Source organism: Planococcus citri, chromosome 3, assembly GCF_950023065.1.
Source record: "Planococcus citri chromosome 3, ihPlaCitr1.1, whole genome shotgun sequence".
In the NCBI taxonomy this organism is placed as follows: Eukaryota; Metazoa; Arthropoda; class Insecta; order Hemiptera; family Pseudococcidae; genus Planococcus; species Planococcus citri.
Window position 1 is genome coordinate 7,849,714 of NC_088679.1, and position 144,179 is coordinate 7,993,892.

The window sequence follows — 144,179 nt, forward strand, 5'->3', positions numbered from 1 at the left end:
GGTATACATACATAAGATGGGGCCTGGCAGAAGAGAGAGAGGTTTCGCCGGCACGGAGGAGTAAATGGTCGCGATGGCAAAGTAACGTCTTAAAGCTTTAAAGCTTTTCAACGCTTCAACGAACAACCTGCTGTTGGAAAAGAGCGAAAAGAGAACAGCCCTTGTTTTTACTCGACTCTTTGGTGCCCCCCTGCGCCGCTTTCGCGCGATTAAGGTCTCCGTTTATGTAATACATTAAAGCGGCGAACACATTGCATATAGAGTCTCTGAACCACGCCTCTCCTATTTGCGGGTAATCGAATTGAAACCGCTATGCCGTCACTTTCCGCCACATTCCACCCGGCGATTAAGGTCTTCATCGTCCAAACAGGGAAGTATACGCATACGCCATATTGGTTCGACACAGCGGATGTAAACATTATCAGAACATAAGTACACATACAATCTTACGTGTAAAAAATGCAATTTTTTCGATTGTTCGCGGGTTCGGATGAATTTTCAAGTAGTTTCAAGCTAAAGACAATGAAATTTCCTATCGATTGATGTTAAATTTTTGTTATTTCGCGAAAAATTGACGATTTTATGAATACTTCTATTATCCGATTTTTTCATACTACATAATGTCAACTTTAAACTAAAAATACCTACTCGAAATCTTCAGTGAACACACAGGTATTTTAATATAGCAAAATGTTCGTAATTTCATCGTCTTTAAAATGGGCGTTTATCGAAAGCTGTACATGCAGCTGTTCAAAAGTTGTAGAAGTTTGAAGTTGCAAAAACAAGGCAAAAACCAACCGCGGATGGTAAGTATTGAACTTTGCGGAAAATGTTCTACAATCAACACTAATAAGATGACTGATAACAGAGATAACACAATTTGAACACTTTCCGCAACTTTGATCTTCAAGAACTTTTGAATGGCAAAAGGTAGAGCTTTCGGTAAAGACCCATTTTAAAAAGGATACTTACAATAACGAACGTTTTGCTGTATTAATATACCTATGTGTTCGTTGAAAATTTTGAATAATTCTAGTCGAATTCAAAACAAAAGTGAATCGTGAAAATTGAATTCGATTGACAACTGTAGCTGAATCGCATCATCCCGATTCAATTATTTGATTGGGTCTTCTCGCTTATGCATTTTAAAACTGGAATTTCTACAAAAACTCACCCAAATTTTGAAATTTTCAATCCAAAAAATCGAATTATTTCTATTAAAAAAACATCGTTCTCGCAATTTTAATTAAGTATCAAAATGAAAATGAAAATTTTTCATAAGTCATAATAGGCAATGAATATTTACCCACATGGATGTATCAAGTATCAATTTTTATAGTCTTAATAAAGAGATTAAATTGCTCACTTTTTTTGGGCTTGAGCACATTTTTGGCTCAGGCCTGTGCTTTTTTTTTTCAAAATCAAACTTTCTAAAAATCTATTATTTATTCAAATTCAAAAAAATAGATAAATCAACTTCTCACGTAGGAATTTTTTTATACTTCTTGAATTACAAAATTCTGAGAGCATTTCCCCTCACTTTGTTTGGGTCTTTTTGCTTTTGTTTTTTAGAACTGAAATTTCTACAATAAATCACTTCGGTACATTTTGAAATTTTCAAGCCAAAAAATCAAATTATTCCCATAGCAAAAACATTGCTCTTTCAATTATCAAAATTAAAATTTTCAAATTCCATCTTACATCTTTTCTGCCACCGATAGTGGTGCACCTATCACATAAGATGAGTGCAAGATTACCATTTCACTTACGTACAACTTGGCAATTTTTGATTCAAAATTCCCTGGATTTAAACTTATTTTACACTGGATATTCAAAAAAAATTAAACCATTCTGGATGTACAGGGTGCCCAGAAATATCGAGTACCCCTAAAAAAGTTTTCTATACTAAAATACTTACGTTGGTTGGTCACAGTGAATGATAATAATGATAGTACATGATTGGTTGTTGGACTGGAGAGATAACATTCCACCAATCATGCATCTATTTCACGTTGCCAACCTATATTTTCAATGAAAAACTTTCTTAGGGGTACTCGATATTTCTGGGCACCCTGTAGATATGTACTATTTGTGATTACGCTCCAAAACCTACTACAGTAAAAGTCGCTTAATGTTATAACGTTTGTCCCAGCCCAATTTAATAACATTAAGCGACTTATAACACAAACCGATTGAAAAAAAAGTGATTTTTTTGTCAGAAATTTTTACATGATCAATTTTATACTGAATATGTAGTCATTGAACTAAAATTTTGCAAAAATTGCGAGAAAAAAGCGTTGAAAATAAGTTGAAACATCAAAAATTCATGAAAAAAGTATTAAAAACCATGTCAATCACAAAAAACGCCTGAAATTCCAGAAAAATTTGGCAAAAACTGGGCGGAAAAGTGTTAAAAACATATAAAAACTATATCAAAATGCGAAAAAATGCATTAAAATCAGTTGAAAGTTATAACATTATCCGATGCTTTAATTACAATAACCGATGGAATTTCAATGCAATGAGATATAAAAGATCGGGACCGAATGATTTTAATAACATAAAGCGATTTATAACATTAACCGCTATAATAATAAGCGACTTTTACTGTAAATGAATTTTTAGATCTGCTTTTTGACCAATCAAAACTGATTCTACAGTCTTGGTTTTTAGCCAGCTGAAAGCAGGCTTACCAAACTTGTCCGATGAAGAAAAAAACTTCCCTGTAGCTCTAAAACTAAAAATTCTAAACGTTTTTTTCATTTCCTGTAAAATTTTACTTTTTGCATTTAGCAGGGTTTGAAACCCAACCCTTCTTAATAATTGGCCAATGAGTTAACCATCAAAAAAAAAAAAAAAATCAAACCATTTTGGATATACCTACCTACTAATCAAGTTTCCCATTTTTAACCCAATATAGGCCTATGCAAGAAGTAAAAATTCCAAATGAAAAAAAAAAATTGAAGTTGAAGAGATATGATTGGCCAATGAGTTCACCCATTGTTTTCGAGTTTCTTAATGAATAGTTTCACCTTCGTTCGATCTTTTATTCTCTAAGTATAAGTATGATAAACATTGGAGCTTTGATGATTTTGTAAAATGCTTAGCAAATCCGAAGTATTCGGCGGCGAAATGAAAGCTCTTGATGACGTCATCTTTGTGACGTCAAAAACTTTGAAGCTCAATTAAATTGTACCATCAGACGGGGTCGCTTTGATAAAAAAAAATGTTTTCTGCTCTGTACAGCGTAGAAAGATGTTTTTGAAAAAATTGCACCACTCAGTGTGTAAAGTACGTCAAAACGCACCAAATGACCTTTTTGTTTTTTGTTTTTTTTGTGCCTCAAAATTGCCCTCAAAGGCCGTATCAAAGTCACCCCCGCGGTGGGGTCACTTTGATAGGGGTACTTTTTTTTTCAAAAAATGATTTCTCATCACCTTTAGACCTACCATACAAAATTTCATCAATTTTGGCCGAGAGGAAGTCATCATATTATTGAAAAAGTGATAAAAGCCCCTGTATTTCCTCAATTTTTTAACAAAATTTTTAGATATTCAATACAATACCTTTGCAACTTATCAAAATGGGATGAAATTTCACACTGAATCCGAAAATGGCATTGATTTTCACTTTAGGCTTAAAACTTAAATTTTTAGCCTCAAAAATGAAAAATTGATAAAATCCCCACTGAGAACAATGGGCCAAGGATCGGAGGCACCTCAACCTAGAAACTTGAAATTTCCGGTGAAAGTTCCCAAGGAGTGTACCTTTAGGATAAGCTATCAGCCAATGTTCTATCACTTACCTGAATATATTAGAACATCAACTTAAGTTGAGTAGTTGAAAATTTTAGAAATGTAGCGTTTTTAGAAAATGTGATAAAAAATGCGGTAAAAAATATTTATTTACAAAATTATCACTGGTACCCTATGAATTCAACATCAATATAACCACTTCGCTCGGAAAAAAATGTAATTCGACGTTTTACTCGCTCCACAGATCAAAACGTGCCGAAAAATAAGTGTTATCAAAGTCACCTCGCGAAATCAAAGCAACCCCGCCTGACGGTAGCTTTTTAAGGCAAAATTTTGAAAATTGAATGTCCAGTGGGCCATCTACACCATAACAGGAGTCTATGGTCAAAATTTCAGTCGTTTTTATCCAGCCATCCAGCCATTTAGCCATGATGCTGTGACAAAGAATTTCAAACTTCGCTTTGTATAATACAGTGGAGTCTTGATAACTCGAAGCTGAAGGGAGAAGGAGTTGACTTCGAGTTATCGGAGTTCGAGTTATAGAGGTTAATTTTGGTATATTTCGAGTTAGCAAAGTTTTGAATTAGATGAGTGTTTTTTTTTTTACTAGAATAAAATGGAAACACGTATTATACCTGGTCGAAAAGATTAAAGTATGGAGTATGGAATGAGCAATGAGATTCAAATTTACAAGTGTTTTCAACTAGAAATTCGAGTTATAGAGGTAAAACGTTGGCAACGTTCGACTTACAGAGGTTTTTCTTGTCTTTTTCAAAAATTTTACTTCGAGTTATCAGAGTTTTTGGACTTTTTACTTCGAGGTAAAGAAGTGAATTTTACATTGAGTCTTATGGAAAGTTGAAGGGAAACAGACTTTGCTTCGAGTTATTGGAGTTTTCAAGTTAACGGAGTTTGAGTTATCGAGACTCCACTGTAGATGAAAAAATTGGATAATAGAAGTATTCATAAAATCGTCAATTTTTCGCGAAATAACAAAAATTTAACATCAATCGATAGGAAATTTCATCGTCTTTAGCTTGAAACTACTTAAAAATTCGCCCGAACCCGCGAACAATCGAAAAAAATGCATTTTTTACACATAAGATTGTATGCGTACATACGTTCTGATAATGTTTACATCCGTTGTGTCGAACCAATATGGCGTATGCGTATACTTCCCTAATCTATGTGGAACTTTAGTCGAAACATTGGCTCGTCTGTTTTTTCCTTCGGTTTTTGTTTGCTCTCACTCACAGCACATTCGGCGGAGGGCAATCGAAAAACGCCTACCACGGACACGCCTCGCGTGAGGAGGTACCTTCGAAGAAAACGTGTATTCGTCCGACAGCGCCAGTGCCACCGCCACCAGCCACCAGCCCGCCACCTTCTCTATCCGCTCGCTCTCGGTTGCCTTTTCTATTACTACTCGTACTAATATTATAGCCTACAACGGATTGATTACCGCAGCCGCCGTCACTGTCGGTAGCGTTTTTCTTATCCTCTTTTTTATTAAAAAAAACAACTCGCGTATTACGTTGTTATGTGTACTGAAATAAACGTGCCGTTTTTACCAGAATCTCAAATTCGCCCTTATTGCTCTTCGTCATCGTCATTTGTCGCCCAAAATCGCGTATAATAAGTATTATACGATTTCAATTCGTCGACCAAAAGCGAGAAATCGCTCGTGATTATCGCGCGCGAATAATTATTATACCTAATATTATCTATACCGGCAATCCGCGTTTTATTTTGCCTTTTTTCGCCTTTCGAAATGTTATGAAACGTGTTTTTTTTCTATATATATTTATTATTTAATTCGTTTTTGTATAATATTGCTGTAATTTCGCGAAACGTTTTTTGTATTCGTAAATTTTCTACAATGTTGATCGGAGGCGCCAGTATGCAAGAACACGAAAGATTATTGGATTCGAAAAAATCGGTGTCTTCGTCGGCCGCCGCAACTGCCACAGCTGCGGCAGCAGCAGCCGCCGCTGTCAAAGTGACCACTGATTTTTCAATCGCAGCTATCATGAATGCAGCCGCTACCAATGATTCGAATGCGAATCGAAGACGTATTTCTTCTTGTTCTTATAATGTGTATAAAGATACCGTCATATCTGGTGAGTTATTGTGATAAGAATCAATCGAATAAGCTTGAGGTGGTGGTCGATTATGTACTTGGCGGGGTATTGAGTTCGAAGGGTGAGAACTGAGGATGTCTAATTGTCTGTATCATGTGTACCTATTCTCATTCTCATAATAATTGTCAAAACCTAACTGAGAGCTACTGCCTATAAAAGTTTGAAAATAAGTGAACCTAGTCTTGAAATAAGTTTTGAGGATGTTCTGTGGTGTGGTTTTCTGAAAGTCCCAATCCTCTGAGGTTTATTTTTGCTCATTATTTGAATCTTTGAGTAGCCCAAGTGATGCATTAAGTATATCTACTTACTCTTGAAGTATAAACATACTAGTACTTACATTTTCTCTTGAATAAACACTTTTTAAAGATTCTGAGGCCTGAAGGGTCCAAATTCAGGAACCATAGAATTTCTCAGAGTTTTAAGGCCCCCTCCCCCAAACACCAGAAAATCGATTTTTCTTCTTATTGTTGAATACTCTTAAATTGATGATACAGAAATGCTAATAAGAAATCACCTAGATATGTATACTTACACAACAAATTAATAGTCATAGTTATACCTAACATTTTTAAAAACATTTAATTCTTCATGGGCTCAAATTCTACTTAGCACATTTTCAAAAATTGTCAGAATTTTCACCTATGCAGAGCAATGCAACTTTTTCAAAAAAAGCAATTTTTTTTTTCAATTGCAGGGATTGGAATTTATTAAACAGCCTTTACTAAATTTGTTCATTTTAAAAAAATGAATAAAAATCTGATGAATGCAAATTAGGTATTTACTCAAGTATTGGATAACTGTATAAAAAATAAAAAATTAGGTACTTACCTACAAATTTCAAAGTTTTTTTTGGCTTTGCTCACTTGCTCAAAGACTTGATACTCTTACCTATTTTTTTCCAACACGTTTTTGAAAAATTGATGGAAAATATTACCTATAGATAGGTAGAGGTACCAAAATACAAATATCATTTTAAAGTTTTCAAACCACAATTTTTAAAAATTGACATTTTTTGATAAATGGCACAATTTTGATTCAAACGCTTCCATTTTTCAATATTTCTTGGAAAATAAGGATAGAGAGCCAAGAGAGGATATTTGAGTATAGAATGAAACGCTGCCATTTTCTCAGTTGACCTCCCCCCCCCCCCATCATTGTTCAAACTCTGGGCCCTTGTCAAAGTTGTTTTCCTGGCCCCAAAAATATCGCCTACCTGCAGCCTCTTTTGGTCCTTTGTACTATCTACTAATAAATGGTCCACGTTTATCAACCCCTTTAGTGCTTGGGAGAAGTTCAACAGATAAATTATTTAAGAATTTTTGTGAGAAAACTTGTAACTTACTAAACAATTTCATTAAGTATTGTGTTATAGTTGAGCAAAATTTTGAATTCGAATGATCGCTCATTTTGGAAATTCAGGTTTCTTCTCAATTTTATACAAATGATTGCCTAGGGTTGATTTCCAAAATTAAATTTGAAGATGTACACGGAAAAGAGAAAGCCAAATTGATGTGCCTAAATTTGCTATCAAATTTTATCAACTGCAGAAAATTCGTCATACTTATTTCACCTATTAATTTGCCTGCTAAACCAGACCCTCAAGTCAAGTATCAGAACTGAAATTGTTTTTGTGCAGCATCAGAGTTTTCCAACAGAAAACAATTTTCATTTAAGAAGACTCCTGTGCTTGTATAGAAAATACTTACATCAATTTGAATTTTCCATCTTTTTCACGATTTCTTTTTGGAATTTGATTTTTTTCAAATAGTGATTTTTCTCCTTCAAATTCCAAAAAAAATTGATGAATTTTCCAAAATTTTTGCGCTATTTTTTCTTGCACAAAATTTTATTTTATTCGATGCAAAATACCTACTACATTTCTGTTAATTCTCAAACATTTCCAAAAAATCAAATTTTCGCAATTTTTTTGTTTTTTTTTTAAATTTAAATTCTAAAATGGAATTTAAGCAAAATTGGAAACTAATGGCGTTATCTTACCCCATTTTATTCTAATTTTGTCGCGATGTGAAAAATTTCCTCTTTTGAGCTGTCGAAGAAATCGAAAAATGGGAATAAAAATTCTCTGTTTTGAACTTTTGAAGCACCGAGTTTTCCTATTACAGATCTTATAAGAATATTAATCAAAAATCGAAACCCTGACGTTATCTTACCCCATTTTATTCCTATTTTGTTGTCATGTGAAAATTTTGATTTTTGAGCTGTCGAAGAAATCGAAAAATGGGAAGGAAATTCTGTGTTTTGAAGCATTGCATTTTTCTAATGCTGATATTTTAAGAATAATTATTCTTTACCTATATACGTATCCAATTTCGAGAAACACAATCGAAAAAATATTCAGTTGATAATCCTTTGCATAAAATATGAACGAGTGATCCACCAAATTTTCAATTTTTTTTTTCAAATATCACAATCTGGTTGTGAACTTTTCTCAGATGTTAAAGGGCCAAGATGAAAAAACAAAAAAACGAATGCTGAATTTTTCAAACTTTCGATGTTCAATCCAAAGTTATTTCATATCACATTTTTTTTTTTTAAAACGCGTTAATTTTTGAAATTTTATACCAATTAATCTTTTTAATTTTATTCACATTAAAGACAACCAGATATTTATTCAAGTATATGAGGGAATAACTATAGATCTAGATCCAAGATGTGACCACTTTTGAAGATCAGGGCACAGGGCTTAGTTCAAGTATTACCTATCCGCTCTAAGCGAACTTTTCTTTGCCAGCCACTCCCCTTCCTTCCCCTACAGAAAAATTATCTCGTACAGCAGCAAAATTTGTGAATCAAACGATGAAAATTGAAAAAAAATCCAATGATGAACTCTCTTTCCACTTTTCAAAACATTTCACAAAAAATGTTCAAAATGTTATTTCTATTTTGGGATAAAATTTCGGATTTGAAAAAAAAAACCAAAACGAGAAATTGAGAACATTTGATTCGAGAAAAGATTTTGAGGTTGAAAAATAAGCACCTAATTAAAGATACTATGAAGAAAAGTGAATTGAGTACCTATTGAAAATTTTGAAGCAAAATCTATAGGCAAATGTCTCATTTTTTGAAAAATCAAAACAAAAATTTTTATCTCAGAATTTCATTTTTTTAATTTAGAAGAATTCAAAATATAGCCTAGGTTTTTATAATAGATAAATCAAAATTTGATAGAATCGAATGATGTAAACAAACCATCCTTGATGAACTTTCAAATTCACTGCTGATCGTGTTCAGCTCTATTTTTATATTTCTCTGGTTGAAAAGGTGCATACATTTCATTTTGGTTCTTTTTATGGGTATATAAAGTCTGAAAATCTGCCGAAGGAGCCTCCAAAATGGCTTGACTAAAATTAAGTATCATCATAATCGATTCGAAAGATCAAGAAAAATGACGCGAAAGCTAGATTTCAATTTTATCCAAATTTGATCCTTTTCACAACAAATTGGCTTCTGATGGGTTAATGTTTCAATGATCTTGGACAATTTTTCATCAACTTGCCAACTTGATGATATAAAAAATGCTGATAGATACCTAGCAACCTTTTTGAAGTTGAAGAAACTCCAGGCTTCATGTCACGAAATCAGCTTCAAAAAATACAAATTCGATTTCGTTCATTCTTTATAAGGAGCATAGGTACCTAAGTAACAGGAAGAGCCAGAAAAATTGACTTTTTATTTGGATATTGTATACTGAAATGAATACCAGATAGTTTACACTACTTATACAGATTCCTATTCAGATCTTTCCTTCAACACATCCGAGAAATCATCTCTTACACGTATATTTTTCTACATACATAACCATGCACAGCAAATTACCAAGAATACCTATACTACAATGTCCGAGGTCGAGCGAATTTGTACCTAATTGTTATCTGAGAATCGTCAATCCATTGTGTTCCTATAAAAGATGTAACACATCTACTATATTCGTGTGGTATTTTTATTCTCAAGAGACCAAAAATAGGTATTATAAGGTAACATGATGACAAACGGTCAATATTTTGACTAAAGAATTCCACGCACCTTTCGCCTTTTTCGATTATTGTTGTATCCATTTCATACCTATCTCTACCTACCATATACAAGTGTATAGAATAAATTGATCGAATGATTATACAGTGACAGAGTTTTGTCTCAAATCCGGCCAAACTGTCAGTCGAACGAAAAAAAAAATACATGTAGCCTAATAATAAAAATTTCAACCATCAATTCTCAGTAGGTGTTAAGACATAAATTATATTTTATCACAAAACCACATCTTTTCAGTTTATAGGAAGGAAAAAAAAAAGAAACACGCGAAATGGCATGTCGAAAATCCTGGCTTATTATTTTTTAATCAATAGTAGACCTTATTGAGAATAGCTTTTGTATTATAACGTTATATTAGGTATAGGTGAAATATGTCTTTTTATTTTTCTTTCATTTATTTATTTTTTTTGGTGCGTTCTCGGTGAAAATGTTTAATTATTCGGACTATACATAGGTACTGACTTGTTCGTGATGTAGGTAGTGAAGGGTTGAAAGGAAAAAAAACACCAACATTGTGAGTCCGCGATGAAAGGCGGTTCAGGAAGTACCTATAGATTGTAATCAAGCTATGAAATATTAAATTGTTGCGATGTTTAAGATCGATTAGATTTTCCTACGTGGAAGACGGGCAAACGTGTGAGAAAATTATCGTCGCGTGAAAATTAAATTATAAATTTGCCAGCTTTCTACCAGCATTACCTACCTACGAAGTTTTTGGCTCAATAGGTTCATATTTTCGTAATCTAGATTCAGTTTTTTTTTTTTTTTTTTTGGATGTGTAATGATGATGTTTTCAAGGTTTGTAAGTAGTATAGGAAAAATAGGGGTTTTATTGCAATTTTTGTGAGTATAAATTCACAATCACGAGTTTATCGAAGCTCGACTCATTTATAGAAATTTAACGTATATGAAGAGATGATTTCATACAAAGTTTGAGATGATTGAACCTATAACCAAATAAATAGATCAGTTCCCAAAGCAAAATATTTTTTGGAAAAATATACCTTAGCCTATACCTACCTAGGTAGGTACGAATATCTAATTTTAAATCTAAAAGTTCATGGAACTTGTCAGCAACTTGAATACCTGTTTATGAGTTTAAACCAAAGTAGTTCATTTTTTTTGAACGAACTTGCGAACGAAATTGAGAACTTTGAATTGAACTGAACATCCAATGATGAACTCTTGTTCACTTTTCAAAGAATTTCACCAAAAAAAATGTTCAAAATGTTATACCTATCTGAGTATTTTGAGATCAAATTTCAGATCTGTAAAAAATAACCAAAAAGATAATCGAGAAATTTGAACTGAGAGAAGATTTTGAAGTTGAAAAAATAGGTACCATACTTAGGTAAGTACTTGAAGACAATAATGTGAAGAAAAGTGAACTTCGAATAAACGAAGTTCGTAAACTGAACTTTGAATTGAAGCTGAATTTTAAAGCAGAATTTACAAATTTTGTCTCATTTTTTTAAAAATTAGTAGGTAGAAAATTAAATGCCCGAGCAGAGCAAGCGTCAAATTTCGAAGAAATGTTATTTTTTTGCCATCCAAAAATTGGCATCTTTCAAACTTTTAATTATAAAAGAAAAAAACTTGAAAAGTTCAGTTTTTTAAATTAATATCAACTAATTTGATTCAATTCTGGATTATTTTTGGTCACCTATGATAATTTTTTGGATGATGTATGGAAATTTAATTACCTGAGGTGTAAAAATCGTGTGCTTGAATTAAATAATAGATAAATTTCCAAAGGATTTAAATTTATGAAACAGTAGCTAAGTAATAAATTAAAAAAAAAAATACTTTAACAATGTCCTGGTCCTAAAAATCTACGACGATTAGGTATTATTTTGCACTGATCTTTTGTGAATCGAACCTTTCAAGGAAGAATGAGCCTGCTCATTTCAGATGTCTTTAAATTTCTTCAATTTTTGGCAAATTTTTAAAATGTTTGATCAAAGCTATGTTAGTGAGCAAAGCTATTACGACCAATCTGAAAAAATTCCTATAAATAATCAAAATAATTTTACAAGAGAACCTCTCGAGGTGTCTGCCTCCGATTCAAACCGTGGACAATGATTCTGAATTTCAGCTTCCCACCTTAATTTTTGGATTTTTAACGAATTTTCAAAAACACAAATTTAACTAATTCAGTCAATTTATGTTTAAAAAAAAAAAATGAAAATTTATTCAGACAAATTGATGAAAATCAATCCAACACCTCACCTCCTTATCTAAATTTCCCAATTTCGGATCATTCAACGCAAATTTTCGATTTCTCCAGTATTTTGAAATGGCTTCAGAATGGCTAGAAACTTAGATATTTGGATTCAGAGGGTTGACTGTAGCTCTACAAACACTAAAATAATGATATATGCGGATTTCAAAAATTTTTTTGTGAACAAGAAATTTTTGATTTTGCTACTTTTTTTCTGGTAAAGATTCTGGTAAAAAAAGTAATAGAGGTGTCAGCTTAAAAATCAGCTCAAATGTTGATAAAATCGTCGTTATAAGCACAGGTCGAGTATTAGCCACAACTTGGTTTTTTACTGCGCAAGTTAATCGTCCTCTGGAGATGTTTAAAAATTCTGGTGAAATCTAAAATCACGCTGGAGGCTTCAAAATGCCTCAAAAGTAGGCATGAAATTTGGATGGGGGAGGAGGGGGTGATATCAGTTTCAGGACTAATTTTCATCATTTTTGCTAAATAAATATATGTATAATTTGGAAAAAACAACAACAACAACAACAACATAAACTGCCAGAATTAGTGAAAGAAATTTGTGGATTTTTAAAAATTATCCAAAAATCGAAAAATCAACTTAGGAAGCTGAAATTTTGGTTATGGGGGTTTCAGATCGTTCTCTTTCCAAAAATCGAAGTCCCGTTCAAATCGGAGGCGAACATCTCGAGTTTTTAGAGCATAAAAATACACTCTCTATAAAAAGTGTAAATTTTTAGGCATTTATTTGAAATTTTTCACACAACACTCAGAATCATCAATACGCCAGAGAAACGGTTTTTGGATCCTGTAATTCGAATCCTCTTTTCAAAACATCCACATCGCGAATCATTCTCGAATGCAGAATGAATCACACAGCTCAGCATTCAGAAAAGGATCTAGATCACAAATCAGGATCTCAGAAAAGAAACCAGATCCTGGACTCGTAATCCATTTCCTTCCTTCATCGAATCGTGAACAAACATCATAAGCTTACGTTTTTTTTCCCATACATAAACTGAATGCCTACAGATTAACACCTCAAGGTTCACCTCATCACCATTGAAAATCACACCATCACGAAAAATTCCCATCATCCCTTAATCATCATTAAAATGAAAATTTTTCAAAGCACTAAAAATTATTCAAACACTGACAGCATTTTCAGAAGCGTTAAGTTGTCGACGAAAATTACCACACAATTGCTACTTCACTCATCATCGCCGCTCTAATGAGAGAATCATCAAACGTGAACTTACACCTAGAGCATTTCTTAATGATACCTACCAGTCGAATGATTATAATCACATTTCCACCATTCAAAAGTCAACTCGAATAAATGACCATGAATTACTCTTACGTGTTGTAACGTTGGTAATACTTTTTTCATTTTCAACTTTTCCAAGTATACAAGGTCCATCTTTTAGAGCGGTTTAAGCTCATAGAAATTTTTTTAAATGTAGGCACAAGAGTCAAATTTCATCGCAACAAATGAAGTTTCATTGCTTTTGAACACACCACGGTTGGAAAATTAGTACATTAAAAATTTAAATAAACACTCGTCGTTTTAGTTTTAAAATAAGTAGGCATCTTTTATGTAAATTTTTTTCAATACCAACCTGGATTTTTAAAACACCTTTTCGCGATCTGATTTTACGACATTTTTTTTTTCCATTTCAATGTGTGTGTCTTTTATAATGTACCTAATAATCATCACCCAAAAGAAATCATATTGCATTACACTTTATATAAGGGATGCAATTAATTTAATACTCGCAAATGTCAAATTTTAGGTAAGCCCACAAAGTTGTGAACATATTATTCATTAAAATATATCTGTGTACATAAAAGAAGAAACATTCTAACACATCTCGTATACATTTACTTATTCATATAACATAATAAAAATTTTGATACCAGATATCATCGACGTTGATTATAAATTAAATAAAATATTCCGGCGAAATTACAAATTAACTCATAATCCTGTCTGAAATTTATCGTCAATATATTTCATAGTCGCTATAGCTATGTGGGTTTGCTTTTACTCCGCTTTGCTGATGCTGTTCATTGACAACATCTTTCCAAAAAAAAAACCTCATCGCACACCGATCGTAAAATTTTTCAACATTCGGTTCTTTCATATATATTTTAATACTGAAATATTAAATGGATTATGGTGGGTCGCGTTTTCTTTCTTTGATTTTTTTTTCAAACACGTTTTAATAGAATTAATTCCGAGCGTATTCGAATTATACTTAAAAGCATCCGCATGTCGACTTTGTTGTGCCTTTCCCCCCTCTTCTTATATCATAATGCACCCCCTTACATTTAATGGTACTGCAGAGAAAAGCTGCATCGCACGACCATAGTAAGCAATAAAGATGCGCACGTGTGAATAATTGCAACATTCTCGATATTATTGTCTCATTAATGGAGTTGTCTTAACCTATAAGAATAACAACTTGGAAATGTTCTCTAATTAAGATACACTCATCCTGATCGTGGTGGGTGCTCAGCTCAGTAGGTACCTACAACTTCGAAGCTCGATTAAAATTTAACTCGTTTAACCTAAAATTAGAAATGTTTTAATAATCGCGCATCCAGCTAAATAAATTTTTAACCATCTGTGTCGTCAAACGTTATTATTAATGCATCAAAATACATAAACGCGAATAATTACTTACGCGTAGAACTGAACTTAATTTATGGTCTCGAAAATAAGCTACCGGTCTTTTTCGTGACTAGGATGTGATTTTAGGTATATTTTACCTAAATTTAAAATCATCCGTTTTAAATTCATTAATGAAAGGGTATATACCTACTTTACCTACCTGTTTTGTTAATAATGATATAGGTATTTTTTTTATTCCTTTTCATTATCTTATTTATATGTGGATTGGAATTAGCCAGACTAATTATCCCATTTTTGTGTATAGTCAACTAACCATAAATACAGACTTATTATTAAGTTGGGTAGTTACCTACTTGGTGAATATGCGCATTTGTTTTTAATTGGTGATGAAAATTTGGATGAGCTTTGGGCGTTCGTTGAATAAATAATATTCTTATAAAAGAAAGAGGACTGATGAAGAAAAAGAATCAATTTTACATACCTATAATTTTTTTAAAAATGAAATTAAGCTATCAATTTTTGTGTAACTTGAAAAGAGAAATATTTCTGAATTTTGATTTTTGACCGTATAAGAAGTAAGGTAGCCTATTTCCCACATAGCACCAACGAGATCATCAGTAACCTTGACAAAAGTATTGACATGATTTTACAGGGGTAAAAATTGTAAACAATTGTAACATTAGTTGGTCAAAAAAAGTCGATTAGAGTAAGTTCACAATAACTTGTAGGTAAGCAAAAATTAACATTATATTTTTGAAATGTAGTATACCTATGCTACCAATAAAACGTTTCATGGAAGGAATCATCATTGTTTTTTGAATTTTTGAAGTGGTCCATATTAGAGACCAAAAATTGACTTTTCAAATTTCAACTCTTTAGGAAAAAATTCATTAAACTCGCCTAGAATTTGCTCTTATTGTCTGTATTAATTAGACATCTGTTAATATTACATATTTTATTCATAAGGTAACTACGAGGAGTGTCTGGAAAGTCAGGTCAGGTATCTACACAAAATTCCAAATAATCGACAAATGTATTTTATGAAAAAGTGATACATATACTTACACCCTAAAATATAGACTTTCTACTATTTCTCAACTGAATCACTTCCCCACTTTGACCCATTTTTCCCACCGTGTTTTCAATTTCAAAATTCCCTCTTCAAAAACCTGTACACGCTGATTTCAGACAAATTCCATGACCACTGTCTGCAGCTCCTCATCACAATCAAATTTCTGACCACTCAGGTGTTGCTTTAGAGGATCCAGATTTCATCTCCAGTTATGATTTGCTCCAAAAAATTATCCTTATGTGCCAAATATTGAAGATGTCTTTGCATGCATTTGAGCTGTCAGCGCTTATGATTGGCCATTAGCTGTTTAGGTGCAATTTCGCACAAATTTTTCAAAATTTCAAGTCATCTTGCCCAATTTTATGAACTACAGACTTCAAAGTACCTACCTACTTCATTGCCAATTTCTCGGATTTTGATTTGGCTATCAGCATAAATGAGTTGTTCAATGTGGTTACTTCATCTCTAAATTTTTATCTCAATTACAGTGACCATGACATAGAGGTCTTATGAGTATCGATATTTATTAATACAGTAAAAATCGCTTATTGTTATAACGGTTAATGTTATAAATCACTTTATGTTATTAAAATCGTCCAGTCTCGATCTATTATATCTCATTACATTGAAATTCCATCGGTTATTGTAATTGGAGCATTGAATAATGTTATAATTTTTAAGTGATTTTTAACCGTTTTTCACATTTTTATGTAATTTTAAAATGTTTTTAACATTTTTTCACCCAGTTTTTGCCTATTTTTTTTGAAATGTCAGATTTTTTTCTGATTGACATCACTTTTTGATACTTTTTTCATAACTTTTTGAGGTTTCAACCTATTTTCAACACTTTTTTCTCACAATTTTTGCAAAATTTTAGTTCAATGACTACACATTTAATGAAAAATTGACCATATAAAAATTGTTGGAAAAAAATCACTTTTTTGTTCAATTGGTTTGTGTTATAAGTCGCTTAATGTTATTAAAATGGGCTGGGACAAACGTTATAACATTAAGCGATTTTTACTATAATATCGATACTTTGCAGTATCGAAAGGTATCGATACCCAGGGCTTGCAAACTGAAACCAAAACCCCCAAAAACTGATTAAAATTGCTCAAAACTGAAACCAGGAGTGTTATTCTCCCACAACTGAAGCTGAACCTGAAACAGGGAGCGTTATTTTCTCAAATTCAAAACCAAAACCGAGAGCTAACTGATTTTAAACTGAATTGGTTTTGGAATGTTTCAGGTAATTAGCCTAATTAATACTGCATTTTTGGTAAAAATAAAGTAAACACTGATGCTAAAGGTGAAAACTAAAAAACTTGAAAAATTTGGCACTGCCAAAGTGTCACTTTCTAGTCACATACACAAAGTATTTGAAAAAGTGATAACTTTCTTGGCCTTCTTCCCTCTAAAAAATGGAGAAAAAAGGAAAAAACTAAAACCAAAACCGATTCCTTTGAAATCAAAATCTTTAACCAAAACTGGAACAAGAGAGATGATAGGTATGTATTTTAAAAAACCAAAACCTTTACTTTTTCAAAAAACATAAAACCGAAACCAAAACTGAGAGTGATATCTACTTATTGGGTTTTCAAGCCCTGTAGATACCAATTTGTAGTACTGAAAATCGCTCAAAAATAAGACCTCTAGATACCATGACATTCAAAAACAAAAATATGACACATAATACAGGGTGCCCAGAAATATCGCGTACCCCGAGAAAGTTTTCTGCTATTAAATATTTTGGTTGGTCACAGTAAATGATAATAATGATAGCACATGATTGCTTGTTGGACTGATATGATAACATTCCACCAATCATATGCATCCATTTCACGTTGCCAACCTAACTATATTCTCAATGAAAATCTTTCTTTGGGGTTCACGATATTTTTGCGCACCCTGTAGCCTACTTTACCTACTTTTTGAATACCTACAAAAGTAGTTGAAGACATCATTTTTATAACAATTTAGAACCACCCTCACTTCTCTGGCCTCTGGAAGCATTTTTTCACCCTCACAATTCGAAAATTGTGCACACTGAATCTGCATCTCGTCTTCAAATGTTGATACTTACCCACATATTCTTTTCTACAGACGACAATCCGTTTAACACGCTTCGTCTAACACGTGAATTCGACTGTAACACGAATTTTTTTCCTCGGGTACCTTGAAACACACTATGTTTCTATTGAACGTTTTCCGAAAACCTTTTCTCATTGGATTTTACGACTGCTGTATTGATTTCGGTATTTCGGTTTTTTAACAGTTTACTTTGTTCTTTCGGCTTGGAGTTATTCGCCTTCCTTATGCGGACATAGTGTGTTTCTTTTTGAAATGTTACCTAATCGATGTAGGTATACTGCAAAGAGCAATGAAGCATTTCGTATAGTCTTTAACCTTATGGTTATTTGTGCATTTGTTGAGACGTGCTGGGTTTTTCTTATGTATGCATCTGTTCGAATGAGGTCTTAGTTGCCCTATATTCGTTCCAAAATGGAAAAAATTTGAAGTGAAAATCCTGAAACATGAGAAAATAGGTAGTTTGTAGTCGAGGAAAAACTCTCAAATGTGTCAATTTTGTTGATACTCTCCCAAATCCTCTATTGTATGCTTATGCCTAGTTTTTAAACATTCTATTGTTGAAATCATATAATTTATTCAACTAAAATATCGAACAATTTCCTAAAACGTAATCAGAAAACAAAAAGTAAAAGCATTTAATTTTTTCTTATAAATTATAACTTACCTATGTACCACACAGCAGCTAATTAATAATTAGGTACCTACCAAAAAATTATATTTTCGCACGATTCGCAATTATTTTTGTACCTACACTGTAGTTACATGGTATACAATACACACACTTACATTTGGCTATTCTACTATTCGAAAATATACGAGTAAAATTCGTTTTTATCTGTCGATGAAATAAGTTTAATAACTCGAGTTAATTTTACATGAAATGAATTTCTTTTATTATCGAGTTTGTGAATGTACCTACTACGACTTACGAGTATATTTTCCTCAGCACCGAATGCATTTCACAATTTAATTATTAGAATTGGTTACGCCTCCAGTCACGTTCTGGGATTATAATTATCCTTATCAAGTAATGATTTTTCTGGAAGCAGTTATAGTTTTATTTCGTGTTCGTATCACCTTTGAGGTATTTACTTTTAGGTATATACCTACACGTAGTTATCTACCCTTAAAAGTACAGTTAGGTGAATATAGGTTGCGTAGATTGATTTTATTTTTGGATAATGAAAAATGGAAATTAATTGTAAAATTATCTTGGTGTCAAAAATTTAAATAACTTACCATAAACTCAAAAACAGAAGTGATACGAAAACAATTACATATATTAGGATGAGGACAAAAAATCAGGTCGTCAACTTTTTGACTCACCATCAGCAAACAGGAAAATCATGGGGCTAAATTTTGAAAAATCCAAACTCAAAAATCACAATTTTCAAATGAGAAATTTGAGCTCTAAAAATACATTTTTAGACTTTGATCGACCTTGATCAATATTTTGGCCAACTTGAGTAAATTTGCACAATTTTAGTCAACGTTGGCGAATATTTTTTCTAATTTTTATCAACTTTTCTGACTTATATGACTGCTGTCAATCATCTTTCAGAGACGACTTTGGGGAAGAGTTTGGTCAGTTTGGTTAATTTTGATCAATTTTATTAGTCAACTCTTGCCAATATCTGATGACTTGAATCAGTTTCGATCAAATTTTTGAATAGCTTTGTTCGACTCTGACTGACTTTTTCTCCAACTTTGATCAGTTTTCAAAAACTTTAGGCAGCTTTGGATAACTTTGACTAACTTTGAACATTTTTATAGCAATTTTAACCAAAATGACATCAAAATTGGCCAACTTTTTGACTCTTACTAACTTTTGAGTTTTGATAACTCGAATTAAATTTGAACAATTTTTTGAAGAAACTTTCTTCGATTTTGACTGTTTCCTTCTCCATATTTGATCAGGTTTAGACAACTTTAGTTTAAATTTGACAATTTTTCATCAAATTTTACCAATTTTTTTTCAATTTTAATCAACATTTTTGCAAACCTTAAACCTTTGTCAATTTTAACAAACTTTAGTCAGCTTTGGCAAACTCTGGATGGCTTGTTCAAGTCTGAGCAAAACTTGTGCAAACCCTCATTATCCATTTTAGACTAAATTTCGCCGAAAAAATTATTTTAAATGGTCCGAATTAAATTCTAAGATAACGTTTACTTATAGTTAGTTCAAATTGCAATCAATTGTATTTGTGAGGGTCGAGGCCACTCCATCAATTTTGAGGAACAATTTTTCAAAATCTGTTCCTCTGACCAACTCAAATTCATTAATTATTCATAAATTATTTTTCTTAAAGAGTTGGTAAGGAAAAAAAGGAGAACGTTCCTGGATTCAGAAAAACAAAAAAGATTTTTGGAAACGGTTTTTTTCCAAGTAAACATTAGTAATTTATGGTGGTGTTTGAAGAAAATAAAGAAAAATAAAGACTCGAAAAATGTGTCTGTAAATTCAAAAGTGCAGAGATAAATTTTCATTTAAAAAAATGTGCAGAGACGGATTTTGAAAAAGTGTAGATATTAATTTCTTAAATATATTTTTAGTAAACAAATCAATACTTTTTGAATAGTTCATCATCAGTCTGTTCTAAGTTGATGTTTGAAAAAAAAAAAAAAATGAAAAATGCTACTGGATTTACTTAATAGAGAGAAAATACCTGAATTTCATCTGCTCAAAATAGATTTTTCGATTTTTGGCGAATTTTTGAAAATTTAAATGTTATAATTTCTGGCCATTCTGGAGCCCCCAACGTAGTTTTAATTTCTCCAGAATTTTAAAATGTCTCCTGAAGGCTTGGAAATAAATTTTGGCAAGTATGAAAATCGATTTAAAAAATTAACACTTTTATGTTCGTTGAGAAATTTTTGAAGTTTGCACGAAAACAAGTACCTTGTCTAACCCCCCCCCCATCCAAATTTTGTCATTTCTTGCTATTTTGAAGTTTCCAGCGCTATTTTCGATTTCTCTAGAATTCAAAAATTTCTCCAGAAAGCGTGGACATTTTTTTAGCTGTCCAAATTGATTTTCTTAAAATTCTGAAAATATCGAAAATCGCGCTGGAGGTTCCAGAATGCCCAGAAATGGTGAAATTTTGTTGAAAGGTGTTAATATAATTAGTTTCAGGACTCATTTCTCGCATGTTTCAATTTTGAATTTTCAAAAATTCGCCAAGAATCAAAAAACGAATTTGGTTGCTGAAATTTTGATTATGAGAGTTTCAGTCCATGCTTTTTCCAAAAATCACGGTCCTGTTCAAATCTGAGACGGACTTTTTGAGAGATTCTCGTGTAATTTTCAAAAGAGAAACTTTTTGGATTTGAATTTTTTAAGAAATTTGTGACTTAGCAATCGTAATGAAAGTATAGTTATTGTACGAGTTACATTATAATTAAATATTTCTTCTGCTCAATCATCAAAAGAAGAGTAGGTACCTACCTTTAGCTTCGCATGAATATTGAAACTATTTTAATTAGGTACCTATGTGACTGGAAACCCAATTCATTTTTAAATTATAGTTAGTTCAATTAAAAATTAGGACCTATATAGGGAACTCTTCTCAATATAGGTAGATAGGTGTAAACAATACGACGTAAAATAGGTATTAATATACTATATTTATATTTTTTTAAAAACTTGAAAATTCCAGCTTTAGGAATTTTTAATACCTATCCACATTAATTCCATAAAGGCAACTACGAGCCTTATTTTCCAAAGCTATGCCTCTACAGCCTTGGCTTATATCACACTTTTGTATATTTATGGCTAAGTATAATACAGGGGTAGAAATTTATTAAACTGACACGAAAGCTGTAAAATTATAGCATTAACTGCGACGCCTTTTGATAATTACTACTTGTTCTTCGAAATGCCAATAATACCAATACGATAAATTTTAATCACACGCTGAAAATTATAATAAAACGACAGCTAATCAATAATGAGTTAATAAGGTACTCTTTTTAGTTACCTATACCTACCTACCTACCTACCTAAAACTACCCCATACTGGAAATTTTTCATCCCGCGTAGATAATTTTTTAATCGATACGTTTACGTACCGCAATCATCATTTAGCTCGGTAAACACGACACGAGACTTAGGTAGGTATACATTAAAAATATAGGTACCTATTTCTCGCTATAACCCCGGATCCAAAAAACGCAACAAAACTAAATGAAAAAGCAAGAATTAAAATACGCATGCGTTTTGACATTAACGTCGATGATATTTTTGTATATACGTACGTGGTAATTTATTCATAGCGATCGCAGATGCGATATTGGATGTACAAACAAACGTTGACACCGCAACGACATTTTTTCGCTTAAATTATCCATATACGTGTATGAGCTAACCGAGCTGACAAAAACATATACAGGGGGTTGTAAAAGCCCACCCTAAAAATGGAAATTAACTGCCAAATGAATACCTCTAATTTAGCCACGGAAAAATTATCATATAGATCTTCATATCAACTTGACAGATCAAGAATAGAGCGCGGATTTACCAATAGCCAGCGAAAAAAACGCTACATTTGGCCCTGCAGCAATTTGAATTGATCAATCAGAGTCGACAACGTTTATATAATGTATTTACCCCATCGCTCGAACCCTATACGTATATCTCGCGACGACGAGGCTTATATGCAAATATTTTAATTTCATAAAACACCGCACAGAACGTGGTTATGGTTTTTATCCCTCTTGTCTCCCTCTCCTTTTTTTTTTTTACTAATTTACATCGTATTTTTTTTAGCTCTTTTTATCGCAAAAAAAAAAAACAGGTTATGATTTTTCCAAGACTCGAAATTTTTCTTTTCAACGTCGTCGTATGTAGTAGGTTCTTTGCCTTACACACCTACACGTACATATAAGAATATAGACTCGGGTTTTGGTAACATTTCAATCTAGTTAATCGGATGTTGGTAGTTTAGCCAGCAAAAACACCCCAAGTGGGAAGTGGCTTGATTAATTTACAAACGCGTGTAACACACTTGAGCCGATATATCAGGACCACCTACGAACAATTCTACAAAAAAGAGATTTATTACGCGACATCGCCGAGTAGATATTCTTCCGCCCTGTAATTGAAAACAAATTAATGATTTTTAATTAGGCTAACTCTTGGTATAGACGATAAAAACATAGTGTAAATTGCAATTGACCAATTTTTTTTTCTTCAAAGGAGTGGTTCATCTTTATAGTATAACGACTAATTAATTGATATAAAAATTTTTTCATCAGGAAGATGAAGGGGCAGAGAGCAGGGGCATATGCGATGTGTTCCGTGAATTATTTCGTTATTGGCGCACGCGCGCCTTTGCCACGATTATTTTATTCTTCGCTGGTATATTAAAACATTTTAATCCGAACGTATTCTTGCTATTTTCTTGTCAGCCGAGTTATTTATCGTCGAATGTAGGATGTTTTACGTTTGCATTTATACGTAATGGCCGAGAAAGTAATATAGGAAATTACGAATACGAATATACCCATACGCTTACTATCGTATATAAATGTACTATACTACGTGGAGAATAGCGGATATATATGCGTTGTGACAATGTTAATGGCAATCGTTCGTCTTTTGTTGAAATCCTCCTATTTATTATTATGATTATTATTATTATTGCGCATGAAAAGTTATCGAACGACGTGTAAAATATTAACGCCTTATAGTCGAATCGAGTACTATATGCCGATGTTCTTTTTATGTACCTATTTGTAATTTTTCATCTATTTGTGTGAGAATAGGGTTGCTGAAATTAGTGAAGAATGCCTACGTAAGTGTTGATTATCGTAAATGCCCACGTAGATAGGCATATTCGTGCGATGATTCGGGCAATTAATAATATTTCGAATGTATCGAGAAGTTGAAAAATAAATCCGCCTATTTGAATGTCAATTTTTTAAGATCTACCGGGTAGATAATAAATGAACTGATAGCAAGTGATGCAACCTACTTGGAAAAATGTTTCAAAAAAATATTAATCCTTTTTTGTTCAAAATATCAGAAAATTATCTCGATAATTTTTACTGCAAAGATTAGGTATGAATTCATCAGATGAAAAAATATTCGCATTGAGCGTAATTTTTAAAAAATGCAAGCTGAAATTAATTTTTTTAAAGTTAATTTTTGACAAATGTTTGAAAAATTTAAGGTCTATCCCAATGGGAAAAAAATCAAAATTTGTTCAAATTGGCGTGAAAAAAAAACACAAATTTGGTTTATACTCCAGTTTTGAATTTTCGAGTCCATTAGTATGATGGCTTCCAACCGTTCTGGAGCCTCCAGAAAGTTTTTGAAATGTCATAAACAAGGTCTATAAGTTATTCAAATTGGGATTTACTTTCTTTGTGACTCGACTTTTGATCAATTTAAACACATATTTTCAAAATATATTCGTATTGGTTCTAATCAAAAATTTTCTCCAGCAATTATTATTGAAAAAAATTTGTAAGGAGCAGTTATGGCCTGACCGCCTAAAGATATATAATGAGAATATGTCCTTGAGGTGGTCCATATCGTACTCGTCACTATGTGACAAATTATGATATACACCTCGAGAGGGAGCTCCCTCTTATGGCTTAAGTGTTAACTATTATTTCAGCGATTTGAGGCTTAAACCGATGATCGTATGAACTGAAAAATCACTTTGTTCGCGGAGTAGCTAACTGTAACAATGTCTTTGTAAACCCTTGGGGCCCGAGACCCCGCGATCTCTTTGCGTTTATCGAACCATCTCTAGATGGTAAATTTTATTAATTAGTTTAACTCTTCATTAAATAAGTTCGTTTAATCGCGTTAATGTCTAGGTATTTTTCCTAAATTGACCTAGAAACTGCCCAATAATCCGGATATTGAGGTAAGTCAATCGAACTAAAATGATTCTAAAACTAGTGCTATCGCTAAAGGTCTTATTAATTGGGGGACCGCAGGAGAGATAGTAAACGTGTACATTCATAGAGATTTATCCTAAGCAACGATCTCCTGAGTACTCCTTGAGTTACTTGTGTTCATATACCTACCTCGTGAATATAATTAACTCATCACCTTGAAATGGCCCCGAGAACAATTTCATTTAGTTACCTAATTCCACTTAAATGTATAGAAAATGTCATTTATGTCATTTGTCTTTTCGTCCCCTACCACCTAGTGTGGTATAAGAACTGCCTTAAAGAAGTAGTTCTACTACCGATGAGCCACCCAGCAATGGCGTATTCGGCCTAATTTATCTGAATAATTGTATCACTCACGTTATATTTTTAATCAATTGCAATAAATTTGTACAATTATTCGATTCTCTTCCTTCCTTAAGTGTGAGAGAATCTCAGTGTGAGATGAACTGTGTCGTCGTAAATAACTTGTTAGATGTTTGAGCTATCGCTATCCGACTTAGTGCAAAATTATTCACCCCCTTAGTGATAATTTTCATCCTCCCCTTCCTGGTATTGATTATAATAATACCCATCTATCTAGGTTATTCATGATCGCACCGTTACAAATTAAAAAATTCGTTGTTGGCATTTTTTATTAAAAACTGGAGAATACGGAAACTCTCTGGAAGTCCTAGCTAGATCACCTCAAAACCATCGTCATCAATCGACTCAGGAAGTCAAGATATCAAATGTCAGCCTTTTACCTCTTGATTATTATTATCATCATTTTTTAAAATGAGAAATACCCACGGAATTTAAAATTCTCCAAAAATGAATTCTAGCTTTTAAAATTTGCACTGCTGACGTGTTTTGAGGTCCTCTGTCGATTCGTTTATCATCTAGCCACAAGATTATGATACATCCCTTGTTATAGGTGCATAAAAAAACACTTGGAAAAATAGGTAGATAGGTAGGTAGGTATTTTGAAGAAGGTATTCCAATTGGGAGGAGATATTTTCAAACTGGACGAAGCTGATTCAAAAGAGCACGTAAAAAAATCATCGGCCAAAATTTCAAGTGCTAAAATGCATTTTTCAATGTTTGGCGAATTTTTGAACATCAATGAGCTAAAAATATGGGAGAAAAAAATCAAAATTTCACCAACTTGAGCTGGAAAGTTGAATTTTAACTCTCCAAATCGATTAGAAAATATGGGTTCAACTTTCAAATCGTTTTGAGCAGTTCTGAAGCATTCAGTAGCTTTTTGAAAGTTGAAATTATCACAAAATATTATTTACTGAATTTGAAAAGTCATTTTTTCAGATATTATCTTATTTCAACATTCTGAGTTGATTAGAGAAGGTTTCAAGCTATCCTGGAGCCTGTAGACAAATTTTGGGAATTCCAGATCTTTAAAATGCTCCATAAAAACTGACGAAATCAACTTCAGCACTTATGAACGCGATTGATGCTATTTATAGTGAATAACAAGGCCCATTTCACGCCATTTTTTCAAGAATTAGTTTTCCAAAATATGGTGGAGGCTCCAGAATGGCTTGAAACCATCTCCAAACGACTCAGCATGTAGAAATCAGAGTAAAAAAATAAATTTTTGGTATTCAAGTTTCAAAAATCTGCCGCCATGAGGCTCCAGAACTATTTAAAACGGTTCGGAACAGTTTCGGATCGATTCAAACGCCTGAAAAGTAGAAGGTCAATTTCGCAAAATTTTAATTTTTTCGTATTTTTAGCAAAAATTTGGTTTTTAAAAAATTCACCTAAAAATTGAAAAATGCACTTCAGCCCTTGAAATTGTCTCGTGGTGAAGTATTTCTGCAAGCTTTTTTGATTCATTTTTATATTGTGTGGGCCTGAAAATGAAACTTTTGTAATCAAATCCCCTTCAAATTTTCTCATTACTTAGAGTTTTATATGTATTTCATGAGGGGGGGGGGGGAATCAATTTCCTAATTAGATATGTACCTACTTTTGGCAAAAATTTTCTTGTACCAAATGAAGTAAAAAAAATGGAAGAAATACCTAAGTTCAAAAATAAAACAGATCAAATTTTATATGCTGAAATTCCTATTTTTGAATTTTTGGCGAATTTTGAAAATCAAAATTCAAATTTGGGTCCATGAGCCTTTTTTTAATGAAAAACTCAAAATGTTATCATAAATTGATCAGGTTTATAGCTAAAATTCTGTTTTTATCCTACTTTTGATCCTTCAATAAATCGATTGATGATATTTTCGAGTCACTCTGTAGCCTCCAGCAAATGTTCAAATTGTCCAATTTTGAAAAAAAAAATGTCAAGATAAGTACTTACTTATTGAAAAGGTCAGAAGGAAATTCAGCACCTAAAAATTTGTTTTCTCCATATTCATGATCGTTTTGCCCATTTTAAGTCCAAATAATAATCAAAAATCATTCTCACCAGTTTAAATTCACATCCTAACATTTTAAATTGTGTTAGGTATTCGAAAAATGAAAAACGAAAATCCAATTAATTAATTGGAGGCTCCTGCAGAATTCAGAATAGGTATGTCTTGAAAGAATCTCCCATATCGATTTGAAAGGTTGGAAATGAAATGGATTTAGAAAATTGGTACACAAATTGATCAAAATGGCCAGAATGATTTGACCATTTTTATGAAGTAACTTTCATTTTTTTCGAAATTAGAAAATCTAAAAATTCACTGGAAGCGCTAGAACAATTCTAAAAAACATTTCAAATTGATTTCAAAGGCGGAAGAAAAGGTATGTACCTTAGATAGACCTATATACGAGTACACAAAATTTCAGCTTTCTATCTCAAATTACCCAATTTTGATTTTTTTTCTTATAGGAAATGGACCCTTGGTTTTTCAAAAATTCATCTAAAAAAATCGATACTTAAAATGTAACTCAGCACCTAAAAGTTGGCCTGATATGTATTTTAAAATTCTTCCTGTTTCTCTTGATTAACTTCAAAAATAATTCCCTTATCGGTATAGGTAATTTTTTGTGTCATTCTTTCAAAAAGATCTAGATAGGTACCTTAATTATTAAAAATTCAAAAATCTTTAAACACTGAGAATTTTTTGCGAAATCAATCTTGTGGAAAATTCAGTTTTCTGATCATTAAAAATTAGACTGTTTTCTTTGAAAAAATTTGCAGCAGTTTTCTTGATTGAAGTGTAAAATGAAAGACCCGAATAATATGGTCCTCCCTTTTTTTGAATTTCAAAAGAACTTGTTTTTCTGGAAATCCAAATGATTTCAAATATTTGGCTTTAAATTCCTCAAATTTTGTCTCAAATTGTAAATTACAGGGTCAAAAATTCAATTTGTTTTTCAAAACGTACTTTTACACACAATTAATTCCTTCTTTCCACGAGAGATCATTGGATTATTTTTTTTTATTAAAAATATGTGGGAATTGACGAGGAATTAGGAAAACATCGAAATGAAGAAAAATTTTCAATTTAGCTTGTGAAAAATATCAAATTGGCGAACATCTGATCAAGTATGATCTACTAACTCCAATCTCGAGTAATTTTGAAACAACTCAGACAGAATTTTAAATGGTCTATCTCTATAGTTTGGTAAAAATTTCATAAGAATTATTCTATCGAATCTTTTCATGATTAATATCTCAGTGATCCGTTCAGTTGATTTAAATAAATACTTACGATTCAACATCCCTTCGGCTGCAGCTCAAATACAAATACATTCCTGGCAGTTATTTAATTAGGTACTTATTTATTTTTTGAAGGCAGAGAGGGGAAGGTGAATAAAAAATTAATTTTCCCATTTCCCTTTCAACTCGAAAATATCACACCATGAAAGAAGAAACTGTATCTTTTGTAAATTGCGTAGAATCGTTTGTCGTCATTGCTTCATGTGTAAAGTAATTTGTAAAATCGATGAATGGGTCCTATACAGCCATACACCAAACAAACGCCACACGATATATATTACCCATTTACAAATATTTTCACCGGCGTAGAAAACTCACACGGTTGTTTGGGTATTATTGGCGGATATGTGTGAAAACTTGGTGATTTGTATAGAGCGCTAATCATTAGCGGATTTCCAACCGCAGATAGGGTACTGTATAATAGGTATGATCGACGTCAGTCATTTTGGTTGTCTCGCGTCGTTGTGTACATTCGTCGATAGTAAATGTTGTATAAGTGTGGGTGAGACTTACTCACACTTATACAACATTTACTATCAACGAATGTACACAACGACGTGAGACAACCAAAATGGCTGACGTCGATCATACCCATTATACAGTACCTTACCGCAGAGGCAGATTTTACCTTTAATTTGCAAATTTTCTATTCACGCTCGTGTATTGGAATTAATACCTGGTCGTTCGCAAGCCGGCCTCTATACGTACCTTACCTATCTCTCTCTATACCTAATGGTGCGGGATACACAGGGGGAAATATTTTCTTTAATTTGAATAATTCCCCGAAACGATTAACTATGTATAAATACGAGTATTTCTCTCTACGTTTACATTATATCTACTAAACGGCAAACGACTCGTAAAAAAAAAACCAAAAACACCCGATAAGATACCTTTACCTACCCGAGCAAGGTTGTAAATTCCATACGAATATCTACACCATGTAATACTTACACTTAAGTTAGTAGTACTTTACATTGTGATGCCGGCGATTATTATCTCCGTCATCATTATCGTTTTTTCCCTTTCTTTTCTCCGCACTGGCTGATGCTGAAATTACGAAAATAGAATAAACAAGGGGTGTTACATATTGTTCGTGGTTGGTCGCCATTTTCCAAGTAGGTGGTTTCCAGTTGGGCTGTGCTTTCGTCGATATCCTCACTCCAGCTCGTCGAGTCGTCGTCATCGTCGTCGTTGTGCTCGGCAAAAAAAAACACACAAAAAAAGCAGGGTGAGAATTTTAGGGGTTCGTCGCGCCGTATCAGACGAGGCATAGGCAACAACAATGCACAAACCAGGGGTGCTGAGAAAAATACAGCGAAAAATGTAAATTATCCGGGTATTTAATTGATGTTATACACGACTGCGATGCTATCTATGATTCTCCTACTAATTTGCGATGTCGGATGTCGAGATATCTACGCTGATGAGAAATTTACGAGTATGCTGCATTGAAAAGGGGATTGATTTTCAATGTTTTGTAGCCGTTGTATAGAGTCGTGAATAATAAAATGGGTAATTTTTTGAACGAAGGCAGTGAGGGGGGAGGGATTCGTCAATAGTGGGAGAAAAATTCGAAGACGTGGGGATCAGTAAAACCTAAACATGAAAGAGAATACCTATTTTTAGTACCTACGTAAGTATAGAACGTACCCCCAAAAATTTCAACTGAAAAATACAATTTAATTAGTTTTGATGGGTGTATAAATTTAAACACAGCAGATGTCAATGTCATTTCTTGAAAATAACTTTTTCACCGAGATCATAAACCAAAAGAAAAGTCGTTTTATGACCTTCCACGTGTATCTCCCCTCTTACTTCCCTTCCTCTAGTAGAAAGTTACGTGCTAGCATATCTTGTTTATATTATGTAGGTACTTCCCGAATACCTATACCGACAATTTTTAAATTTTTTTTAGCGACTAAAGTAATGGAATTTTCCAAGAAATATTTTCATGTGAGAAGAAAAGTAGAACCTCGCCATTTTAAAATAAATTTCGTGTTTGAAACTTTGAGAAGTAAGCTTTGGAATGGAACTAAGTATGGAAGAGGAATTATGATTTTTGACGTGGAGAATAATTTGGGATTTAATTTATTTTCTTTCAGATTTAAAATGGTCACTAGACGATTTTTTTTTTTTTAATTTCAATCCATAGCCATTTTAGAAGACTTGAACAAAAAAAAAAAATAAGATATAGGGTATGTCTTTAGAAGAATTTTAATTCACAAATTTTGATTCTAAATTCGAATTTAAGGTACGCAGATAAGGGATCAAGTCATTCCAACAGGTATAGAAAAATTTTTTGATCAGGAAACACAAAATTGAAAGCATAACCAGATCAAGTTTTAATTATAAAACTGAGTTTCATATTTCAATTTTCGATCAATTGGGTCAGTTTTTCAAAAAAAAAAAAAAAGACCAAATCAAGGTGAAAAGTTGAAATTGGAGTATATTTGATTTTTGACAGTTTCAAGCAGTTTTCAAGCCTTCTGTTAATTTTTCTACTTTTGAAAAAATTGCCATAAAAAGAGCCAAAATTGAATTCAGCACCAGCCAAATCGACTAGACATCATTTTTGTGATCTTTCTGATCAATTTGAGCAAACATTTCAAAATCTGGTTTGCCTGTTGAATTTTTTTTTTTTTTTTTGAAAAAACGACGAATTCATCTTTTTTGGAATTTTACATGCCTTTTTGAGAAATTTGAGCCTTAAAATATACTTCTTCTCCTACTTGTAGGTTAAAAGTGGGCCACAAAATATACGATTGCATGGTTGAATATGAGAAACAGAATGCTCCTTAAGGTTGCAAGAACATAATGCTGGGTACCTACTTTTTTTTTGAGAAATTTTGGCCTCTTAAAATGTTATTAGGAAGGACAAATCACTTGCCATTCAATTTTTTCATCCATTTATGTAATTTTTGGGCCATTATGAAGTATTAAAATGTTTAGAGCCTTCAATTTTTTTTATTAGAGCACAGGTGATTTTTTGTGTGAACACTTTGTATAGCTTTAGTAAGTACCTTTGATCTCTCTATTTTGAGAAAAAAATGAGCTGCTGGCTTGAGTAATTGAGATGTTGAGATGTTCCTTGAGATTTCCCACAATTTTGGCCCTTTCAAACCAGATTTCAAGGTCGCTTCTGAGGTCAAATTTGTTTTAAAAATTCTGAGTCATTACCCTCAAGTAAGTATCTATCCTTTTGTACCAAATTTCAGCGTAGTCGGCTGAATAAGATAACCTGTGATAATATTTTTAAGACCCCTGAAAATTAGATACATTTTTCAATTCATCGTGGAAAAATGCTAAAAGAAAAAGCTAAAAATCAAAATCCCAGTAGAAAGCCAATTCATCATGCTTACTGAGCCAGTGCTTCTAAATCTTAAATAATTCAGCAATAGGGTGCTCAAAAAATTCAATTCAACTGCTGGTATTATGCTCTTTCAATTTTTCTGTGCCTGATATCTGAGAATTTTTTGTCAATGAGATTCTTCCTTTGAATTTGTGAAAGGGTAAAAAGTGAAAAATATAGATAGGTATTAGGGGTATGGGTATTCAAATTCAACGTCTTCAATTTTTGGACATTTTTACCATGTGCAAGTGCTTTAGCAAGGTATCTAACGGGCAGTGAAATAGTAGTAAGAGTAGTGAATTTATTCAAAAAGGTAGTGAAAAAATTGAAAAAATTCAAACGCGCAACAAAAACCCTCAAATTATTGAAAAAAAGTTTATTTTCAATGAATTGGCAACAGTGTATGAATATGTGAGGTGACATCAGTTCATTACAAATTTTCTTCCAATGTCAATTTTTTTCTGAAATTTTCCCGTGAAAAATTTGACTTTGTTAATTTTTCAAGGGAGGGGGGGGGGAGGTTGAGTGAGGAGCTTTCTGAAAATTTGATTGAAAACTGGTACAGGGAAAAAATAGTGAATGTTTTAATTTCTATTCAGTTTGCTTTTAAACGCCGACCTGTCAACAACTACTCTGATTTTTTATTATGCCTAGTAAAGATGAAATTCACGAAATTGCCAAAAAGAAGAAGGCTGAAATGATGACCTAGCTCAAGGATGTCCTAGCTGGAGGTTTTTGTAAACCTAAGAAAGCCGTTAAAATTTCTAGTTCAATCAATGAAGACAAGCCAATCATTATCAAAAATAAATTTAGTAAGTACAATACAAGTTGCTGACGTTCCGGACAATAACCCTAATCCAGTTGTAATTGAAGAAGTTAAAGAGAAAATTCCTCCAATATTTGTTACTGAATACTCTGATTATATTCACGAGTAAGCTGAGATTAAGCGTATTGTTGTAAATGACTTCAAGATAAAACATGCTAAACAAGCAAATTCGAATCTGCCTCTCCAACATAGATATGACTTCCGCAATTTAACTTGACAGTATGATCAGCTTTATAAGAAATATTATACATTCAGAAATTCTCAAGAAAACGAATCATCAGTTGTAATAAAAGGACTGCCAACTACAATAGATGAAGCTGCTATTAAATCAGAGCTGGAACTCCTTCAAATATGTACCAACAATCATGGTTATCAGATTACGTAAAAATGGAAATGTGATTCCTGTATGTGATGTTACAGTACCAAATTCTGCTGATGGCCATAAAATCTATAACATAGTATCTCTGTTTCATGCGATTCATCACTGTTGAGAAAAAGCGCACAATTCCTCAGTGTTTTAGATGCCAGAAATTTGGCCACACTTGTAATTATTGCAATGTGTCAAATGCGCTGAAGAACACATATCTGCTGAGTGTACAGTCAAGCGTTTGGATTCCCCAAAATGCTGTAACTGTGAAGGTGATCATCCAGCTAACTACAAAAGATGTTCAGCCTATAAGTCGTACCTTAAAGAAAAATTCACAAACCATAAAAACTTGGTGCAAGATAATATTGTCAATCATCATCGAAGCTATAGTTCAGTTGTGAAATCTTCCAAGAATCTAACTATTCGATGCCATGTTCAGTTAAAAGGTAAGGAGGGTGAGAAGGATGAGGAGGAGGAGGAGGTGTAGAACATAGAAAGACGTGCTGTGAGGTCGGATTGAAAAAATATGCCAATGTTTGAGATTGGGAGACCTCAAAACAACAACAATCAATATTTCATTTTATGTAAACACACTTTTAAACATTCTTATAAATTTTGATCACTTTTTTGGGAACCTTTGAACTCCTCAAGCGAGTTGAGATCTCATTTTGAAAATTGAAAGATTTTTTTTTCTAATAAGACTTAGTCTGAAATTTCCTGCAAGTTCATTTGAGTCGATTACAATTTTGATTTTTTCCTATTTTTTAAAAAGGGCTCGAAAAAGGTCTTGGCAGTAATTTTTTTCAAATTGTTAAAATGGTAGCTTCAGATTTTGTAGGTATGTACTCATTACTCGTATTTAATTTTAGTTCATCACAAAATGCCGAACTTACCTACACTTTAATTTTGAGCTTTCTAAATTTTAAAATGCTGATTTTAAATCTCTTTTTTATCCTTTTAAAGCTTTCTTAATCAGATTCGCTACAGATTTACCCAAATTTTTGGAAGGTATCGTTGGATTTTTTTCTCTCAGGCTGTACTGATATTGGATCAATTTTTGAATCAAAATCATGACTTGTAATTACTTAAACAACTACCTACCTAAGGTTGTTGTCAGGTGTTTCTAAGCTCATATTTATCTAATTAAAACACAATTAAATACAAAATCCAAATAATAAAATACCTTCTGCCCCAAAAAAATCACACATATCATAACACATTAACTAATCCAAAAAAAAAATTCACTTCAACGTACACTTTCGAGGTGCGTTACTCGAAGCAATAACCACCTTCATAAACGAAACGAACCCATGGTCGTCGAATGACTCGAAAACATCCAACTACCCGCTATTTTTCAATTCACCGCCAATACTTTACCGACAACAAAAAATTTATGCAAGTAGTAATTTTCTTTTCTTTCAAGTTGTTCGTCATTAAGTATCCAATTATGGCTAATTTCGCTGTCGTTAAAGGAAAAAAATTACACTCTTATAATACGAACCTAACGTCATCGTAGCTAGTCGTCATTTTCAAACATAGGTGGTCTAAAACCTAACTTCTTCCATACACCAACTATATTACTTATAGGCATTCAAAAAAAAAAGCTTTTCAACTGATATCCATGCTCGGACTTTTGCGGTAAAAATGCTCGCTGCATAATTAAAAACTTCGTATACCGCCAGTTGACATTTTAAAGAAGGTATTTTTAACGCTACCACAATTTATACGATTTAATGATATCACGATACTAATTTATAATTAAAGGGTAAAAAAGTTTCTATGCTTTTCAAGTTGGAAAAACTTTACAGACTTTTTTCCTTTCCTTTTTTTTTCTCCCTCATTTTTTTAATCGCGTAATTCAACTTTAAAACAAATATACACGAGTATATACTATATATACCTATATGGTAGAGCTTTTGTGAAAAGTAAAACGCGTTAAATGACATCAAACTACAAGAAAATAACGATAAAAATTCGTGACTGATGTTTAAACAGCATAAAAATATACTGAAAACTCCAACACGCGATTTTTTTTACATACCTTTTTACCTCTCTAAACTCCCCTCCCTCCCTCACCCTCTCACCCTTCTCATAAACCATGTGGCCACCGAGTCCTATGTAATTTGTTCATGAGCCTCGAATTATACGTAAGTATACCTGCACAAAAGGGTGCGTGAAAATTCATCCAGATTATTGCCGCATTGCTAACTTTAAAGTGTGTGTGTTCGATGCCTATAGCTCTGCGGTATTATTAAGTATACGATGATGATCGATTAAAATTATAGGTACACTAATTTGTGAATTATCTGTACCTATATAGAATCGATGAAGTATGCAAAATAGTCGATTTTTTCCAGTCAATTTGTTTTTCATTCGAAGAAGGAATCGTAAACGAGCAATTTATACCTACTCGAGTTGTCGAGCATACCGAACCTACTCGTATTTTTCATCCCGTATGGCAGCATCTTTCAAAATATTATAATATTTACCAATAAAATTAATCAACAACCCAGAATAAAACTAGATTTAGTCTAAAGAATGCCATTATAGGTACCTCTTTTGTTACCTATATTTTGATTTATTTTTCCTACTACACGAAAAAAAAAGAACAAACCTCGAAGAATATTTCAACCCAACAATCCGGCATATGGCAATTTTCAAGTAGCTAGTTACACGATTTATATTCCGTTTAAAATTGTTGCTGCCGTTGTAGTCAAGTCGACGTCTAAGTGTTAGGTCGTAGCCACTGTTTTGGTTTGGTTGCAGAGTTGCGAAGAGCACACAGCATCACCATCATCATCGTCGGTATACTTCAACAATATTTATCTTCTGTTAAAAAACAAATTCTTATCTTCGCGCAACGGCAATCGCCCAATCGGCAACGCGACTGCTTCACTAAATGACTTTTACGGCCGGAACTCGTAAAAGGAGAAAAAAAAACTCGTTAATTTCGGTAGCTACCACAAAGAGTCGATGATCGTGTCTAAGAAAACGGCACACAGGCAGCGTACACAATTTCAACATAATTTATGTTGTGTGCTGGCAACTGGAAAGGATCCGTTAGTGTATGCAGATACCGATCACGATCATATTTTCTCAATGCTGCTGAGAGATGCTACATTGCCGAGTATTCCTGTAGATACTCATATAGGTAGGTATACTTGCTGAAGAGCATAGCTGATGACGATGAGTCGATGATACGGACATAGGTATTCGTTGAAATACGATCGGATTTAATTAACTTTTATACAGGGACAGGGAACAGGGACGGAGTGTAGATAGGTAGGTATATTCAAAGATGATACTGGTGCGTGTGTGAGGTGTTTTTTTTTTCGTCGCTTTTTATATATTTTATTGAACGAGTTGTTGAAAATGGTCCAACGGACGCGTGTGCCGAGTATGGTTTCTTTCCGATATGGCGAGAAAATGATTTAGGAGATAGATAGATACATTTACATACCGCATTCGAGTGAATAATTTAGTAGATTAGATTCAGGGTGTAGATCAAGATGATGTAATTTTTACAATGACACTGGAATTCGTAGAGATGAAAAATCAAAGTAACCAGTCAGGTAGAGAGAGATGAAGGTTTCTTGGCAGATTGATGTGAAGTACAATTCATAAATTTTTTTGGAGGGAGGGGTAGCTTTATACCTTGCCACGAGGATACGATGTTGTCATGCCTGCTGCTTGCCCCGTACTTTATGGGCAGGGCAAATCCTCGTGGCGAGGTATAAAGCTACCCCTTCCCAAAAGAAATCGTTTAGTATTTAATTTTTTGTTTTGATAAAAAAAAGGGGGGAAATGCCTCAATGAGAGAATTAATAAATAAATTGCTAAGAAACAAAAAAATTAAATTTTGATCAATTTAAGGCCCAGAAAACTGAAAGTTAGTTAGTAACTTAGTAGGCTATTTTTGACCTCCCAAATCGATTGGTGGTGACTTTGAGAGGTTCTGGAGCCTCCTGTAGATATTTAAATTTTCAAGTTTTTTAAAAAAAAGTCATTTTCAATTTTAAAAAAAAAAATTAAAAATCTGAGTTTATTGAGAAAGAAAATTGAAAATTGGCTTATTATAGACTATTTCCAACCATACAGATTAATTGGTAGTGACTTTGAGCAGTTCGGAAGTCTCCAGCAGATTTTCATTTTTTTTTTATTTTTGGAAAAAAGACTCATTTTCTGTGAAAAAAATCGAAGTGTGATCTACGTATACAAGTAATTGAGGTAGAATACTGAAAATTGGCTCATAAGCTATTTTTTTCTCCTAAATCGGCTGGTGAAGACTTTGAGATGTTCTGAAGCCTCTGGCATATTTTTGGATTTTTGGATAAAATACCATAGGTACTCATTTTTAATGAAAAAAAATCAAATGTGATCTAATCGAGATAGAAAATTGAAAATTGGCTCATAGGCTATTTTTTGCCTCCTAAATCGATGGTCGTGACTTTAAGACGTTCTGGAGCCTCCAGCAGATTTCCAGATTTTTGGAAAAAATACTCATTTTCAATGAAAAAAGTTAAAGTGTGATCTATCCGACGTAGAAAACTGAAAATCGGTTCATGGGCTATTTTTGACCGCCTAAATCGGCTGATGCTAATTTTGAGCTGTTCTGGAGTCTCCATGCAGATTTTCAGATTGCTGGAAAAAATACTCATTGTCAATGAAAAAAATCAAAATCAGATCTAATCGACGAAGAACACTGGAAATTGGCTCATAGGTTATTTTTGACATTCTAAATCGATGAAGGTGAACTTGAGCTGTTCTGGAGTCTCCAGAAGGTTTTTCAAATTTTTGGAAAAAATGTCTCGTTAGATAGGTACCTGCTTGCTCATTTTTAATCAAAAAAAATCCAAAAGTGATCTAAGTGACGTAGAAAACTGGAAATCGGCTCATAGGTTATTTTTGACCTCTTAAATCGGCTGGTAGTGATCTGGAGCCATTCTGGAGGCTCCAGTAGATTTTCAGATTTTTGGAAAAAATATCTAGGTACTTGCTCATTTTTAATGAAAAAAATCAAAATGTGATCTAATCGACGTTGACAACTGGAACTCGGCTATAATAGGACATTTTTGACCTCCTATTTCGACTGGTGGCGATTTTGAAACGTTCTGGAGCCTCTAGCAAATTTTTGAATTTTGGTAAAAATACTCATTTTTAATGAAAAAAAATCAAAATGTGATCAAATTGACGTCGACAACTGAAAATTGGCTCATAGGCTATTTTTGACCTCCTAAATCGATGGTGGTGATTTTGAGTCGTTCTGGAGTCTCCAGCAGATTTTCAGATTTTTGGAAAAAATACCCTACCTACTTATTTTCAATGAAAAAAAATCAAAATGTGATCTAAACGACATAGAAAACTGGAAATCGGCTCATACGTTATTTTTGACCTCCTAAATCGATAGTGGTGATTTTGAGCCATTCTGGAGTCTCCAGCAGATTTTCAGATTTTTGGAAAAAATATCTATCTACTCATGCATTTTTAATGAAAAAAATCAAAATGTGATAGAATCTACGTTGACAACGGGAACTCGGCTAACATGACATTTTTGACCTCCTAAATTGGCTGCTTCTGATTTTGAGTCGTTCTGGAGTCTCCAGCAGATCTCAGATTTTTGGAAAAAATATTTATTTTTAATGAAAAAAAATCTAAATGTGATCTACAGTAATTGATGTAGAAACCTGAAAATTGGCTTATAGACTACATATTTTTGACCTCCTAAATTGGCTGCTTCTGATTTTGAGTCGTTCTGGAGTCTCCAGCAGATTTTCAGATTTTTGGAAAAAATATTCATTTTTAATGAAAAAAAATCATAATGTGATCTAATTGATGTAGAAACCTGAAAATTGGCTCATAGACAATTTTTACCTCCTAAATTGGCTGCTTCTGATCTTGAGTCGTTCTGGAGCCTCCAGTAGACTTTTGGATTTTCGGATTTTCTGAAAAAATACCTGCCTAGGTACTCATTTTTAATGAAAAAAATCATAATGTGATCTAATTGATGTAGAAACCTGAAAATTGGCTCATAGACAATTTTTACCTCCTAAATTGGCTGCTTCTGATCTTGAGTCGTTCTGGAGCCTCCAGTAGACTTTTGGATTTTCGGATTTTCTGAAAAAATACCTGCCTAGGTACTCATTTTTAATGAAAAAAAAAATCAAATGTGATCTAATCGAGGTAGAAAATTAAAAATTGGCTCATAGGCCATTTTTGACCTCCCAAATCTCCTGGTGGTGATTTTGAGACGTTCTGAAGTCTCCCAGTTGATTTTCAAATTTTTCGAAAAAATACTCATTTTCAATGAAAAAAATCAAAAAGTAATCTAAGCAACGTTGAAAACTGAAAATTTGCTCATAGGCCATTTTTGACCTCCTAAATCTTCTGGTGGTGACTTTGAGACGTTCTGGAGGCTCCAGCAGATTTTCAGATATTTAAGTTTTTTGCAAGAAAAATTATCGTTTTTGATGAAAATATTAGATAAAAGATAGAATTAAGGCACACAGAGCTGAAAACGGATTCATCCGAATCAATTCTTGATTGTTTTGATCCGCTCTGGAGCCTCTAGCTGATTTTCAGATTCTTTGATTTTCAGTATAAAAAAGTTCCATTTTTAGATAATAAAAAAAAAATCAAAATTTCATCGAATCAAGTGGAAACTTAGAAATAACCCCAATACTCTTTCAGACTTTTGAAAACTTTTTTGAAAAGTGACATTTTCAACATGTTAAACCCCTTTCTAGCCAAGCTTATAATCTAGTTGAATTGCACCTTCAGTGCTAAGGAAATCGAGTGCCAAGTTTTCCCACATCTAGAGAACGAATTAGGCACTTATGTATTATATTATATCATTTGAAAATAATTTTCATTCAATATTTCGTACGTTTAAAAAACCTACCAGATAAATACATGTTACCATAATTTATGTAATTTTAAACGATATTCCCTAAAGGATCGACGACCTATACGACACCTCCAAATTCTTTATCTACGAGTATAATCAGTAATAACTACATTGAAAAAAAAAAGACATTTTTACCAATGTTTATGCCCACTTGAAATACACGCCATATTCGCGTATTCGAGTACAATTGTAGAGTACGTTTACCTTAATGATACTTTCACATTTAGGAGCAAAAATGCCAGCATAGTGATAGCTACACGAGCTGAGATATTTTAGCGGTGGTGTAGGTACATAAAACGTAATAATTCTTCCAACGTTGCGAGCAGCAAAAATTGTAGGTACAGTGTAATTCGTGACTGTGCGAAGCAATGCTTTAATTACTATTTGTACATATTTATCGAAATGTGCTTCGCATCTTCTTCTCGCTTCACGGATGAATAAAAATATCCCTTCTATAAGGTATCGACGATTACTATCTGTTCACATTGCCTAATATAATCGAAGATCAAAAGAATTTACGCGCTCAATGATAGGTACAGTGATATCGAAAAGAACGTGTAGGTCTCGGGTTCACATAGCTTGTAATTTTATCTCCATGTAATCAGCTAGTGTACCTAGGTACGTGAAAATCTCTAATCTGAAATTTTTTTCTTTTATTCTTTCAGCCGAAAGACTGTCAATATCATTACCACCAACGCCCGAGCCTTTTAAATCGGAAGAAGATGATTTTAAAATAAAAGCTAGTGTAGCCGAAGACGAAGAAGAAGAAGAGGAAGAGGAGCAAGAAGAAGAAGAAGAAACTTCGGAAGACGTTGAAGTCGATGTCGAAGGTTGCGGATCGGAAAGTGACGCCGAACGCAAACGGACGCGAAATAATAGAAAGTTACAGTTTTCTGAAAGTGGATCGAATTCGGATTCGGGCGAAGAGTCTGATATACGTGATGCTGAAACTCCTGTCATCTCTAATAAGGATACTACCAAAGAAGCTTGTAATTGTATTGAACTTTTAAATACCGAATGCCATTTAGAAACTAAAGATCTCTGGGATAAATTCCACGATTTAGGAACTGAAATGATCATCACTAAAACCGGCCGGTAAGTTTTTCATTTTTGCTTCAACTACCTACATAAATTACATGTAATTTTATCGGATTGGTAGGCTAATTTTTTAGAGTAGGTAATTTTCCACCAACTTATTTACACAAATTTTTGCTAAGGAGGCGAGAGGAAGTTAATATCACATGTTTTTGTGAATTTCATATTGTTAGAAACCTTGAACGAATTTCAAAACCTTTGCAGGTGAAAACTACAGCAAATTATCAGATTGCTAAATCTCATTTCGCGTGCAAATTGTCCCTGGCGCCCAAGGAATATAATCTGATGACTGAAAATTACTCTATAGGCATGAAAATTACTACCTATACCTTTAATGTAGCTAATGACTCACTTCGCCTTTTGAAAAATGGTCGAACTTACTTGAAATACTCCGAAGTAAATTACCATTGGAGTAATTTTACATTTTATACTCCAAAAACTAGTACATGAAAAGTATTCATAGAGACTGTAGGTAGGTACGATTTTATGACCGATTCTCCAATCTTGCTCAATTGTCTTATGTGTGGTTTTCGGTGGCGTTGTAAAAATAAATGCCATCGATGTTGATACTTTGAAAAACATTTAAATCGATTTATTACTTTGAGAGATATTGATATCTTCAAAATTGTATGAAAAGTACCAGCTTTTTATATTTTTGGGCAATTCTCAAAAAAAGTTTAAAAATCATATAACAGTTGGTTTACTTGAATACTATTTACAATTGAAATTTTTTTCGGTGGCATTGTGTAGATACCAACTGGGGCATCACGTGCATATGGTTTCATGTCCCCCAACCTCCCTCAACTATGGGCCAAGTCCTCCCCCCACCCAACCCCGAAAATTCCATCGTCGTGGCTTGTAACCACTTTCAATTTTTCAACTTCATCTTCAAAAATTAATTACTTTGTAACTTTTTCTGAAAAAAAAGGATACATATTATGTATTATTGTGTGATATCCAGAGTAAATGATAAAACCAATACAAATTTTCAGAATGATACTTATACTCTGAAACCGAGGCCATAAAAAGATGTAACCAGTTTTTGCTCCATCGCCGTGGCCCATTTTTGTTTATTTTTTTCTGGCTCTTGTATTCGACTTCTTTTGCGGTGAAACGGCTAGCAAATACAGTCAACCATTCTCCGAATGGAAATCTGTGAAAATTGTACAGGTCCAGTGTTGTCATAACAAAATTTTTTTTTCGTTACGTTAATTATATCGTTTCGTTTCAGATTTGTGAAATTTTCCGTTACGTTACCTACTTTTCCATTATTTTGTTACACAGATAATTCCGTTACGTTATGTTTTCCATTTATCGTTATATTTTCATTTCAGTTTTCCGTTATTTCGTTATTTCGTTTCGTTTTTCGTTAGAGTACAAAAATGCTCAAATTGGGGGTTACTCTAAAAAAAAAACCCTGAAAAAAGTATAAAATGGTTTAAGAATTTCTCAGTATTTTGTGCACATGCGTGTGAATAGAAGTTGGGTAGTTCTCAAAAATTTGGAAAATTTCTGTCCCAAGACAATTTCTAGCAATTTCTTCAAAAGTATACAAGATATGTGAATTTTTTTTTCAGAACTTGATTCAATACCACCGGGGCATCTATTTAACTACCTATTTAAACATGCTTAGACCCCCTCCCCCTCCCCACCTGGAATCGCTTGAATGGCCAAAAGTTCCTAGTCATGTCCTGTCCGAGCACAGGTTTTTTTTTTTTTCAATCCCGTTTTTATGATACAAATATGCATTTTATCAAAAAAACCAAAGGATACAAAATTGTTCTACATGAAATTTTCTACATTTTGACACTATCAGTTGAACTCAAAACGTTTATTAAATAACTTTACAGGGGGTTCAAAGTCTGTCCCCAACTTTAATGTCCATTGCCGTGTTCATTTTTCAGATTTTTTTTTTACCAGTTTAAAAATATTTTTTTATGTGGATAAATGGTCACACCGATTCGAATGGTTGATAAGAGTGCTATCCACAGTTTAAAAGACGAATGCCAATTAATTTAGCTCGTAAAAAAATCAAAATACATGCGAAAATTTTACATGTCTCAAATTCAACTTCCATAGTCGTGTCTCAATATTTTCGCGGTAATGTTCGGCTTTCTGTCCAAAAACATGTATACAAATATTTAAGGGGTATGTACGGTTACATTGATGCAAGAAATTTCATCAAATGATATTTTCCAATGCCCTTTTTTTCGAGGTTTTCTCACATTTTCCCTGCATAATTTTTTCCTCGTCGTGTCTTTAAGAAGTCTTAAAACCTTCCCTCCCACTAACCCAGGGGGGGGGGGTGATTGAGACCAATACCAAAAATGAGGTTGAGGGTATGTATATTTACCAGTCCAATTTTGAAAATTTCAAAAAAGTGTGTATTTTAAAATTTTCAAAATTGAAAAAAAAATGAAATTTGCCAAATTTTTGAGAATTACCCAGTTATGAAAGGAGGGGGGGGGTTTATAAAGTTGCTGTTTGAGTGCCCTTTTTTTGGTTTTGAATTTTGAAAGAGGCTCTCCTTAATTTGGGGGAAGTTGCAAAATTGTGGGCAATTGTTTTTATTTTTTACAAATTAAATTTCATTTCAATCATTTTTAAAACTCAATTTTCTGGTAATTTCCAATTTGAGAAATTTTGTAGACACCATTTTTTCAATTTTGAGAAATTTAATTAGTATATTTTCATTTTTTTTTAAATGTTTATTTTGTACAGATTTTCAATTATTGAAATTTGAAACTTGAAAGCAGCAATTTTGTTAATCAAGTTGATTTTGATGTCAATTGACTATTGAGCCATTTTATGATTATTTTTATGAAATTTTTCTGCGATTGTCAGTACTTCTATTTTTCAATACATAATTAGGTATGTAATGTATTTTTCTGCTGCCATGTGTTTCATTAATTTTTACAATAGACACCATTTTTTCAATTTTGAGAAATTTAATTAGTATATTTTCATTTTTTTAAAAATGTATATTTGTACAGATTTTCAGGTTATTGAAATTTGAAACTTGAAAGCAGCAATTTTGTTAATCAAGTTGATTTTGATGTAAATTGACTATTGAGCCATTTTATGATTATTTTTATGAAATTTTTCTGCAATTGTCAGTACTTCTATTTTTCAATACATAATTAGGTATGTAATGTATTTTTCTGCTGCCATGTGTTTCATTAATTTTTACAACAAATTTCAACTAAGTAAGTACAGTATTTTCAAACCCTCTTTTTCAATTTTTTATTGATTGATAATTTTTCAATCATTTTGCACAACATTTTAATAATTATTTTGTACATTTTTTTCATCTATTAGTAGGTAAAAAAACTGAAAAAAAATGAACGTAATTTTTTGTTTTTCGTTTTTTTATGGCATAAAGATTTTTCATAACGTTATAATTTTGTTATCGATTGTTCCATAAAAAATTTCGTTTTTGTTTATCGTTTCGTCTTTATAAGGTTTTTTCGTTTTTCATTACGTTAAGAATAACGTTATGACATCACTGCAGGTTACTATTTTTCAGATCCATCGCCGTGGCTCATAATTCTCACGTTTAAAAGAGACGAAGAAAATATTCAAATGATGAGTATTTGATGACCACAACTCTGAAAATTGAATAATTAATTAATTATTGATTCTATTACCAGTAAAACAAATTTTAGTTCTTTTTTTTCTTACGTCGTGGATAGTACCGTTTGGTATTTCGTCGTGGCTATCGTGATTTTTGTCCAAGGCGAAGGAAAGTACCTACCTTATCATGTTTAAATACTCCCTAAAATGTACCTGCTACCTACTTGATGACCTTTTTGTGAGCTAAAGCTACAAATAACTGCTCCAGTTATATACCTATACTTACCTACCCAAAAGTAGTAAACAGCTTTTTTTTCAACATGTGACACCGATTTTTTTTTAAAGCCCCTACCCCCGCCCCTATTGAAGATGATTTGGGGCTGCTGAAGTCATTTTAGGGATCCATGGGTATGCCTATAAAATCAAGTCCCTTTTGAAAAAAATTCAAAAAAAGGTTTTCATTTTTGAAAAATCTTAGTGCTGAAATTTAAACTCTTTTTTTTTGAGAATTACATTTTTTATACCCATCATTTGTACCTTGTAACAAACTAAAAACTGCAAAACAATTGGAATGAGCGCATTTTTTGGCTGTGGAAACATTTCGAAATTAAAAAAATCTCGATGGATAAAATAAATGTCGATAGGTACTGCCTCGATATTTTTTTTGTGTACAGTATATTAGTATGATGGACTCTATTCGCCTCTCACTTCGAGACATCTTTCCTCTGAAAGGAAACTCCGTCTGGACTAATTTTCTCTTCTCGTCATAGTCGTTTCATGTGGCATCGAACCTTTAATCACTGCTTTGCGCACACAGTGCACACCTCATCAGTGATATCTTCATTGTCTCTGCGTTCATCTTTTTCAATGACCGTGAAAATAAACGCCAGGAGGTAATTGGTGTTGTGCACGCTTCTCGGATGGTTTAAAAAGCGTGTTGCACCCGATTGGCAGCAGGAAATGTCAAAAGATAAACGGATATAGCACCGTAGCCTATCCAATCTAGGCGTCTAGATAGATAGCGGTACATTCGAGCCCGAGCCTTGATTTTCGCCTCATTTCGTTCATCGTATACTTGGGTAGGCATTCGAAGACTCCAGCAGTACCCAAGTTTTTATTATATAGGGAGAGGGTTGCTTTTTGTTATATCTTTTTCCACATCGCTATATAAGAATGTTTTAATTGTTAGGGAGGAGTCTGTAGTGTTTGAGATTCGGCTTACCTATATGGGAAGTGTTAAATCGAGGCTTTTCTTTTCCTTATAACTTATTGCAACGAACCTTTCTTCTGATGAAGGTGAACCTCGGACGTAATCGAAGGATAATTGAACCGTGGTAATTCGACATGTCACACAAGACGTTTAATCTCCAATAAATCTTGATCCATCGAAATTTTTTCCAAACATTTTGTTCGAAAGAAAACTACTATACCTGATCTTTCTCAAACACGATTACAAGATTATGTATCATTTTTTTTTAAAAGTCCACCATTGAGTAGATGCGGTATGAATAATGGCGTAAATATTAGAAAGAAAAAGGGCCCAGTCATCGAGCAATTTACATTTATTTTCTACGACGTCAAGTACCATTATAGGTACATATCCATAAGGTGATTGGTGTATCTGCGCGGCGATGGCGACTCCTATAATCTGGAATACTTTATGACACTAATCTCTTCATATACACGGTGGTCTGCTTTTCATAGATATCTTCAGTCAGATAACACTTACAAATGCTAAACGATTAAATTTTCACATCCAACAGCTTACCCAATCCCAATAGGCACCTATAGATTGGTGATTGTACAATCGTATATAACGAGCAGGAAATATTATCTATTCATTTAGCATTGGTAGGTAATTTTTCATCTTTTCTGGTACGATTTTTGGCCACCTGTTGAAATGTGAGATTAACCCCTATGGTATAAAAATCCACTCAGGATACTTGGAAAAATATCCATACTGCTTGTAGGAAAAAAAGAAACTGTCTTTTCGTGCGATTAAGCTCGTTTGATAAATTATTACGATGAATCATTAAATACAACGAACCGGTTCCTCAATATATACTTGCAGAGCTCTCTATGCAACTAAAAATTCCATCCAACAGCCAGAGGAGCTCTGATTTGACAACGACAATTGGACATTTGGCATGGCCGCGAATACCAATATATCAAACTACTGTGGCGAATTTTCAACGACCACAAAACACCACTATATACATACTTTCTCAAGACTTTAGACATTTACATCGACGATTCTGTAATTTTTTTTTTAATTTATAAATTACCATCTGCTAAGGAACGCTTGTAACTGACAATTTATTGAGTGTAGAATCGCGTGTAAATTAAACTCGTCTGTAATAAATATTTCACTACTTAATTATGAAAATATTTAAAAACGTAATTACATAACCTTATGTTCCGCTGGCAAAGCATTATACTCTTGAAAGATGTTGAAGGTGTGAATAATTTCCATCCATCCCTGGCCGCGGCGATAGCGAATTTTTTTCATAGACCATTTTTACGAGCTATCTACATCAAATTGAAAAAAAAACTCGGAGAAATATTTTGGAACAAAACGCGCAATGACAATGGTTGATAAATTTAATTTATCGCTTTTTAAATTATGATTCATAAACTGGCTCTAGGTATAAATGTATATTTTGTTGCATGTGGTTCGTGGAGTGCTGTAGTAGAGATATGTGTGGCTGTGTGCGCACAGGAATCGTAAATGAGCTTCACACAGAGGCGTTAATTAACTACTTGTTTCATTCATCTGTTCTGTTCATGCATTGTATATTATATTTTAAAATACGAATTTACATCTAGATCTTTATATTATTATTTTTTTCAACGCTAAGCATCGCCACACCGCGCCCTCGTGTCGCTGTCTTGTGTGTATATACGTCCTAATTGAATTTTTTTCCTTCGAGTGTGCATATTTCATTTTCATCACGCTAGTGTTTCAATCTTTTGAATTTTTACGCTTCGATTAATACCAGACTGCTGACGTGAGTGAGCTTGAGATCCTCATAGGAGGAGGGGCTGTAATGGGATGTACGTACCTATGTTTTCTAGCTGGAATTTGCGGAGGTTTTCCCAAGGTAGGCATACTTATTTTAAATTCTGAAGTTTTAAGAATTCAATCAGAAAATTCATGTAGGGGAAAGAACGGAAAGCTGGACACCTTTTTTCCATTACCGAACATTGACGAACATTTTTTCTTCTGGAAGGGTTTTGAAATTTTGAAACCCCCATTTCAGGGTTACGTCACTCAAACTGAGATTTTTGCATATTTTTGCATAATTTTGGTGGAAAAATTGCATACTTACCTAAGATAATATTGTATATTTTCATCATACTTCTGCATAAAAATTCCAGCTCTACTGGATCACAGATCAAATCATTTTCCCTGAATTTTTCCAACTACTGTTTAAAATGACCCTTAGAAGTTGAAATCTATGTCATTGAAAAAATTTCCAGAGTCTTAGCGCGATTAGGAAAAGTGTGCTCAAGATGACGCACCTGTCCAAGATGACACATTCGTCCAAGATGACGCATTGCTCCAACAACTCCAAATAGGAAATTTCAAGCTCTACAAGTTTCGTTCTTTGTGTTTTCTCCCTGAAATGCTTACTTTTTACCATAATTTTTGTAGAGAAAAAAAAATCAATTCAATATTCTGTAAAACTTCTTCTCAAAACTTCACTTTTGAAAAACTAAAACTTGAAAATGCGTTGCTCTGTCACTCACAAATCTACTAGTTATTCCTTTTCTTAACAACTGACAAAATATATGTGCGTCATCTTAGGCAACTACCTTCATTAAGATACTAGTGCATTTGACCTTCTTTTTTTTTTTACAATTTTGGTCTATGACAAAAGTGAAGTGCCTAAAATTGCTCACCATCTTGGGCATATGTAGGGGATAGTTGAAGCTGTCTTTATCCATAAAAATTTCATGCGATTTGGTGCATTTGAGCCCAGCTTATAAATGTTGAAAAACCAAGTGCGTCATTTTAGGCACAAATTTACTCATTTCGATATTTTGGGTCTTTTTTTGCGACTCTTGAAAGTCAAAATTTTTGTTGTTGAATAAAATTTCCAGAGTTGTGGCGGAATTTGGAAGAGTGTGCTCAAGATGACGCGCCCGTCCAAGATGACGCATTGATCCAACAACTCCAATAAAGGTTTCTAATAGGAAATTTCAAGCTCTACAAGTTTCGTTCTTTGTGTTTTCTCCCTAAAATGCTTACTTTAGTCTTTTTACCATAATTTTTGTAGAGAAAAAAAAACAATTCAAAATTCTGTAAAACTTTTTCTCAAAACTTCACTTTTGAAAAACTAAAACTTAAAAATGCGTTGCTCTGTAACTCACAAATCTATCAGTTATTCCTTTTCTTAACAACTGACAAAATATATGTGCGTCATCTTAGGCAACTACCTTCATTAAGATACTAGTGCATTTGACCTTTTTTTTTTTTTTTTTTTTTTACAATTTTGGTCTATGACAAAAGTGAAGTGCCTAAAATTGCTCACCATCTTGGGCATATGTAGGAGATAGTTGAAGTTGTCTTTATCCATAAAAATTTCATGCAATTTGGTGCATTTGAGCCCAGTTTATAAATGTTGAAAAACCAAGTGCGTCATCCTAGGCACAAATTTACTCATTTCGATATTTTGGGTCATTTTTTGCAACTCTTAAAAGTCGAAATTTTTGTTGTTGAATAAAATTTCCAGAGTTGTGGCGGAATTTGGAAGAGTGTGCTCAAGATGACGCGCCCGTCCAAGATGACGCATTGCTCCAAAAACTGCAATAAAGAGTTTCTAATAGGAAATTTTGAGCTCTACAAGTTTTGTTGTTTGTGTTTTTCCCTAAAATGCTCACTTTTTACCATAATTTTGAGTTTTATGCTGAGAAAAAAAAAGATAATCCAAAATTCTGTACAAATTTTATGAAACGAGCCCGTTAGGGATTCAGTATACTTGAGCGGAATTTTATCTTTTATCCAGGGATGGAAAGCTAGAAACTGAAAGCCAAGTCAACGATTTTTGGCAGTTTTTGAAAGCCAAAAGCTCTAGCCAAAGCTGTATGATTGAAAAGCTAACGGTAGCCGAAAGCTTAATTTTTCAGTTTTCTCCGAGCTTTTTGGCATATTCTTCTGGTCGGTTTCAGTTTCAGTTATTTTTCAATTTTTAGCTTTTAATTTTTATTGTATTAGGTACATACATAAGTTTCCTCTCAATTTTCTTCTCATTTGAATAAAATTCAAAAGTCAAAAGGTGAAAGTTATTAGCCAAAAGCCAAGGATTTTTGGAGCTTTACAAATCTAAAAAGCCTGAAGGTGCAGCTAAAGTTTTATAAATTTTTTAGAAGCCAAGAGTTGAAGCCAAAAACTGTATCTTTCGGATTTCCATTCCTGCTTTTATCATTCTCCATTCTCACTAATCTACCAGTTATTTTTCTTCTCAACTCCTGACGCAATATATATGCGCCATCTTAGGCAACTGCCTTCGAGAGATGCCTAAAATTTCTCACCATTTTGGGCATATGTAAGGAACAGTTGAGGCTGTCTTCCATTAAAATTTCATGCATTTTGGTGCATTTGAACTCGACTTATTAAACATTTAAAAACCAAGCGCGCCATCTTAGGCGCAACTCCCCACACATTTCGATATTTCGAGTCATTTTTTGGAAAACGAAATGCTGAAAAATACACTTCTGGTCACTCGTGATAAAAGTGAGCCTCAAAATATGTACGACGGAATCCGAATATAAAACTATAAAAAAAGTTCTCAGAGAAATTTATTCAAGAATATGGAGGAATAAAATAAATTTCCCATTCTCCTTTTATGCACTCTGCCATGAAGTTCGAAGCGAACGACCAAGAGATGGTGGGGAGGGAGATGTCTGAAATCGCCAGACATACCTACCACTGATGATTTGAAGTATATAAAGGCACATTTCAATACATTTTAGCATTTTCAAATACCTCAAGATGTTATAAAAGTATAAATTTCATAAACTAGATACAACGTAAAATAGGTAAAATATCAAACCACCCGAAAAAAGGATCCTTTGGCGGTACGCTTTTAAACAGGCCAGATGCGCTTATATATAGGTACATAAAAGGGTTGAAAAGTTTAATAGGGCTGTTATAATATCGAACAGATTTAAATGTCTATACGAAATGGGACCGTTTAATGAGCTGTTGTCATATGCTTATATAGATATGGTGATGGCGGTATCGTCGCAGCCAACCTCTTGAAAGAAGCATTAAAGTATAAACGTATCAAATCGATTTGAAATACGCGGTACCGCACAATTGAGCCAAAATAAAAGCAGAAAAGTCACTGTTACCTATATCGATATTAAAAGACGGATTGCGTTATCCTATATACTTACAATGACACCACCGGTGAGGTTATGTTTTGGTCGATGGCTGCAAAATTTTAATAGGCCGGCAATTGGAAACTGATTGACTTTGACATAAAGTAGTACGAAAAAAAAGATTGATCGTGGCAGGGTACAAGGGTCCAAGGTATACATACCAGTATTATATGACACAACTCCTTAGGCTTTTCAAACGTTCCTGTTCCCGTCCCCTCCCCCTTCGCCTACCTCTATAATAACGCCAGTTAAACAGTTGGAGCAAAAAATGCGGCATTTGTGTGCGAGTGTAGTGTAGATGTTTATATGTAAACGTGTTAAAGTGTAAATCTACCATTGAAGATGGTTGAGGTGGTAACGTGTACAGCTAAAGCGTTGTTTAACCTTCTTCATGGTGGTCTGTCTCCCTGTGGGTTATTGTTTCGGGAAAGCTGAAACCGAAATCGATGCTTGTAAACCGTGGCGTAGGTACCTCACATATATACCTACTATTATGCCTACCTATATAGGTTTTTATTCTTTGTGTAAAATTCTCTCTCTTTCTCTCTCTCTCTTGAGCCTGCTAGTTTTTACTATTAAATAAACAAATAAATTCCCTTTTTTTCAATACGTCACACTCACAATGCACCGTATAACCACACACACACTCGCGTGCCCTTACCTAACTTACCTGCTGATGCTGATTTCGCGCCTCTTCACCTATACATATGTGTATGTATAAGTTAACTCTTGTATACAAAGGAGCCTTTTGTACCCGTGTCCAACGTATCAAATTCTAGCCATTTTTATATCTATTTACATTTCGCGTACAAATATACGAGTACAAACAGACTGACTGCTTTTCAATTACACTTTTTTTTTCTCACGTAATGTCTGATTGTAGAACAATTCGACCTTTGATTAGTTGTGACGAAATTTTACTGGCAAATTTTACTATATACTCGTCAATGTCAAAAGTCTACGACAAGTGGGTTGTGTACCTATTTGAGAAAGTGATGTTTTAGAAAAAAAGGGTCTCGGACGGAGTCCTTTTTTCTACCTAGTTAAGGAAGTAATGCGATACGATTTGGGTTAACGAACTATAATCCTTTTATTTGAAAAGGAGCCGGAGTGTGTTTACAAGTTTGTTTTTCATGAACCCAAATGAACGAAGGCTTTGAGATCTGAAATGTTAAAAAAAAATAGGTAATTCAATATAAAGTGGCATGGTTTAGATTTTATTTTAAAAATTTACTGAATTATCGATATTGAATTTTGGCTTTAATTTTAAAGTCGATAACCCTTGACTTTTAGAGAATTTGTTTTTCAGCAATTACTTAGTCGACTCCTGTGTTTTGTCCATTTAATCTTTTGACGATATTTTGATGATACATGTTATAGAGCTGGTAGAAAGGCAAATCAAAGAAGATCGAAACATATTTTGAAGGATAAAAAGAGCGTTTTTAAAATTTCAAAGATGGAAGGAGCAAAGTATCTACATTTTTGTAGATTTTTGATGAATTCTTGAAAATTTAATAAGTTCAAAAAACCTGTTTTGGGAACGACTTTGATTTTTCATGATTTATGAATTTTTTTGAGTAAAAGAAACCAAAGTGATTAATTCCTTCAGTTCAACTCCCACACATCAACAGATTTTTGAGCCTCTAGCGATTTTTTAATTTTCTCGACTTCTCGAGAAATTTTAAATCGCTCTGGAATGGCCAAAAATAGACTTCATTACATTTATTTGGCATTCTACTAAATTTTGAGTCATGCTTAAGCTGATTGTTCAATTTTTGACGAATTTTTATACCATACTAAATATTAGAGACGAAAAATCTGAAACTCCTTTTATATCCGAAAGTCGATTCTTCGAATCGATTGCCACTGTTTTTGAATCGATTTGGAGCCTCTAGCAAAAGTTGATTTTTCTCCAGCTATATTTCAAATTGACCCAGCCATACTTGAGTTCAAGAATCCCAAGCGAATAATTTTCTACAAGTTGAAAATTGTGAAGTTTTAAACAATTCCAAAATCTTCGATTTTTAAATAAATTTTGCCAATTTTTTTTTACTGAAATGGATCCCCCTCCTCGAATCAGTTTCCACCTCTTTCACGCCAATCCGAAGCCTCCGGCGAAAGTTGAATTTTCTCCAGTAACTTCAAATCGATCTGAAAAGCAATCAACTTCAACAGCTGAAAATTTTATCTTGTCGTAAATTCGAAATTTCCAATCGGTTCAGGGAAGTAATTTTTTACAATTGTTGGAAACTCTAAAATGAAAAAAATCCAAAATCGCTCATTTTTGCCAAAAACTTATACTTAAAACTTCTTCCATTCCTCTGAACCAGTTTCCACCACTTTCAGCCTGATGTCGTGGTCGAGCTTCCAGCACAAGTTGACTTTCCTCCAGTCACTTCAAATAGCTCGACAAAGCGTTGTAGGTATTCAACTTTGGCTGCTGAAAATGTAATCTTGTCATAAATTCGAAATTTCCAATCGGTTTGGCAAAGTAATTTTTTACAAATGTTGAAAAATCTTGAATGAAAAAAAATCTAAAGTCACCAATTTTTGCCATCACAAAACTTAAGGTTAAACTTCTTCCATTTTCTAAAATGGACCTCTGAATCAGTTTCCACCACTTTCAGCCCGATGTGAAGCTTCCAGCAGAAATTGACTCAATTCTCCAGAATTAAGTACTTCAAATCGTTCTAGAAAGTTTTGTTTTCAACTTGGACAGCTAAAAATTCAATCTTGACATGATATTTCGAATTTATTAGAAAAAGGGAATCGAAAATCCGAGGTGAGGAGTTGAAAAGTACGTGATTTTTTTACAAGTTAAAAACTCTCAAATTTAAAAAAATTAACGATTTTGAATTTTTTTTTAAATTTGAGATCTTTTAACTTGAAAAAAAAACAACTTTCCAAGTCTTTACTTCGGATTTGAAATTCTTCTGCTCTAATAAATTCAGATTATCTAATTTATGATACGATCAAGTGCCTTCTGGAGGGATCTACTTAAAGTTACTGGAAAAGGTCGAATTACCGGTAGGTACTGGAGGCTTCAGATCGGCCTGAAAATAGTGGTAATTGATTTGAAGGGCCAACTTTAGGGTTATGATGTAATAGAAATTTTTAAATATTGTTGCAAAAATTGACAATTTTGGATTTTTTTTAAATTTAAGGTTTCCCAATTTGTAAAAAATTTGTTTGCTGAGATTTTCAATTCAAATTGTGATTAAATTTTCGACTTCTGAAGTTTACTAGGTAGGTACCATACAACGCCTTCTGGAGTGATTTGAAATTTCTGAAGAAAAATCAATCTCTGCTGGAGGCTTCAGCTAGTCCAAATCGACTCGAAAATGATGGAAATCTATTTAAGAGGTCGACTTCAGTGTGTAAACCGAATTTTAGATTTTTATCTCCATGTTTTATTTTACTATACTTACAAATTCCCAAAAAATTTAAAAATTAACTTTGGCAGCTCAAAATTTGGTAAGCCAGATATTTTAGCTCAATCGGTTTGAAGAGCTGCAATCCGAAGCTCAAAATTCGGTTCTGAGGTCTGAACTGAGTTACAGACTCTTTTAGTATAAGCCAGATATTTCAGCTCAATCGGGTTGAAGAGTTGCAAAAGCTCCTTTGTAAATGATCTAGACTAAACCTTCGACTTATTTATTTCTCTATTAGATAATCAGGTGTACTTGAAAATTGAACGAAAGAATGTCCAGAATTCACACATTCTAATAAGTATACCTACCTAAGAATACTCTAACATACACTCGATCCGCATAAAAATTCAATTTATCCTCCAAATTACCTCCTACCACACCCAATACATACGTAAGTACTTCCAAAAGGTCAACGATTCGTAACCTGCACAATAATACCCCAGACACGGTGAGAAGAGAACTGACTGAACGGCGTAAAGGAGGTGGAAACTCGACAAATTAAAACTCTATTGCAGTAATAAGCTAGATAAGTATTAACCTGGCGTGGAAAATTATCCGTACATTTTCTCGTATATAGGTAATTACCTACGCATAACTCTATGAAGACATTAAAAGCGTTAAAACTGAGTGCCATGCTATGCCACTTCCACTTATATGCGACCATACCAACATTTTGCATATTCATAAGCGTATTTATTAATTTTTACCAACTTTATCCTCTCATATACGAGTACTTACTTGCTGGTCATCTCATCACATCCGTCGTCGTATCTACAAAGACTCCATCAAATCGTATAGAGAAAATTTGGGCAGAAAAAACTCACTCCGAGCACCTTTTGGTTTCCTATATAGTAATAAAAATGTGATATGATAACTTCGCAGTAGGTACAACAAAATTGTAGACCGGCTTGGAAATTTATGATTTAAATATTTCATAATTTATTCTTATCTTTTTTATCTGCTGATGGTAAATCTAGCTTCTAGCTCGGCCTAAACAAATCAGCCACGAGATTGTTTGATACGTTGTCGTGTTCTGTACTATAGGTATACGCCATCAGGCCAAGCTGGCCACGTACACACGGTCAGCATCGAGTCCTTTGGTTCACAGTATACAGGTAATCAAAAAGGGGGCAAGGTGGAAAAGAGGAAAAAAAAACTTTGTATGTAATACGTATTTGTATATTATGGTGGCCGGTGCATGGTATGGTATACAAGTATACTGTGTACAAACACGTCAGCAATGCTGGTTTAGATAAGTGGAAGTGTCATAACATTCTCATTTCTCGTGACTAATTTTTTATACCTACCTAACGGCTAGATCTGCTATTTATCATAATGTGAAATACCAAACGTTACTAACCAACGATATGTTTCATTTTTTACATATATAAATTTTTTCTTTATAACTACTATACAATTTCAACGTGTGTATATTAAAAAACTTCCTCATATGTACCAGTTAACACACGATCTCTCCAAGGTAGTCGTCGTAGGTACCTACTAATGCATCTGTGGTCAACACTCGACCAAAATGGGTGAAAATTTCGGCTCTGTATTTGAAAATTTTCTAATCGTACGACAGATCTTCACCTACTGTCAAAAGCCAAATGTAGACGTAATAAATAACAACCATATAGAGTAAGCTGAGCTATATGTACAACCGGAGGCCTCAAGCTACATCAGGCTTGTGTTATTATGATATCAACGCTCACGTGCATGCCTTCGTGTGTGCAGCATTTTTTTTCATTTTTTAGTCGAAAAAAATATATATAAATAAAAAAAACACACCGGAGTACTCCCATTTGGAACGTTTGATAAAATATACCACCGACTAGGCGAGAAACGCTCTCGCTAATTCGCACGTAGCGTGTTGGCTTGTCCGCGCCCAAGAAAATGGATCAATTTCACGGCTTAATTTGCTCACTCATCGGGTGTTGGCGAAAATATCGACGTGATAACGTTGATACATATTGTATTTGCGCTTTTCACAACCGCGCCGCGTCGTGCCGAGCTCCGCGTTGCCACACTGATTCATAAAAAACCACCCTCAACCCTGCCCTGTCTGCCTCACTCTTTCGCCACCAGTAGCAAGCCTTTTAGCTAAAAAGCTCCTTTTGCCTTATGTTTGGACGACGCGATGCTGTGTAGTGTGTCGAGTACGGACCTGGCATTTGGCAGACGAACGCATGCGCTTTTTTCAAAGCTTTTGAGGCTGAAGTGTACGATATTGGGGTACGTTAACCTGAACGCCACGCAGCGGTATATCGGATAAGATGCTACGTTGTGTTGGCCAAGATTCTGAGTGTGGATTCCATTCTTTGCTTCATCGACGACTAACGTAAGCGTGCCACCTACTTTTCTGCCAGATGAGTAAATAACCCAGTTTTGGCCAAGTATGGATGTGTATTTTTGACACGATGAATCAACGAAATTCTCCTTGCTGTATTATTGGGGATTACGAAGACAGAGTATAAGCATCGATTAATCGATTTGTATAACGCCATTTTTCCTCAATTTTATTTTTAAAATACTATAGATTCGTATTGAAGATTTTCCAATATGCAGGCACGTCGAGAGGGGGAGGGGCAAAGGGAGCAGTTTTCCTCGGGCCCGCGCTTTCTGGACAGCCCGCGGCAAAAGAAGGGCCTATGATGAAAGAAAAACATGTTTTTTACTTCTCAAAACACAAATTTTTCGCCCCCACTCGGGCTTGTTTTCTCTTCATTTTCAAAATTAACATGCTGAAAAAAATATTTCAAATTGAAATTATAAATATACATGCCCCTGACCCCATTTTTGATACTTATTGGTTTCAATTAATCTTCCCCAGAGAGAGGGATGGCGTTCAAAGATTTTGGGACCGGTGGCGTAAAAATTTCCATCGTCGTGGTGCATTTTTTTTGCTGTTAGAACTCATATTTCGACTTGATAACGAAGAAAATACATTAGTCGATGACTAAGAAGTATAGTAAGCTAAATACCTAGGATGTATACATGAAAGTTCATCAGAAATATTTTAAAAATTGTCTACACCTTCATTGCGTCCTCATCATGGCTATAAAATGCCCACGGCGAGGACGACAACAACAGTGTAGGAAAAGATGGAATTAGAAAACGTTTTCTGGAAAAGTCCCATGTATTGATATTATATGTAGTACCTGGCCATCGAATATATTTTATTTATTTTCAAGTGAAAATATCAAACCTAATCACGTAAATAATGCGCCACGGCGATGGATAATGCATGTGATGATATAATTTCACTCCATTTTCAATTTTAGACCGACTAAATCGATAGGTATTTAACTACACTTTGAAATGCAAATAACATTTTTATCAAGCGCCCAAAGCAATGTAGCCTCTCATCTCAATCAAAAAATATTTTGAACATGGTAAAAAAAAAATCTAAAAAATGACCACGGCGATGGACGCTAAAGGCAGGGACGGACTTTGAACTCCCCGTGAGGTCATTTAATCAATGTTTTGAGGTCAACCAAGAGGTCAAAATATCTAAACTTTCATCTAGAACAACTTTGTATACGACTTCTTTTTTTTTTTGATAAAATAAATTTTTTTCATCATAAAAACGGGATTGAAAAAAAACACGTGCTGGAACATACCACGACTAGGAACTTTTGGTCATTCAACCGATTCCGGGGGGGGGGGGTTCAAACATGTTTGAACGGTTGAATGGGTGCTGTCGCTCAGTTCATTCAGACCTCAGAATCAAATTTTGAGCTGCTGAAGTTGATTTCTCAATTTTTGGGTAATTTGTGGTAGCTTCAAAATATGGAAATAAAAATCTGAAGCTCGGTTTATACACTGAAGTTGACCTCATCTTGAATAGATTTCCATTATTTTCGAGTCGATTTGGACTAGCATGAAGCTTTCAGCAGAGATTGATTTTTCTCCAGAAATTTGAAATCGTTCTAGAAAACGTTGTAAATCAACTTCAGAAGTTGGAAATTTCATCACAGTTGAATCGAAAATCTGAGCAAAACAAGACGTTTTCCTACAAGTTGGAAAGCCTTGAAATTAAAAAAAAATCCAAAATTGTCAATTTTTGAAACAATTCCTATCTTTAAATTTTTATTACATCCCAATCCTAAAGTCAGCTCTCCCAATCAATTGCCACTATTTTCAGGCCGATTTCGAAGCTCCAGTAGATCTAGATACTTACAGGTAATTCGACTTTCTCCAGTTACTTCAAGTAACTAAACCCCTTCTAAATGCACTGTGATCAATTTCATGGGTGGCAGCAAATGTAATCATATCGAAAATGAGATAATCTGAATTTATTAGAACAGAAGAATTTCAAATTTGAAGTGAAGACTTGGAATGTGTATTTTTTTGCAGGTTGAAGGATCTTAAAAAACCATTTAAAATCGTCTGCAATTTTTTTAAGTTTGAGAGTTTTTTTCCAACTTGTGAAAAAATTACATTTTTTAGTTCTTCACTTCGAATTTTCGATTCTCCTTTTCTGATCATTTTGGAATGTCGAATTTACGTCAAGATCACATTTTCAGCTGTCGAAGTTGAATACACAGCTTTCTGAAGCAATTTGAAGTGATTATGGAGAAAAGTCAACTTCTGCTGGAAGCTTCAGATCGGGCTGAAAGTGGTGGATACTGATTCAGAGATCCATTTTAGGGGATGGAAGAAGTTTTTATAAGTTTGTGGCAAAAGTTGGCGATTTTGGATTTTTTTCATTTCAGATTTTCCAACATTTGTAAAAAATTGGGTACTTTCGTGAACCGATTCGAAATTTCGAATTTATGACAAGATTAAATTTTCAGCTACCGAAGTTGAATGGTTACTTATATGTCAAATCGGATCGATATACTTGTGTAATAGGTAGGTATTAATAACAAAAATAATAAAAAAGAATTGGGTAAAAAAAAGTTGTAAGTATAAATGGACATTAAACATTGGAATTTGAGTAAATCCAGGAATACTGTATCTACCTTCCCTTTCTCCCTTCTCGCTTCAAGTGCAACCTTTTGAGTTTTGAGGAATTGAAAAATGGAGAAATTCGACGGAACTGTCAAAAAATAGATACCTAAGTAAAGAAACCCATCACTATGAAAATAACTGACAACTAAGAACAAACATGGTGACGACGAAATCAAAATTAAGAACTTCGACAAAAAATTTGGCCAGTTTCAGATTTTTTAGGGAGGAGAAAGGGGGGTGGCTAAGAAAATCAAAAACCCCAGAAGTCTATTTGCTATAAGTTGAAGAGTATTAATTCGGTATAATCTTTGAATCTTGTAAAGCAGAAAACCTTGTTTAAGTATGCATTCACGAGTCTTCAGCTGTATTCTTCCTGTTCTCAACACACGTGTATAAAGTATCCCCATCTCATAGCCAACATAATGACCGAGCCATGCTTTCATCCAAGTCATTGATGGATTCTTCATTATAGATCAATGCTACCATGTTCGGTTTATTCATACAGCACACGTAAAATTTGTGTACTGCTGTTAGACACGTTAAACCGATTCACGTAGGCTAACGTTTACTCATCGCAGTGAACCGTCTATCATAATATTTTGAAGCAAAAGAAAAACTCATTAAAAACATCTTCAGACCATAAACACAAAATTAATCTATTACGGATGGAAACATCTTTTGTATGATCAGTTGAAATCGTAAAAAAATTAACGACAATTTTTCACCTTTATCGACTTCGTTATTAGTACACTCAACGGTTCATATTTCACAGAACGAGCAGTATAGGTAGGTACCGTACACAAGTAAGTATTTATATACCTTTAGCAAGAGGTAGGTAGGTATAGATAGTTATCTTGACGTGCACGTACATCGTGATCGATATTTGTATGTACACAGGTATCTTTGAACCCAGATTCTGTGCGAGAGAGCTACTCGTCTTCGAAATACGAGTATATAAAGTAGCCGAATGTGTTCGAAGAAGAAGAAGAAGAAGAAGAAGGAAAAAACTTCGGGAACCGATCGCGCATCAAAGGATGGAAAAAATCCGTTAAAAATAGACCGCAAAGTGGCTCATTTAGGTTATTTATGTTTTTACAGTGTATAATAACAACGATAGTATCTGTTCATGTAACACATCAAGGGTGTTGTCGGGATAGTGGGATAAAAAAGAAGCGCCAAGACCAGTCGTCAATTATTTCTTCATTTTCGGTTAAACGATTAGGTATCTTGAATGTAACCTATTAGGTACCATGTGTGTGTATGGTGGAAGTTGTTGTAAAATGCAAATAATCCGATTAATAAACTCTTTTTTTTTTCTTTTTAGTTTTTATCGAACACGAATAAAATTCCTTTTAAACGTGTTAATATACCAATTACATACAATCTGATTAGTTTACTCGAGTATTTTTGATTGAACGATAAAAATCATCAAGACGGTCTATTACTTTATCGGAATAGGTCTATACTGGGTACATATATCTTATTCTTATATACTTATAATATAAGGCATTCTTCGGCATAAGAATACAAGTAAATGCTCATACTTTGTAATTTTACCTGTATACAAAGTAAGTACTCAATGTGTACCTATCTATACTCAAGAATATGAAATCGTGCGCAAGTTTTAGGTACCAAAGAAATTCGACGAATAAACTACGAATACCTTACCTATACCTAATCACGTAACCCCAGTCAACTTTTCAATACGTTGTATAGATTTAAATATTAGTTAGGTACCTACGATGCGAGAAAGAGAACGAACCTTCAATTATCAAATGTTTACTCCGATTACAATAATAATGAAACTTAAACACACCGAAACTACCATATTTAAGTTGAACTTGAAAATTTGAAAATTATATGGATACTGGAGATAGCGATCGTGTTTGTCAGGAATGGGAATATCTATACCTGCTATGCAGAGACTGTAGAAATAGGTATGGTATCGTGAGTGCTGAGCTGGCTGCAGCGAGTGTGTGGAGCATAAATGAAAACATCAATTAGTATTGGCTTTCACTAGGTAATTATTTTAAACGTTAGTGAGCCGGCGGCTTCCATACACGGAAGCATTATGTGTAAATTATTCTCTGTTTCGATTTATACCTATATACAATACGAAGAATAGCCGTACCAAATGTTGATTTATTTTACGTCTTGGCAGTTGGCATAGGTTAAACGGCGTTTTCAAAGAAAATCATATTAATTCTATTATCTGCAGGTAGCTTTTGAACATGGCGACATTTGTTAGTGGATACTTTTCTTAATGATTTGGAATACAGAGTCCTCTATATGGTCATCGTATTAACGATCAACTCGGTGATGAGTGTGTGAATGAGTTGGAAATTCGAATGGGTCATTTATTGTAAGTGGTAGCAGAGGTTTGGAATGATGAATGAGTATTGCGATGTGCAGTTTCGTGTTGTGAAAAATTGGTTTTGTTCGTGGTATTTTTTTTTTCTTTTTCGTGGGCTTCGATGATCAGAATTATTATTGGTAGGTATCTAGATAGTTGAATATCAATGAAAAGTTGGAGGCAGGTAGACCCAAAATATACCGATTATTTCAATTTTTAAACAATTGGAGGATTTTAGCGTACCTATCTACTTTATCAATTCACTATATAACTAAGTTTAAATTTCTTTTGATATTCCCCTAGTGATACACATTCTATGAGATCTAATTTGAGAATTTGACTTGAACAGATCTGACCACATGGAATTCGATTTGGTCAGATCAAAGTTTTTATCGAATTAGATAAGTACTTATGTCAGGGCCTGATTACCTACATCAAGTAGGGGAGACTCAATAATTGATCGAACAAGAGGAGATCCAATCAGATCCATGATAAATTCTATCGATATGATTTGACCTGACCAGATCTGAACAGAGATTTAAGTTTTGATTGGATGAAATCTGTTCAGACCTGACTAAATCTGAGAAAATTTGAATAGATCTGATCAAAAAAAGTCAAGTAAGCCTGTATTATGTTCACATTTTATTTAAAAAAAAAAAAAAACTTTATGACTATTTCTCAATTTTTAAATTTTTTATTACATATCTACTTACTTTTATTTTTTATATAAGTAATTTTTATGTGTACTTAATACCTACTTAATTTTTTTTTTTTAATTTTCAACATTGTTCTTATTCTTTTATCTCAACTTTCATCATTTATGTTCAAATTTTTCATTTTTTATCCAGTTTTTTAAGTCAAGTTGTCATGTAAGGATGCCTAAATAGAAATAGTTAGGCAATTGTACTGGCATAAATTCGATGATCCTCTTCAAGGTTAAAATCATAGGTGGGAAAATTGATAACTTATGACGTTAGGTACTTACCTACCTAACGTCAGTATGTTTTCGGTAATTCGAGTATATGAACGTGTTTGTTCGAATGTATTTTATCTTTTTGATAATGTAATTGGTGAACATTCTCTTTTCAATTATTAAATGGTGTAATATTTCGGTACACGAGTTCGAATTATTTCAAATGATTTATTTTCAACTTTAGTTCCTGAGTATGCATCAAATGGAGTAAGTTCTTAATTCGAGCAAACCGGCTAGGCTGAGGTAACTCCTCATGCCATAGTTCCGGGCAGTATTTAGGGGCTTTCTCAAACTAGGCTACTATATAATTCAGCTAAGAATTGTAGTCGCAACTTATTAATTAGATAATCAAGGAGATGGTTTTTTCTTAAGCTTGCAATTTAGATAATCCAGTTAAGGATTTAATTCGCCTAGTTTTCAAATTAGATAATCTAGTGAAAGATTTCAATATGTAACCATCTCATTTTATTCTTTGGAATTAAAATGTACGTAATTTTTAATTACTAATTCGAGTTAGATAAAACTAGGACATTGTCCGGAAATGGTTTATGATTGTAGACTCTGTCTACCTTGTAAATAGATATGTTCCCCTGTTTTGGTTTGAGATTACTCGAAAGCTATCTCCATTTAATTAGAGCATTAATTTATGTTGATATAGGTAGGTTATTATTTCCTATATAAACTCACCCCAGTTATCTCAACAGTAAAATTCCTATACCTATTCCTACTCACTTACGTTCCCTAGTCCAAAAATTTTCCTATTTTCAAATCAATCTATATCACATAAATTAATTTGGCGCCCAACGTGGGGCTAGGGCTTAGTGTGTTTAATAGGTATTAATTAATCCTATAAAAAATTCAAATTTCGAAATTTTTTGTGTCAAAATTCATCTTCGAACATGTGTTCAAAATGTAGGCATGAAGATAGGTTTCGAGTAATAAAATATGGCCGATAATAGAATTATAACTCGCGTTATCTATATTCCATTGTGAGACACTCTCGCCTGATAGTGAAGTACGGTCCGCATGTGGATAGGTACTGAATAGGTAGGTACCTATCTACTTAGGGAACTAGTTTGTGAGAGAGTGTATTTAACATCAAGCAGAAAGCAACGATAATTATACAAGTCTTTTCGTTGTACCAACTTTGTAAAGTACCAGCATTCGAGTACCAGAATCAAACTAGATAACGACACGTATAATTCGAACCATCTGTACCTCATCGACAAAGTACCAGAAATCGATCATCATTTACTACGTATAATAAAACACGCTTATACATGTAGTTTTAAATACATTACTTTGTATAGCCTCGGCTAGGAAGGATTTTGGTAAAGGCCACGAAATTAAATTCCCCTCTCCCGCGTATTTTCGAGTACCCGAGTATAAGAAATGCGCCTTAGCTTTAAGTTTATGTTTTTCTAATAAAATTCATCGAAAAAAAAAAAAAAAAAAAAAAAAATGAGTATAGAGGAATCAACATCGTGTTGACTAAATTCTCAGAATCGTACGCATTCGTTTCTCTATTGTATTGGATCGCCATTTTGTATTTCTTATCTTTCTAGTCTCCAACGATCGCAACATTGAGTTTTACTACTAAGTATTTGTCTAGCTTTTGTAATGTAAACATCTCGTCTTCGTATGTATTTGCGTTTACGTGCAATTTGTTTTGAATTTTATGCGGTTTTTTGATTTTGATTTGAAATTTAATTCGAGTAATGTGTTTGCGATCGATTTCGAACTTTTGAGAGTAAATCTTTAATTGAATTTTCGTTTCTTATGAAGTGAAGTGTGGTTCGAGTATTTCGCGAGATTGTGTCGAATTCGATTATTTTCCATCAATCCTATCCTGTTGTATACGTGGGAATTTTTATCGTGTTACAATTATCATGGCGTTTGTAGAGGTAAAGATTTAGAAAACATTTGAACTTGATTTTTCTATACTATTATTGTGTTGTGTAATTGTCCAAAAGTATTTTACTTGCCAAAATTGGTTATGAAAATGTAACCTGGCGCCTGACGTGGTAATGAATCCCTTTCGGAATTTTTCATGCAACGTAAGGTGTTTTTGGACAATTTAGGTTAGTTTTAGTTTTAAAATGTTTGTGTTAGACCATCGCCTTGATTGAAGTAGGGAAATAGTTCAGTTAGGGATTTTAGAGATAGTTAGGAAAATACTGCCCAGAACAAGTCGGTGTAAACGCTCGAGTTTGTACTTATTGATTATTCTCCATAGTGAATAACGAAGAAGAGCCTGTGATCCAGATCAACGAAGATTCGAAATCTCCGTCTGTTAGTATTCATTATACTGACCCTGCAGTTCTCCAGTATTCGATATCTGATAGTTTTGTACTCGAGTTGTCTATTAGTCCAAACGACAAAATCGATACTACGACTACATCCAACGAAGCAGATAGTTCGATTGATAAAGAATTAAGTGGTTTTCGAGACCAGTTCAACGAAACTGTTTACAATCCTGAATTTTCCGACGGTTATATAAAATATCATCGAGCCCGAACAATTTCGAATTCATCATCTTTATCGACTTCTTCGGAACAACTCGATTTAAATTCAGCCGAGAAGAAAGAACGTCGACGAGCCAAAATATTTTTCCCCGAACGTGAATTGCGACCAAAGAAACTTCCAGTAGGTTTCTATAAAGAAACCAAATCGAAATTTCGTCCACGCTCGCAAAAAACGCACGATTCTACGAGTAGTGACGTGATACGAATTCCAGTCGAGATTCCACCGGAAGATAACGAAGTATTCGACGAGACATATCAACCAGCAGAAATGTCTCATACTCAGCAAGAATACGAAGCAGTGATTGCTGAAAACGCTCGATTGAAACAGAGACAAAAGGAGTTAGAAGAGATTAATCGTAAGCGATTATCGTTACTACCCGGTGCTGATGAAGCAGGAACATCACAGAATTCGAATAATGTGACTGCGGCACAATTAATTGATGCTTTAGAAATAACGAATGAAAGAATGTCTGAATCTGTAGCTATGCAATTTGCTATACATAACAAACCAAATCGAAGTTCAGCAGGAGGTCGAGATTTTGTTCCACAACCAACTTGTATTACAATTCCACAACGGAATTTTAATTTGAACGTCAAACAAGAAGAGTTTGAGATTGGTATTCCTGGTTCGAGATCATTACTAATCATTGATGAAGTGGAATTTTCGAGTACTGATAATTCAGCTAGTAACAAATCGATTAAAGTGATTTGTGAAGGAGCTCGAGTTACTCCTTGGAAAGCTTCAGATGATCATAGAACTGTTGAGGAATTTTTAATTGAGTTCGAGAATGAAATTCGCCAACTTGTACGAACAAACAAGGAGTATAATCTAGCACTCGATTTTTTCTTGTCACACGCTGAATTATTGAATTACAAAAAAGCCATAAAATTTGACGGTCCATGGCACGAGAATGCTATAAAGTTAGTAAAGCAATTCTCAACAATCAACAATCAGCAACGAGATATCCGAAATTTCGAGAAAGACAAGAAGAAACCTCAACAAAGTGTCGTCGACTTTTCTACATTTTGGTTGAGAAGAATGAGGTGGAATACCTCAGTCACAGCAAAATGGATCGTACAAGTTTTGTTGACTAAAATTGGACCAGAGTATCGCGAAATTTTTAAAGAATGCACGGCCAGTGATACTATTGAAGACATTATCGAAGAAATTCGTGAAATGGAAGATGGTGGAATATCAAATAAAAAAGATATGGACGCTTCTATATATTACCACCAAGCTGTAAAACCATTAATTAGTAAGATGAAAAAATCTGGCTCATCGTCTTCAACTAATGACGATTCACGTTCAAGTAGCTCGAATAGAACTAGTAGTTCTAGTGATAATCGATCAAAGAAATTTAATCCTTTTGAGAAATTTGATAAAGGTCAAATTTTTAAGCGTACTGATCGTGATGGAAAAGCTCGATTCAAAGCAGTTGGCAGTGTTAATGAAATCGATATGAAAGAAGAAGGAGTTTCAGTTTGTTACGTCGATGCAAATAAAAACATCAAAGATTACGATGTCGAAAATCCTCCAAATTTCGACGAAGAATTCGAATGTAACGAAATTGAAATATCGATCGATGATTTAAACTTGAATTAGGTAACACCAACGGTCGCGGTGCTACCTCAAATCGATCAAAGTCGACCTCTTCTCATCAGGCTGCGATTATTAACAAAAAAGACACTCCAGTGATACCTCCAGTTGTTCCAGAGATACCTAAAAAAGAAAAAGTATTTCTTTTTAATGGAGGTGTATTATATATTGGCAGTCAACAAATGTTCAAATTTTTACAATTCCACGAGAATACCAACATCGCAAAAGAAGAAGAAGAATACTTGCTAGTTGGTGATTCATTAACGGCGAAAAGAGCTAATGAATTGCTTGAAGAAAAAACATTCGATATTCCTTTTGGAACTGATCACGCTTTAGTTCATCTGGGTTTGCAAGAATCGATTTTCAAGAAATTCGACAGTTCAATGTTCCAGAATGAATTGAATAAACTTGTATCGAAACTTAGAGATTATTATCAAATACCAAACATCGTATTAGCGTTGATTCCTCCGATAAATTTTCCTACACCAACAAAAGATTATTGGGATGTTCTTGAGGAAATAAATAAAACAATTTATTTTACAACTCGAAATCAAGAAAAATGTCTTTTTTGGAATGCTTTTTCACCATTTGTTAAAAGAAATGAACTGGTTCCTTCTGAAAATAAATGGTTCAAATACGTCGCTGAAGGCAAAATTCTCTATGAACCTAAAGGAGAATTATATGATAGCGGAAAATCGAGTTCGAAATTACCTGGATATGCAAAATGGAAATATTGTGAACTTAGCAAACTGCATTACGAAATGTGTAGTTTTTTCAAGAAATATTGCAAAGTAAATTTATTTCCAAAAAGAGACAAAGAATCAAAAGAACGCGATAATCTACTCGATGGAACTTATGGAAAAAGTGACCAGCCTGTTTCATTCAATTTGAACGATAGCATAATCGATGTTTTAAATCCTATCGAGATCGAGTATAAAAACAAAGATGTATCGCCGAAAATTACTGTCCAGTTTGGCAAAATCGATGTAGATGCATTACTTGACAATGGGTGCTCCCACGTACTGATGAATGAAAACGTATTCGAACGCATAGTAGCTGAGTACCCGGAATTGAGGAAAAGCGAAGTTCGAGCTGAAGGGATGGGACAAAAATTCTCTTTGGCTGCGACGAAATCTCATCCGAAAATCAACAAAATGGCATACGTACCGATGAGTTTTCCATGCCAAAAGCCACAAAAGGGAGTTTATAATATTCAAGTATTCGTTGTGAAAGATCTGAATACTCCCTTAATTATTGGCAGAAATTTAATGAGCGAATTCGAAATGGTAATCCATACCGCTGGTAATTACGTCGAAGTCACGGATCCGAATGTTACGATTATGCAAAATAGAACGTTTAAAATTCCTTACAAAGATGCTGACAAAAATCCAGCTAATTTCGAGTTAAACAAAGATCCTAAACAGAAGCCACTCAAAGAGGTCCAGTTCATTACATTGATGAAACCTGAAGAAATATTTTCGATCAGTGAGAATCCAGCTTACGTTATCGAGACAGAATTGCAGTACAAAATAGAAGAAGCAGTTGAAGGCACCGAGCTCTCAACTAAACATAAAGGTACGTTGCGTAAACATATCTATAACAATTGTGAGCCTTTTGAGAATAGGATAGGATTATGCAATTGTTATGAACATAGATTTGCATTCGTTGGTAATAAATTGCCACCACCTCATAAAGTATGGTGTAAAACTCGACCAATTCCTCATAGATATGAAGATGGTGTAGCCGAAATTATAAGAAAATGGAAAAAAGAGGGTAAGGTAGTAGAACGTCAATCTCCTTACAAGTTAGGTCTCGTTTTTGTCGATAAAGGTGGTGGTAAAGTGCGAATTTGCCTAGATGGTCGTCCTTTGAATGAATTTATTTTGAGACATTCGACTGAACCTCCGAATATTAACCATATGCGTATGAAGTTCAAGGACATGAAATACTTCACAATTTTCGATTTCAACAATGGCTTTCTACAAATCAAACTTGCTGAAGACCAACAATGCGTGCTATCATTTATCATTGACGGTATTCCTTTCGTCATGACCGTTGTGGGATTTGGTACTGAAGACAGTCTCGCAGCATTCGTATATGCATTACGATTGGTACTTCGTGGATGTGAAGAATTCACAGGTGTATACGTCGATGATGTTATCATATATTCAAGAACAATTGAAGAACATCTTGAACACATTCGAATATTCCTAGAAAAAGTAAAAGCTGCTGGAATGACACTCAATCTTCGAAAAACGCAATGGTGTCGTCGTAAAATTAAATACCTTGGAATGATTTTCTCTGATGAGGGAGTCCAGGTGGATCCCGAAAAAATCGAGCCTATACTGAATTTTGAGCTTCCAAAAGACGTAAAAAGCCTCCAGCAATTCTTGGGCATGTTTCAATACTACCGAGAGTACATGCCCAGAATTAGTCTACTCTGCGCTCCCCTTTATGCGATGACAACTGATAAAGGTGGATTTATTTGGACGAAAGAAAATATTGCGCATTTTGAGTTATTGAAGAAAGAATTGGCGAAAGAAACGTTATTAGCATATCCAGACTTTACAAAGCCTTTTTACGTTTATACCGATGCTTCTACGAAGGCCATCGCAGGAGTAGTTATGCAACCAGTTCGAGCAGATGAAACTGATTGGATGATGCCAATTGCCTTTACATCTCGAGTTTTGAAAGGATATGAAAAATCCTATTCAGTGATGGAACTCGAGTTACTAGCAGTGGTACATTTATTAGCCAAAAATTACTACCTATTAGCTGGCAATGAAGTGAACTTATATACAGATAATATCGCTGTAACCTATTTGAAGAAAAATGAATTATTACCAAATAGGATTATGAAATGGTTATTATACCTAGATAACTTCAGAGTGAATATTCAACATATTTCTGGATGTGAAAATTCGATCGCAGATTTCCTCTCAAGGTATTCGTTCAACATCACTGAAAATGATAAGAACTTCACGGTGTTTCTATTTGACTATGTACCACCAAAGTGTTTATATACTGAATTTCGACGTCTTCGAGCTGTTCAAAATAATGATGATGTCGTACGTCATTATATTTTGAAATTTCCAGAAAAAACTCGAGTCGATGATAAATTGAAACTAGTAGTATACCAGAACCAAAATGATTATGATTGGAGAATATTTATTCCCAAAAGTTTACAACGTGAAGTCATCCAACATTATCACTATGAATACGGCCATGTTGGAATTACCAAGTTAATTAAGATAATACGACGTCATTTTGATTGGCCTGGAATGACTACTCAAGTCTATCAGTTCGTGAACGAATGTATTTCCTGCCAAGTTTCTCAAAAAACTTCAACTCGATTATATGGACCAATTCAATCTATAACTTCAGAGTACTTCAATCAGATGATTTGCGTTGATAATTTTGGTCCACTACCTCCGAGTACAGCTGGATGCGATACTATTTTTGTAGTAGAAGACCATTTTACAAAATATGTTCGATTGTACCCGATTAAAGCCAATAACTCGACTAACTTGATCGAAAAAGTTAAAATATGGATGAATGAATTTGGAATTCCGAAAATTGTGCTGAGCGACAATGGACCTCAATTTTCTTCAAATTATTGGCGAGATTATTGGAAAAATATGAATGTTAAAGTCCGATATACGTCACGTTACACTCCAAATAGCAATCCAGCTGAAAGAATTATGAGTACTGTTGGTTCGAGTATCAGGAAATATTTAAGTGACAAACAGAAATCATGGTTTCAAATATTGCCTGATATTGAGAAGAAACTTAATTATACAGAAAGTACCGTAACAGGTTATATACCCTTTGAAGCTGTGAAGAGAAGATTAGTTCCAGATCCATTGGTCGATATTGTAAAAAAGCGAGTTTTACCATCAAATATTCTTCAAAAGATCCAAGAAAATATGAAAAAAGATCGAGATCGAAAACTCGATTATTTTAGTCGATATCGTAAGCCTGTTATTTTGGAGAAAGGTGAACGAGTTTTTGTACGAAATCATCCAAGATCATCAAAAGCTAAAGGTGTCGCTGCGAAGTTATGTCATCAATGGAAAGGTCCTTATAAAATAATCAAGAAACCTTTCATAAATGTATATGAACTTGAAGACGAAAATCGACCAGGTCATATAATACGAGAGAATATTCGACATCTGAAAAAATATGACCACACAACTGATGATATAAAGCCTCCACCAAAAGAATAGGAGTCTTTGCCTTCTTGTCTGAGTCTTCTTTCTTGTCTCTCTTTTAGTTTATTTTATTTGTAAATTGAATAGATTGTAAATCGTTACAAGTATCATAGAATTATTCTAACCTGTACATTTGTAAATATTTTTATGTTCACAGAATAAAGCGTATTCGATTTGTAATCGGAACCATGTTCATCCGATGAAGACGACGAAAGAAAGCTACAGTGATTTCGAATGTATGCCAGAGAATCTTGAGACTCGAGTTTTGTTTACGCGTTCGAACCAAAATCGCCGTCTACGAATGGTCTTCGCCAAAGTCGACTGCCCAATCGAATACAAAATACGCAATGCTATTGGACAGATGAAGTTAGCTGCCGATATTGAACACGTCTACGTGGAAAGTGAGTTCCATCGCATCGAACTCTATATACGTGATTTCATCGCAATGTCACTCGCCGCCGGAGAATTTGAGGAGTTAAAACCGATCCTAACCTCAGACGTTCCTGCTTATTCGAATTTTGTATCATCTGTCACGTTCGAGATTTTGGGTCTTGCGAGTTTCATCGATGATGCGATCAAAACCCTCTGGAAACCGTCCGTAAACGGCGTAACGCCGAATCCAGAGCCTACTAATTCGAACATAAGTCATGGAGCGGATAACTCAACCGAATCAGTATCCAACTCGCAATCTGAAATTCCAGCCAAAATGCTCGCAATTGAATACCCGGTAAACTCACCTGAAACGAACAGCAAAGAGAAGAAAAAAGTAGAATTTGCGGACGATACAAAACCCGGTGATTACGACGACTATTGTGACGATGATTTTGTCACTGACTCTGAATCCGAAGAAGTAATCGAGCTCCTGAATAAAACTTGCCAAAAAATCGATAATTTGAAGGTCACCGTCACCAATGATCAGCGCTGCGTTCGTGAATTACAAGTCAAATTAACACGATGTGATGGAAAAGCAGTAAACCAACTCAAGAGTCCCGATGAAGGTATTCCAAATCCGAAAAAGTCGGCTATAGAGAAAGAACACTCGAGTATACCAGCTGTCAAAATTCCTGAGAATCGTACGAAGCTCCTACCTCCTTCACACGCACCAATTTCGAGCACCATGACCATTGACGAAGTAGTGGCGAAGTTTAAAGCGAATAAAGAATTGTCCATCGAACCGGTCGCCTTTACGTCAAGTCAGCCTACTACTTCTTTTTCGCAATCGAAGCCGACTAATGATGAAGCTACTAATACGAATAATCCCATTCGAGTACCTGCTGCTGTTCCAATTCAACCATCACCAAAATACCTCTCTGCGAGATTCCCAAATTTGAATTACGGTGAAATCGATGGTCCACAGATTTTCTCAAATGACTTGGTGGATCGTGAATTAATTCCAATTTGCGAGATCGTACACTACATTCCATATAACTTCCCAGCCGAATATCAACGAATTACAATTAACTGGAATCCATCCGACCGAGACTTCCCGAACCATTATTTAAGGCTGTGGAATGCGATGACGAGAGGAACATACGTGCATTTTAAAATAGTCATACCTCGTTACCATCTGTATAGACAAAGGCAGACATTTGAATGGCCTCGAATTCACATAGAAGCTGTAGCGTGGCGGAATCATTTGAACCTGGTTAGGCGTACGTTCCAAAACGAGATTTTTCCAGCGATTCATGTTGTACCACCGATATGGTCTTATAATCGCGACTCGAGTTTTAATTTCTTATTGACGATTTTGGGAAAGATACATAACAATAACTTAGAAATTATTTTTGATCCTACCCTCGAAGTGTCTCTGATCAACGATGCTGCTTTGACTTTCTTCGATCCGTACGTCTCTTTCAACTTTGAAGTGCTCGATCATGCCAAAGCGATATACGTGCCTTGGCTAGATGAATTCCGATTGGTATCGCGAAGAACCACTGACGTGCCGATAAAGTTAACACCGGATATTCATTTTCACGTCAATGAGACCCACAGTATTAAGTGTCATGTGGTGGATTTCCAAACTCGTAGGAAACATGAAGCTCACCACGGTACTGTAATAATTGGCCGGCAGCAACTCGAGCCTTATATCATTAGTTACGATCCATCAACGGTAATTCTCAACCTAAGTGGACCTCCTCAAAACCCCTTGTCTCGATCAGCTCGATGTAAAGTCAAGATTCCTGAAGTTCGATCAATTGGCATAATGAGGAGTTTAAGCTTAATGACTCGAGATCAATTACAATTCGAATTTCAGCCGATAGAAAGATACCTAATTAAGCAGACTCGTGGCGGTCGATAATCAAAGAAATGTAACGGTTTAGATTTTTCTTCGTTTAGTATTCGAGTGATTTGTATCGATTTTCGGTTATGTTTTGAATCTATGTACTAACTTTTTGTAATTGTCGTGTAATTTTTTTTTGGATGATGTATTTTTCCGATTATTGAGCTTTTTTCATATCTTTTTGATTTTGTACTCGTTTAATTGTATCTTTTTGATAAAAATGTAAATATGTTGTTTGTAGAAAGTTAACTGAATGTTTAATGTTATATTAGATAGAATGTTTTTGTTTCAAAATTTTTTGTATAGTGTCAATTTTCCCCTCCTATCGATTTTCTTTTTGTCGGGGGGAGAGTTTATGTCATGTAAGGATGCCTAAATAGAAATAGTTAGGCAATTGTACTGGCATAAATTCGATGATCCTCTTCAAGGTTAAAATCATAGGTGGGAAAATTGATAACTTATGACGTTAGGTACTTACCTACCTAACGTCAGTATGTTTTCGGTAATTCGAGTATATGAACGTGTTTGTTCGAATGTATTTTATCTTTTTGATAATGTAATTGGTGAACATTCTCTTTTCAATTATTAAATGGTGTAATATTTCGGTACACGAGTTCGAATTATTTCAAATGATTTATTTTCAACTTTAGTTCCTGAGTATGCATCAAATGGAGTAAGTTCTTAATTCGAGCAAACCGGCTAGGCTGAGGTAACTCCTCATGCCATAGTTCCGGGCAGTATTTAGGGGCTTTCTCAAACTAGGCTACTATATAATTCAGCTAAGAATTGTAGTCGCAACTTATTAATTAGATAATCAAGGAGATGGTTTTTTCTTAAGCTTGCAATTTAGATAATCCAGTTAAGGATTTAATTCGCCTAGTTTTCAAATTAGATAATCTAGTGAAAGATTTCAATATGTAACCATCTCATTTTATTCTTTGGAATTAAAATGTACGTAATTTTTAATTACTAATTCGAGTTAGATAAAACTAGGACATTGTCCGGAAATGGTTTATGATTGTAGACTCTGTCTACCTTGTAAATAGATATGTTCCCCTGTTTTGGTTTGAGATTACTCGAAAGCTATCTCCATTTAATTAGAGCATTAATTTATGTTGATATAGGTAGGTTATTATTTCCTATATAAACTCACCCCAGTTATCTCAACAGTAAAATTCCTATACCTATTCCTACTCACTTACGTTCCCTAGTCCAAAAATTTTCCTATTTTCAAATCAATCTATATCACAAAGTATCGGTCTTCTGTTTCCATTGAAGTATTATAAACTATTTTTTTAATTTTTTTTTTGTGTGTGTGTGTGTGGTTTTCCATCATTTCTGTCAATTTTTTCAAAGTATTGTAATTTTACTAAATCTCTGTGTAATTTTTTCATCTGTTTCGTAGGTAGGCCTTCCTAAATTAATTGTTTTTAATTTTGATTTTTTTTTAAATTCTGCACGTCAGTTCTTCTTTAAATATTGAATTTTTAAACATTTTATCAACATTCAGCTGGGTTTATATTCTTCAATTTTTTTTTTCAATTTTTCACAAGTTGAGCTAAATTTTGGAGCTGCACAAAGTAAAAATTTTTGCCCATCGCCCTTCGCTTTGAGTCTCCCTCCCACGGTCCCACCGTTCAAAACATTTTTTCCAACTTTCAAGAGCAAAGAAAAAACACTTTAGGCAAGGAGAAGAGAAAATTTGGGATGAATTCTTTAAAAAGAAGATAACATTTCCACGCAGACAAAAACTAAACGAAAATTTTTGAAAATTTTGGTTTGAAAAAAAAAAAACAAAAAAATTAAAGATACACAAAAACAAAATTAAAGTGCACTGTGCAGGTGTATTAAATTCTGATTATTCTCTAAATTAATTTAACTTTTTTTTTGGACAGCAAGTTTGCTTATTTTGAATCATTATTTTTCGTAAGTGCACGAATAAGCTTTCATTTTAATCAGATTTTAAATTAAAGAATTGTAACTTCGCCGATTTATGGCATTTTTCAATTTTCCACTTTTATGACTTGTTGTCTGTTGATACTCATTTCAATTTCTAATCATTTTTTCTGGAATATAAGTTTTTGATTATTTTTGGAATAAAATTATGTGCTTAAACACAATATTTTCATTAGCTAATTAATGTAATTATATCTCGGTCCAACCTCCTAGAAAGAATTAATTTTCGGGGGGGGGGGGGGGGGGTCTATGACTTGGAACATTAATTGATAAAAAAAATGTTGGCATGATGACATTAAATTCAATTTTACGAATTTGGAATTTATATTTCATTTTAAAATGTAGATTTTACTTCATTTTTGAAAAAAAAAAAAAAATGAAAACCAACTATTTTTAAAGGAAAAATAGAAACATCGTGAAACAAAATTTTAAACTTTGCTTATAAAAAAGTCCCCAGTGAAAAACATTCTCTAAAAAAAAAACTTCTCTTCAAGAAAAAAGTAACTTCTCTCCAAGAATTGTTTTTCGCATATCAAAATTTATTCTTGATCTAAATTTTCAAAAAAAATGTCAAAAATGTTATTTTTGAAGGAAACTTCTCCAACAGGTAATTTTTTTTTTGAAAACGAAAAATCATTTTTGGGGGGCGAGGGGAGGGCTTCTTCACAGAGGGCAACTTGTGGAAATTTTTTTTTTTCTAATCAACTCATTTTCGATCTCAATTTTAAAAAAAGCACACTCACACAAGTGGCTCTTGCTTTTAAAGGAAAATGAGGGTTTGGAAATTTTCCACGAGACCCTCATTTTTTACAGTGGGTCCACATTGGCTCTCGGCAGTGCTACTCCTTCCCTCCATCCCTCCTCTCCCAGTCACCACTTTGAAAATACCCGCCTACCAAATGAAAAAAAGTTTGAATACCGAGCTTCGTACTATTCACCATTGTGACATTTTGAAAAAATGCAACCCCCTTTTCCTCCGATAATTTGTACAAAGGTATGCTTGTAAAGTTTGGGAGTGGAAAATTTCGCATTTCCTTATTCCATTTTCAACCACTTCGTGATTTAAAGAAATAAAAACACCGATAATTTCAGGATTTAGGAGTCGCCTTACAGGTGAGAGTTCTGCGCCAGGGAGCAATGCACTTTTCAATTGTTTCACTCTCAATCCAATCCTAATACCTATGTTTTAAAACCACAACAGAAGTTTCCATTTCTATAAAACAAAAACAAAAAAACACACAGGAACCACCGGAACAAAACAAAACCTACCCATTCTCACTGGTTTCTTTTCATGTTTCAGTTTCAAAAAAAAAAAAAAAAAACTCCAAACAATAGCATATTTTTTTCATTTTCAAATTGCAGCCCATATCTTTGAAAGTGAAACACCAAACACGAGTTCAAAGAATCGAACAAATCGATTTCTAAAGAAGAATTCGGTCTTTGTGTCTGCGCAACCTATACCTAAGTAAAATACTTAAAATAATTTTACAAATTACATAGCTGCGATGTTATAAACAGCTATTGAAGGATAATTATAACATCTAGTAGATATTACCAGCAATTATCACGAATACCATCGAAACACAATAAAGAATACCTATTTTTCCAACAAAAAAATAGACTACTATACATACCATCAATATGCAAAGCGTGATGGATATACCTACTCAAAATAGCAACACGATGAGGTGAGAATATCGAAACCAAAAGTTTCCTAGAAACTCTCCACGGTCATTTCTGCCGAATCGAATTGAATAGTCCCTTTGTTGTGGTTCCTGCAGGTTAATTCCAAACCCTGAAACAAAAGTAAAAAAAAAAAAACCAATGTACCTTTTTACAAGTGTTTTCTCTTTCATCCCCCTCCCTCGATGGGTATAATTTAATAGCCCCGAACGCTGTACTTATTACACCTAGTTCTATTAATATGTATACCTTTTTTTTTTCTCTCTACTTCTTCGCTCTCTTTCTTCATATCGTATATATAAAAAAGAAACAGATATGAATTAAGCAAAGCCGCGCGTTTGTTGGTTGAATTTACAGACGGAAGTTAAAATGCGCTTTAACACGCAAATACTTAACTACTAATGACGGGTAGCCGAAGTTTTATTAGTTTCGACGAAGATCTCGTTTTCAGATAAAAACCAAGAGTGAACAGAAACCGGGTATGGTGTTGGTTGCGGGCTCGATGATGATGTAGGTTAGAGTAAGATAGATAGTATTGCATATATAAGGTATACCTATAGCTCGATCCTCTCTACATACACAGCACATACTTACTTTACTCGTAGTACACCTCACTGTAAAGTAAAAAGCACGACCAGAAGTCTGTAATAACGTTTTCATGCGCCTTATATATATATAGCCTATTCTTCGTACTTAAAGTACGAGCTCTTTGCTCTTCTCCAGCAGTCGACGCTGGAAATTGTTAGGTCTGGTAGCACGGCGGCGGCGCTAGTACTTTATAATAAAGAAGAAACGTGTGAATCAACTAATTGCCGATGATAAAAACGATAATAATAGTTTTGTTGATAATGTAGAACACCGGCGACCGGCAACGTGTAAAATGAACCTACAACGATAACGGTAACGATAACATTATAACAAGCGCTATAACACCGAGCTATATTCATCAACTTATATACCTCTACCTATGGTCCTTCCTCACCTCTTGTCTGTGGCTGTGTGAGCTCTTCTTATAAGCCAAAGACGTAGCTTGAGTGATTGCCTTCGTATATGCGTCCATTTTTTTTTTTTTTTTTTACAATACACATGCTACTTTTTTGCTTCATTCTTTCGAAGAGGGACTGCTGAGGGAGTAATCTAAATTGAAATTTTTCATAGCAATATACGAGGTGTATCGTTATCTGGAATATATAATCTAGCCCACAAGTTGACGTGATGAATTTTAATCATGTGGATGACGAAAAGTTATACATATACACACGTTAGCACCTTTACGTAGTTAAATGGTGTTTTAAAATTAGTACATATATATAGGGCTTATAATATGTTATTTACACGAACGTGAACGTGTATACACGAATATTGTATTTCTACATTGTATAGTAGAGAAAATAAATCGACTATGTATCCTAAATTTATATTAGTTTTGGTGACGATGACTCTGTGTGACTAACAAATTATGTATATATTTTTCTGTTACAGACGAATGTTCCCCACGGTCAGGGTATCGTTTACAGGTGTTAGATCGGATCAAAAATATGCAGTTTTAATGGATATTATTCCGGTAGATAATAAAAGATATAGATATGCTTATCACAGATCTTGCTGGCTTGTGGCCGGCAAAGCTGACCCGCCGGCACCGAATAGACTATACATGCATCCGGATTCGCCATTCAGCGGCGATCAACTTAGAAAACAAATTGTTTCCTTTGAAAAAGTTAAGCTTACCAATAACGAATTGGATAAACATGGTCAAGTAAGTTCAGCTTTTACGCTTCATTAATAATGTAGTAATGTTAGGTACTTGTTATGGTATAGATTACACGTACAACCGCGTCATAATAAAGCTTTAATATCGATTTATCGTCACAATACGGTTTAACCTAAATTTACTTACTCTTATCCACGAGTTATATGTAGTAATGGGTGAAAAAAGTGTACCTGTTTGTGGACGTGTTGATGTATAAGTTAGAGGTGTATGAGTGATGTTCCTGCAGGTGCAGGTAGGCACTCTCCCTGTAGGTGTTCAGGCCACAGGGTGCTATTGAACGTTGATTGTGTACCTATTTCAAATTTTATTAAGTTGAATGTGCGAGGAACAATTTATTTTAATGAATATTTATTGAATAAATTAATAACCTAATATCAAGAAATCACTTCTCAAATTCAAATATTTATGGATCACTTCAATTTTGAATAATTTTGGTAGGTACCTACAATAGTTCTTAATAGATATTTTCAGCAGTTTTCTAATTTTTAAAAATAATTTTCTGATTAAATTACCTACGTAATGTCTTAATTTTCTTATCGAAATCAATTTTTTTCTTTTAGTTTTTTCAATATATTTTTTTCTTTCAATTTTTATTTTATTTTTATTTTTGGGTAATTCTCAAAAAAAGTTTAAAAATCATGTAACCGGTGGTTTACTTGAATACTATTGACAATTGAAATTGTTTTCAGTGGTATTGTGTAGATACCAACTCGGGAATCACGTGCATATAGTTTAACGGCCCCCAACCCCCCTCCACTATGGGTCAAGTCCCCCCGAACCCTGAAAACTCCATCGTCGTGGCCTGTAACCACTTGAAATTTTCAACTTCATCTTCAAAAATGAATTACACTATCACTTTTTCTGAAAAAAAAAAAATGGTACATATTATTATATGATATAAGAGTAAATGACAGAACTGATATAAATTTTTGGAATGATACTTATACCCTGAAACCGAGGTCATAAAGTGATGTAACCAGTTTTTGGTCCATCGCCGTGGCCAATTTTTGTCAATTTTTTTCTGGCTCTCCTATTCGATTTTTTAAAAGGTGAAATGGGTACACTGTATCGTTTTAGTGATAGTAGTGCTGCGCCCATTTCAAATCCATCAAGCAAATGCAGTTAACCAGTCTGCAAATTGTAATCTGTGAAAATTGTACTGATTTCCTTTTTTCGGATCCATCGCCGTGGCTTATCATTCTCACGTTTAAAAAGAGACATTTTTTTTCTTGAAAAAAAAGAAAATATTCAAATAGTAAGTACTTGATGACCACAACTTTGAAAATTGAAAAATTATTGATTCTATTACCAGTAAAACAAATTTTAGTTCTTTTTTTCTTACGTCGTGGATAGTACAGTTTGGTATTTCGTCGTGGCTATCATGATTTTTTTGTCCACGGCGAAGGAAAGTACCTACCTTATCATGTTTGAATACTCCCATCAAAATGAACCTGATACCTACTTGATGAACTTTTTGTGAGCTAAAGCTACTAATAACTGCTCCAGTTATACCTATACCTACCCAAAAGTAGTGAACAGCCTTTTTTTTTCAACATGTGACACCAATTTTTTTAAAGCCCCTCCCCCGCCCCAATTGAAGATGACTTGGGCCCGAGGTCATTTTTGGGGTCCTGGGTATGCCTAGAATCAAGTCCCTTTTGAAAAAAATTCAGAAAAAGGTTTTCATTTTCGAAAAATTTTAGTTGAAATTTAAACTTTTTTTGAGAATTACCCTTTTTTTGAATTTACGAAGGAGAGGTGTCTCAACCGGTGAAGAGATTTTTAGACGAGGCTAAGAAAAATCGAAGGAATGTCCTGAATTATACTTCCAGATCAAATTTCAAAAACAGAATTTCATTTTTCGATGTTTGACCAATTTCAAAAAAATTCAAAGGCTCATTTTCTGAAAAAAGATTTTTTATTTTAAAAAATTGAGGTAACGAACCAAACATTTTAATGAAATGTTCAGAATGCTAGAAAATGGGGTAAGGAGGATACAGAGAATTCGAATTCAAAAAAATTAATATTTATTTCAATATTCGAACTCAGAACTCTCGAATCAAGCTGTATTAGGGAGGCTTCTATTTTGAAGACCCCCCCCCCCCTCCAGTTGTCAGATTTTATGATAAGACAATAATAAATTTATATTTTCAATTTTTTCTCAAGTCCGAAAAAAGTTGGGTCATAAGCTCGCCTCTTCCCTCCCCTCCCATCCTATCCCTTTACTAAAAATAACTTTTCCATTTCTGGGTCAGAATTTCTCTAGAGAATTAATCATTTTAAAAAATAAGACTTTTCGAAGTGCTCCAAAGCTATTTTGATTCCTCTGGTGAAAGCTCCCAAAGCTAGTAAAAAAATCAAGAAAAATGGAACAATTTGTCATTAGTGATGAAATGTTTTTTTTTTTGTTGAAAATTTCCTATTTTTGTGTTAGAAATTTTCTAATTGAACCCCCAAGTCATGTTAAATGGAAAAAATTAAAATAAAATAAGAAATTGAAGTCTGCAAAAAAAATTTGGAAATTTTTAATTTTTGGACAGAACACAATATATAATTTACTTTTCAAGAAAAAAAATTCTCTCTGCTCTCAAGTTATAATTGATCCCATATAAAAAGTACATAAGTAAAATAGAAAGTCTGTATATAGGTATGTACTTACTTAAATTTTTGGAACATTTTTTATTACGTAGGTGTGATTTAGAAGGATTCGGGCAAGTATATTAAAAATTTTCAAATATTTTAAAAATCGATTTCATTTTTTTATTTTTTATTTTGGGGACTTGATACAAAGTGAAAATTTTCAAATTATTTTTCATAGATTTCAATTTCTTAGTATTCTTTTGATTTTTTTTTTCAATTTAAATTTTCAAATTTTTAAAGTCCAATTTTTTATTACCTATTCTTTTTATTTTCTTACAGAAACACCAAAATAACATAGGGACTTGATTTGTGAAGGCTTTTCCTTAAAAAGGAATTATTTAAAAAAAATTCAAATTAAAAATATTATGTAAGTAGAACATTTTCAATTTTTTTTTTTTTTAAATGATTGGAGCTCCAATTTTAAATATAAAAGAAAAAAAATGTTCAAGAATCGAAAATAATTTTGGAAGAAGGAGCAAAACAATTTTCAAGCTAAATTGCAATTTTTGATTTTTAAAAATTCGTTGCAAAAGCTCAAAAAATCTGAACTTTGGCTTATACTCGTATAATACTCTGATTTTCTACCATTTCAATTAATCGGTAGTGGTTTCAAGTCTTTCTGGAGTCACTCGCAAATTTCTGGATTTTCTAGTTCGGAAAAATCATCATAAAAAGGACAAAAATAACATTGATCATCGATGAACTCAAAATTACTGTATTTGTGGTTCTTTTTAGTCAATTTTGGCACGAATTTCCGGGATCGTTTTCTACAGATTCTAATTAAAAATTTTCTTCAACGACTATTTTTAAAATTAATTCCTTGTTCACAAATGTCGACATAAAAAATTGAAATTTGACTTCTCGAATCATCGTTTTAAGGGCCTCGATAGATTTTTGAATTCAAACCTTGAAGTTGCATGAGTATTTTCAAAAGTATACTCAAAAGCAGATCTTTGAAAAAATTGCAGAAAAAAATGCCTTATTTACTATGGTTTTGCTATGATCTCCAAATAGTTACCTATGATTCCTCAAAAACAATTTTTTCCAGAATCCGGTTCTAAAACAGCTTAAAAAAATTTATTTTGGTACCGACTATTAAAAGACTAAAATTCCAAACATTTAAAAAATTTTTTCCTTTGAATTTTTTCGATTTCTATCATTTTTATTAATGTTTTGCTTCTTTTATCAGAGAATGTTTTTTAAATTTCAGGGGTTTGGTTATGGATGTTTTTATGACGAGAAATCGATTGGTGGTCAAAACAAAACAAACCATTGATTTTTTTAGCATTTTTTTCGTAATTTTTTTGAATATTTTTTGAAATATCATAAAATATAGCTCATTTTTTTATTGACTTTAGGTAAAAACTAACTGCAAATGCATGTTTATTTCTTTCTTCATTTTTTTAAAAAACGTTTTGAAAATTTGGAAATGAACAATTTGTATCAACAGAGTGCCAAATTGAAGCTAAAAAACTGATCGTTTCAAAAATTTCCAAAAAAATCTTCACGGTTGTGTTCCTATTTGAAACGACTCATTTAACTTCAAAGATTTTTTTTTTGTCTTCGTCGGTAATCTCTTTTTTTATTTTTCATTTTAAATCACCTATCTTCATAAATTTTATAACAAACGCCCTTTTTATAGAAGGGGTTCAATTTCATGTCACCTATACCTACCTTTTCTGAATAGTAAACGTTCGATGAGACATCATGTACAAGTACAAATGCAATTGGCATACCTAAGTTTATTACCTTCGTACCTTCGTTCCGTACCTAACCAACCCATACCGACCCATAACTATATACAAATCGATACAAAATGCAACTCAAGTTTTCACTTTTCACCAAACCGTATGAATATTTTACTAGAAAATCTTACCAGCAGCGCTGAGCGTTGAGCAAATTACGAGTACAAGCGAGTATTTGTTTGTTGCAACGTGTCATGACACCCGGTAACATGAAGTATGGGGTGTGTTTGCGCTTCGCCAACATGTATATTTAAATTTTATCGACGCTCGGTGTGAGATATCTTAAAGAGGCGTTACCTAGCTCGAACCGCGAAACGCTAGGTGTATAGTTTAATCATTTAAAACCATCTGCAAATGAATGGTAATCATAGGTGTAAGAATCATATATACGTATACCGAGATGGTTTATCTTTATCTATTGTCGATTCGATAAGTATCTTGGAGTTGCTTTGCTGGTAAGCGATGAGCTGAGCTGATGCCATTTTCGTGTGAAGAGACACTCCACTGTACCTAAGTATAATAAGAATATATGAGTAGTTACTACATACAATGTATAGATGTGTAGACGATAATTTGAAAAAAATTACAGAAATACCAGATGGTTTACAGGCTACTCACATATACTTATCTATTGGTGTGAAATGAATAGAAAAGGTTTCGGTTTTACCAATTTTTTTGGTTCCTATCTTACATGTCTAAAAGTTAGGGGGTGGGGGTGGGGGGATGACAATGGTCTTCTTTTGTGGGGTTATTTTCAGAAAAAAAAAATGTAGGAGAAAGTCATTCATTACCTATTTCCTTCTCAATCAAATCGATCGATAAAAATTTCTGCAGAAATGTTCTCCTTTTATGAAAAAATGAGCAATTTTAACCACCTATTGAATTTGGAACATAATTTGAGGAATCGCTGTATCATTTTTGGTACAAAAATTGCACCTATTTAGGTATATCTACTTGCTTGAAGGACCAATCATTTATAGAAGAACATGAAATTGTAATTAATTCTGTCTTTCTGTCGTTACTATAGGTAATTTCATAACATCATACTCAGAAGTCAGAATTGACAGAAAAATAGATAGAAAATGAAATAAATTAGTCACTTAGTCAGTTACTCGAAATTGAAATAATTGAAAACTATAATTTACAATTTTATAACATTTCGACATTTCGATGAAATACGAGAAGTTGTGTGAAGGCAAAAAGAAAAATACAAAGTAACGCGAGTGTCACCAAACATCATATCGTTGAGACATTTTATTGACAAGTTTGAGAAATAGACAGCTAAAGGTACCTACCTACACGTTTCAAGTGCTTTCAAGCTCCATTCATTTTTTTAAAAAAATCTAAACCAGAAAAAAAAATTCTTGGAATATTTACAGTTTACCATTCAACAATCTGAACCCTTCCCTTTCCCTCCAACTAATAAAATTAGATACTAGTCGCTACTCGTATACCTAAAGACATAATAACTATGCATATGAGGGCACCGCGTATAGACCAGTATCACAATCATCATAAACATTGTGCTGTTATCACCAGGTTCGTTAACTTGCCTAATGTCTATTTTTGTTAGCCCGGGTTCATTATCATGCGGCAGAATTTATTGCTCGGAAAATAGGATATGCTACGATTGGTATTGCTGGAATTGGAATTAAGGTGCACCATCTTATATAAGTACTAAACATTAGGTATATCTCTTCTTCAAGCTACATTTAAGGGTTTAAACGTCGCTAGAATTTGCTTAATAATTGTTATTAACGTACAAAAATTATATCATTGTGAGTAAAATCGTGTGAAATTCGGTATAATTAGGTATCTAGCAGTCCTACCTGTCCCTTAGGCTTGATAACGTGTTTCTTATAAGGAAAAAAATTGATGTGGTGTTGGATTACTACTTAATTTTTCTTTTGCTGAAGTAACTGCGGTTGTATTTTTGGTGATCGTTTATTTTTTTCGTTTACTGTTTTAAACACGATTCTGAGATTTTTGAAAAGATCATAATTATGTATTGATTCAAAACCCCTGTGAACAAAATTTGAAGTGTAAATTGACAAATTATTGAAAATCTCTGAAAATACCAATTCAGCACTTTTTAAAAATAAAACTGTAAGAAATCGGTTCTCAGACCTGGATCAACTTTTCAAAATCCAAATTTAATCATTTAAGGGCTAAATTCTTGTGAAAAATTTTGATTTTTTGAATTTCCTCGTCGTCGTTGAAAAATTATAGATAAGTGATATCTTCAAGAAATCAAGATGTCTGACTGAAATCTACTGAAAAAAAGAATTTTTAGCTTGGTCTTTTTAAAAAAGTATGAAAAAAATTTTCAGGTGCTCCTCAAACCTTTTCCCACTCATTTGCAGGGAAAGAAAAATTATGAGAAACATACTTCCAAAATCTTCCCAAAAGTTTTAAATTTTCTGGAAACGATGAAATTTTATTTTAATGAGGTCCATGGAGTATTTTTTTTTTTTTTTTTTTTTTTTGAAAAAGCTGTCCATTTACATAAAAAATGGCTGAGTACCTAGGCCTACCTACCTTAAATTAGAATGAGAACATTGTCGTCAAAAATCAAATTTTGGAATAAAAAATTTTCAACTTGGTGAAAAATTTGTCGTAATGTTCATTTAGAAATCAGACAGCGAAATGTTTTTGATTTAATGTCAAAACAGTGTTGAGGAATTTGCATTTTTCCAAACGGAGTTAGGTAGGTACTTACATATTAAACACCAACTCTAAAATGTGTTGGTTTTTGTGACTTTTTTTTTTCAATATTGACGTCTTTTTTGTTCTGGAGGCTCCAGCGCGATTTTTCAATTTCTCCAGAATTTTCAATTTGCTTCAGAAGGCGTGAATGCGAAGTTGGGCAGCTAAAAATCGAGTTGTGTGTTATCTATAATCGACCTGTTTAACGAATTTATCCACATTTGAGCCGATTCTGGAGCGGACACCTCAAGAGTGGTTTTTTGACCAGTTTTTTTTATACCTAAAAATATCCAAAAATTAATTGAAGGCCCAAGAAAGGCGGTGAATGGCGAAATTCGCTCTCGTGGGGTTAGTTCATGACGAAATACTGCGATTTGCGCAAATTTCAAAAATTTTCTCGCAAACGGGAAATTTTTGATTTTTGAATATTTTTATTTTGAAAAAAAGCTGGTCAAAAAACCACTCTTGTGGTGTCCGCTCCAGAATCGGCTCAAATGTGGATAAATTCGTTAAACAGGTCAAGTATAACACACAACTCGATTTTTAGCTGCCCAACTTCATATTCACGCCTTCTGGAGCAAATTGAAAATTCTGGAGAAATTGAAAAATAGCGCTGGAGGCTCCAGAATGGCTGGAAATTGCGAAATTCGCCCTCGTGGGGTTAGTTCATGACGAAATACTGCGATTCGCGCAAATTTCGAAAATTTTCTCGCAAACGGGAAATTTTTGATTTTTGAATAATTTTATTTTGAAAAAAAGCTGGTCAAAAAACCACTCTTGTGGTGTCCGCTCCAGAATCGGCTCAAATGTGGATAAATTCGTTAAACAGGTCGAGTATAACACACAACTCGATTTTTAGCTGCCCAACTTCATATTCACGCCTTCTGGAGAAAATTGAAAATTCTGGAGAAATTTAAAAATCGCACTGGAGGCTCCAGAATGGCTGGAAATGATGAAACTCCGCCTCAGGGGGTTTGTTGTGTTCGAAATACAGCGATTCGCGCAAATTTCAAAAATTTCCTCGCAAACGGTAAAATTTTGATTTTTTTGGATTTCTTATAAGTGAAAAAAGCTGGTCAAAAAACCACTCTTGAGGTGTCCCTCCCAAAATCGACTCAAATGTAGATAAACTTGATAAACAGATCGAATATAATACACAACACGATTTTTAGCTGCCCAACTTCATATTCACGCCTTCTGGAGCAAATTCAAAATTCTGGAGAAATTGAAAAATAGCGCTGGAGGCTCCAGAATGGCTGGAAATGGCGAAATTTGGATTTGGGGGGTTAATATCAGTTTTAGGACTTATTTTGAACATTTTTACTGATCAAGTACGTACCTACTTTTTAAAAAAAAAGCATAAATCACCAAAATAGTCCATTTTGGATTTTCAAAAATTCGCCAAAAATCTAAAAATAAACTTGGGCAGCTGAAAATTTGGATTTGGGGGTTTTAGAACATGCTCTTTCCAAAAATCGCGGTCCCGTTCAAATCGGAGGCGGACACCTAAGAGGTTCCCTTGTAAGTAATTGAAATTTTAGTTCAGGATGTTTTTGTACTTGCTCATTCCTCCAAAAATTCGGTTTTCTTTGAAATTGGAACATATGTATGTACTTCATGTGATTTCCTCATAAAAAAATCTACCATTATGTACTTTAGTTTTTGTTTTTGTTTTTTTTGAAATTGCAAAAAAATTATTCTTTTTCCAAATTCAAAGTTTATTATGAACACCCCCTACTCTCTACCCCCTCCCTAAAAAAAAAATCATTCAACATTTCTCTACCTCTTTTAAAACCCATCAAAGAGTCATCATTGAAGGGAAAAAAAATTCCAAATCGAATGCTAACCTCGTCTAAATCATAAATCGTCGAACATTGCGCGTCTTTTAAATTGAATTTATGTACGAGAGTAGGTATATACTTATTACGTCGTAAATTTTCAAAGCTGCGGTATACTTAGTTCCTCATATTATACTTACATACAGTAAACTCTTCGGTACCATTATCAAAATACCCTACGTATTCATTCCTAATATAGGAAGAATATCAAGTAGCATTTTTGAAATTTACTCCTCATCTTGGCTCATTCATCATCGCACGTTAATTACCACGAAAAAAGAAGCATTAAGGATTTAGAAAACGTGACCAGATTTTTTCCTATGACGAGAAAAATTGCCAAATACTCGAAATTTAATCGTACCTTGGAACGACTTTCTATAATACAGATCTTCCTTCGTCGTGTATCGCCTTGAGACTAAAAATGCTCGAAATTTTTATTAGACCAGCCCTTGCCTCCTCACCCCTCGTTTAACCTGGAGTGATTTACTAGCTTGATCAAAATAATGCTTAATTTGGAGACTATTTTCACCAATTTATCACTACGCCAAACCAGTGCCTATAGGTACCTAAATTTTAAACCCCGCGTGTTTTATGTATTCAGTATACAACGCAATAGTACCTATAGCTGTTTATCAAACTCGTATACTTACTCTCATTTTAGTTGCTCGCTAATGGATTTTATCGCTTTAATTATAATTGCAGCTTATTATCGCGTTCAGAATTTCCTTTAAAACTTACTCTATACCTACATGTACGAGTATAAGTGTGTACGTATAACTATGGTTTGAAATTGACTCGAAATGTTTCAGGAAGTTTTTTTTCTTTCTTTTTGGTGACAAATTCTCTAGTACGAATACGAATTACGCGAGTATAATATTTATTTTTTTCTCGTAACATATAACATATTTTTTTTATTTATGGTGAAAATTCCTGCTCTCCGTGGAGTATAACACCTCGGAGATGTTTTTACACTGACAATAATAAGAACACGCATTAGCAGCAACAGCTACACAGCTACGGGTACAAACAGCACACAGCACACACACAGCATCTCAAATAGTAGTTATAAATGAAAAAGGAGAAAAAAATATGATGCCAGGTTATACTCTACTTTATGTTAACAATAAATATAAACCGGCGTTGTGCATTAAAAAAAAAAAAAAAAAGGCAAGCAAGAAAGCAAGCAAGCAAGTAAGAATACGAGGCAACTGGCAATATAAGAGAGCTAGGTGGTTGGTGCGTGTGTGTAGTATGTGTGTTTCTCTATAAACACAAGCACTTCATAGCTCAGTGTTTAGTGTTTAGTGTAATAATAAGAATAATAATGATAATAATATCGTGAACCTTCGAGTCTAGGAGTGTAGGTATGCGCGAGGCACCCTGCCGTTAGTGAAAAATCACACCTCACACACAGCTGGTGGGTTGACAACGAACAAATTTAGTGGTTTTCTGTACGTCTGTTCTCCGTATAGCGCTGGAGCTGCTAGTAGTGCTACTGCCACCGCCGATATATAGGTATTTATAATGATGTGTGTACGCGGACGCCCCGGATAAAAAACCATAAGAGCTGAGAAAAACGAGCTTACTATGGATTTTTTCTCTCATTCTCCTACTGCTCCACAGTACTTATCTACACCATCCATGGCTACTGCCACTTTTTACTAGCTTCACGAAATCGTGTTTGCTACCGAAGGCTGAAAAATTTACCAATGCGAGTAATTATTATCTTATCAATACTTTCGACCATAAAATATCCGCCGTGCCGAGCCTCTAATTAGTTATTACCCACCTCATCTATATTGCATTCGAACATTTGGACCATACCTTTCCTATACCTACCAACGAGCTGACTTCCCGAGTCATGTACTCGATTTGAATTTATGTATTTGAGAATTTACTGTTTCTACTCGTATATAACCCACTTCTCTGCAATCCTTATCTTGCTCTAGAATCTTGCGGAATAGTTACCAATTATTATGAGGAGGAAATCTGCAGTGGCACCCAGACTCACAGGTTGGAAAAGTGCTATTGCAGAACTTTTACGAGGGCCTCAAAATTTTTTCAGGAGCACCTCCATTTTTTTTCCCCCAGAAAAAGCCTTATGATTGCCATGAATATTATGAAATTTTTTTCTAGGCCAGTTTCAGAATTTGCATGAAAAGCTGTACCATGTCTAGAACTATCGCCCCCAAATTCGAATTTCTCAATTTCCAGTCTTTTAGAGCCTCCAGTGTGATTTTCGATTTCTCCAGAGTTCTAAAATGTCTTCAGGAAATGTGAAAATTCATTCGTAGAGCTGAAAATCTAAAACATACTCGAACAGAACGAACAGAACGAACCACATCTGAGATGTTTTATTAAGCAAGCATACCCACTTGACGATAGATTCGCTGATTAAAAAAAGCCAGTGAAAAAGCCGGCTCAAATATGACAGTAAATTTGCCATTAAAAAAACACCAGGAAAAAATCGGCTGCTGTTTAAATACCTAATGCATTAAATCGCTGAATAAAAACCTGAAATCTACAAAAAATTTCCAGTCCAAGCAGGGATCGAACCCAGGACTCCACCTTGGCAATCCACTGCTCTAACCACACAGCTACATATCATTGCAAGGTGAATATTTCTGTTTTCAAGCGGTATACATGTACCGCACTTCGTACTTTTATTCAATTTTTCAAAAAGAAGTTGTGAATACCCATTGCGCATGTGCACTATAATCAGTGAATAAAAAACAGCTGATTTGTGAGAACCAGCAGTTCGGCAAATAAAAAATGCTGCCATTCGCTGGTCAAAAACGGCTGTTTAAATGGCTGTTTTTATAAAAAGTAGCTTTTTCTAACTGGCGTTTTTTCTACGGCAAATTTACTGTCATTTTTGCGCGCCTATTAAACGGCAAATTTACAAAAATCAACTGGCATTTCAGCTCAACTGGCAAATCTCTTGTCAAGTGGGTAGTACAACACTGATTTGATATTTTTAAAACTAAGATACACCGTATGGCATGAGTAATCTAGTAGCTATAAGCTATACTAAACTAAAGATAAGAATATGCTGACGACATAACAACTCTTCCCCTCTAAGAAGGCTGAAATCACTGGGGCTGTCGACAAATACGGGATGATCGACGAACTGCGTGGTGAGGCTAGATGGGCAATTCGGGCTCAGCTTGATCAGGTATGATTGGTGCAGAATCAGGCGCAGGATTATCGATCAAAATTGCAGAATTGAATTCATCCAAATTGGTTCGGCAAAGATACATTTCCCAGTTTACCAGAAATGGATCCAACTTCCCATTTTTTAGGACCACGAAATAGGCGAAATTTAACCTTTTCACCTTCACAAAATTCTCTTTTTGGCAGTTGAGAATTTTGCTCAATCTTGGAAATTGGTTTGACAGCAGAAATTAGGGGAAGCCCGGGCAAGAAGAACACCCCGGGCAAAAGGAATACTTTGAATTACATTTTTTCTAATGTATGTAGGAAGTTGGTTACACTGTCATTTGATAGCGTTTTGATTGCGGAATATTTTGCAACTAAAAAATTTGCAATAACTGGGTTAGTTTTTTTCTGAGAGCCTATTTTATGATTTCGAGTTGTTGATTTTCATAACGGTAGATTTTAATTTTTCAAACGATTTCAATAGCAGAGTACCTACAAACGTAAGTAAGATCTCAAATTGAAGTAAATTTTATCTACTTTCCGAAAATGTAAGAACCATTTCTATCAATTTGACTCTTATGTACGTAATTTTGAAAAATAGTAAGTCATGTTGTTCCGGGCAAGAGGAACAGGGCAAAAGGAATAATTAATTAGATGGGTTTTTGTAATGGAAAAAATGAAAATTACAAAAAAATTGGATTTTGATGATGTGTTACTACCAAAATTTCTTTAGAAAGCTAGCGAATACTCAAAAGCTCTCTTAACAGATCCAGAGGTGATGATAATCGTATCACATGCAACTCGTTTTCTAAATTATGCGATGTGCAATATCCGCCAAAACTTCACCCATGACACACTCAAAAATTTTTTTAGGAATTTATTTCAACACTAATGACCTTTGTTTATCGCCAATGTAATCTCCGTCACATCAATTTGAGTTCATCCTCCCACTTTTTCACCAAATTTCATTGGTTTTCCTCTTGCCCGGGGTGATTATTCCTTTTGCCCGGGTGTTTTGAAAAAAATTGGAAAAAAAGTTGTTCCGGAAAAATGGGAATTAAAGATCGAAAAAGATATGTTTTTGTTATTGCAAACACATTTTTGAATAGTAGAAGGTTTGAGGTTTATTTTGATACCATTACATCAAGGATTAAACAATATCAACATATGTTTTTGGCCGTTTGAAGAAAAAATTGTTCGTTTTGCCCGGGCTTCCCCTACAGTTCACACTTTTCGCCCAAACATCAGTTCGAAAGGCGATTTTCCATTGGACAAAGGTGCACAGCGATATGAACGTAGGACCCTTTGTACACTTAGATGCTTGAAAAAGGGACCATTTTGGTGCATTTTAATCCTTTTTTAACGATTTGCACGAATCGTTCAGCTCGACATAACAAAATCGTAGCTTATTCTCGATCTACTTAACGAGTTTATTCACATTTGAGCTGGTTTTCAGGGGACGGGACACCTCAAGGATGTTTCTTGGCCAGAATAGCCAGAATAACTATTGGAAAAATTAAAAAAATAAAAATTTTTGTGTTTGTTGGAAAATTTTCAAATTTTGCGCAAATAGGTATGTCTATTACTAACCCTCTAAATTACAATTTTTTTAATTTCAAGTACAGGGTGGACAGAAATATCGGGTACCCCTAAGAAAGTTTTTCATTGAAAATATAGGTTGGCAACGTGAAATAGATGCATATGATTGGTGAAATGTTATCTCTCCAGTCTAACAACCAATCATGTGCTACCATTATTATCATTCACTGTGACCAACCCAAGTATTTAGCAGAAAACTTTTTTAGGGGTACCCGATATTTCTGTCCACCCTGTACTACGCCTGGAGAGCCTCTTGTGGGATTTTCGATTTCTCCAGGATTTGAAATTTTGTCCCCAGAATAAATTGGATAAATTTCCAAAATCTAAACTTTTCTGTGTACTTACAGGGAAATGTTTAAAATTTGCGCGAATATAGCTGTATCATGTGTATAACTTAACTATACCCCCCCCTCCAATTCGAATTTCTCAATTTCCTGTATTTCTAGAGCCTCCAGCGCAATTTTCAATTTCTCAAAAGTTTTGAAATTTTTCCAGAAGGTGTGAAAATTGCTCGATTTATTCAACGAGTACTGATTGAAAAAACGCCCTCGATGGGCTTACCTGAAAATCGAACCAAATGTGGATAATTTTGTTGAATAGATCGAGAATAGGCTGCAATTTTTGCTGCCCTTGACTGCACCTTCTGTGGGAAAAATTTTGAAATTCTATTTTTGGAAAAAACAAAAATCGCGCTGAACACTCCAGAATGGCTAGAAATGACGAAATTTAGTTTCAAGAAAGTTGATTTCAGTAGCAGGGCTGCAGAAGCGTGACTTGGGGTTGGGGAGGGGGGAGTGGGACAGAAATTTTCTCAACTTTTTTTTGCCAGATTTTCTCAATTTTTTATCCAAAATCCTCCTTCCCCGATTTATCCAGCTATTTAGTCAGATATGGTTCGAACATATTTTGGAGGGGGGAGGGGGTTGCAAACAAAAATGTTGAATAAGTAAACATTTTCATTTTTTTTAGGCTTTTAAGGTTGTGATTTTGAAAAAAAAATTGATTCAAGTCTTCACTTATCTTAGAGATTAGGGATTCTCTGGATTACCTCGAAAAGATTGCAGGTCATTGGTTTCCAAAGCCAAATTTAGATGTTCATAGGTATACGTAAATCCAAAGGCCGAGTTGATGGTGATAATTTGCTAAAAAAAATCTCGTCAATTGAAAATTTTTCCAATTTCCTCTTCCTCAGTTTTTTTTGGATCCATAAAAAAAAAATTTAAACACAACATTTCGTTCCTTTTTTTGATAACTTCGATTACTTGCAAGGAAAAATTTTCATGTTACGACACAATTGAAATGTAACAGGCTCAAATAGGTATCCAAGTTCGGAAAAATTCATCTTAAAATTTTGAAATTTTGGATAAAAGTGGTAAAAAAAGATACTTTTTTTAAAATTTTTGACCATTCAGCAGAATTTTAATGATTCAGAATTTTAAAAACCTCCATTTTGGATAAAATATAGAATTTTTTGTGGAAAAAAAACAGAAAAAATTTAAAAACATTTCAGAATTTGAATAGGGACAGTTTATTTTAATGTAAAATTTTATAAATGATTATCAAAAATATTTTCAAAATCAAATTCCAAAAGCAAAAATGAATTCATAAAACTGATCAAAAATTTTGGTTTATATATTTCCTATTTAAGTCCTGTATTCCAATCAAAAAAGTGTTGAAATTTTGTAGAAAATTTTTTGTTAATTTAACTTCTCGTTTCCATCTGCATCTTTAAATTCGACTTTTGGATATCCGCAAATTTGTTTTGAGGAATCCTCAAATTGATTTTTTTTGGCAAATAATCAATCCAGCCTACTTTTCCAGCTGCTGAAGTTTATTTCAACGGAAAGTCAGTTTTTCCAGGTGATTCTAAATCAATTCAAAAGTCACTAGGATTGATTTATTGAGGGGGGGGGGGGTGGAGAGTCTATTTCAGCATACGAGACTGCTTATCTGATGTTGAAATTAAGATATGAAGTACCTAAATTCTAGTTTTCAAACTTCAGCATGAGTAAAATTTTTTTCAACTTTTAAAAATGTGCTTGTAGGCTCCAGAACTTCCTCCAACAGTTTGAAACTGTTTCCAATCGATTCGGGAGGTTAATATTAAATTTAACACCAAAGTTTTGGTTTTCTGGGCCAACTTCGCAAAATATCGATTATTTTGCATTTTTGGGCCAAAATTGGGTCTTTCTTAAAAATTTACCAAAAATCGAAAAAAAAAAAAACGCTGTTAACACCCCAAATTTTGGCTGATGATGTATTTTTGCACGTTCCTTCAAAGTTCACTATCAAATCTGAAATAGAGACTTGAATTTTTCAATTGTTCTTGAATGCAAGTAACCTATTCATTTTTATAAAATACACTGCGCCTTTAAATTTCAAAATAGGCATCCTATTCCTTTCGAGATATTCGCCTCTCGTATTTATACCTAAATTATGCATCTCACTCATCTCGTTTTCAGTAAACGGCCTCCAAACATGAAAGTACACTCGTATATATTTGGTACGTGCACTCGAAACCACCATCAGCAACATCCGAGGCGAGAAAGATATTCTCGTCGACGCGACGAGAGATTCCGTACAACACAAAAGATAATCAAACAGCCAAAGCGTAAACGTGAAGTGAAATTTTTTTCATCCCTTCGCGCAGGTTGGGGTTGCTTTTGCCTTTGCCGGCCAAAGACGAAACGAAAGCTAAAAGGCGTGGCATTTAAATAGCTAGATTAGGCGAGATGTATTTACTGCGAAAACGCGTATCTTATTCGCGTTCGCGCCGCACATTGCCAAGTTTTTCCATACGAATCGTGCCACTTGCCACTTTCCACTCCACTTTCCGTTCACGTCGCAGTTTCATACTTAATTAATGATCCAGTCGAGAGAACAAACTGTATAGGGTCAAAATTCCAACGAGGAAAGCTCCGTTCTTATGTAAAAATCGGCGGGTTGGATGGTGGAGCTGAAGCGCAAAGCGCAAAAAAAAAGAACACATACACCGTGAAATTCTTATTTGAACGTCGTAAATTTCCCCACAAACACAATCTCTAACTATACGTAGCACATCTCGTTAGAATTATGTGTACGCGCGGACCTCCTGCTAGTAATGCATGCCAAAGTACTGGTTAAAACGGACCATCGTTTTGGTTAAAATTATTGATTTTGAATTTACGATTTGGTGTGAATATTCTTTTATATTATACTCTTTTCAGAAGCAGCCCATTAACATACGTAGTTGCTCTATTCAATTCGTCGTCATCTTTTTATTCCTGGTCCATGGTGCTCGTATCTCGTGTATATAGATATATTAGGTTGTACATTTTTTTGTAGATACGAGTACATATTTTCTCCTCCAGTTGTTTATAAAGCTTATGATAGGTACCCGGAGTCCGCAAGTATTAAATTCTTATTAGGGTAGAACTTTTCTTACATTAGGATTTATTTTTTATTTTTTTGCTTCCAAATACGATTGTGTTTGTCCACGATCGCGCAAATTCCTGCATCGTTGGTGATTTTTTTTTACTAATGGGTATCGTGACCCCTATGAATGCTCCTTGAATAATGTACCTAAAGAAGTTTCAAAGAGATATGTAAATGTGATTCCAGTTTGTTTTTTCTCGAGCTATTGGACACCCAAGATGACAGCCTAAAGAGTATGAGGAGTTTTCTGAAATGTTTCATCCTGAGAAGATGATATTGCATAAAATTTCGGACACTTGAAACTTTGATTTAAAAATGAAAAAATCTGATTTCATATAAGACTAGGTATATCCTCCCTCCACACCTTTTCATATCATACCTAATATTTTTTTTAAAGTTGATTATTCGAAATTTTGTAATTCCACTTGTTTATGTCTTTCCAGAAGCGTCAGAAAAATTCTCATCAAGTTTTTTCAAGTGGGGCAATAATCAAATTAACTCTGCTGGAGGAAAAAAATTGATCCCATTTTTTTTTTAAAACCAATCTTCAAGACGTTTGATCGGAAAATCCACCATTTTTGGTGAATAAATTGCAATCAATTGAAGACATGAAAATATTTTCTTTCGCAGGAGACCAGAATTTTGAAAATCCTGAAATCGGTTTGTTCTTAATCTGGTAGATGTCTAAGATGTCACAGACAAATAAATTCCCAGCAAAATTAATTAATCTCAAATACTTAATCTGAATTTCATCGATTTTTTGACCCCTTGATTTTTTCTGTAGAATTATGTGTACTTTTATGAGAATAGATGCGATAATTGAGAAAAACTGGCAAAAAATTTGCAAATTAGAAAAAAGTGACTAAATTGACGCCAAAAATGATAATTTTTTAAAACGGTTCCCCGGTCCCAACATCTCATGGATGGGGGATAGTTTATTGTGGAATATGGGGGTTGGGGTACAATAACTTACCTAGAGGTTCCTTATTACTATACAGTACACCCTTAACATTACACCACTTATCAACATCATAACGTGATTAAGTTAACTTAATCTCAACTTATACTTAATTGTAATTAATAAATATGTCTTTGATCCAGCCATGGTCTGCAGGGCTGGACCCAAGAACACGGAAAATTTAGAGGCCCATCGAGATATCCCATTTTAGCGGCTCTGATTTTGGGCTCCTCAATTAATCAGCCAAATTTTTTTCTCCCATTTTTAAAGTGCAGGATGCTGAGCATAAAAGTTCATTCAAAAATTTTTCAAGTGGCCCAGTTTTTACCTTATTGGCCCACCAAGATTTTCTTGGTAACTCAGTGGGTGGGTCTGGGCCTGTCTAAAGTTGTTGTTCCACTAGTAGAGGGGTAATGTGGTGCAATTCTCAGTTGAGGTATGTGGTAGGGTAAGGTTGCCCAAATTGTACCACTTTTTAGTTTTTTCAACCTGGACTGTGCTCTAATTATTTTTTGGAAACCATTCACGCACCAAATTGTACCTTGGTCTTTTGCCTACCATTGAGCGCAAAAACAAAAACTGTATCTCAAATAGCAATGGCTAGAGGTCTGCGCCGACGAAAAAACAGCGGCGGCGGCGTAATGGGTAAAATTGGTCGGCGGCAGCGGCGTGAATCAGCGCGCCAGCGTGGCCCACTACGCCGATGAAACAGGGCTCAAAGTGTGATAAAAAATGAAAACACTGAATTTTCTTGGTTTATTGTTATGTGAGCTCAAAAAAGTGAATTTTTTTCAAGATAAGAAATCTTCCTCAAAAAACATCAATTTCTAATTTTTTAATAAAATACAAAAAAGTGGCTAAAATCATCGAAAAAGACTAAAATCAACAAAAAAATAGCCCAACGCCGACTCACGCCACCGGAAAATCGTCATCGGCGGCGGCGAGTCAGTCCCTCAGAAATTCATTGGCGGCGGCGGCGTGGGTCGGCGGTGCAGACCTCTAGCAATGGCGCTATTTGAATCCACACAAAGGTCTCAAAAAGGTAGGATTTAGGGACCTAGTTTCTCAAATCGTACCATGAATGAAATTGATAGAAATAAAGCTCTGTGACCTCCCACCACCTCAAAATCAAATTTTAATTTTCCCTATGTGGCAATATAATGTTCCCCCCCACCCTTTGACCTTCATTCCTTCATCTGATCCACTTTTTACAATGCCTCTAAAATGTCAGAGAAAGGTGGGGTTGGGTATTTCATTTTGACAGCCGCAGTCATTCAAACTAATTTTATTTTCACCATATTCCTCCAAAGAGCCCACCATATTGTTCGCAGACCATAATCCATATTTTTTCTTCTCAACGTTTGATGACATTACATATCTGTGTTGAAATCATGGTACAATTTGAGCAACCATCAACAAGTAGGTATGATTTGAGCAACTCGCATTTTTTAACATCAATCTTCTCTCACTCAGGTTGATGTCGATGAAATTTTTTCATAAATATCTCTAAATGTAGGTAATATTACATACTTTTGCAAGGATTAAATGTAACTTAGCTTTTCAAAATTGTTTTGTCGCAATTACCTTACATAACAGGTCAGTTTTTTTTAACGGAAGATGCAATTTTTCTAAAAAATGTGATAAAAAAACACCAATTATTCAATGTGCTCGATATTGGTATCAGGGATCTTGAAATGCAAGCTAGTAACATATTTTATCAGTAGAAAGTGCTATTTGCGGGTAGTTTTTGCAATAGAGGGGGTGGCATGATTTGGGCACCGGTACGATTTTGGCAACCTTACCCTACATGAAACATAAGGAATTAGCATTAGTGTGCCACATGCATAATAAGATAAACATAGTAAGAAATATATTAACCACACTGACCATGACTCACTCCTACGACGCTCAGCATACAATTACTATTCTGATGCTTGTCATGGGGGCTACCAGCTTCTAAATAGTAGTCAATGAGTTGGGTAAAATCATGAAGAACATGGTTTGAATCATGGATCATGAATCTATACTCAAAAAAGTAATTCAAATAATTAATTAATTTTTTGATTAACTAGTGTTCACCTGTCAAAAGTTGAAATTGGCAAAAATAAATGTAACATCAGAAACCAACTGAAAGTACCTATACTTAGAAGATGTTACAAAATTCTAAATTTTTTTGCATAAATCCCTCACAGTTATAAGGTCGGTAGTTATTGAAAATTACCAAAAGAATTTCTAATACCTATTCCCAAAATTTTTAATTGGTGAAAAATTACCAGAAACTGATGAAATAAAAACCATATCAATTTTAGCAAAAATTGATAAAATATCTTAGAATTTGAGAAAAATGTCAAGAAAGTTGTGCTTAGTAAGTATTTATAAAGCATTAGGTAGGTACTAATAAAATAAATCAAGTATAATTAATACTAGATCAAATAAAAATTGACAAAAATTTACACGAAAAGAGGACTGAGGTAAACTTGGCGACTTTTGCTTGAAAATTAAATATCTCTAAATTCAATTAAACTGTTTCAAAAATCAAATTTTATATACCTAAGCATTCGTGCATTCCTTCTGACGAGAACGAAAAGCAAAGAAATGATTCGTGAACGATGGCTCATGATTGTAATGAATCACAAATCACAACTTGAAAGAATCGTTGTTTTAAAGCTAATTTTCATCATACAATTTGGAAAGTAGGTATATCAAATCAATTTCTAAAAAAATATGTTTTATCGACTCAAGAATTAATTATTAATGGACTTGGAAATGGTAAAATTGAGAGTAAACAGGTTCGGAAATTTGAGATCTAATCCTCTGCAATTCTGATCCTAATGATTTAATATGTAGCTTATTGGGCCTTTGTCAATAATCTACCAAAATAACATTTACGATGAACCATTCTTTTCATCTCACTGTTGAGCAGTTGAGCTAAACGTGTGAAAAAACGATTTGTGGCAATGCCCTCTATAAAATCAAAAACCAATAACTTCTTGAACTGAAACAAAATCTTTTCGAAACCTTCATTTGCTCAAGCGTGACCTCACGTCAATCATTTTTCAAAGGGTTTCCAATCAGCATACCCTTACTTTTAGACTACGGAACATTCATCATTTTTATGAACATTTTCTCCAACCCGAATTCCCCAGTCCTTTTGCAAAGGGTATTACAAAAAAGATCTTACCAACTTTTGAATCACTCGTAATTTAAGATCCTGTGATCGTAGAAAAGTAAATAAAGGCCAAACTGCACCACAAATAGGTAACCCAGCTACCCATAAAATAAACACTCGGTCAGCTCGATCATTAAGAAGCACGCTAAAATTTTCTCCACTAGGTATATAGGGGTCCTAATAAATAACAAAAATCGTTACTATTTTGACAAAACCATAGTACATAGATACCTACTACGTAAGAATAGTCAAAAGGTATATTAGAAATAGTGGTATACGGTTGAGAGAACTTCGACTTTTACCTCTGTCCTCATGTAGCCTATATAGTAGCTGAGAATGTTGTTATTTACTTTAGTCAAGACTGCTGTGTAGCTCTGCTGCTGTTTACCAACGTAATAATAGGGTCATCGCATGTCAACACGATACGAATGATGAAAAAGCAAAAGAAAGAAAAAAGGTATCAGATTTTTCAGAAATTCAACGCGAACCCCCCAAAGGTTCTGCTCGCAAGTCAAACGACATCGACATAAACGGATCCTCCTGTGCGGTTGTACGCTTTATCAAAAACCTATACCTACTATGTATAATTTCAGATGAATGGTGAAAAAATGTCGAAAAAGAGGCGTGCGTGAGTGTGTGTGTGTGTTGTATACACAGGGATTTTCGCATTCGCGGCCGCGGCTGGCGCTGATAATTAAGAACTTGTTTAGAGGGTAAACTCGGCAGGAGGGCGGCTTAATAATCTGAAAATGTCTCGGACTGTGTGCACAGCGTACCATATACATATGTGTAGATCGAGCGCACACGTATGTATATCTCTAGCACGTCCACAACATCCTACGTCCAGCTCCAGCCGCAGTTGTTGTGATGCAATCCATTGTCTAAGATTTATACAAAACGACCTTATATTCAACGGAAAAGAGTTCCTATTTAAGTGAAAATCTCCTCACCTGGGTATTGTGTGTTATCTTTTTTTTCTATACATAGGTAGACTATAGGTATAGGGTTTTATGGTTGAAATCATCTATTCGGGAAGCGTGAGCATTGACGTAGGTAACGCCGCGTCAAGCAGTTTCGCTTCCTAATTATTTAAACGACGTCAGCATGACTTTTTGCTGGAAAAAAACTACCTATAGTGCACAAATATATACAGGATGTTCCGAAAATTAAAGGCATGCTTTTGCCAACAAAAAAAAATAAGTGTCCAGGAGCTGACCGAAAATGTGAAATTGTTGAGGGGGAGAGTAGAGGAGACAATAATGAATCAAGTATCTTCAAACCTATCAAATTTTTTATTGAGGGAAGGGGCAAAATGACATACGACCTGTATCATTTTTTGCTCTCCATGACTCTGTCATAGAACAACTCTCAGAGAGGAAAAAATTAATCATTGCGAGTATTGATCTTCAAATTCCCGCCAAAAAATAGTTTTCTCAATTTTTTGTACAATTTTCTAAATTGGCTTTCAAAAAAAAAATCATAAAATTTAAATTCATACTGAAAATTAAAAAAAATGGCGAAGGAAAAAAATCCCTGTCCAAATTCATTTTATGGAGCACTTCACAATTTTCAATTCCAGGACAATTTTTGGATTTAACCCCCTCCCCCCCGGGCACCTCACCACAAATAAACAAGGGGTCTACATGTAGTGAAAGTGCAGAAGAAAAATGAAAACAGTGGAAAATCCGATGAAAAATTTAAAAATCACTGATAAAAATGAAAAAAAATCCTCCATCTTTCATATTTGAAATTTATTCTCGAAATAGTTTATTTTTCGAGCTCGTTCATTTTGTATTTTTAATACGTATCTTACATCTGAGAAACTTGAATAAAAATGTAGCGATGGTTTTATAATCATTGAATTGATTTCAAATTTATGAAAACGTACAAACTCCAATGTGAAAAATTACCCAGTCCAAACCGAAAAAAAAACATGAAAAAAAATTAAAAATTGATCTAGTGGAGAAAGCTGCCTACGTCATTGAATTGATCTCTCATGGAATTTTTAAAATACTGAACTGTTTTATTATTATATTTCTAATTCATCTAATTGATTTTTTAAAATGAATTTTTCAACAAAAAGTTCAACTTTTCTCAAAAACAGCACATCAAAAAAAAATTGAATTCCAAACGCAGAATTATAAGTAGGTACAAATTTATAGATAGATACTTTTTATAATAAATTTTGAAAATTCAGTTTTGATCTACGAGTAACTAGGTACATAATTATTTCCCATGAAACACTCAAAATTTGATCAAACCAGGCACATTGTGAAGCTGCACAAATTGATGTTTTCGTCCTTTTTATTGAATGGCATTACCTTGATGAAATTCTATTAGATCTTTGAGATCTGTTTCATGAACTTTGAATGATATTTTAAGTAACTGAGGCCAAGTTCATCGTTTCAATTTCACTAAAATTTCATAAATGTTTGCCAATTTTCGGTCATTTTTATCCGCCATTTATCTTGTATTTTTTATAATACATCATTGTAATTCGTGTATTAGGTATGTAGAATTTTATTTCAGTTTAAATTATTATTTGGTCAATTTTATTTTTATATGAAGTTCTGCTCGAACTTCGAAATATTTCATCTAAGTACCTATTTTCAAGCGATATTTCAGTTAAAATTGTCTGGTTTTTCAAAAATTTCACTCTGATAACTTTTGAAAATCTAAAAATAATTTAAGAAAATGTTATTTATGCAATTTTTGCCGAATTGTGAGTTTTTATTGCTTTTAATTTTTTTTTTTAGATTGTAATGTCACTTTTAATTTTTTTTGCAATGCTTTTGCAAATTTTGTTGAAAGTTCATTCGTTTTTAATTGCTTTAAATGAATTTAACGCCTATATTGAAGTTTTTTCATCATTTAAATGCCTAAGTTTTTAACCAATTTTATTGAAGCAGGTATAATTTCTTATAAATGTTGACAAATTTTGCTGGAGTTTATGAATTATTAAGTAACTAATTCGTTTTAATAATTCTGAGGATTTTTGTACTTTTATGTCATTTTTTAAACATACCTACATAGGTATGTTCAAAATAATATTATCATTTATACAATTTTTGCAAAATTTTGCCTTCATTTTTTCATTTTAAATTATTTTTATCAATTTAAATGCTTTTTATTGTGGTGTTTTTGTGCCTTTTTTGTCACGTTTTCGAAAATTATTAATTTTTAAAATTTTCAATGTTTTTAGAAAATAATTCAACTCATTTACTGTAACTTTTCTCTCGATGAATCTTTTTGAAAAACATTTAAAAAATTCAATTCTAACCTATTTTTCATGAAAAACTCAAAATTTGATCAAATGGAAACACAGATAGCTTAAATTTAGATTATAATATCTACCTTATTTTGAACTTCCCAGTCATTAAAAGTGTTGCTTTCGAGCTATATATTCTGAAAAAATGAGAATAAAAATAAAAATGTGTTCAATCGGAGGTGGTTTTGAGCAATTCTGGAATCTCCATTAAATGTTTAAATTTTCCAGTTAGGTAAAAAAAAAAAAAAAATAGAAAGCATGAACTTGAACTGGGGCGAGAGGTTTTTAAAAATTTGTGTCTAAACCTATATCGAGGTAGATCATAAATTGAGTAATTTTGCGTTCTCGCGGATGCTATATTTCATTTTGATCCATTACATGTGGCAATTTTTTGAAACCTGAAAAATCTAAAAATCCACCGGAGGCTCCTAAACGGTTCAAAACCTCCACCAATCGATTCAACTCTCTTAATTTCAATTTCTTCAAAGTTTAGGTACACATTTCAATGGGAAATGAGCCAGAGAATTTTCAAAAATTCTCCAAAAATCGGTTGAATTGGTAATGAAATTCAGAAACTGAAATTTCTCTCTGGGGGTTTATTTTTGGACGCTTTTTTGAGTTCCCATTTCCGGAGTATCGAGTTCAAAACTTTTCTGCTAGTGAGGGTGTCATTCTTCGTGAAATAAAAAAATTACTTTTCATGAAAAAAAAAAAATTAAAATTAAAATTCGAAAATGAAAAAAAATTGCAGTGAAAAAATTTAAATATCATTAATACGTAGATATTTAAAAATTGGTTCAATAAAAACTCAGAAAATGTGCTATTAGGCTAGGTGAATCAGGAATCAGGATTCATAGGTACTGAATTTCATTTTGACCCATTTCTATTTATGACAATTTGTTCGTAACTAGAAATTCCTAAAATTCAATGGATGCTGCAAAATGATTCGAAACCACCACTAATCGATAAAAGCTTCCATGTCATCAGATTTTTAATACTTACATACAATATTTTTTTTTCAAGTTTTTTCAAAAAAAAAAAAAAAAAAAAAGATTTTAACTTTAAACGTTTACTGCTTTGTCGTGTATGGACCAATTTTCTTCATATTTGACTCATTTTTTCACAAATTTTATCTAATTTTAGTTGGTATGAATAATTCTTATTTTTGTTAATCATACAAAGTTGCCCCTTTTTATGTAAAATGTCTCAAATGTTACTTAAAAATTTTTTTTTGAAATAAACTTACCCATCATTAATTTCTTTCTTCTCTCCCTACCAAACAAGTAAGTTCAAGATAGGTAAGTTCCCAAATCTAAAATGATCAACGATCAATATTCTATAATTTTTGCTCAAAATCATCATCTCAATTTTTCCATTTTCCAACAAAGAACATCGCATATTAATTTGTTGAAAACCTGTTCGACGATTTTCGAAACACCCTGTACTCCTATTCAATCATTTTATGGGCAAACGCGTTCAAGGAAATAGGTAATTTTCGCGCGATCTGATTTTGTGTCGCGAATTCACTCACCTAACAAAGAAATAAGAAACAGTATAAATGCAAAAAAACCTAGCAAAAAGAGAAATACTTCATACCTACAGTAAGATATACTTACCTGCGTAGATTATTTTCAAGCTCACTAATTCGTAATTGGCGCAGCTCGACTTAATAATCGAGCTAACTTAACGCTTCGCTGGGATACTCAAAGTACTAGCTATATGGGCAAAGGGGATAAATACGAGACTGCAACTTCCAGCATCGACTATATCGAGCAATTAATACGTATAAAGCACGTGTTACACTCTCCACTCTGCGGCTCGTGTAAAAAAATTATTTATTAGTTTCGAAATGACGTTTGGCAAATATAAACTCATCATGTTTATGGCCATGTCGCACCGCTTCGCTCTATCAAATCTCCCTCCTTTAACATGGCAACTTTAAACGATGCTCAATTGCTCATCCACGACGCGCGAACTTGCAACCCTCGCGAAAGCTCACATCGCATCAGCTTCATGTACCTTCGCTAGTATAAAATCTCATCCATTTTGTGTACGCTCAACTTTTCGAATTTCCGCTTTAAAAACATTATAAAAGCGATTAGCGAACAAAGATGTAGGCACATGTTAACAAAATGTATTCCGGTGGTAATAATCGTAATAAACAGCGACCGGAGGGGTCTTCGGAGTTATTATAAGTAAATAAAGGCTTCGTATTATTCGAATCGCGAGCTGGAGCCAAATTAAAAGAAACTTACGAAACGATTTCCAAACCCCCGATGTCAATAAGCGTATAGTAAAAAGGGGTTGATGGGTGGCTTTTAATTAATTTAGATGTATTTTTTTCTCGCTGCAGTCACCACAGACCACAGACTACATGATTGAGTGCTTTGAGAGTCGCTGGTGTATTTTTTTTTTATGCATACGTAAGCATAGAGGACCCGGATATTGAAAAATTAATCGCGAACCGTAGCTATGTATAGGAAAGAAGGCTACTGCCAGTATTTTTTTTTCAAAGTGTCTCCCTGCGATTGCGACGACCGTACGATATGATACCTTTTTTTCCCCATCTTTTTCTCTCGTATTCATTTTTTTTCACCTATGTCCAGAGTTCGGTTCCATGAAACTGCCCTCACCGTGTTTCAAGGCGTTGCCCTACAGATCTAATTAACCCGTTCGAGACCGTGACTCTTTTTTTTTTACGCGTACAAGTAGTTTGAAAATTAACTACTATGTTTCGATAGTTTAAATTATGACGATATTAATGATAAATTTTATGGTGTGCGATGGCAGGATGAGCATATGTGTTTTTCGCGCTATTATAATATTTCGTTTGTATTGTACCTTGTATATGTACGTCCGCCCTTCATCGCACCCGTGCGCTTCCATCGCGGTTTTCCTTTCCTAATGCTCAGCTTCGAAATTATCCTACCTAATAATTATATTGTACGTATGCTGAACATATTCAATACCGAACTGGTACCTGCCGCACGTATCATTGGAAAATGGTAGATTCGAAATGCTATAGGTTCATATTTTTCTCATTTTTTTTTATTCGGCTTCTCGATCGAGACTGCAGCGATTATTAATTCGCGAAATACCTACTTCTGTATAATTTATATCGACTTATTGATGCTATATATCTCGGGTTTTTATTTATTGGCGTGGATTTTTTTTTTATCATGGGCACAGATCTCGGCTCGTTTAATGAGAAGCCACTGTAATGAGCCCTTTTCTGACACATCATTGGTCCAATGCGCGTACTTGAACAGACACTGCAGATTATTAAAAAGATAGGTATCTACATGCTCCATATTATCGACGTTTGGGTTGAGATTAAGAATGTCTGCGATTCTGGGCTTAAAACATCAAAACCTGACGATACCTTTTAATTATTTTTTGTACAGAATTTTATTGAAAGAAGTCGAATCCAAACAATAAATATAGGTGATCGAACCGAGCGTTCTCAAATCAGTTGATGAGTATCGATTTATTATCACATTTTTGCAATTTTTCAATTTTTTTTTCATTGGAGGGCTGAAAAGACACTGTAGAGTAGTTTTCGAATTTTTGAAAAAATTCCTTAAAATTCAGATCAGAAAGGTCTATTTTTCATGAAAAAATCTGAATTTGATCAAATTGAAGTAAAAACTTGAAATAAGGGGGGATATTCTCAGTAGCAGATTTAAGGATTATAGTTCAGGCAAAAAGTACAAGAAAAAGGGTCCAAATTTGGGGGAAAAATGGGCTCAAAGCCAAATCGTTCATGCAATACAATTTCGTTTAGCACGTTTTCTAGAAATTTTATAATCCAAGAGGCCAAAAAAACGTTATTTTTGATGTGTGAGATAATTTTTCTGGTTTTAATATTTCAATTTTGAATGAAGAAAAAAAAAATAAATTGGCCCGAGCAAAGGGAGGCAAAAAGTTGTGAAAATTGCCTAATATTGAAGTGAAAAAATATTCTTTTTCACGCTGGGAATTGATTTTTTTTGGATTTGAATACTTTTCAGAAATTTCGAATTCAGAATAAAAGGATAGCAAATTGGCCCAATCGAGTAAAAATTGAGAGCGAGAGCTTTCAAAAATTTTAAGTAAGACAACATTTTTGATATGTGAGTCAAATTTTCTACCCTTAGGTATCCTTATGATTTGAAAAAAAAAAATGAATAAATATTTGCCAAGTACCTACATCAAAGGCTCATTTTCTCTTTTAGGTATTTTGTGAGTTCAAAAATACATAATACTTACTTTTAAACTATAAATTTATATCTACAATTTTGTGTCTAAAAGATAATGTGCCAGATTTGAAAGATTTTTTAGAGAAAGAAGATTTTATTTATATTTGGTTCCTTCTTTCACTGTGGATTGTTGTTTTCATTTTCCATGTTGTTGATTGTCTGTAGAGAACTAAGAGAGTCGACATGGATCAGAAAATACGATTGATGAATATTGGTGATTAGTGATAATGCATGTTTGATTCCAAATAGTTTGGCAGTTGAAGAACAGATTCGGTTGAGTGTTCCAGAGTATTGTCGTATGTTACAAAATATGGAGGACCAAAGTAGATGTACTTATATAAAGATTGAACCGAATTTCAGTTTTTTTTGTGTTAATGGGGTTGAAAACAAGCATTTTTTTTATTGTCTAAAAAATATCAAAGAAAGAGAAAGAAAATCGACTTGAAAATTTTTAATGATTTTGTATAAGGCTAAATAATGAACGTGGACGAGGAAATGAACAATGAGCAAAACAACACAAAATTACTTCCAGAAAAATGAAAAATAAATTTTCAAAACATTTCTTCGTCAAAATACTTAGATTCCACTAAACTATTCCTATTGGCAGAAAATTTGTAAGGAGCAGTTATGGCCTGACTGCCTAAGGATGTATAGTGAGAATATGTCCTTGAGGTGGTCTATATTGCACTCGTCACAATGTGAAGAATTATGATATACACCTCGAGAGGGAGCTCCCTCTAATGGCTTACGTGTTAATAAAGCTCTTTAATACAAGTATGGAAATAGATTATACTCTTAAGAAAGAAATAGGATTTTACGTAAGTTTTACGTACTGCGCAGTGCGCGAGCAAGCATCAAATCAGCTGTTCACGTACAACGTTGCACCCCATTGGTTGCTCCACCCACCACCACCGCGTGACGACACCAACCTGCCATGCGCAGTACGTAACACATACGTAAAATGCTATGACTTTCTTAAGAGTATAATCTATTTCCATACTTGTATTAAAGAGCTTTACGTGTTAACTATTATTTCAGCAATCTGAGGCTTAAACCGATGATCATCTGAACTGAAAAATCACTTTGTTCGCGGAGTAGCTAACTGTAAGAATGTCTTCGGAAACCCTTGGGGCCCGAGACCCTTCGTTCTCTTTATATTCATCGAACCATCTCTAGATGGTAAATTTTAATAATTATGATCTTTCAACTCTTCATTATATAAGTTCGTTTAATCGCGATAATGTCGAGGTATTTTTCCTAAATTGCTCAGAAACTGCCCAATAATCCGGATATTGAGGTAAGTAAGTCAATCGAACTAAAGTGATTCTAAAACTAGTGCTATCGCTAAAGGTCTTATTAATTGGGGGACCGCAGGAGAGATAGTAAATGTGTACATTCATAGAGATTTTATCCTAAGCAACGATCTCCTTAGTCCTCCTTGAGTTAATTGTATTCATATACCTCGTGAATATAGTTAGCTCATTACCTTGGAATGGCCCCGAGAACCATTTCATCTAGTTACTTAAATCCACGTAAATGTATAGAAAATGTCATTAATGTCATTTATCTTTTCGTCCCCTACCACTTTGTGGTACAAGGACTGCCTTAAAGAAGTAGTTGTATGACCAATGAGCCACCCAGCAGTGGCGTATTCGGCTTAAGTTGTCTGGATAATTGTGTCATTTATGTTGTATTTTTAATCAATTGCAATAAATTTGTACAATTATTCGATTCTCTTCCTTCCTTAAGTGTGAGAGAATCTCAGTACGAGATGGACAATGTCATCGTAAATAACTTGCTAGATGTTTGAGCTATCCGACTAAGTGCAATATTATTCACCCCCTTAGAGATAATTTTCATCCTCCCCTTCCTGGCATTGATTATTATACTATTCGTCTTTACGAGTTATTATTGATCACACTGTTACAAATTTTTCGATAAAAAAATAAAAATATGGTCTACTTAAACTTGAATTTCATTTTTTGATTCCAATAGGTAAATTTTTGAAAATTCTATTGTTTAAATAATAAAAATGAAGCTGCTGTAGAAAATTGAAAATTATTTATATTTGTACCTACCTACCTTGTTTTTGACTCTTTAAATCGATTGGTGATGGTTTTGAGACGTTTTGGAGCCTCTGATAGGTTTCTGGATAAAATCGTTGGAGAAAATTTCAAATTTGGAATAAGTATGTAAAAGCAAACTTTGAAAATTTTTGTTCAAGTTGATCGAAACTTGGAAATCGATTTGAGAAGTCAAAAATTGCATACTGACCAAATTTCAGCTTTTTAACTCAATTTTATCGAATTTCGATTTTTTTAATACATACATAAAAAATGACTCCAATTTAAATTTACAAAAATTCACCAAAAATTGAAAAATGAAAATTTTTGAAGATGATTTCCCATTTTTACCTGCAGTATTTCAAAATTCTTGTCTGAATATTTTTTTGTGCTTTCATCTTAAAAGTAACACATTATACGAACCACTGAACCAGTTTCAAAATATTTCGAAACGAATGAATGCTCCATTTTCCAATTTTTCAGCCATAGGCTTATTTACTTTACTTACTAAACTGTCTTTTTTCGATTAGAATTTCTTGATAAAAACTTTGATTTTTTGGACACCCTGTGGAATCAGTTCAAAATTATTAAAATCATCAATCAGAACTAAAAACTTCTCGTTGAAAACTGGAAATGATTTTTCACAGTGCTAACAACTTTTCAAAATGCTTATTAACGAAGGTAGAATATTGGAGTTTATTATTGCTAATAAAAGTGTCAAATGATAATAATTTTAAGGAAAATCCCACAATGATCAAACTGTGATTTAAATCAATCAAGTTTCACCAGAAATATTTCTTTACCTACCTACACCAGTCTAGTTACTTTCTTATATTTTCAACGAATTTTTCAGATATAGGTACCTACCTATTTTATTCATTTTATAGGTATACTAAGGTACTTTTGCTTGACGAATGATTTGATTCAGTTTAAAACTTGAATTTAGAATTTTATTATGGGGAAAGATTTTTGCAAAATCTTGACTTCAATTTTGAGAGACCTTTCATTACCTAAGTCTTGCTCTACCCACTTGAATTTGGAGTTGTAGAAAATCAATTTTTTTATTCTGACAAGAAAAATCTTTTAAAACACTCATTTCTGCGCAGACTTGAATCCTGCAATCACATTTAGAGACAAAAATCCACTTTTCCTTTCAGCACTAGACAGACCTACAGAAAACTATTCTACCATGAACAAATTACCTTTCGACAGGTCCCCAGTTCCCACTCCCAACCAACTCATCAAACATCAATAGGTATAGGTACCAAGGCTCTTCTAAAATAAGGCAAGGCAAATGAGAGAGGAGAATGAATTTTCACCAAAACAATACATATCTCTCTGAGAACATAATTTTAAAACTACGAGTAGGTACATTTCTCTCACTCTCACGGTTTGTGAAAAAAAAAAAAAAAAATAGCAACTCGTTCATCGGAAATGGAAATAAAATTCCGTTATAATTTAGTTAAAATGTAACCGAAAAACGAGCCCGCAACATGAGACGTCGGTCGCGTGAGATATCAATCATTTTACGATTTTTAGTGCAGCCGCAGCTAGCAAATGTTGGCATACGTCCATCTTGGCGCGAGAAAACCAACACATACGAAAAACAATAAATTTTTATTATAGAGAAAAAAAAACACAGCAAGACGCGCTGTGCTGTACGAGGTTTCATTGTTAATAAGTAATATATGTATATTTTTTGTGATATTCCTTCGTGCTGCTATAAGGAAGTATTTTGTAGTAACACGGGGTACTAAAAAACAAGCAGATACATTTTAAACCATAATTAAGCTATTTAGCTTCTCAGCTTTTAAACGAAGAATGTTCAAATTGTTTCTGCTATAATCGTCCAGATCTGTTAAGACAATTGTACTTAAGTGGATTGAAATTCAGCATCTTATACAGAGGAACTTTTTGTCCATCTTTATTATTATAATAGGCCCTTTAAAATGGAATAATCTCAAAGTTGTAATCTCGTCGCGTGTGGCTGTTGCTTTTCAATGATCCAAGATTTTCCCTATTAATACTTCGATTGCTAGGATATCACGGCCGCACGTTGTGCTGCGTTTATCGCCATCTAAGGCTCACTCTCCCAGTTTCTCTTACTCTTTTTTTTTTGTTTGTTATAACACATCGGTATAAATATGTGTGTGTTCTCTCAATGAGGATAAATTTTTACAAGGGAATTTTTCATTCGCGTTATCGAATGTCATGAATGTAGTACACGAGTTTTAAAAATAATGTCCCAATTCTCGGCAGTATAAGTATAGATATCATATGTATAAATGAACGATCGAGCATCGTAGACCAGAATACAATGCAATGATAAACTGAGAAACGTTTATAGTATTATGAGTCGCATCTTATACATATATTATTATATATCCTCACAGCAGGCAAATTCTTCGATTTTATTACAATCTGTAATAAACGAGGTCAGTTTAATGCATATTGCTTTAATCAACAATTACGCGTCAACTACATATACTTATACGAAAACCAGCAACGAGGATGAAAATTACCAGCAGATGGAATGGCTCAGCGAATCGTTTCTGGTTTTGCGGTTTTTATTGCGGAAATTTTATAAGAAGGATGATGCTTGATTTTGTATTTAATCTATTTTATAATATGCGAAGCACGGTCTATACCGGGAGAAAGTCAATCTTACATTTTGCTTTAAAAAAAAAAAAAAAAAAAAGAGCATACCTACAGGAATTTAAAAGTATAAGGAAGCTTCTGGAAAAAATTCAGCAGCTCGAATGCAAAATTGAGGATTTTATTCAGGATTCAAAACTTCCAATAACTATTCAAAAAATTCATAAATTTGGCAATGAAAAAAAAATACAGGTCAATTATTATTTTGGAAAACCTCATTTCCAGTCTAATTTGATTTACAAGTACGGTTATAAAAGGTGAATTTCATTTTCATCCATTTTCAGCATTTTCTCAAAAAACTGGAAAATCCTATAATCTGCTGAAGGCTCCAGAACGATTCGAAACCATCATAAATCGACTAGAAAGGTTAAAAATTGGGTACAAACCACATTTAAGCATCTTACAGTATGTCATTTAGGTCAAATTTTGATTTTTTTTTTGTTGGAAATTGGCCAACTTTGAATTTTTTTAAATTCGCCAAAAAATTTTAAATTAATTTTAGTTTCTGAAATTTTTGCTAATGGTGTTTCTTAAAGTCTTTTTTCGATTGTGAAATTTTCAAAAACTTTCGCTTTTGTTTCGCTTAGTTTGATTTGTTTCTTGTTTTAAAATAAAAAATTCACATTTTTTGGCCCCAAAAATCCAAAACAGAAAATGAAAATTTGCATAACCTTAAATTTTCATACACATGAAAATATGATTCAATAGGCGAAATTGGCATTATTTTCCTATATGATTCAGAAAATTTTCAGTCAAGATTTTCATTTCAACCAATTTTAAGCCCAAATTGACCAGTGGATCCTGCAAGGGGTCTAAAAAATGGGATATTTTGACACGTGGAATTCGATGGTGTGATTAGTTGAACGTTTTAAATGCATATTTTGCTTAATTTGTCGAGTAAGTTTTATTACAATGTGAATGAATGATGATAAATGATGTAAAATGACAATTTATCAAAAAAATATTGCGGAAAAAATTGAAATCCCGAAACTGAAACGGGTTTGTTTCAGTTCCTGGATTGTTTTGGGTTCAAAATTATATCGGTTCCAGGATTTTTTTGGTTTTGGGATCAAGAAAAATAACGATTTTGGTTTCGAGATTGGTTTTGGGATTGGATTTGAATTGGGATTGAATTGGTTCCAGTATCGGGATCGTTTTGAACCCATAGCTCTGATTTATTTGAAGGAACAAAACGAAAAGCAATCTATTACAAAAGAGTACCTACCTAACATTTAGCTTGCACGCAATTAAGGTTGAAATCTCACTGGTACGTCCAAGGTCCAATACATGACATCTACGCAGACTGTATATTTCTTCATCACAATTCAAATAATTTTTTACTAATACATTGTCGTGGTTAGAAATTCTTTCTAGATAGATGTTACTTCTTGTGGATATCATTGATTTCACACTAGGTATTTCCAAATCTTTGAGAATTGTGTTGTTCTTCACATACCACGGCATTGGCATGTTTATTTGGACATAGAATAGGTATAGAGTGCTGGTGTGCATGCTGTTAAGTAGATAACAAAAAGGTGAACAACAAATGTCGGCCACCAATCCAGGGCTTGAAAACCGGATGGATATCACTCTCGGTTTTGGTTTCAGTTTTATGTTTTTTGAAAAAGTAAAGGTTTTGGTTTTGGTTTTGGTTCAGGTTTTTAAAAATAATATCTCGCTCGTTCCGGTTTTGCTTAAAGGGTTTGATTTCAAAGGAATCGGTTTCGGTTTTGGTTTTGGTTTCAGTTTTTCCCTTTTCTCTCCTGTTTTTAGAGGGAAGAAGGCCAAGACAGTGATTTTTTTTCAAATACTTTGCGTATGTGACTAGAAAGCGGCACTTTGGCAGTACCAAATTTGTCAATTTTCTCAGTTTTCAGGCCTTTTCACATTTAGCATCAGTTTTTACTTCATTTTTACCAAAAATGCAGTATTAATTGGGCTAATTACCTGAAAAATTCCAAAACCAAAACCAATTCAGTTTTCAATTGGTTACGCTCTCGGTTTCGGTTTTGAATTTGAGAAAATAACGCTCCAGGTTTCGGTTTTGGTTTTAGTTGTGGGAAAATAACGCTCCTGGTTTTGGTTTCGGTTTTTAGCAATTTTAATCGGTTTTTGGGGGTTTCGGTTTCGGTTTTGGTTTAGGTTTGCAAGCCCTGCACCAATCACAAAATTTTTCTAAATTTTCCGTTCCTTCTACGGGCGGGCAGAGGGGATGGCCCAGCGTTTGTTGTTCACCTTTTCGCACCTTTTCAATTTTGCCACCAGAGTTCAGCCACTCCGCATGCTATGTCTGAATAAGCTTTCTTAGAATTTTGTTCTGGAATCTTTCGATAATCAGGATAAATTGGATTCACTAGCTGAACCCCATAGTTCAATACTATACAACCAAATTAGTTTGAATAAACATTTGTATATTAGGTAAGATCATTGTTTTGTTAGTTCAATGATTCGGCATATTAGTTCCAAGAAGCCAATAAAGCGATTTGAGTTTTTTGTCAAGTTGAGTTCTCTTCTTCAGAATATGATCTCTTCATGTGACCGTGAGATGGTTATCATTTATCAAGATGTAATCCCAGATATTTGATCATGTTTGTTCAAACTTCGAAGTATTTCATCGTTCGTTGTCGTTTCCTTATAAGCGGTAGGCCTATTGGCCTGTCTGCTGTGGTGTGGAACCTGTTGAGGATGAGCCTGAGGTATCAGTGAGTTTCCTCCTTGGTCGGCTTGGTCTCCCTCTGCTTCTTTTCCCCGTTGGTGTCCAGTTTCCGAGTTTGTATTTTCTTTCGTTTGCGGGTGTTTTTTATTTTAACCAGGGGTTCACCTCCACCTGGGATCCCATAGTTCCATCCGTTTCTCGTTGTTTGTGTATTTTGAGTAAGGTTGATTTTCATCTGACTTGGTTACCAGCCATGCCAGATATATCACGGTGATAGGGCTGCTATCTAGGCCTCCGCGCTTGCCTGGTCCTCTTGCCTGGTCCTCTTTTAGTCGCCTTTTACAACAGGCAGAGGGTAACATAAGGATATTCTTAACCCGTCCCTACACGGGGAGTATTTCATCGTTATTAAAAATTAGTGAGTTGTTTCGACCTTTCTTCTGGTGAAAAGGATGTAGCTCGACTTTTCACAGACACATATTTATTTATTTTTATTTATTTTACAAATTTAGGTCTCTCCAACAGCTAAAGCCAATTACAGGAGAGGCCATTTTATAATTGTTTTAAAGAGATAAAATAAAGCTAAAATTTTTTCTGGAGAAACGTAACTTTGAGAAACACAAAAATACAAAAGCATATGTGACCATCCCCCATAAAACCTACCATCTGTCGCAATTCGCAAAAATTGAAAAATGTTTTTTCACCTATTTTTGGCCTCTAAATGGATTAGGGGACAAAAATTCGCAAGAATTTTTTTTTTGATTTTTTGCGACCTCTGGTCAGTTTTATTGCGGATGGTCACAGTCACAATATATAAACAAACAAACAAAAATTTTTAAAAAAAACAAAAGAAACAGTAAAACCTAAATGCAGTTCTTCCAAGTTCCAATCAAAAAGAGAATGTAAAAAATAAGCCAAAAATATTAGAACAACCAGAGGAGGAAAAAACAAAAACAAAATATAAACAAAAAAAGAAAAAATTCACAAAATATGATATGGCTCACTATTAACAGCTCCCACTGCACCCACGCTACCATCCCCATGCCACCCCCATCACATGCCTGAAATTAGACCTACCCATACTAAAAATATCAGCATCTGTACACCTACAGAGGAAAGCGTCAGAGATACCCATAATGTTATTAATAGGAGACACCTCCATCCTAAATGTATTGTAATTTTAAAGAAAATACCTATTTTTTTTGCCTAGAGTGGATTTTTGGGGCCCCAAAAATTAATTTTTTCCAAAAGGTTACTACCGTTTATGTTGTAGTGGATGAGATCATATATAAGAACATTAATGCGATTGTTTCTCTTCTTTTTTCCAACAGATCCACTTCAAACCCTTTTAAAAGTTCTTTTTGTGATAGGTCATAAGGATAATATATATTCAGAAGTCTTGAAGTACAATAATAGGTACTTAAAAAATCTATTTTGAAGTTTTTCAACCTCTTTAATAAATTTTTCGGTATGAGGGAACCAAATTAGTAGTACCTACACCAAATTCTAGAATTGATCTTATGAATGTGAAGTACTTATAGGACTTTGAATGTCAAATAAGTGCATTCCCATCAAGCAATCAAGATTCTTTTGTGTGGTCTACAATCAATCTATTTCTGTATTTTCAACATTAATTAATTGCAAGATTTATTTTAAGAATATTTAAACAACCATTTCGCTGATTATCGCGAACATAGACACCCATCCCCCTCAGTCCTCATTGCCATAAATTTTCCATGTAAAAACCGTCCCATATAGTACCTACGTGCTTACAAAGTTGCACTCGGTTTACGACGATTACTTTTCCAAATCTTAATAAGCTCACGAGTCAATGAGCCATGGCTCGAAAAAATTTGTGACGCGTAATTTATTCGTTAATTGGACAAGAAAGTCGGTGCCAAGAGGTGTGAAGACGATAATTAAACCCAAATGTGTTTTGTTTTGCGTGTGTTACAGATCGTGTTGAATTCAATGCACAGATACCAACCTAGAATACATTTAGTCAAATACAACGAACATAGAGGGCCCATTGTTGATCTAGAAGCCGAACAATTCCGATCATTTGTATTCCCCGAAACAGTTTTTACTGCCGTAACCGCGTACCAAAATCAATTGGTAAGCATGTCAATAATAATTATGACTAATACTATTTCTCTAAATACCTACCTACCCTACCTACCTATATATGTACGAATATGTAAATCGTGCTGATCTGGCACACGAACGAATACGATGCCAAAAATGACGAAATCTTTTCCCCCGAATCCCGAATCGAACCGTGTGGCATTAACTCTTATAACTGGTAATTATTGGTAAATTTGTTACAGATTACGAAACTAAAAATCGATAGTAATCCATTCGCCAAAGGGTTCAGAGATTCGTCTCGATTAACAGATTTCGACAGGTAAGTGGTCATTTAGATTATAGAACAAAACAAAAATCAATTTTTTATTTCTCTGCCTACCTACTTACATTTTTATTATTCGATCGGAACTAACAATTGGTAAATTAATACGTATATGTATGGTACCTACAGAGATCCGATGGAGATAATGTTACTGGAACAACAACACTTTCTAAAATCACCTCTGCGATTTTTTCCCGAAATGGATCACGAAGCTGGCGGTAACGCGTCCACGTTCATAGCTGCGGCTACGATGATAAATAATATAAATAATGCCAGAGCACTGCATCAGATGTGGAGTTCGCATACGGGATCGACGCCTACGTCGACGTCGTCCTCTTCGCCTCATCATAATTCGGATATGCAGGCAGCTTTTGCTTCATCTGCTTCCAACGGTGCCGCTGTACCATTTGCTCCACCGCTAGCTCGTTTACCAGTTCCGCTACATCTGTGGCCTCCTTCAAATTCGGCGGCCGCGGCGATGCCGTGGACCAGTATCCAACAACCAATAGGATTACTACGTACGCAGCCACCGCCTTCTTTGATATCTCGCAATAATTGTACTTCACCAATTCCATCTGATTTAAGGTTACCCAAATCTTCGAATTTTCCATCTCCTAGTCATTTACAATCTAATCGTTTTAGTCCGTACCAAAGCGTACATAAAAAATCTACTGCCGCCGTCGATATGCATAGAAACTAGTTGCGAATTGGTTCGGTTTTGCCAATTTTTCTTTTTCTTTCTTTTATCTCTTTTCTTATTTTTTCGTTCTTTCTTTCTTTTCTTTTCTTTTTTTTTTTGTATTTCGTTGAAAATGATTCCGTTAAATTTGTTGTTTTTTTGTTGTTTTTTCCTTTTATTTATTTTTTTAGCTTCCGGTGTTTTTTTTTGTGTGTGTACCTGCGATATATAAAGATTTAAACTGAAATGCTACTTAGTATGGTTGCAGATTCGCAGAATGATGCTCGATATTGCGTATAATTTTTTTATTCACGAAATTATTACGAGAGGTTCCTATAAATCGAGCATTTCATTTTTTAAGTGGAAATAGTTCAACGTTCATGATAAAAGATCGATAAGTTCGAATATTTGGTTGGAGAAGCTTCAAATTAAAAAAAAAAAAAAAAAAAAAAAAAAAAAAGATTTTGGACTTAGGAAGAAAACATTTGGATCTAAACTGATCCGATCAAATTCGTTCGAACCAGATCCAATCAGTCTGTCTCTATCAGATCTGATCACATTTGAACAAATCTAATCCGATCAAAACTCTGATCTGATCATCTGGTTAGATCAATTGAAACCTATCTTCAGCTAAAATACTAAAAATTTGCCTCTGGAAAAGCCTGCATTTTGCATTATTACCCTAGGTACTTCATATAGGTACCTACATATGAACCTTCGCCATGAATATTTTCAACCAAATTAACCACTCTCATTATTAAAATTACGCTAGAAATAAAATATGCCAGACAGTACTTATACCTACTTAAAAATAAAAGAATAAATTACAATACCAAAATGTGCCATACTTCTACCTATAAGTATAGGTGCAGCGGGCAATACTTACACTTATTCAGGAAGCATTTCAGTTTAAATCCTGTTTAATATTTTAATTAGGTAATTGCGTGAGAGAAAAAAATAATTTTCACATTGTCGTATCAAACTATTTATCTACTTATGTACTACCTACACAGTCGACAATTAAATCAAATTTTTTGAGATCGAAATTAAAAATTTTTTAGAATATGGTACTTAAATGTTAACTTCCGTTTCTAGTACGTGTATGTAAGCCTGTATTTGAAAAGACATGTTAATTTTTATAATTCTTGTAAAATGAAATTATAGCTAAGGTAAGATTTTTTTTTATTATATTTACAATAAATATTTATTCCATTTTCTAACTACAGACATACGTGTCGTTTTATCTTTTTAAGCTTTAAGTGTTTGATGTATTGTAAGTTACATATTGTTTTTTTTTTATGTATAAATAAACATTTTGATCGAATCTGAAGCGAGATTTTATTTTTGTTGTTGGTTAACTTATACTTACCTTGTCGAAGATATTGGGAATTTAATGGTAACGGAAAAATGCATTTGGGTAAGTTCAACTTTCAAGGTATTATACATGTATTTCGAGCCATCCAGGTAGTGGAACTTCCTGCGGATAGAATTGCAGTAGGTATAGGTAAGTACAGGTAGGTAACTTGTCAATATTTTTTTATTATTATCTAGGTATGTACGATTTTATTTTACTCTTAATAACGTTGAATTATTTTTTGGAAATTATATTGAATTCCAAGTCTTAAATTTGAAAATAGGTAACGACATCTTCTTTCTTTCAAAAAGCCAACTGACAATTTTTCAAAAAAAAAAAAAGTTCTGAAATATTCTTACCTACATAAACAATCATTGTGAACCAACAACCCCTCCCCCCTCCTCCTCTAAAAGAAGACCTGTGAATTTTTGAGCAGATTTAAGATTTACTCGAGAAAAAACGGCTTAATTTTTAAACAAACGTTGAAAGTGAAATTTTTTTGGAGAAAATTGGCTTAAACAGGGCTTTTCTATTGGAGCACGCAATATCTCCGAACGAAATTTCAAAAATATCAAAAATCGCCATAAGAACTAGTTAAAAAAATTTTTAAAAATCAGTTTTGGTAACATTTTGAGATGTAAAGAAAAGTCTGAACTTACTTAGATATTGCTGGTGACATTATTTTTAACGATTTTATATTTTTAAAGAATTCAAATGTTAAAAATTTTGTAATGAGTACTGAATCAGTACCTATTTATCCTATTTAGATAAATAGGTACCTATTAAAATACCTATGCATTTTTAAAAATCTAATTTTCTTGCAAAGCGGTTCCTTCGAAAAATGTCATCAATTTTCTTTAGTAATGCTTCAAAGTTACAGCGATATATGTATATAAAAAAAAGAATCCCCTCATAGTACAATATGGATGGATTAGAAGGAGACGTAAAGAGTAAAAGGCATGCAAACTTGATTTTTAAGTTGGCCAAGTTGGATACAATAAATTGAGTCATTTTGAACACATTTTTCCTACCTTTGCCACAAGTCCACAAGTCATTGACCTTGAGGAGTGACAGGGAAAAGGGTGCCTCATTTGTCCTCATACCTATACATATAACGATGTTCAAAAATACCTATTTAAAAATGAAAAAAATTGTAAAAATTTTAGATTTTACATCAACTTTTTGTAGTGAGTTTCAATTCGAAATAGGTAAGGCTCAAAAAACGTACATCCAAAATTTGAAGGGTTGAAGTAGATACTAATTTACATTGCAATGAGTTAGCGACATCACAGATCACATTATTTTTCATTTTAGTCTTTCTTCGAAGTTGGAAATATCAAAATATTAATTTACTTATCCAATAAAAGTAGAGTTCATTCAAGCTTAAAAAATTATTTTTCCAAAAAAAAAACAACTGGAGAGATGAATTTTTTGAAAGAATTAAAATATTGAAAAAAACTTGGATAGTGTTAAAATCTGAATCTCCATTTCCACCACCTTCTACTCTTCCTCAAAAAGAAGGATGTTCCAACTTCCAACTGCCGGAAAATTTTTTGAACCAAATACTTGGAAAAAATAGAAAGAGTAGGTATTCAAAAGTAGGTACATTTTAAAACTTTGAATAAATTTGATAAAATCGAAATAAAAAAAGAAGTTTTCACAGAAAAGAAGTTAGTTACCTATTTCAAATTTGAAATTTTCCTTCTTGAAAGATGACTTCAAGACAAAATGTTGTTCTGCGGAAAATAATTTTTCCAGAATGGTTTTTTCTTTTGTAGATCAGATTCTTTTTCGAAAACAACTTTTGTTCTTTCAAGTTACCATTTTCTCTTTTAAAATGACGTTTTAAGTTTTTTTTTCTCAAAAATTAAAATTGTGTGCAGCAATTATTTGTTATTCAAAAATGAAATTTTCATTTTTTTTCTTTGAAAATGAAAACTGCATTTCTGAAAATGAAGTTTGCAAACTTTTTTCAACACGGGCTTTCTGGAAAACTTGGGCCTAGACTACAAAAATTATTATAGGTACCTATTTAATTTAATAAGCCTTATTGTGAGTACTATTATATATCAATTGGTAAAAGAAAGTAATAATTTTTTAATAAGCCTTATTGTGAGTAAGGGTAAAGGTACTAATTATATCGACCCCCTAGTTTATTTTTTGAATTTCTCGGAGCCAAATTGAGTTGGAAATATCAGTGATGGCTTAAACGATAGCTTGACATGTCTACTTCAACATCCCAAAGCCCCAAGACCCAACATTTTCATTTACTATCTTTTTTTACATTTTCCGGAAAAGTTCAAAAATTCAACAAAAAAAAAAGTGACCCAAATATCGGCCTCCTACAAAAACGTGTAAAAAATAAGTAAAAAAAAAACACTGAAATAAAAGTCTGAAGGCGTTAAAACAAATATTTATTACTTACTTAATACCTAAAAATAAAGTATTTAGAACATCTTTACAAATTATGAAAATTGGTCATTTACCAAAAAAAAAGTGAGCCTAATATTGACCCCCTCAGAAAACGTGTTAAAATTTAAAAATGAGTAAAATACACCAAAATCAGAGTCTGAAGACGTTAATAAAACAGATATTTATTACATACTTGATAAAGTACCTTAAAACATTTTAGCGGAAACTTTGGCCCATTTCTTACGATTTTGGTTCATCTTTTGGCATGTCTGTAGCAAAAAACAAAGTTCTTGAAATTGCCAAAACAATGGGGTGGGGGGGGGTCGAATTTAGGACACTTCATAAAAGTAACTTTGACCAGAAATTTGAAAACTCAAGTGTCAGCTTTAAATAAAAATTAACACAAAATTTATACGCTAAAAACTATTTTCTCAAGCTCACTTCGAACAAAATTTAAAATTTAATGTTGAGTTTCTGATTATCGTTTTTTGCTTGTCATTTCTCACCATTTGGCTTTACAGCTGTGATTTTGGTCTCATTCGTTTTTTCTGTGAAAAAGGAATAAGAAAAATCTCGTTGCAAAAATTTTGTGGCATTATCAGGCGAGTTAGAGGGGGGGGGGGGTCGGATTTAAGGAGGGGGTCGATATTTGGTACCCTTACCCTTATTATTATACAATATAACAATTGGTAAAATTGTCATTTCATCTCCTATTTTATTTTAGAAACTCGTCATTTTATTCGGTAAAATTGCCATTTTTTTTCATATCGATTGGGAAATTTTCACTTTAAACTTCTAGTTTTGGTCCTGTCAGTTTGACACATTTTTTGCGAAATTGAATAAAAAGCAAAGACAAAAAAAACTTTTATTACCTACCTATCTAGGGTAGGTATACTACTAATTTGGTAAAAAAAAAATTACTTCATATTATTATTCATTCTCCCTCAAAATGCTGCAACCCTTTCAATTTAGATCATTTTTCATGACGAAAAAAGAAAATGTAACATCCTATAATTTAGATATTTTTTCGTGATATTTTTGTTGGAATGCCGAAATTAAAGAATTTTTTCCGACATAAAAGGAAAGCTGCGACATGAATGTTTTGTTTACAATTCAAGTAAACAAAAAATTAATCCTCCTAACGTAACCATGGGTCACAAAAAATCACAAATTCGTGCCCTTTTTTCCATAAAACAGTCGAAAATAGTTTATAACCATATCATCCACCAACTTTATTTTCATCAAGGCCGGCGGAAGCACCTCCTGGCGAAATTTTCAAAAAATATACCTATTTTTTGTGTACAAATTTCAAAACAAATCAAAATCTCTCAAACTAAAAAATTATTTAAATTTAAAAAAAAATTAATTTTTATTTTTGTTGCATAGGTACAGGTACATTGTGCAGGGAGATTATTCAGAACATCAGATCTTTAGTGTCAAAAAAATACCCATGTCTTTATATAAATCCCTCCTCAAAAAAAGGGCCAAAACTGAATAGGTATGATGAACAGAATTATATTTTTTTGGTTACCTACGTAATTAGGTATCCCTGTATTTTTGTATTGTATATTTCATCCATTTTTTCTCTCAAAAATAATAAATTTTTAACATTTTTGGCGCTTTTAATGTGATGACGGAGAGGTAGATGAAAATATTTTTTCGGGGTTCCAGTTTTCGTCATTGTAGGTAGGTATACTTTTAAAAATCATTCAATTCTTGTTGAAAATTGACCCTACACGTCTCTGCCGATTGAATTTTCTCGAACTTGGAAACCCCTATCGAATGAAATCTTATCTAATTGAACACTTTTTTATATTTTTGGAACGTGCCTCATATACAATTATACATACTTGAAAAAGCTGTGAAAAAATTGGGCCAATCTCAAAAACCTACCTATTTTGGAAGATAGAAAATTTGAAACTATATTTTATATTAAATAATTCCAAAGGGGAAAAAGTGATTTTTTTTAAAGCAGTTGATTATCGATGCAGAATATTTATGTGAATATTTGGGTACTTAATTCTCAAAAAAAGTTTAAAAATCGTGTAATGGGTGGTTTACTTGAATACTATTGACAATTGAAATTTTTTTCAGTGGTATTGTGTAGATACCAACTCAGGGGTCACGTGCATATAGTTTAACGTCCCCCAACCCCCCTCCTCCACTATGGGTCAAGTCCCCCAAACCCTGAAAACTCCATCGTCGTGGCCTGTAATGACTTAAATTTTTCAACTTCATCTTAAGAAAATTTCTTAAGATGAAGTTGAAAAAATGGTACATATTATTATATGATATGAGAGTAAATGACAGAACTGATATAAATTTTTGGAATGATACTTAATACCCTGAAACCGAGGTCATAAAGTGATGTAATCAGTTTTTTGTCCATCGCCGTGGCCAATTTTTGTTTATTTTTTCCTGGCTCTCCTATTCGACTTTTTTTGCGGTGAAAAGGCTACACTGTATTGTTTCAGTGATAGCAGTGCTGTGCCCATTTCACAACCATCAAGGAAATACAGTCATCCCTTCTCCGAATGGTAATCTGTGAAAATTGTACAGATTACCATTTTTCAGATCCATCGCCGTGGCTTATCATTCTCACGTTTAAAAGAGACATTTTTTTTTCTTGAAAAAAATGGTAAGTATTTGATGACCACAACTTTGAAAATTGAAAAATTATTGATTCTATTACCAGTAAAACAAATTTTAGTTCTTTTTTTCTTACGTCGTGGATAGTACAGTTTGGTATTTCGTCGTGGCTATCGTGATTTTTTTGTCCACGGCGAAGGAAAATACCTACCCTATTGTGTTCGAATACTCCCATTAAAAGGTACCCGGTACCTACTTGATGACCTTTTTGTGAGCTAAAGCTAGAGGAGAAGGTACAATTATGGACCCCCCATGGTTTAGTGTACAACCACTAGCGCTAGGGTCATGCTGAGTACTAAAAATTATACTAGTAGTGTAGTATCGATGATCCATGTACTTATTTCAGATCCATGCAAACTTGGGTGTCTCTCATCAGCAATTGTTTTTTTTTGAACATTATTTTCTTCCCAATGGAAAATTTTACAAGTTTTTCATTCAGTAATTCATCAACTTCAAATAAAGTTTGGAAAAAAAATTATTAGCGAAGTAAGTAGCTTACAATGTGTACTTTCAAAATATATTTTCATATTTGTCTGTACTTCAACTGATTTTCATAATTTTTTTCATTTTGAAAAGTGTTATTAACAAAGAAGACAAGTCCAAAGTGTCGAAAATGGAACCATGATTTTTTCATTTTTTATAAACTTGACCAATTTTTTGCATGGGTATAAATATGGACCCCTAAATTTTTTTTCATCTAATTTTGATTCAATGGTTTTTAGAATACCAAGAAAAGTTTTATTAATAAAGAAGACAAGTCCAAAGCATCAAAAAACATCTTTAAATAAATTTTTGTTCAATTTTCTGAAATTTTTATTCATTTTTTGAGGGGGTCCATATTTGTACCTGAGTCCATATTTGTACCATTTTATGTCACTTTTCTAAATTTCAAATTTCTCCGTGAGTTTTCAACATGAAGAAAATTTTTTTTACACAATATACTAGAGTCTTTGGCCTTTTGAATGGTATATTCGAAAAAAAAATTTGATAATTTTTTCTACCCTTTAAAGCCAAAAAGCTAGAGGGGGTCCATATTTGTACCTTCTCCTCTACCAATAACTGCTCCAATTATACAGTATACCTACCCAAAAGTAGTGAACAGCCTTTTTTTCCAACACGTGACACCAATTTTTTTGAAGCCCCTGCCCCCGCCCCTTTTGAGGATGACTTGGGCCTGAAGTCATTTTAGGGGTCCTGGGTATGCCTACAATCAAGTCCCTTTTGAAAAAAATCAAAAAAAGGTTTTCATTTTTGAAAAATTTTAGTACTGAAATTTAAATTTTTTTTGAGAATTACCCATTTTAACCTTCAAAGACCTAATCATTTTAAGATGTTTCAAAAATTCACTAAAAATTAAGGGATCAATAGTTTTTTTTAGCTAAAAAAATCCAAACATCCATTTGAAAATTTGTTCAAGATTTTTGTGGTTTTTGTTTACCCCCCCCTCCCTCCCTCCCACAAAAAAGTATTCACACTTTTCACCAAATTACAAATTAGAGTTTGCACCTGGCGAGAAAATGAAAAAGTGTCAGCCCTGATTTTCATCGTCACAGGCCTACTATTTCTCAAGTTTTCAACTCGCTCGAATTTTTTTTTCATTTTCCAATCAAAAACTTATTTTTGCGATTCGTCTGATACTCTGTGATAAACCTAACGTGAGACTTTCCGTTGAAATATCCACAAATCGAACGTAAATAATTTTACGCTCTGAATTTTTTTCCCTAGATAAGATTTGTAAAAAAGTTTTACAACAATGACGCAAGCATCTCGATAAAATCAATTTATTCGCGGAACTCGAGCCAGGGCGAATTTAATCGTTTGAAAAATCACCGAAGCAAAACGTCGCAAAAAATCATTTCGAAAGAAATATACGAGCAAACTACGAGTATAAAAATGGGTGAAATTTGTCGAAAGATAGAAAGAGATAGAACACAACACAGCAGAAAAAAAAAGCACCAAAGATACGATGACAATGAGGACGCGACGCGGCCATCGACAAAACGCGTAGCGAAACTTTAATTACGGCTATTTTAATTCGAATTCTTATCTTTTCATTTACCCCTTTATCGCGTTCGCTGAATTGTGTTTTCTATTTCACGCATTGCTGATGCCGCCGTCGTATAGATTATTAACTGGTATCAATTCCCCGTTGATTTAATCTTTCCCAACTACAAACTAGATGAGAGAAAGGTTGCGTTACAGTAATCTGGACGGCAGCATCTTCGATAAAAGTACGTGTAATTTGGCCTACGTACGACGAGTCGACGATGAACGGAACGTGTGGGCAAATTTCAGCCTTTTTTCACGCTGCAAAGATGTACACGTGGTGCTTGGTGCTTTTATATATGTATAATGTATGCAGATCGTACACGTTCTTATTTCGTTTAGAAACTTTTCAAAAAAAAAAAAGGGGGTTCGTTCGGTGTGCGGTGTTTTCGAATAATGCGGTGAATCCAACAACGAATCGAAGCAATATAAACATATTTCAGCAATAACGTTGAAATTGCGCCGCATCCCTTCGTATATGTATAGGAGAAATATTGAGTTGCGAAAACTTGGCTAGAAAAATTTCTTATAGCATGAGAAGCGACGAGTTCGCGTACGTAGAAGGAAACTTTTTAGTATCCCTCGAATATGTACAACTACCGCATACGTATAAATGTTCACGGGTGTTTTTGGCATTTAGCTATGGTTTATGTTGTCAAAAATACCATTCTACAGCCCTCCCAGCTTCCCCAGCCCCGTATTATGTGACTAGACCGCAACGTGCACGTATATACGATGATTAATGAATTTCGTTATATCAATTTTTTACGCGGTTTGTGCGGAAATTCACTCTCATTTACAAAGGCACGTGTGATTCGTTTAGTTTTGCGATAATTACTCGACGTATATTTCGACACATTCCGAAGCTCGACTCGTTTGAATTTTCAAAGCTACCTGCTCGGTAATTAGAACGAATACGTTTTATGCCAGAAAAATACACCGGAATCATTAATTTTTGGAAGCTTTTCACGCGTCATCGAGTCCACGCAACATCGCGAGTATAGGATTTTTGATCTCAAAACGAAAAAAAAAAAAAAAAAGGAACTCATTATCAAGTCATCAAGAGCAAAGAATATGTTGAAAAAACGAAACGCGTGAATAAGCAGCAAATTTGTTTAAATATACGATAATCATCTTGACATAGATGTGAAAATTCAATAAACGTTGACATCTTTTGAAACATTCAAAAGGTCAATTATAACGAGATCTTTCCTCTACGGTACATAATTTCGGGTCGAGCGAGTTTAAATTTGATTGAAATATAAGTATCAAAGCACTAGGGAGAGATAATTTGGTTATGATTGATGCGGTCTCCTAACCAAATTACTGAGGGTAGAAGTTATGTCATCGCGCCACACCAAACCAACCGTCGACGTCAGCGTCGTGCACAACGTCTCTCTCTGCTCTGTTCTGTAATTTCCGCAAACGACCGAATAAATCTTTTCGCGAATTTACCACCGAACGACGCGACGCTTTTCACGCTTTTTGCGTTAAATTTTAATCGCTATAGACGAAGCGATGGTTGTTTGACGAGTTGAAAAGGTGATAATTTTGGCAAATTTTTGTCTCGGTGTAAAAATGGAGAGGTGTGACTGTGAGGTTGATTATTAGTTCTTTGGAGGTTCTCAAAGTTTCCATGTTGGGGAAACAGATTACTTTGAAGAGTGTAATTTGGTACCCTGACCAATTGACCAAATCACAAAAAAGTTGAGCTTTCAAAAAAAAAAATCATTTTGGAAAATGACAGTTTTGAAAAAACTTAAATCCTTTATTTCCAACAAAACAAATGAATGTAAATTCGAGTTTTTTTCAAAAATATTTTGACAATATGAGTAAAAAAAAAAAAATGAGCCAAAAGCACTTTATGAAAATGTTTTTTAAAAACACTCACGCGTTTAGCGTAAGAAGACCGACTTTTCTTCAAAAAAAAATCTTTTAGGAACGATTTATTCACTTTTTTTAAAATCATTTTGTACAGCAGTTGATGATCTGCTTACAATCGAATCGAATCATTTACGAACGATTAGTGATTAAATAAATTGATTGATTTCTTGGTGAATCATTCGCAAACGGATCAATGAATTTACGATTGATTCGGTTTTTATGAAATTATTGTAAGTATAGTAATTGATCTGTTTTCAAAGCTAAATGAATCGAATCGAATCGAATCATTCACAACCGATTGGCGATTGAACAAATTGATTGATTTTTAAGTGAATCATTCGCGAACAAATTGATTCGTATAAGTGACTCGTTCGCGAACGATTCGATTCATTAACACAATTTATGGCGAATCATTCACAAACGAATTGAATAATTATTGGTAAATCATTCGCGAACGAATTGATTCATTTACTCAATTTTTGATGAATCATTCGCGAACAAATTAAATAATTCTTGGTAAATCATTCGCAAACGAATCGATTCATTTACTCAATTTTTGATGAATCACTCGCGAACGAATTGATTCGTGTAAGTGACTCGTTCGCGAACGATTTGATTCATTAACTCAATTTATTGCGAATCATTCACAAACAAATTGAATAATTCTTGGTAAATCATTCGCGAACGAATTGATTCGTATAAGTGACTCGTTCGCAAACGAATCGATTCATTAACTCAATTTATAGCGAATCATTCGCGAACGAATTGAATAATTCTTGGTGAATCATTCGCGAACGAATTGATTCATTTACTCAATTTTTGATGAATAATTCGCGAACGAATTGATTCGTAAAAGTGACTCGTTTGCGAACGAATCGATTTATTTACTCAATTTTTGGCGAATCATTCACGAACGAATTGAATAATTGTTGGTGAATCATTCGCGAACGAATTGATTCGTATGACGGTATGAGTGACTTGTTCGCGAACGAATCGATTCATTTACTCAACTTTTGGTGAATCATTCGCGAACGAATTGATTCGTAAAAGTGACTCGTTTGCGAACGAATCGATTTATTTACTCAATTTTTGGTGAATCATTCACGAACGAATTGAATAACTGTTGGTGAATCATTCGCGAACGAATTGAATAATTGTTGGTGAATCATTCGCGAACGAATTGATTCGTATGACGGTATGAGTGACTTGTTCGCGAACGAATCGATTCATTTACTGAACTTTTGGTGAATCATTCACAAACAAATTGAATCATTCGCGAACGAAGGGCTGCCGAATGCACCGAATGAAGCCCTCAAAATTTTATCCCCTCTTCAGAATCTTCCTCTTACTGTTTTTTTTTCAGGGTTGGATAGGTACTTGAATGTTAGATTGTGCACAATTGATTTTTTTTTGTTTCAGCTTTTTTATTCCATTTTGCAAAAAATGAGTCAAACTGACGGGAACAAAACTAAAAGTTTCTCAGGAGGAGGGAGGGGGGGTGACTGAAAATTTTCCGATCGGCATGAAAAAAAATATATCAATTTTGCCGAATAAAATGACCTGTTTATAAATGGAAATGGGCGATTATTTTCCCTTTTGAATTTATGAAAGTTTCAAAATCAATGTAGAATTTTTTTTAGTTCAAGAAAGAGTTGGAAATTAGCCCGAGCAAAGGGAGGACAAAAGCGTTCAAAAATTTGTTTATCAAGTGGTGAAAGACAATGTGCATTTTTGAAAATTGTTCATTTTTTTGGCTCCAATGTTTTAGAAATGGAATGTTGAGTTTAAAAAAATTTCAATTTTGAAAACGAAAATGAGCAAACAGAACTGAACAAAGAGGGGACAAAAGCTTGTTTCTAGAAGTAAGAAAACAATGTGTTTTTTTTCAGGTGAAAAGTGTATTTTGTTCGGTTTAATTTTTTTTAAATTATCGATAGAACTCAAGTAGTCCTGCTCATTTAAATTTTTTCGAGATTTTTTGAGTTTTCGGCAAATTTTTAAATACAGGGTGTTCCAGAATAACCTTTCACTTTTGTTTTATTAGTAGCTCTGAGAGAAAAATGGTTACGGAAATTTTTTTATAACCAAAATGAAGTAGAAATGTGCCGTTTTTAGACCATATATTTGAGTTTTCATTATAAATTAAGTTTTAAAAATTATTCCACCAAGATGTTTTCCATCATTTTTGACACAATCGACCAAACGTTTTTTAAAATTATTGAACACTTTGTTGAGCATTTCTCTTCTAATCAGTCTTGATTCACGAATAATATTATCTAGGAGCTGTTTCAGAGTCCTAGGATCATCTTGATATACTTTTGACTTGAGGTAACCCCATAAAAAAAAATCACATACTGAAAAATCAGGGGATCGAGGTGGCCATGAAATTTCTGTGTTCAGCGAAATTATTCGATGACCAAAATGCTCACGCAATAAAGAAATCGTGTCCGTTGCGGAATGACAGGTAGCGCCATCCTGTTGGAACCAAGTAACTCTATACTTGTGTCTGCGTTTCAATTCAGGAATGAGAAACTCGTTTAACATTTTGCGATACCTCTCACCGTTCACCGTTTCATCAAACACATACGGTCCCACTATACCGAATTTAGCCACGCCCATCCAAACAGTCAACTTAGCGGAGTGTAGAGGTTTCTCGTGTATTATCATCGGATTCTCTGTCGACCAGTAGCGCATATTTTGTTTATTCACATCACCGTTTAGATAAAAATGAGCTTCATCAGTAAAGAGTAACGAGTTCAATGGAATCTCACCAGTATCAATTCTTGTAAGCATATCCTCGGCAAATGATTTTCTTCTCACAAAATCAGTTTTTTGTAACTTTTGAATGATTAAAATCTTATATGGATGGAAACTGAGGTCTTCAGATAAAATTCGTTGCAGAGAAGTTGGTTTGATTTTTAAATTTAACGCTCGTTTACGTATTGAAGTGGTAGGGGTAGTCTGTACTGAATGCCTTACTCGGTCCGTTGTTTCTGGCGTTCTTACTGATCTTTTCCGACCTGTAGGCTTATTTTTACAAGCATGAGCGGTTTTCTCGAAGTTTTTTACCCATAATTTCACTGTTGGCCTCGATGGCACTTCACTTTTACCGGTAAGTTTAAAATGTTTGCGGAAGGCACGAATTGCACTAATGTAAGAGTCATTATTTTTGAAAAAGGCCTTTACAATAAAAGCGCGCTGCACAGCCGTCCACTTCTCCATGGTAAAAAATTAATACTGAAACATAATTCGGCATGTGTTGGCTACCTGGAACCGCTTTTACCATTCCCCTAACACCATTTGAACGCAGATCAGTGCTCACCAAAATGTGAAAGGTTATTCTGGAACACCCTGTATTTTACTCAAATTTTGAGACAGTTGTGTATCTCAGACCACGAAAAAAATGTCAGAAGATTTTTATCAAATTCAGTGGAAACTTCCGTTGTAATTTGAAAGTCAGTCGGGAAGAAATCTAGCTCCAAAGATGTTCCTGAATGGGAAATATGGGTTCTCGAAGAAGGGGGGAAAAACTTTTTTCTTGTTTTCTATAAAAGGACCTATATCTTCCCTTTAGGAGCATCTCCAGAGCTAAAAATTTTCTGAATGACTTTCAATTTAAAACGAAAGTCTTCACTGAATTCGATCAAAATCCTTTGACATTTTTTTCTTTCACAATCTACTCTCTAAATTTAAAGCAGTCAAATTTCACTGCTTAGCAGTCACGACAGTTTGCAGCTTTTTTAAAGCAGTAGTTTTTTTTACTGCAAAACAGTGAAAAATTACTGAATTGGTCAGTCAAAATGATTTTTTACTGAACAATTCAGTAATTTTTCACTGTTTTGCAGTAAAAAAAACTACTGCTTTAAAAAGGCAAAATGTCGTGACTGCTAAGCAGTGAAATTGACTGTTTCAAATTTAGAGAGTACCCTAATACATATACCTAAGTACGTATCAGCTTCAAACAACATTCATTCCACAACTTTCATCAAATTTATACCGATAACATTCCTTATTGAAATTATAATTAAATAACCATAAAGTTCGCATATGTGTTTCGTATAATAACCTAGTCAGCGGTACTTTTTTCAATTAAATTCGCAGTTTACGAAAATTTCCAGAAAATGTTTTCAGAATGATCATTAATTTCTTTATTGCGACTTTCATCGCTAATGAATCCTTTTCGTGGAAAATACATAATTACATACAACAATTATTCAAGATTATATTTAGCATAAATATTCTATGTACATACTACCTCCTATACCATGTAAAGTAGTTGCTTATTTGGACGCTTCTCCTCCACTCTTCATGGCTTAAACTTTCCACTTAATTTACGAATTACTTACTCGAGAATATTAATCATAATAAAATAAACCAACAAAGAAATTGTCACAAAATTTTTACCACCGGTAGCTATATACCTAATTGCGTATTATGGACTGAAACACATTTCGGACAAGTCACACTTTCACAAGCATGTGTAATAAGGTAGGTATAATTTTAACACTAATCAAAAGTTGGACTTGAAATTTCAAAATTCATCGGAAAATTCATCGATAAATCGCTCGTAGAGAATTTAAGTCACGATGTGGAGCTTTTGTGACAATTTGTGGTTTTCATTTTGTCGACACTAGGTTTTTATGGTTTTAGTCCCTAAACAAAAGAATCATATTTTCATCGACTCACACGCGTCAAAATAAATGCGAGAATTCACATTATTTTTTGGAATATTATTAACGAAGCAAGAATATTAAACTCGACAAAAATGTTACCTACTCATTAGGCTCTTCTTCGGTCATTAATAATTATTCGTACCTATTTAGTTCATTTTAATGCGTAGACCTCCACAGTTTCACAGCACATTCTTCTCGATAATTTGTATCCACATACCTAACACACTCCCAGACGAACACCCTGAAAATTTAAAAGTATCTTTGGGGTAGGTAATTAGCTCATAAACGCATTAGCAAAAAGGAAATGATACGAATATGTCACTAAGGAACCTGCTACATAGTATATGTGTAAACAGGGAGGATTTGAAGGATGTATTCCCAAAGAGCTGTCATTCTCTCGCAGGATCATTAACCTGCTCAAAAGGTATCGTGATGGACAGCGAGGAAACCTAGATATACCTACTTCAATATTCGAACGAATTCAACTTAGGTGCGTTTTAAATATTAAAATTCGCTTTTTGCAGCATGAAAATACACCACCGTAAGCCATCAGCCATGTTTCAAGTAGGTCTAGATAGTGATTATCATTGTTAGATTTTCTTTGAAAAATATATAATTTGATTTTATTGAAAAATTGGCAAAAATTTGAATTACGTATAGCTTTTGACTTCGTCGATTAATTGATGGTTGAAATGAAATTTAACACCATGGTTAACTCGAATTCAATAGATATACAGTAGGTATATCTTTGAGACCCCTCCAATCGATAATTTATCGTTTCTCTGATCAAATTCAACTCCAATCGATTCGAAAGATTAAAAACAGGGTCGGTAAGCTATAGGCAAATGACAACTAATTTATACAATTTCATAAAATTCAGAATTTTTCCTGGAAAATACCTGTAGGTAGGTATCACTTATTGTCAGATTGAATTTGAATTTTCAAAAACTTTCCAAAAATTAAAACGTGAAATTCAGAGCCTGGAATATGGTTTGCTGATGTATTTTCGAATGTTTTTTAAAAATTTAATTTAATTTTTTGCTCTCTGGTTCAAACATTTTTCAACCTATTGTGAGTAATTTCTCCAACATGGAAGAAATCTAAAAAAAAAAAAGAAAGAAAAGAGAGGGGGAAAAATTAGCCGAATAAAAAAAATTAAAGTTGTATCTGAATCTGATAAGATCTGGGCAATGAGGATTACATGTTTTCAATTTGATCTGGCCCCGCGAGGGCACAGGTTGTTGTCGCTAGAGGTAGTCTCTAGGTAGTAGCTCGGATCATCAAGAGGAGCCAGTCCCCCAGGACAGATGAGAAGGCGAAGACAACACCAGGGGTATTCTGCGCGTCCACGTCATGCGGGGTGGTAACATGTTGCTGTTCGATGGACTCGGAATCGATAAACATGGCTAAAGCAGAATTCTCCAGTTGGTGGAACAACGGGGAGGAATGGCAAGTCAAAGACCAAGCCTCTACATAAATACGGATTACAAACAAGAATGCATAAGATCTGCAGAACACCAACAACTCACTTGTTCCAGCCCCAGGGAAGCGCAAGAGCTTCAGAGTGAGTAGGCAAATACCAGCGCCTAAAAACTGGCAAATTTGGCTAAGGGAGTAAACCCCAACAGAAAATCATGGTGGAAGGCAATAGGAAACCAATACCATTATATTTCCCTAGAATTATCAATTTAGCAATGGCCCTAAGTCTCTGTATGGCTGATCCTCATCCGCCAAGGCAGCCGGATAGGGTGCTAAGAATACGCGGAATCAAAACAAGGTGGAACAACATCAATGTTGCAACAGGGAATGTACGAACTTTGTATAAAATTGGACAACTTGCTAGTGTAGTTAAAGAAGCCAGGAGGTTGCAAATCGACATGTTAGGAATAAGTGAGACTCGATGGACTGGAAACTGTAGAAACCAGGTAGATAAAGAATATGAAATGATCTACGCTGGGAAAGACACACACGAACAGGGTGTGGGTATATTAATACATACCAGAATCAGCGATAAAATCAGTGCCATAATTACAAAATCAGAGAGGATACTACTCGTGAGACTGGAGGTCAAGCCAAAACCAATTGTGATAATTCAAGCTGCAGAGATAATAAAGAAATTAAATCACGGATTGGAATGGCAAAGACCGCTTTCAACAACCTTGCCAATGTGCTGATAAATCAAACGATGAGTATAGATCTGAGGAAGAGAATTATGCGATGCTACGTATTGGACTGTTCTGAAATATTCCTGCGAAACATGGACCATGAGTGCAGAATGCGAGAATAAAGTATCCGCTTTCGAGATGTGGTGCTATCGAACTTCGAAGTTACTATGGATCTCATGGAAGGACTTCATTACCAACAAGGAAGTATTAGCAAGAATAGGAGAGGAGCGGAAAGTCATAGTTGAAGATATCAAAACTAGAAAGCTAAATTATTTAGCTCATAAAATACGAGAAAACGGTATTTTCATGCTAGTGGTACAGGGGGAAATCCAAGGAAAATCAACAAGCCAACTCTCCCTGTAAGACCCTGAATGAAACGATCAGATAAGCTAGATACCGGCTAATATAGATGGACATATACGCTATCTCCTGTAAAGGAGCGCAACTACGACGACGACGAATTTGATCTGGCCAGTGATGAGAACTGATCAGATCGAGGAATTATTTTCCAACTTCAATTTGATCTAATCATGCAGATTTCTGATTTAATCAGATCAGCTCAGAGTTCTGACCATATTTCATCTGTCAGGGTTGTCGAGAGGGGGCAATAGGTCAGGCCCGCGCTTTCTGGAAGGTCTGCGATGAAAGAAAATCCTGATTTTTTTTACTTCTCAAAACCCAAATTTTCGAAAACTTTTGCCCTCGCTTCGCTCAAACTTGTGTTCTTTTTTTTCAACATTGAAATCTCTAAAAGAATTAAGTTACCTATTCCTATTAGGTCTCTATAGGTACCCAACCCATGCATACATTTTTTAAAGTTCTGAAGTAAAGCAATGAACTTGCATAAAATGTACCGTTTTATGCCTCTCGAAGCATACCTAAATTTTCAAGAGCATTTGCCCTCACTTGGGTCTGTTCTCTTTTCCAGGGTTGAAAACCATTTGAATTTGAATTGGTGGTGATGGCGCAGGTTTTCAGGACATTTGAAAATAACATGGTTATCGGTTCTGGTCCCCAAAAGCTTTTCAAATAATTATAGAGTTTTGAAATGGGGGGGGAGGGGGTTTCTGGTTCCAAAATGTAGGTAGGTATACTTTCAGGTTCAGGTTATTGTTCCAAAATGGTTTTCAATATTTTTCAAATTCAAACAGTTTTAGTTGTTTTGTGTGCTTTTTGGACGTTTTGGCAAAAAGGCACCAATTTGTTATCAATTTTGGAATAAATCACGACCATTTGACTATTTTATCAAAAAACTACTTCCTATGAATTCCGTCGTGGAAAGATAAGGTGCTCGACGTACACACCCTTTTCAACGCCGTGGAGATCGTCGAATAGAAAAATCTAAAAGTCACGATTGATGTTTGTTGACTTCTCAGAAATGTAAACGATACAATGTATCTCGATAATACAACGAATTACGAGTAATTACAAAGTAAATAAACGATTACAATGTATACGCGAATTTTACATTAAGTATTTTCAACATTTACGAAAACACATAAGGTAGGTGTACCTATAACTTTTTAGCCAACTCTCCAAAAATTGGCGGGCCTGATGGAAGAAGGGCCTCGTTGGAAAAACCTTGTTTTGAGAAAAATGCGTTTAAAGTTTTACTTTTGTTGGAAAACAGGTACTTAGGAGGTACGAATAAAACGTCATGTAGCGACTGTGGCGTGCTCTAGGAGCAAGATCATGAACTGAAAATCACACCCAAGAAAGTCAAGATTTCGAGGAGTTCAAATCACCAAAGTGAAGAAAAAGGGCCTCCGGATGCTGAGGCCCCTTTTCCGTCAGGCCCGTCAATTGACTTTTTCTGATAATTTTTATGACAATTTTAGCAAAAACCGAATATTTCTGAGCAACCTTGGCAAGAAAAGGACTGTTTGACAATTTTCGCAAAAATTGACCCCTTTTGACAATTTTACCAGAAATAGACACTTTTTGAAAATTTTGACAAAAATTGGACACTTTTTAACAATTGCGCAAAAAACGAGCAAATCTTGACCGTTTTGCCAAAAATTGACGCATTTTGAAAGTTTTCCCCAAAAATTGACACTTCATGACTTTGGGAAAATTTTGCAAAAAAAAACAGGACTTTTTGTTTGGCAATTTTGAAACAGAAAGAGGATTTTTTAAACGCGAAAATCAATTTTTTTTAGATGTTTAGGGAGAGGAGACTTTCGAGAATTAGTATCCGCTCAAAAAAGAAGTGGCCAAAAAAGGCCTGCTTATCTCGTAGAAATATTTATAGTGCCAACGTATTCTTTTATCACTGAAAAATATATATTTTTTTTTTTTTTGATATTTTTGCAAAGAAATAGTCATAATTTGCAAACTACTGTTTTGCTGCCTTATTTTTTCCCGATCAATAGGCATGTATTTTGAAATCAGTACCTAACCAAAAACTCGAGTGATCCAAAGCTCCGAATTTTTTCCGTAGATCTATCCAGTTATGGCAAATGTTAGGACAAATAGAAGCCAGATATAGGCCTATTTGCGCACAATACGAATGGCTGTAATTTGGTTAGGCGAAGAGAATAAAACAGCGGTTAGAAAGTACCGTCGCGTCGGTTTAGAATGGGCATGGGTATGGGTTAATAAGCGTGAAAGTATTTAGGCTCAGTGTGGGGAAACTGTTTTATTATTTATTACCGTTAAATTCGGAGGTTAGTCGGTATAGTACTATAAGCGCAAGCCTAAGGGAACGTTGAATGCAATCGTAACAATAATTGCGCTTCAGCAGATACCGCACAGTACGAGAGAGAGAGGGAGCGGGAGTCGGAGAATGAAGAACCGGGGGGGGGGGGGGTAAAGTGCGGAGAAGAAGACACGACGAGAAAAAAAAGGAAAGAAAGAAGCAGGGAAAATGGAAAATAAAAATATTGGGGAAGACGAGAGAAGATTTAAGGATTAATGTATTCAATAATAAAGCCTCAAGTAAAAACATCTCCATCAAATTAGCTGTTATCCGTTCGCTGTTGCTTTCATATTACGGGGGTGAGAAAGTCAATTTGTTTCAAAGTGGCCGCACACAGTATATATCTGCTATCTGTGTTAGGTTATAGTATGCTGCTGTCGCGGTGCCGCTTTACAAATCTCTAAGGGGATTGACGACTGTGCTGTGTAGCTCGAGCTGCTCGTTTCGAAACGCCAGCCCTTGTTATTAGCATTATATCGCTTACCGAGCCGGGTACACCGTATCGACGGCACGGCGGCAGTGGCGGCGGTAAGTGCGCCCTGTTCTATAGCTTAATCCCTAATACATTATCTAATAACAACAACAACAACAATAACAAGGGAAATGATAGGGATAGTATAGGATGTTCGTGCAAACAGCCAGAGCTATCGCCGTCATCGTCGCCGCCACCCTATAAACGCGATGCAGATTTACAGCGTGCAATGCGCCACTAGTGGCCGGAGGTGGAGGTGGAGGTGAACTCTCGCCCTTTTCTGGCTAACGCTATCAAGTGTTTTTCTTGTTGTTAAGCCCGTGAGTTACTACATTCTATCGCCTCTAACAAGATGATTCGACACAATTATACACCCTCTCGTCCTTTGCAAAGGTCTCGACGTCCATATCTTCACTCTTTCTCTCCGGCCAGCGTGCTCGATGGTGTGTAATTCAACTTGCTCAGTCATCCTTATGCGCGCAAGCTGCACTCACTCCAAGGCACGGGGGTGGATGTGCGGGTGTCGTCTTAATAATGAAAAGTAAAGCTTTATACCCCGGTACCAGAAACGAATCACATCATTATCCACTACATTGATTTCGCAGATTAGTTTCTCATCTACTCGTCGCGTCGTCTTGCCCCGAGAACGAGGTACTTTTGAAATATTTTTCCTCTCCGATCATTCGACAACTTCACACTTCCCCTCTTTCTAACAAGCTTATACTTATTACATACCTCTTATAGCACGAGTGCATTTATATTGAATTTCAACTTAGCGCTCCTTATCGACTAATTGCCCCAATTAAAATTGACAAGTGTCGAAAATTAAGTCCCTACTTTTTTTACTACTCCTTCTTCTTACTTACAATACAATACAATACAATACAATAACAATCTTTTATTTACAACAGTACAAAATTGTGTTGAAGTATGAGTAGGTAGGTCACTCAATATATACTCATATCTCTGCATCTTATTTTCTGTCTACCTTATCCTCTTCTATTTCTGCCATACACCTGCCGAAAGGTCATACGATGAGTCCATCTTGAGGAGGTACTTCTACGTAGTTATACTGTAATTTCATCTCGCCCCTTAATTCTAACGTAAGTCCAAAAAAGATTTATCCATATACATAATTTTGAGGGGTCCTTAAAAACTGGAAAAAATCAAATTAAAACGCATAAAACTGAAAGACTTTCTGAAAATTTTGACCAAAAAGAAGGGGTTTTCTGCAGTTTTTTCAAAGATTTTTCGGCAATTTTCATAAAAAAGAAGTAAGGCACTATAGCTTCACTCTGGTGAAATCGCTCGGCCATCTTTGGTGCAAAATAACAATAGAATTTCATGAAACGTCACAGTGACTTCACTTGCCGAACAGCTGTACTGTGCTGTGATTGGCTGAAATCATTCATTTTGCACCAAAGATGGCCGAATGATTTCACCTGAGTGAAGCTATAGTGCCTTAAAAGAAATAGTCATGTTGACAATACTTGGGTGGTTCAAGGTTAGTTCATTTTCGAGCCTTACTCCCATTAGTGCGAATCAGTATAGAGCTATTATTCCTCTACATTACACTAAAATGGCAATTTTTTCGTCAGGTAAGTTTTTTGCAATTTGAAAAAAACCAAGGCCACTTTTTGACTGGCATCTATCCCGCATGTGCGGGTTAGATGCGGATGTGGTGTGGGATAGATGCCTCTACACAACCCCCCTCCCCCAAAAGGTTCCTGGAATAAGGGTAGAGGCACCAAATATGGACCATTCTGGTAAAATTGTCAAAAGGGGTAAATTTTTGCGAAAATTGTCAAACAGTCCTTTTCTTGCCAAGGTTGCTCAAAAATATTCTGTTTTTGCTAAAATTGCCATCAAAATTATCAGAAAACGTCAATTGATGGGCCTGATGGAAAAAGGGCCTCAGCACCCGGAGGCACTTTTTCCGCACTTTGGTGATTTAAACTCCTCGAAATCTTGACTACCTTGGGTGCGACTTTCAGTTCATGATCTTGCTCCTAGAGCACGCTACAGTCGCTACATGACGTCTTATTCGTACCTCTCTACCTGTTTTCCAACAAAAGTAAAACTTTAAACGCATGTTTCTCGAAACAAGGTTTTTCCAACGAGGCCTTTCTTCCATCAGGCCCGCCAATTTTTGGAGAGTTGGCTAAAAAGTTATAGGTATACCTACCTGATGTGTTTTCGTAAAAATTCATAGGAAGTAGTTTTTTGATAAGATAGTCAAATGGTCGTAATTTATTCCAAAATTGATAACAAATTGGTGCCTTTTTGCCAAAACGTCCAAAAAGCACACAAAACAACTAAAACTGTTTGAATTTGAAAAATATTGAAAACCATTTTGGAACAATAACCTGAACCTGAAAGTATACATACCTACCTTTTGGAACCAGAAACCCCCCCCCCATTTCAAAACTCTATAATTATTTGAAAACCTTTTGGGGACCAGAACCGATAAGGGTAGAGGCACCAAATATGGACCACTTTTTTTGGAGGATTGCCACTTGAAAACTATAGGAGGTAGAAACCTCCACAAAGGCTTAAAATGAAGTTCCACCCTACCACCACCAACACCGTACAAAACTTCAGGGGTGAAGGTTAACTTTAAGTATGTTTTTTTTATTGTTGAGTGATGAGTGTCAAAATGACAGTTTGAAATTTTGGACTCCTAATATGGACCACCTATAAAATTTCAAAATAAACATAGTTTCACATTTTTTAAAACGTCATGTTTATTTGTAGAAATGAACAAAAAAACTTATTCTAAGCAGTTCAGGTTAATTTTGAATATTTTTTTCAAATTGTTGAATGACGAGTGTCAAAATGACAGTTCAAAATTTTGGACGTCTAATATGGACCACCTAAAGAATAATTTCAAAATAAACATATTTTTACGTTTCAAAACATCATATTTATTAGTAGAAATGAACAAAAAAAAGTATTTCAAGCATTCCCCTTTTCAGCGGCTGTAAAAAATGAGTAAAAAATTCAATATCACAGGTGGTCCATATTAGCGCACCTCATAAAAAAACTGTACATACCCTCATTTTTAGCAAAAACTGATCACTCCAGCAGAAACTACATCCTTTTTTGATATTATAAACATCAATGCCATTTAGAAAATTACACCACATATATATTTTAATAAAATTGAAAAACACACTGAAAAAATTTTTCAGTGTCTCAAAACAGTTTTTTGTAAATTTCTCAGCGAGTTTTGACTTTATAGTTGTAATTTTTGTCTCATTCGTTTTTTTGATGAAAAATACATCAGAATACATTTTTTAATGACAGATTGCGCTAATTACCAATGAGAATGGGCGCTGGTCCATATTGCGGACTGGTCCATAATTGGTGCCCTTACCCTTATTGAATTCGATGAAATTCTGTTATTTCATGCACAACAAATCAAATGAACATCAAAAATTCACAATGGCAGTTTAAATTATAAAATAATCACAAAATAAAAAAGGTGTTTTTAAAAATTGACAATACTTACCTATGTGTTAAAAATGAATGTAATTCCAAAAATTGACAATACCAATTAAAAATATTCAAAAAACCATCATTTTTGGACTTCTTGTGACAGTATAAGGGTTGGTTCTCTACATGTAGACTATCTTTGTCTACATCCCAGTTGACCAAATGCTAGCAAATTTTACACCAGCATGAATGGTGCCGAAATACATATGAGACACTTTTTTAAAAAATGCTAGCAATTCAGTTGCGATTAGAAAATTAGGGTTAGGCTATGTTCAATGTCCTCTATCCAATGATGCAAGAATCATTGAAATCGGCGAGTGTCACCTGGGGCACCTCTCTTGTCAGTAGTACCTATAGTGGTAGGTATCCCAATCTGTCATGTGGGAAAATGGGGTTTAATTCCCTGCCAGAGAGTACAATTTTCTTATTTTTTTTGTGTTTCTATAATCTGTAAATTATGCTGGAAGGCAGTGGATGGTGCTAATTTTTTGGCCATTTATTGCCGATTTCAAAAAGTTGAGAAAAATTCATTCATTTGTAGTTCTCATTAGTATGGTGGTAAGTATCCCAATCTGTCATGTGGGATAACAGAGTTCTCGGTAGTATAGTGGTTAGTATCCCAATCTGTCATGTGGGATGTGGGATAACAGAGTTCTCGCTTCTCAGTAGTATAGTGGTAACTTAAGTATCCTATTCTGTCATGTAGGATAACAGAGTTTGATTCCCTGCCAGGGAGTGCATTTTTCTCAATTTTTTTTGTATTTCTGGAATTAGGAAAACATTCTGAAAGGCAAAACCCTATTAACATGAAACAGGTTCTTTCATTTATTCGTTCATTCATTTGTTCGTAGGAGGTCTGACAGGAAGATAGACAACCTGGGAAGCCAGCCAGATGAATCATTAACCAGCCTTAGGCCTTAGGAGGCCAGACAGATGGGTCAATGACCTTAATATGCCAGGCAAACAGACTTACAACCTTAAGAATACTAGACAAACAGTTCAAAGAATTTAAGAGGTCAGACAGGACAATAGACAACCTGAGAAGCCAGCCAGATGAGTCAATTACCAACCTTAGGAGGTCAGATAGACGGGTCAATGACCTTAATATGGCAAACAGGCAGACTGACGACTTTGAGAATGTCAGACTGGGAGATCAATGACCTTAGGAGGTCAGACAGGAAAATAGATGACCTGAGAAGCCAGCCAGATGAGTCAATAACCAGCCTTAGGAGGCCAGATAGACGGATCAATGACCTTAATACGCCAAACAAGCAGACTGCCAACTTTGAAAATGTCAGACAGAGAGGTCAATGACCTTAAGAGGCCAGAGAGGAAGCAAAGCGACGTTGCGTAGCCAGATGGGCAGACAGATAGACAACCAAAGATAGGTGCAGAGATTAGTGATCTATGTAGTTTCAAAATTTGTTGGGGGGGGGGGTATCAGAACTGCACATACTTAACGGTTTGAAATCGTTACTGATTGAATCAATAGGTCGGAAATGGGGTATAAATTTATCTGCTGCTGCATTTTGGGGACACCTCATAGGGCAACATGAAAGTTGCTCAGAAAAGTACAATGAACAGAAGGTAGAGAACATGAGGGCAATCACCTACAAACAAGATCTTACCCAGAACCCAGCGGAAAATGATTGAATCTTATCAAATCCGATCAAATCCTGATTTTACCTGCATCCTTTGATCCAACTACCTACTTATGATAATCAGATTAGATCTGTTCAAACCTGATTAGATACAATATGTATTTTCCCCCTGAGTACACGGGTCACACATCAGAGACAGCTTTCGAGAAATCTTCAAATTGGTAATCAATGTAGACAGACATCTTGGACTCATCAGAACAATATTACCGACCTCAAATTTTCACTTCACATGATTTTATAGAATTTGAAGCAATGGAAGAATGGAACCAAAGTTTGAAGTAGGAAATTCGGCTATTTGGTTTTGGTGGCTGGCAAGTGCAACGACGCGACGCGGTGTTTTTTGTCTTCCCCAATTATAGCCATAAACTTGTTACAATGGCTCCTTAAAAACTGGCAATAGAATAATTCCAGTTTCTGAATGGTTATTAATTAAAAAGTTTCGGTTTTTTTCATTTTTTATTCGCTCTTAGGCTATAATTAAGTTCAAAGGAAAGGTTCCGTCTCGAGTGATATAATAATTACCGCACACATCTACTGCGTTCGTACCTATATGTACTTGATATACACTGAGTAGATATATCGGTACCTACGTCTGCAGGTAAGTTATACCTACGAGTACCTATTTCAAAAGCACGTTAACTTAAATTTTAATATCGAGCCGATTTATAATCTTCGTGTCTATTTATCAATGACCAATGGC

General features: G+C 34.0%; 2 protein-coding genes across 2 annotated transcripts; both read left to right on the plus strand.

Annotated features, from left to right (window-relative positions):
• The first annotated feature begins 5,111 nt into the window (after positions 1-5,111).
• On the plus strand, positions 5,112-118,430 carry LOC135841616 (T-box transcription factor TBX20-like). The gene is made up of 6 exons (XM_065358651.1): positions 5,112-5,875; positions 40,653-41,082; positions 78,488-78,761; positions 116,841-116,999; positions 117,212-117,288; positions 117,421-118,430. The coding sequence occupies exons 1-6, from the start codon at positions 5,635-5,637 to the stop codon at positions 117,989-117,991; spliced, it is 1,752 nt and encodes a 583-aa protein (XP_065214723.1). The 5' UTR covers positions 5,112-5,634; the 3' UTR covers positions 117,992-118,430.
• Positions 62,643-66,880, plus strand: LOC135841615 (uncharacterized). Its single transcript, XM_065358650.1, has 2 exons — positions 62,643-62,959; positions 64,989-66,880. Coding segments are annotated over exons 1-2 (1,893 nt in total). The 5' UTR covers positions 62,643-62,958.
• Positions 118,431-144,179: the final 25,749 nt, after the last annotated feature.

Bases quoted from the DNA above. Each gene is read 5' to 3' on its own strand.
- LOC135841616 (XM_065358651.1), top strand. From the start codon at position 5,635: ATGTTGATCGGAGGCGCCAGTATGCAAGAACACGAAAGATTATTGGAT. The intron at 5,876-40,652 runs GTGAGTTATTGT...TTATTCTTTCAG, and splicing joins TAAAGATACCGTCATATCTG to CCGAAAGACTGTCAATATCA. The intron at 41,083-78,487 runs GTAAGTTTTTCA...TTTCTGTTACAG, and splicing joins ATCATCACTAAAACCGGCCG to ACGAATGTTCCCCACGGTCA.